The 128,552-nt window shown below is 34.9% G+C and overlaps 2 protein-coding genes across 5 annotated transcripts in view; one reads left to right on the forward strand and one right to left on the reverse strand.

Annotated features, from left to right (window-relative positions):
- The window catches only part of LOC145279526 (putative imidazolonepropionase), an 83,260-nt gene extending 48,472 nt beyond the window's left edge, over nucleotides 1–34,788 (forward strand). For all 3 annotated transcript variants that reach the window (XM_080130900.1, XM_080130815.1, XM_080130738.1), the window contains exons 6-8: nucleotides 14,062–14,280; nucleotides 21,259–21,419; nucleotides 34,640–34,788. In XM_080130900.1, coding sequence (XP_079987026.1) covers nucleotides 14,062–14,280; nucleotides 21,259–21,419; nucleotides 34,640–34,733 — 474 coding nt within the window. In that variant the 3' untranslated portion in view covers nucleotides 34,734–34,788. The remainder of the gene's footprint in view (nucleotides 1–14,061; nucleotides 14,281–21,258; nucleotides 21,420–34,639) is intronic.
- A 19,251-nt stretch (nucleotides 34,789–54,039) lies between these two features.
- Nucleotides 54,040–120,304, reverse strand: LOC145279703 (PRELI domain containing protein 3B-like). 2 transcript variants are annotated; one of them, XM_080131102.1, is made up of 6 exons: nucleotides 120,150–120,304; nucleotides 98,446–98,614; nucleotides 96,838–96,924; nucleotides 80,549–80,619; nucleotides 78,918–79,020; nucleotides 54,040–65,703 (listed from the first exon to the last, which is right to left on the reverse strand). In XM_080131102.1, the coding sequence occupies exons 1-6, from the start codon at nucleotides 120,179–120,181 to the stop codon at nucleotides 65,587–65,589; spliced, it is 579 nt and encodes a 192-aa protein (XP_079987228.1). In that variant the 5' UTR covers nucleotides 120,182–120,304; the 3' UTR covers nucleotides 54,040–65,586. The 2 variants fall into 2 exon arrangements, with proteins under 2 accessions (XP_079987228.1, XP_079987149.1); XM_080131023.1 differs by lacking the exon at nucleotides 120,150–120,304 and adding an exon at nucleotides 117,838–118,043.
- Between the last annotated feature and the right edge of the window lie 8,248 nt (nucleotides 120,305–128,552).

Consider the following 128,552-nt stretch of genomic DNA (forward strand, 5'->3'; position numbering starts at 1 on the left):
GTTAGAAGGCGCGACGAAGCCTTCATTGGTAATGGTAGTAGCAGCAGTGCTGGTTATAATCGTGTGTCAATAGCGATAGTTGTTGTTGTTAGAAGGCGCGCCGAAACCTCCGTTGTAGTAGTAGTAGCATTGTCGCGACAGCCGTAGCGTTGTGGTGATGGCGAGGCTGGTGGTCCTTCTGCTGTCTTTTCCTTGGCTTCGCTAAATATAGCAAGCACGCGGACGTAGTTGTAGACAAACGGTTAGTGATGAAGAAATTGCCTCCATGTCGAGAAAACTGTGTTTCTTTTGGGTTGTTGTTTTCGCTACGGTGTGTAAGGCATCTAAGCGTTTTGCCCGTAATTTTGTGGAGGTAACCATGATCATGTGCCTCGACTTTGGTGCCATGGTAGCGATCGTAGCGTGAATCCCTACGTAGTCAATTTCTCCCCAAAGCGGTCAGGAATCATGAAACTTGAGTGGTGGTCGTCACGGTGACACGTGGCAGACAGTATGACGGCGTCCCCAAGTCAAAACGAGATCTAAATCATAACATCATAACAGACTCGAAATTTGATATACTGGGTACTGAGATTTGGGGAAATCGATGTGATCGGTTTTTGGCCAGAAATTTCGCGATTAAGGGGTCAAAGTTCAACGATTTGACCTTTGAGAAATCTACCAAACTCCTCCGACAATTTTGGGTCTATGCACTTGAAATTTTAGATATAGGTTCCTTGGACATGGATCTAACTTAATTACTTAATTTGAGCCCAAAACAATAAATTTTAAGGGGTCATAATCGGGGTCAAAGTTAAAAAAAATTGACCTCTGTGGTCTCTTCCAAATTACTCAGACAATTTCTGGTCTAAATATTTGAAATTTTACATAAAGGATATTCAGAGATAGGGCAAGCTTTTTTATCAGTTTGGGTCGAAAATGTTTAGTTACCAATATATAAATGTATGTATGTATGTATGTATGTATGTATGTATGTATGTATGTATGTATGTATGTTTGCATGTCTGCCTTAAACTTTCAATAGAGGCGACGGTTTTTACCAAGATCAGTATCGTTTTAAAGTTCGACCTTTCATACGACAGATATCTAAAAATTGGCTAAAAACATTAATATCTTCACCTTCAACTAGGCACTTTTTTACAGGGGGGGGGTCACTTTTTTCGCCGATATTTTTTAAAGTTATCCTCTCCTTTAGATTGTCTAGCCTTAATTTTAAAAAATGTCGCTTCCGGTTTGGTGGTGGTCGTAACAGCATAAACGTTAGGTTTTACCCCGTTCTTTTCCTCCTTTGCGCTACGGGTTCGAGCCTGCCTTCTTACTACCACTTTTTTTTTTTTTTTTTTGCTCAGCATACACATCCAAACACCCGAGCAACGCCGGGCTGAAATGCTAGTATATATATATATATATATATATATATATATATATATATATATATATAAAATATAATTATCCACTGACACGTGTTTCGTCGTCTACGACTCATCAGAGTGGCTGTCAGCCACTTTTAAAAATAATATATATGCCGCTCCCCATTAAGGGGGTACCAGATTGGTCAATGGGAAAATTATTCCCAACAAGCATTTACGTAAAAATGCGCTTTCGTATAAATACTTGAATTCATTCAAGAAAGTATCGCTAAAAAAAACAAATAAAAAACATCTATATATATATATATATATATATATATTGCGAATTAGTCCACCAGGCAAATTATTTTCCTCGTAATATATGATATTCAATAGAGAATTGATTCTATAATAACACACATGCAATCTGTATAAATTAAAATATCATGTTTAAGCGTATTGCACGACCTGGCAACGCTGGGCGTCCAGCTAGTTAAATTAATAAATGGAAAAACTTGCGAAGAACGCTCTATTTCACGATTATTTTCAAAATGGAATGGGAATTTAAATTCCGTTCAGTTTTACGTCCAACTCACCATTCACATTCGACATGTCAACTTTTAACATGGAGAGGTTGGGAGTGTTATTCCGAAAGCCGTTTTTGATATGGGGAGGTTAGTGGTATCTATTCCGACAGCTGTTCTTAATATGGGGAGGTTGGGGGTTGTAGTGGACTGGGGGATATATTATACATCCACCAGTCATACAAAATATGAAAAATGGGAGAAATGGGAAAGGAAAAATGAATTGCTTTGAGGAAGGAACGAACAACGCGTTTACTTGATTTAAACGAACTAGAATTTATTTTGCAAAGAAACAAGTGAAAGAAAAAGGTGCAACACATGTTCATGTCCGCGTTCGTCTCTCGCTGAAAGTATATTGTCATAGAGAGAGAAAGAGAGAAAGTCAATCTAGTTTGGTGTGCGTCTCTCGCTGTTAGCTGGTGAGGAGGAAAGTCTGTTGTAGTATATAGAGAGAGAGAAAATGAGAAAAAGTCAATCCAGGCCATGGAGATAGAAAACGTGTAAAGTGTACATACTGTCCGTTAGCTCGTGCCCCATACATAGTAGCAGGGGACGTGACGTGCACCGGCGCGCGCCTCCCGCAAGGGAGTCGGCTGGTTAGCCGAACCTCTCAGCACGAGAGCTGGTTCGCAAAAGGGGTGGAAACAGCTTGTCTCTTGCTTTTATAATTGTTTCCGATGGTCTTTTGCGCATGTGTGGATTTCCTTTGAAAGGGAAAGTGACGTTATCCTTGTGTGCATACGTGTGCACGTGTGTGAGGAGTACATGTGTGTACGTTAGCGTGTGTGTGTATACACGTGAATATGAGTGTATGTACGTGAACGTGAATATATGTGCGTGTGTGGACGTGCGCGCGTATGTTTGTGTGCACGTATGTATGTAACAAGTAATATAGCTTGAGATGTGAACACGTGTTTTTGTGTGAGACTAGAAAAGGCTCCCACAATACTCTCCTTCCTAGGAAAGAAAAAATATGCAGTGTATATATATATTTTTTTAAGTAATGTTTTCGGCAATTGACTTTACGTCCTGTTTTATTTTTTTATTTTTATTTATTTTTTTTTTTTGCTGTTGGTGTGGTTGTTTAAAAAAGAACGTCAAAAACGGAGTGTGTTCGTAAAAAAAAGTATTTACTTATGCGTGGAAAAAGCATTTACTCTTTTTTTAGGGTGATATTTGTTTGGTTATTTTGTGTGTGTGTGTGTGTGTGTGTGTGTGTGTGTGTGTGTGTGTGTGTGTGTGTGTGTGTGTGTGTGTGTGTGTGCTGACATGTGCAACGAGTTGTTTGGACAGTGAAGTGAATTTTTCGTTTGGAAGAAAAATTTTTGTTTCGTGTTGACGTTGTGTGTCTGTTGACGGTATCTTTGCAAGAGAATCTGCGGTAGAGTGTGTACATTGTCTGTACAGGCGTTTGTTGTGCATTCGTTAGTTTTGAACGAGTTTCCAGTTGCCGGTGTCAACGAAACTTCCAGTTGTGAGTTTATCCTTGGACGTGGTGCATCTCAACTCATTGTTAATTCAGCTTCTTCCTATGTGTTGATAGGGATGTCCTGTAATTTTTTTTTTTTGTTGTTGTTGCGTCTGCTGTGTAGGAGAGAATTGTGTAGGCCTATGTTATTTTGCTCCTCGCGTTTGTTGCAGGGTAATGTCAGGAAGCCATGAAAAGTTTTTGTCGAGCTCAAATTTTTTTTTAAATTCGGTATGAAGTCGACAGCTCCGTGTTTATTTTTCTGCCGAGTCTGACAAGGGGTTTCGTCATTGTAGTTCGTTGAGGTTTTTGTCGGTAGAAGTTCACTTGTTTTTCTTTGTTGAAAACTTCGTTTTTTTTCTTTATCAAATAAAACGCGCGTCTCGCTCAAAATAATTCCTTTAAAAAAAGTAAGGTCCCCATGCGTGTTTGTTTCACGTCAGTCACCAATTTGTAGTGGACTGGGGAATATATTATACATCCACCAGTCATACAAAATATGAAAAATGGGAGAAATGGGAAAGGAAAAATGAATTGCTTTGAGGAAGGAACGAACAACGCGTTTATTTAATTTAAACGAACTAGAATTTATTTTGTGAAGAAACAAATGAGAGAAAAGGGTACAACACGTGTTCATGTCCGCGTTCGTCTCTCGCTGTTTACTGGTGAGAAGGAAAGTCTATTGTCATAGAGAGAGAAAGAGAGAAAGTCAATCCAGTTTGGTGTGCGTCTCTCGCTGTTAGCTGGTGAGGAGGAAAGTCTGTTGTAGTATATATATAGAGAGAGAGAGAATGAGAAAAAGTCAATCCAGGCCATGGAGATAGAAAACGTGTAAAGTGTACATACTGTCTGTTAGCTCGTGCCCCATACATAGTAGCAGGGGACGTGACGTGCACCGGCGCGCGCCTCCCGAAAGGGAGTCGGCTGGTTAGCCGAACCTCTCAGCTCAAGAGCTGGTCCGCAAAAGGTTTGGAAACAGTTTATCTCTTGCTTTTATAATTGTTTCCGATGGTCTTTTGCGCATGTGTGGATTTCCTTTGAAAGGGGAAGTGACGTTATCCTTGTGTGCGTACGTGTACGCGTGTGTGAGTACATGTGTGTACGTTAGCGTGTGTGTGTATACACGTGAATGTGAGTGTATGTACGCAAACGTGAATATATGTGCGTGTGTGGACGTGCGCGCGTATGTTTGTGTGCGCGTATGTATGTAACAAGTAATATAGCTTGAGATGTGAACACGTGTTTTTGTGTGAGACTAGAAAAGGCTCCCACAGGGTGTCTATTCCGATAGCCGTTATTAATATGGAGAGGTTCGAGGTGTTTATTCGTTGTAAGCATATCCGAAACCTATAAAAGTCGATATTTCCAATATGAACAGCGAGTTGGACTTATGTAAAAAAAAAATACCAAAAAAAAATACCAAAAAAAAAATACCAAAAAAAAATACCAAAAAAAAAATACCAAAAAAAAATACCAAAAAAAAATACCAAAAAAAAAAATACCAAATTGACTTTTTTCGTTTAAAAATTAAATTATTTCGTTTTTGTTTATAAAATTTTATAAAAAATTATTAAAAAAAAGACTTTCGTTTTATTTATATATATATACTGACAAAAGTACCCGTAGGCTCCTATAGGGTTTACTATTTTAAAAAACTGATTACATGCAATGATAGAAGATGTATCGAGACACAGGAATGGGTATGTTTGATCTGGCAGAACAGTGGTTCATTAAAATTGTGGGGTCTGCGTTCACGCCTGGTCCATAAAGTATGGAAATAAAAAATTTAAAAATTAAAAAAAACGTTCACAAGTGTTTTTGATATAGATGTACATAAGAATACTTTGATAAGTATGTTTTAACTTAAATAGGGATGGTATAATAAAATTGTGGGGCCTGCGTTCACACCTGGCCTCCATAGAATGGAAATAGGTACAAACTTTAATAAAGACTTTTCATATCTATCTGCGTAAGTATACTTTGATAATTATGTTTCAGTTTGAAGAAATATGGTATAATAAAATTATGGGGTGTTCGTTCGCACCTGACCTCCATAGAATGGAAATATGCCACAAAGTTTAACAAGGTTTTTTAATATAGATCCACAGAATATTGTGATAAGTGTTTCAGTGTGAACAGGTATGGTATAATAAATTATGGGGGTTATCTATTTTATTTTTGTAAAATGTTTTTGACTCCTAATGGGGGAATGAGACGAATGGATTCGACAATCATTTTTATAAACACCGGCTGTGCTAAACAACCAATGAAAACGTTTCAAAATTATTATAAAAATTGTCGAATTTTGAATTCAATCAGTTCGCTGTTAACTACACTATGGACCGCATTTGATTCTTGGCCGCCATCTTGGTTACTGATCTGAACTACGCCGCCATCTTTGTTCAACACAATGTCTCAAAACTTAACAGGTTATGCGTCCAGCCATCGTCTTTTCTTTAACGGATCGGAATCTAAATTCGAATTGTGGCAGGTAAAATTTCTGGAATATCTAAGGATTCGAAAACTACACAAAGTCATATAATCTCCAACAGAGAATCCAAACGACCCCGAATTTCTCGAAAAGAATGCGACTGTTTTTGCAGGACTGATTCAATGTTTAGACGATAGAAGTCTGTCTCTGATTATAAGAGATGCATTGGATGATGGACGAAAAACATTGAACATATTAAGAGGATATTATTTATCAAAAAAGAAACCGAAAATAATATCCCTATATACAGAACTAACGTCTCTGAAACGTAACGAGGATGAAACGATCACCGAGTATGTTATAAGGGCAGAAACAACCGCCAATGCCTTAAAACTCTCAGGTGAAATAATAAACGATAGCTTGTTGATATCAATGACCCTCAAGGGACTTCCAGCCGATTTTAAACCATTTACAACTGTTATAACTCAGAAAGACAAACCCATAAATTTCAGCAAATTTAAAGTGGCATTGCGCAGTTACGAAGAGACTAATCGTATGCTCGGGGACAATAATAACTCCAGCAATATTATGAAGTTCAAAAATGCTTCTCGAAAGCAGACACCACCAAATTACACACCTCACCGCAACGTATTCTCCAAAAAGTAATTTTCCCAAGAAAAAGAATAAAATTATCTGCTATAATTTTGGACGACCCAACCACAAAAGTTTCCAATGTTGATATAAACGCTCTAAAATGGACTCGGTAAAAAACGTTAAGAACTTTGAGGAAGAACATACATTTCTATTCACATGTAACTTTGACAATACCACAAACGGTAAAAATCTCCTTGTAGACTGTGGTGCTACAGCGCACGTTATTACCAAGAAATCTGATTTTATTAATTTTGATTCAAACTTTAATCCTCAAAGTCATTTTGTCGAACTTGCTGACGGTAGTCAAATAAATGAAAGTCTTGAAAAGAGGCGATGCTAAAATATCCCTAAAAAATAATAAAGGCGAAATCTGTAACTGTATTCTAAAAAATGCTCTGTTCATACCTACATTTAAGCAAGACATATTTTCCGTGCAGGCTGCAATTAAACAAGGCGCTAATATAAAGTTTGGCCAAAACAAGTCAAAATTGATATACCCCAATGGAACTGTATTTGACATTAAAGAAAATGGCCGACTATATTATTTAAAAAGTATGGTTCCCTCAAAAACTGCCTGTCACGACTTGGAAACCTGGCATAAGATTCTAGGACACTGCAATACAGCTGATATTAAAAAATTACCAAATGTAGTCGAAGGCATGAAAATAATACCTTCAGACGATCTCCCAAATTGTGATGTGTGTGCACAGGGGAAAATAACAAAAGATATAAGCCGAACGCCAGACAAAAAAGCTATGAAAATTCTCTCAATGGGGTATATCAATTTTGATTTATTTTGGCCAAATTGTATATTGTGACTTAGTAGGTCCGATCAGCCCGATGGGGAGAAATAATTTAAGGTACGTTTTGAACTTTATTGATGATTTTTCCCGTTTAATTATGGTTTATTTTCTAAAAAACAAATCCAACACTATCCTCGCCACTAAGAAATATTTAGCTGATATTGCCCCGTATGGTTCAGTAAAATGTATTTACTCAGACAATGGGACTGAATTTACTAGTAAAGACTTTGAACTTCTATTAATTAACCACCGTATTAAACATGAAAAATCAGCGCCGTATTCCCCATTCCAAAATGGCACTGCTGAAAGGGCATGGCGAACCCTTTTTGAGATGACAAGATGCCTACTTATCGAATCGAAATTAGCGCATAGTTTATGGACATACGCTTTAATGGCAGCAGCATATATCAGAAATAGATCGTTCAATAAGAGGCTAGGAAAAACGCTGTATGAAGCGTTTTGCAGTGTAAAACCTAAAATGAACAGAATGCATCTATTTGGTTCTGATTGTTTTGCATTTATAGAAAACACCAGTAAACTAAATACTAAAAGCGAAAAAGGTACTTTCGTAGGTTATGATAAAAATAGTCCGGTATATTTAATCTACTTCCCAAACCAAAATGCCATAAAAAGGGTTAGATGTGTAAAATTCAATGATACATTAAATTTAAAAAATGGCGATCCAGTGGATGAAAAACGTGAAATATTACCTAGAATCTTAATCGATCACAATGAAAATATTAACCAGACACATCAATACCCAATAAGGGAGCGAAAAAGGCCAGACTTCTTACAAATTACGCCGTGGATTACTGTTATTCGTTGAACAGCGCACCGGAAAGTTATAATGAGGCGATTAATTCAGAAAATCACCAAGAATGGGAACAAGCTATGGTATCCGAATTGAAAGCTTTATCTGAAAATAACACATACGAAATAGTGGCAAAACCAATAGATAAAAATATAATTTCTTCACGCTGGGTTTTTTTCCAAAAAATCACAGCTTCTGGCAGTGAAACTTTTAAAGCAAGATTTGTTGCAAAAGGTTTTTCACAAATTTCTGGAGTGGAATATTTTGCAACATTTTCACCAACGACAAATTTAATGACAATTAGAATTTTATTACAACTTGCCGCTCAATACAATTTAAAAATACATCAAATGGATGTAAAAAATGCTTATTTAAATGCTCCGATTGACTGTGAAATCTACATTTATCCTACAGAGGGATTTAAAATGAAAAATAAAAATTGGGTGTGGAAATTAAATAAATCGTTATCTGGACTAAAACAAAGTGCACCCAATTGGAATTTAACACTCCATAATTATTTAATAGAACAGGAATTCAAACCATGTCCCGTGGATACGTACATGTATACCAAACATGTAGGTAATAAATTGTTGATTTTGGTTTTTTGAGTTGACGATATATTACTCGCCTCAAACTGTGACAACACTTTAAAAGATGTTCAAAATGAATTAAATAAAAAATTTAAAATGGCCGATCTTGGACGACTGTCATGGTTCCTTGGTATAAAATTTACCTGTGAAAATGAAACTATAATTATGAACCAATCATGATACATTCAAAAAATTCTACTCAAGTTCGGAATGCAAGATTGTAAGCCGCGTTCAACTCCCATCGAAATGGAGATAAATAAAAATATAGGGACCGAAACAAAATCCATACATAATCGAATATACAGGGAAATTGTAGGGAGCCTCATCTACTTGATGACTACAACAAGGCCTGACATATGTTACACTGTAACAAAGCTATCTCAAAACTTATCAAAACCGACAATTAAAGACCTTAATCATGCAAAACAAATCCTTCGTTACCTAAAAGGGACCAAGGAGCAATCTTTAATATTTAAAAAGTCTACATATCCTCTAAATTTAGAAGTCTTTTCGGATTCAGATTGAGGTTACTCTGAGGAGAGAAAGAGTATAGCAGGGTATTGTTTTAGACTGTCAAAGACTGGACCTATGATCTCTTGGAAAACTAAAAAGCAACAAATTGTTGCCCTTTCTACTTGTGAAGCAGAATATGTGGCTTTTACTCATTCCGTGCAGGAGGCAATTTTTCTGAACACCCTTCTAAAATCTATTTTAAGACCAGATCTAAGTAAAAAACCTATAGTAATTCATTGTGATAATCAGAGCAGTATCTTAATAGCAAATAATTCTATGATTCATCAAAGGTCGAAGACTATTGATATCAGATATCATTTTATAAGGGATGAAATAAGGAAAAAATCTATTACTCTTACTTATGTGACGTCTAAAAATAATATAGCCGACATTTTCACTAAACCTATAAAAAGAATAAAATTAAGACATTTTATAACCGAACTTTTTGGAATTTAATTATGAATAGATCTCTTTTCAGAAACCCAAAAAGAGAAGCATGAACAGTCAAAATCACACCAAAAAATAAAATTGTAAATTGTCCTGGGCACTATGTTAAACTGCGACCATTTCTACCTTACTAACCAAATCAACAAACTAATACTTAACATAATGTTTCCAGTTTTTGTTTAAAAAAAAAAAAAGAAAAATGTCAATTGTTAAAACCATTTCTTTGTAAATTTCTTATTTGTCAAATAATTCTTTTTTGTATCTGTTTTTTGGCAAACATTTGTAAAAAAAGCAAAAAAACAAAAAGAAAACAATTATTTTATTGGTTTATTTTTCTTTGTTCATTTATTTGTTTATTTTTATTTTTATTTATTTATTTTTTTCTTTCCTTTTCTCAAGTCAAACCAAAATTGAATCCGAAATGATTTTTCCATTATATCAAAAAAAAGGGGGCGTGTAAAATGTTTTTGACTCCTAATGGGGGTAGAGATTTATTTGCTGCCCACCTCAGCAAAATGTGGCACAAGGCCGGAAAGTGGGAAACCAGCAGACTCCCCTAAAGGAGGGCCACTCCTGCAATTGTAAAAATTGCCTGAGTAACCCCGTCGGCATTCCCCGGTAGGGCGCCTCAGGCAGTAAGCAATAAACTTACTCCACCAGAAAGCCCAGTGGCAAGGCCTGGGATGGTGAACCTCCTAGGTATTACCCAGGCGGCGTACCTCAGTCCGACAGGTGCTGAGCAGGTTCCCGGCCCTTCATCTGTTGGGCTGAGTATCAAGTGACGAATCACTTGACAAGTACTTCTACCCTGTCCTCATGCAGCCGAAGCCGCTAGGAGACCTTCCCCATCAGACGAGTGGTGGGGGTATGAGACGAATGGATTCGCCAATCATTTTTATAAATACCGGCTGTGCTAAACAACCAATAAAAACGTTTCAAAATTATTATAAAAATTGTCGAATTTTGAATTCAATCAGTTCGCCGCTAACTGGACATGGACTGCATTTGATTCTTGGCCGCCATCTTGGTTACTGATCTGATCTACGCCGCCATCTTTGTTCAACACAATGTCTCAAAACTTAACAATTTTTACTTTCATCATATTTTCCTTTGGTTTTGATACCCCCAAATTCGAAGCTATCTCTTTACAACCCTTCCTTTTCATAAGCTATCATACTTTAATAAATCAGTCCATTTTCTGTAAGCTGTTTTTGAACCCAGTCAACTACGGGTACTTTTGCTAGTATATATATATATATATATATATATATATATATATATATATATATATCAGTGTGCGTTTAAAATTATTAAACAGAGCTCTCTTGAACATCAGCTTTGTTATATATATATATATATATATATATATATATATATATATATATATATTGCAATTAGGAAGGGAAGACTTTTATGATTCATGATTAAAAGTAAATTTGTATATATAGAAATATATATATCTTCTCTCTAAAAAGGTGGGAATGAAGGGGGAACAGGAGAGGAAAGAAAAAGGAATGGGGAGCCAGCTGACCGGTTTCGACCCTCGCTTCTCAAAGCTGTATCGAGGGAATTTTTAAAATAAAGAATGAAAGCGATTAAAATGGCGTTTTATTCAATTTACGGGGAGAAATAAAAAAATTTTTTTTTTTTTTTTAAAAGTGGGAAAACGATTAAAATAAAACAGCGTTATGGACGAATACCCTAGAGATTAATCACGTTCAAACCCAGGAGGCATTCTCTTTGCTTGCAAAGAGAAGGTTTTCTGAGTCGAACGTGAATGGTCTCCAAGATCTTGAGATGGTATAATGAATGAGCACGACTGGTAAAAGAGTCCGTGCTAAAGTTTGCTGCACAAGACGGGTTTTTAAGTAAATGGTCAGTAATTGAGGACCCGTATGTGTTAGTAATGACATCAGTTGCCCGGTAGATTCCATTCCTAATTTTACTGGGTACATGTTGTTGAATTCTTCCATCTAACGTTAATGTCGTTCGACCCAAGTAGTTGGCACCGCAACCACATTCAAAATTGTAAATAACATTACTTTTAGGGGGGGGGGTAGATCGTCTTTTCGAGAAGATGGAAATAAAATTCTCGTAGAGAAAACAACACGCACATTGGCAGCAAAATAACATCCATGAACTGCTGAACTTATTTGTTTGGCAAATTTCTCACTTACTCTACCTAACCAAGGCAGACGAAGATAAATTGGACATTTGGCTTCTATATTCTCTTTAATTTGAGAGAATTCAGCCAATTTCTTTTGAATAGTTGACCTAATCACATCAAGAGGGTACCCATTTTGGGGTAAAATATCCGTAATTGTTTCCAATTCCTCATCTAATTTTAATTTGAAACAAATCATAAGGGCACGATGTGTTAGGGTCCAAATTAGATTTATCTTACGTTTTTGGGGGCAAAATGAATCCCAACGAGTGTACAAACCTGTAAATGTTGGTTTACGGTAATCTATATACCGTAAACCAACATTTACAGGTTTGTACACTCGTTGGGATTCATTTTGCCCCCAAAAACGTAAGATAAATCTAATTTGGACCCTAACACATCGTGCCCTTATGATTTGTTTCAAATTAAAATGGTATGGTAACTAGATGGCGTTTTTGTTACCAATACATCAAGGAAGGCTATGGTTGAATTGCACTCTCCCTCATTGGTGTACTTTAACGTGGGATGCATTCCATTGAGTAAGGAGAAAAAGGTGTTAGCTTCCGTTTGGTTATTAAATAAACAGAATGTGTCATCAACATATCGGAAGTACACCAATGGCTTTATGGGTCCAGATAGTAAGCGCTCTTCATGGAATCCCACAAAAATATTCGTCATGGTCGGTCCAAGTACTGACCCCATGGAAACACCATCTTTTTGCCGGTACATAATTTTGTTGAAACTAAATTCCGCAGATGTGGTGGCAAGTTTCATAAGTTCAATAAAGATAAGTTCAGGAATAGGAAGCGGTGATATCCGGTAGATTCCATAAGCAGAGCTTCTTTGTTAGAAGTGCACGACTGTGGAGCTCTCTTCCGTTTGCCTGTTTCCCACCTGACTACAACTTGGATGTCTTCAAGTCCAACATAAACAAATCCCTGATGAATCGCCCCCCTTAAGTAATGACACTTTATTAAATCTCCAATACTAATGATTACTACAATACTATCCCATTGATTAGTGTACACTCAATAACTCTTATCCCCGAGTGGCTTCCGGGCCTTGATAAGTGGTGACCTCCATGTAAAAAAAAAAAAGATTTATTTAGATGATCGTTATGATGTTGTCATCACTAATTGTGTAGCATAAAGGAAAGGTTGTAAAAAAGTGCAAGTTGGCTACATGATTTGACTCGGCTTTTGTCTGATAATGAATGTGATGATGATTTTAATTGTCTACTTGTTGTTTCAATCGGTCATCTTGCTTATTGATCTGTAATAAAGCATTAAAGAGACAATGCCACCTTTGTATTGTTTGTATGGAATTTATATTTCTGTATCGCAAAAATAAAACATTATTATATAATAAAAAAGTATTGGAGGTTTGATAAAGTGTCTTACTTAAGGGGGCGGTTCATTAGGAATTTGTTTATGTTGGACTTGAAGACATCCAAGTTGTAGTCAGGTGGGAAACAGGCAAACGGAAGAGAGCTCCACAGTCGTGCACTTCTGACAAAGAAGCTCTGCTTATGGAATCTACGCTTGGATTTAGGCACAGATAAAGAGTGGGGAAAATTAATTACAGTGGTTTCAGCCAGACAGGTGTTTTCGTGAGATTGGAGCTCAGACTAGCACTTGCCATGAAAATAATGATAAAACAAAGACAGGCTCGCAACGTCTCTTCTGTGAGAGAGAGGCTGCAGGGAAGAGAAAAGGGCATCCCCACTTAGCCACGAAGTCTATTTTGTACTCTGTCAAGGCAGGATAGGCTATTTTTAGATCATATACAGTTTTCTTCATTTTTAACATCGTTCAAATCATTCTATGAAAAGATTTTTTTGCTGTTTTTTTTTCTAATTTGGCACTGGCTTACCATTTTTACATAGACTTTTGTTATCTTACGGGGTTTGAAACGATTTTCATTGGTTGGAAAATATTCTGAGTTCACACATTCATATGAAAACGTTTTTGCTTTAGGAAGTGAGGAAGAAAGTGAATCCAAACAAAATGGAGAAAGAAAGAGGGTTAGCAATTAGAGCTATTTGCTTTTTAGCATTCATTGGAATCATGATTCAATTGACATTGATATTATTTTTTTTTTTTTTACATAAGCATCACCACTTATCAAGGCCAAGAGGCCACTCGAGGATAAGGGTTAAAGAGTGTACAGTAGAAATTGGACAATATAATAATCGTTAGTGATGGAAATTTTTTTTTTTTTAACATTTTACTTTCTTTATTCTTTTAGATGGGTGCTGATCTTGGAGCCTTAGCGATGAGTCACTTGGAAGAAATCTCTGAAGCCGGAATGAAAGCAATGGCGCAGAGTGGATCTGTTGGTGTTATTTTGCCGACCACTGCTTATATCTTACGACTGAAGCCACCAAATGTACAGAGAATGATAGAATTAGGAATGGCTGTGGCTTTGGGATCTGACTTCAATCCTAATGCTTACTGTATGTCGATGGTACGGATGTTATATTGAATATATTTTTAACCATTATTAGTCATTCATTTCATATGAATCGGATGATTCTATTGGTTTTATTTTTGTTTATTTTTTAGGTTTTTTTTTTTTTGTTGTTTTTTTTACATAGGAGTCGCCACTTATCAAGACCCGGATTTTATAAAGTTTCTGAGCATCATCTATTGTTTTCAAATCAAACAGATGATTTCTGTTGCCATTCATTTCTCTGATATTTTTCTAGTTAGAATTCTTTCTAGAAAGACATTTTTTTATTTTTTTTAAACAGGCATCACCACATTATAAAGGCCAAGAGGTCACTCAAGGATAAGGGTTTAAGAGTGTACAGTAGAAATTGGAAAATATAGTAATCATTAGTAATGAAAATTCGGCAAATTTGTTAACTCATATGGAACGGCTCATCAAGAACTTATTTACGTTAGACTTGAAGACAACCATATTGTACTCAGCCGGAAAGCAGGAAAACCGAAGACAATTCCACAGGCGTGCAGTTCTAAGAAAGAAGCTTTGTTCATGGAATCTACGTTTTGGAGACTTACTTGCCAACATCCTAAGTGAAAGTGTTTCTATAGAACAAACTGATTTCAAACTTAGCACAGCCAGGATGTCAATACGTGCAATTAATCACTTGACCACCGCCATCATTATTCTAAAAATAAACATTTGACCATTATTATTAACCATTATTATTAACCAGGAATTCATGGAATCATTAATAAATTTCACAATCCTTTCTGCAATCGAACAATATTTAGGGAAAATAAATTTCAGTCTATGCCTGACTTGTCCACCAAGTCTTATGTATGTCAAACGGTCTTTATTTTATCATTGTCCAATGGATCTAATGTGAAAAATTGTCAATAACTTTGACACAATCTTCAGAATTCAGGAATAATCTGAGCATTGTTTTGATAGATATTATCTTTTAAATAACCCCACAGATTAAAGGTCTAGTGAGTATGAAGCCCATTCTGAATCACAATTTTTACTGATGAGATGATCTCCAAAGTATCTCCACTTATTCATTGAAGGACGATAAAACAAAAATGTGTTGAACATGTCAGGCATAAAGTATCAAATATGGTTGATTTTTTTTTTTTTTTGTGCCTTGTCTCAAAAAGGTCAGGTTAGTTTCTAGTGAAAGTGTTTCTAAGGAACGAACTATATTCAAACTTAGCACATCTGGGTTTTCAGCCCGTTTTGGCTATGTAGTTACCATTACTCCATATGTGGTTGAATTGCAGGAATGATGCTGAATTTCATTAACGATTGCATTGATAACCTTTGTTTTTTTGTTTTTTTTTTTGTTAAACGATGTTACCCAGGGTTGAATGAGGATAAACAAGTAATCTTATTATTTCTCTCCATGCCATGCAACACATGTCCTCAACACTCACTGGCCAGGAAAATAGGACAATAAAATTGCAAATGAATAACACGAAACATTAATTTATTATAAATGTTTAAAAATAATTACAAAAATTAAGCATACAAATGACTGTGTTTGTGTCTTTGATCTCTACTATGTATACGGTATTTTAAAATAACATGTTGTATTATTGATTTGAATAACACTTAGCCGTTATAATATGTATATGATATTTCAAAAAAATAACAATAAAATAATGTTATTAATATGTTATGCTAATGTTATTGATTTAAATAACATTGAGCCGTTTTGATGATAATATAGATATTTATTCAATAATGTTATGTTAAACACACTGCTTTACAAAATGCAAAAAAAATCCCTTCCTGTTTTATATATATAGCCGTTATAATATGTATACAATATTTAAAATAACATGTTGTATTATTGATTTGAATAACACTTAGCCATTATAATATGTATACAATATTTAAAATAACATGTTGTATTATTGATTTGCATAACACTTAGCCGTTATAATATGTATACAATATTTAAAATAACATGTTGTATTATTGATTTGAATAACACTTAGCCATTATAATATGTATACAATATTTAAAATAACATGTTGTATTATTGATTTGAATAACACTTAGCCGTTATAATATGTATACAATATTTAAAATAACATGTTGTATTATTGATTTGCATAACACTTAGCCGTTATAATATGTATACAATATTTAAAATAACATGTTGTATTATTGATTTGCATAACACTTAGCCGTTATAATATGTATACAATATTTAAAATAACATGTTGTATTATTGATTTGCATAACACTTACCCGTTATAATATGCATACAATATTTAAAATAACATGTTGTATTATTGATTTGCATAACACTTAGCCGTTATAATATGTATACAATATTTAAAATAACGTTGTATTATTGATTTGCATAACACTTAGCCGTTATAATATGTATACAATATTTAAAATAACATGTTGTATTATTGATTTGAATAACACTTAGCCATTATAATATGTATACAATATTTAAAATAACATGTTGTATTATTGACTTGCATAACACTTAGCCGTTATAATATGTATACAATATTTAAAATAACATGTTGTATTATTGATTTGCATAACACTTACCCGTTATAATATGCATACAATATTTAAAATAACATGTTGTATTATTGATTTGCATAACACTTAGCCGTTATAATATGTATACAATATTTAAAATAACGTTGTATTATTGATTTGCATAACACTTAGCCGTTATAATATGTATACAATATTTAAAATAACATGTTGTATTATTGATTTGAATAACACTTAGCCATTATAATATGTATACAATATTTAAAATAACATGTTGTATTATTGACTTGCATAACACTTAGCCGTTATAATATGTATACAATATTTAAAATAACATGTTGTATTATTGATTTGCATAACACTTACCCGTTATAATATGCATACAATATTTAAAATAACATGTTGTATTATTGATTTGCATAACACTTAGCCGTTATAATATGTATACAATATTTAAAATAACGTTGTATTATTGATTTGCATAACACTTAGCCGTTATAATATGTATACAATATTTAAAATAACATGTTGTATTATTGATTTGAATAACACTTAGCCATTATAATATGTATACAATATTTAAAATAACATGTTGTATTATTGACTTGCATAACACTTAGCCGTTATAATATGTATACAATATTTAAAATAACATGTTGTATTATTGATTTGCATAACACTTAGCCGTTATAATATGTATACAATATTTAAAATAACATGTTGTATTATTGATTTTCATAACACTTAGCCGTTATAATATGCATACAATATTTAAAATAACATGTTGTATTATTGATTTGCATAACACTTAGCCGTTATAATATGTATACAATATTTAAAATAACATGTTGTATTATTGATTTGCATAACACTTAGCCGTTATAATATGTATACAATATTTAAAATAACATGTTGTATTATTGATTTGAATAACACTTAGCCGTTATAATATGTATACAATATTTAAAATAACATGTTGTATTATTGATTTGCATAACACTTAGCCGTTATAATATGTATACAATATTTAAAATAACATGTTGTATTATTGATTTTAATAACACTTAGCCGTTATAATATATATACAATATTTAAAATAACATGTTGTATAATTGATTTGAATAACACTTAGCTGTTATAATATGTATACAATATTTAAAATAACATGTTGTATTATTGATTTGCATAACACTTAGCCGTTATAATATGCATACAATATTTAAAATAACATGTTGTATTATTGATTTGCATAACATTTAGCCGTTATAATATGTATACAATATTTAAAATAACATGTTGTATTATTGATTTGCATAACACTTAGCCGTTATAATATGTATACAATATTTAAAATAACATGTTGTATTATTGATTTGAATAACACTTAGCCGTTATAATATGCATACAATATTTAAAATAACATGTTGTATTATTGATTTGAATAACACTTAGCCGTTATAATATGTATACAATATTTAAAATAACATGTTGTATTATTTATTTGCATAACACTTAGCCGTTATAATATGTATACAATATTTAAAATTACATGTTGTATTATTGATTTGAATAACACTTAGCCGTTATAATATGTATACAATATTTAAAATAACATGTTGTATTATTGATTTTCATAACACTTAGCCGTTATAATATGTATACAATATTTAAAATAACATGTTGTATTATTGATTTGCATAACACTTGGCCGTTATAATATGTATACAATATTTAAAATACCATGTTGTATTATTGATTTGCATAACACTTAGCCGTTATAATATGCATACAATATTTAAAATAACATGTTGTATTATTGATTTGAATAACACTTAGCCGTTATAATATGTATACAATATTTAAAATAACATGTTGTATTATTGATTTGCATAACACTTAGCCGTTATAATATGTATACAATATTTAAAATAACATGTTGTATTATTGATTTGAATAACACTTAGCCGTTATAATATGTATACAATATTTAAAATAACATGTTGTATTATTGATTTGAATAACACTTAGCCGTTATAATATGTATACAATATTTAAAATACCATGTTGTATTATTTATTTGCATAACACTTAGCCGTTATAATATGCATACAATATTTAAAATTACATGTTGTATTATTGATTTGAATAACACTTAGCCGTTATAATATGTATACAATATTTAAAATAACATGTTGTATTATTGATTTGCATAACACTTAGCCGTTATAATATGTATACAATATTTAAAATAACATGTTGTATTATTGATTTGCATAACACTTAGCCGTTATAATATGTATACAATATTTAAAATAACATGTTGTATTATTGATTTGAATAACACTTAGCCGTTATAATATGTATACAATATTTAAAATAACATGTTGTATTATTGATTTGAATAACACTTAGCCGTTATAATATGTATACAATATTTAAAATAACATGTTGTATTATTGATTTGCATAACACTTAGCCGTTATAATATGTATACAATATTTAAAATAACATGTTGTATTATTGATTTGAATAACACTTAGCCGTTATAATATGTATACAATATTTAAAATAACATGTTTTTTTTTTTGTTTTTTTTTATTACATTTTCACCCCAAACAAGGCAAATTGCCACTTTGGTGTAGGGGGCTACTATCAGGGGCAACAACTACTTGGGTACTATGTAGGGATTTTGGCAGCAAGGTGTCGGTTCACGTTACACTTGAACTTCTGCACGTCAGTACTGTTGGGGAAGCAGGGACCTGGAATGGAATTCCAGAGTCTTGCGGTTCTGGGGAAGAAACTATTGGAGTAAAAAGATCTTTTACATCTAGGGATCTCTACAGTGTGGGGGTGGGATCTAGTAGCCTGTCGGGTTTGTCGAGGGTGCTCGCGTCGTGGGGGCACAAGTGTCTGCAGTTCGTCAGAGCATTCACCACTAAAATACTTGTAGAAAAGGCAGAGGGATGCAACATTTCGTCGATAGGAAAGAGGCTGAAGCTTAGATGCCAGTTCAGGGCCTATCAGGTTTGCGACTCTCTTTTGAACCTTGTCAAGGAGCGAGAGACTAGTAGCAGATGCACCAGCCCAGATGTGGCAGCAATACTCCATACATGGGCGAATGGTGGCCTTATAGAGGTACAGGATACTTTCGGGTGTTAGTAGTTTTCTAGCACGGTAGAGAGAGCCTACCTTTCTTGCAGCGGCCCTGGCAATGCCTTCAATGTAATTGTTCCAACTCATGTTTCCTGTGAACGTTAGGCCAAGGAGTTTGAAAGATGGACTCTCAGATAAAGAGTCGTTGGCCATTGCTATTGGTGGTAGAGAGGGTTTCTTGTAATTATTGAATGAAACTAGTTTAGTCTTGGCAGCATTGAATGCGACCAACCACTTTTGTCCCCATTCCACTACAGATTGGAGGTCTTCCTCTAGTGTTTCTGCCATTTCTTTAGAAATGTGTTCATTCGTCTTCCTGTCGTGTCTGCCATAGAGTGTAGTGTCATCAGCATATATACCCATCTCAGAGGCAATGTTGTCGGGGAGGTCATTTATGAATATCAGGAACAATAGAGGTCCAAGGATAGAACCCTGGGGCACTCCCGCATTTATATCATATTGTTTAGATGTGCGACCGTCGAGGACTACCTGGATTTTTCTCTTATCTAAGAAGGATTTAATTATGTTAAGTATTCTACCAGTGATACCGTATGATCTGATTTTACTGAGGAGACCCTCATGCCATACCCTGTCAAAAGCCTTAGATATATCTAGAGCTACCGCTCTGCCTTCCCCCGCTTTGTTGTATTATTGATTTGCATAACACTTAGCCGTTATAATATGTATACAATATTTAAAATAACATGTTGTATTATTGATTTGAATAACATTTAGCCGTTATAATATGTATACAATATTTAAAATAACATGTTGTATTATTGATTTTCATAACACTTAGCCGTTATAATATGTATACAATATTTAAAATAACATGTTGTATTATTGATTTGCATAACACTTAGCCGTTATAATATGTATACAATATTTAAAATAACATGTTGTATTATTGATTTGAATAACACTTAGCCGTTATAATATGCATACAATATTTAAAATAACATGTTGTATTATTGATTTGAATAACACTTAGCCGTTATAATATGTATACAATATTTAAAATAACATGTTGTATTATTGATTTGCATAACACTTAGCCGTTATAATATGTATACAATATTTAAAATAACATGTTGTATTATGGATTTTCATAACACTTAGCCGTTATAATATGTATACAATATTTAAAATAACATGTTGTATTATTGATTTGCATAACACTTAGCCGTTATAATATGTATACAATATTTAAAATAACATGTTGTATTATTGATTTGAATAACAGTCGTAATATAGATGTGATAAATAAAGAAAGAAACTTTAGTATTTATTCATTTTGTTTTCTTTTTATATTTCCAGCCTTTGGTGATGCATCTAGCTTGTGTGAATCTACATATGAGTCTGCCTCAAGCTCTTGTGGCTTCTACTCTTAATGCCGCTAAGGCCCTGGGAAAATCAAACACTCATGGCTCTCTTTCTCCAGGTAAAGTGGCAAACATGGTCTTGATCGAAGCATCAAGGTAAGCGAATTTCAGGTTCTTAAAAAAATTTCAAATTTTTAAACAAAAAAGTTGATTTCAAATTTTTAAAAATCAGCTGATTGCAGATTTTAATAAAATTTACTTCAGATTAAAAAAAATGATTTCAGATTCTAAAAAGAGCAACTCATTTTTAAGTCGTCATTCTAGAATAAAAATTCTAAAGTCTGGCAGTCCATTAGAAGGAGCTATTAGAGTAGAAAGCTTTCCGGCATCTAAGGACCTCAATAGTGAAGAGGTGAGATTTTGCTGCAAGACGGGTTTTGGAATCATCAAAAATAGGGCACAAGTGTTACAAGTTCATCAGAGCATATTTCATTAAAATACTTGGGGATGCAATATTGCAATGATGGGACAGGGATTGGAGCTTGGTTGACAACACAAGACCTATTAGGTTGGAGACTTTTTTTGGGTCTCCCAATTTATCGGAGAGGGACCCATGTTTTCAGTGGCATCCATGCATCTGTCCATCCATCTATCCGTGCGTCCGTTAGTCCGGACGATTGCCAGATAACCGTCCATTACTTTTTTCTGAAATTTTGTCACAAATTGTATTTCATTAAATAGATGTGCACAGTAAAACAATTTTTTTTTGAGAAAATTCCCATTGCATCCCCAGGGGCTAAAAAGCGGTCAAAAAAGGCCCCAAAATGGACAAAAATGACACGTTTTGCCCCAATAACTTTTGATCCATCCAGTAGATTTTTCTGAAACTTGGCTGAAATGTGGAGCCTATTGTTTTTAATATAAATTCAGTATGGGTGACCCTGGCAATATTCTGGTGCACGTCCCCGGGGATTTCAGTGCTAAAAATGCCCCTTTTTGTGGCACTTTTTTCATATTTCTCAACAAAAACTTGATATGCCTGACTATATGGTGGGTTTTCACGGTGTTCAACTCAAATATACATGTGTTAAAGCCTAAAACTGCACCGTTATCTATTTACACTGGGATTCGGCGTCCCCAGGGGCTCAAAAGAGGTTAAAAATACCTCAAAATGGCCAAAAATTGCACTTTTTGCCCCATAGCGTTTGATCCATCCATTAGATTTTCCTGAAACTTGGCCTAAATGTGGAGGCCATTGTTCTTAATATAAATTCAGTATGGGTGACCCTGGCAAAATTCTGGTTTGCATCCCTCTGGGACTTTTAGGGCTAAAAAAACATGCGTTTTTTGGAGCTCTTTTTTCATATTACTCAAAAACTTGATATATATGTCTATATAGTGGTTTTCCATGGTGCTGAATTCAAATATGCATGTCTTAAGGCATGAAACTGCACGGTTTGTCCATTTTCACTGGGATTCAGCATTCCTAGGAGCTCAAAAGGGGTCACAAATGCCTCAAAATTGCAAAAAATGACACCTTTTACTCAATAACTTTTGCTCCATCCATTAGATTGTTCTGAAATTTGGCGAAAATATAAAGGCAACGTTGGCCCTTCACACTTCTCACATTCATCATTTCTTCACTATTTTTTGTGGTGTCATCTCACATGCAGCACCAGAGATGGGGGGGGGGGGGCATGCACACACAGCTTGTTGCATCTTGTCTGAGATTGAAAGACTAGTGATAGACGCATTGCAGATTAGAACCCTATGAATAAAAAGACTCGGATATATTAGCTAATAAATACAGTTTGCATAGTTGGTCACAGATAGATACACAAAAGAAAAAACAATAATGAATCTAACAAGTGAATATTTGACAGACGATGGTAACTATTTCGTTAGGCAAAAAATGTTGCAATAAATTGTAAATGAAGTCAAATAATTTTAAAGACAGGAAAAGATGTTTACAATAAAATAAAGGTAATTCTAAACAAAGGAGTTTGGAATTTAGTAAGCGAAAAGACAAAATATAAATTCGTTTCGCAACTATGGTAGTCGATTAACACACACATCGAACTTCTGAAGCTTGAATTTGTTTCACAACTACGGCAGTTGATTAACACACACGTCGAACTTCTAATCACACTGATGCAGTTGATACACACTGTCCTCGATCTTCTGAACATACTCCTTTTATTGTCCAAGCCTTCATCATCAGCCAATCGGCGGCCAGAAAAACAGTCACGTGAGGCCTGACATCATCGCTCAATAATCTTACAAAAACCACAGCCGCCATTTTTAATTTCTGCCCTCCCTGTGATCCTCCCAGTAGGTAAGACAATACGCGCAGACATGTGGTTGCTTTCTTCCTTCATTCTGTTCGACTTTACACCCCCCCTCGTCTCAAGATCACACATGCGGCATTGCGGCCACGGTCGTTTGTTACGAGCACTCCTACGAAGGGGGATTAGCTAGACTTCTTCGTCTTCATCAGAGCTACTTGGGTCAATGTCCACAGTCCTACTATCCGGCTGTGCTCCATCTTCATCCGAGCTCCCAGAAGGGGTAACAGACCTGTCGCCATTAACGTTGCCAGCAGTCCTTCCGTCAAGCTGGGCTCCATCGTCATTGGGGCTCTCAGAAGTGGCGCTGGAACTATCGCCATCTGTGCTGAGGTTCTCAGCCATGTCATCACGGCAATGGGGCATAGGTCGGATCCACATTTCATCATTGGATGATTCATCACTTTCGCTGTTCGCCATTTGGTTTGTATCAAGGGCGGGCCGGACATCCCTCACATGCCGTGGAGTACCATCAACCAGCACAGCCTGCTCACTAATTATGTCGGTGATCCGTCCTCTTCTGAAACTGATCGTACATCGGTTATTGGGAGGCTTTACCCAGACGGTGTCCCCTAACTTGTACCGTCCTTGCGTCCTCTTCTGATTAGGCAGGCAGGCGTCAATGCCCTTAACACGCACTCGATAGCAATGTATCGCATTAGGAGGTGCACTTTCAGCAGTTGCGTCATCCTTTGGTGTTGTATTGTACCTATATACTGACTCTGCAATCGTACATTGCTTCCTTGCTGCTCTCCTCTTCACACTTCGGTGGCACCGCTCCGCTATACCGTTGCCACTCGATACATACGCACATCTGTGTCTAAGCCGGATCCCCCACTTGTCTACGAAACGCCTGAATTCTCCGCTGCAAAAGGCTGTGTCGTTGTCAGTGAGAATCTCTTCAGGTGGCCCCCGCTTGTAAAATATTGACTCTAATTGACGGATGACACTAGCCGAGTCCTGTTTTGTTAATAGTCGCCAGATCGCAAATCTCGTTGGTCCGCAATCGATCAGTGTGAGGAAGTGCTGACCACCATAATGGGTTATGTCCATGCCTAGTCGGCTCCAATCCTCGTCGACTTCCAGCCGACCTTTCTGCCATTTGGTGGGAGCAGGGTCGATTGACTGGCATATTTGGCATTCCTTGACCAGTGCTCCTACTTTGCTTTTGGACACTGACGGGTTGGTTAAGTGTACGAAATAATATGTCCGTCTCACTCCGGGGTGTCCCCTGTCATGGTGTACCTTCTTGATTTTATCCGTCTCCTCAACAGAGGCAGCACATAAAGACCCTGGTTCGACTTCTTTCTTCATTGCGTCGAACCATCTCTGGGGCACACGGGTAAGTCTATCAGCAAGATTGCAGGTTGAAGTGACAAGCACCGCATTCACCAATAGGTCGTACTCTTCCACCAACTTCCTTATTGTCTCCAACCTTCGTCTGATTAGCATTTCGGTAGCCGCCTTGGTGCGCACTCTTGTTTTGCCTGTTAGTGTGTCAACTATCCAGTGGTATACGCACAGTGAATCCTCCAAGCATTCTGGATCCTTACACATCAGTCCAAGTTCGGCTAGCTTGGCCCTCACACATGATGACGGCACAATGTCTTCATTCACGTATATGTCGTCAAGGTATGCTGATGTCCCCTCTTTTATGGTCTTATCCTGTGAAAATACAGAATTGACAATCGCCTTCATTATTTGGGGCGCAACGTTCAGCCCAAAGCCCAGTCTTGTGAGGCAATACCTCCTACCGGCAAACACTACCGTCTGAAACGGCCACATTGTCTCGCTAACCCGGACCTGCAGATATGCTCTTTTCAGATCCAACAGGGACACATTAGAACCCAGCTGGTGCCACTCTCGTAGTTTGCTAGCGCACACGTCAGCATCAGCTGTGAACGCATCAACATACGAGTCCAGTTCTCGGTAGTCCATTACCAGGCTGACTTTGGCTTTGTTGTACTGAGCAACCGCCATTAATGGGATCAGACCCTTAGGAGGTCCAAGTTTCTTGTAGGGGTAGGGAATCAGCCAGCCATCCTCGATCCATTTGTGAAGTTCTTCTTCGTACGCGGGCCTCATGTGGTCGGGCACATGGTATTCAGTTATTCCATTCTGCAGTTTGGCTGGTTCCCGGTTTTCCGCCCACTTCCATGAGGCAGTCCAATCCCTCTTTTGCTCATCAAATTCGACGCTGAAGTCTGGTTGGTCGATCCTTAGCACAGCACACACTGGAGCTTTCTCCTGAAAATGTACCGCCCCTGTCGCCGTTATATAGACACCACCAAGGGCTCTGATGGCATCATATCCTAGGAGCAGGTCAAAACTCAGGGGTTTTTCAAGCACTACCAGCGCCTCTAGGTTAGCAGAGCTTCCATTTTTCGTCCGAATATTTACATTGCCCACCCCGCAACATGTGCGCGTCTCTCCACTGATGGTAGTCACTCTGACGTTCTTCTTTCTCCAAGTGTGGCAGAGATCTGCACATACGATAGTGCGGGAGCACCCGGAATCGAGGAGTGCTGAGCACAGTGTTTCATTGATATATATCGGGATGACCGGCAGCGTCTCATTTAATTTCTGCGTGGGTAAGAGGTCGACGCTGACACCTTGTCCTCGGTTCCGTTTTCTGGACAGTCTTGAGCTATATGGCCAGTTTCCTTACACCGGTAGCAGCGAACAGCCGTTGGTTGTTGCCGGCAGTTCCTTGCAATGTGGCCCTGTCCATTGCATCTGTAGCATATGATTCCACCACGTGGACTGGGTCCCTGATACGGTTGCTTATTATTCGGTGTGGACTGAGCAGCAGCAATTACTGGTTCTCTCATCTCTGAGTAATTCTTCATTACAGTCCTGGCCCGATCTACTAGGTCATTAAGGGGCAACGAATCTGCACTTGAGCTAGCTCGTAGTAGTTGCTTTGCTCCTGTCGGGAGTCCTGCTAGGAATTTGCATGGTAAGGCCCGCTCAGGCAGTCCACCAAACAACACTGTCAACTTCATCAGCTCTGCCAAGTACACGTCGACCGTTTTGCCTGGACATAAGGTCCTTGCCTCAAGTTGCTCCCAAGCAGTGGTGGGGTCAATCACAAACGCCTTGAACAGTGCTGCCTTGATTTTCTCATAGTCCTGTTTGCCCTCATGGCTGAGCTGTTGATACACCGCAAAGGCGCCACCGGACAAACGCAGAGGAACAACATGTTCAAAGTTTTTTACGCCAGAAAAAAGGCAATGTAATTCCACCTTTTTCACCCAGTCAAGTACTGGGGTTGATCCATCAAACTCTGGTATTAATTTGAGGTCAATTTTTTCCCCCATTTCGCCGAAATAGCTTGAATTCGTTTCGCAACTATGGTAGTCGATTAACACACACGTCGAACTTCTAAAGCTTGAATTCGTTTCACAACTACAGCAGTTATTAACACACACGTCGAACTTCTAATCACACTGATGCAGTTGATACACACTGTCCTCGATCTTCTGAACATACTCCTTTTATTGTCCAAGCATTCGTCATCAGCCAATCGGCGGCCAGAAAAACAGTCACGTGAGGCCTGACATCATCGCTCAATAATCTTACAAAAACCACAGCCGCCATTTTTAATTTCTGCCCTCCCTGTGATCCTCCCAGTAGGTAAGACAATACGCGCAGACACGTGGTTGCTTTCTTCCTTCATTCTGTTCGACTTTACAAAATATTTACATTAACAAAGTTGATCCGTTGTACAGAATTAGTTTAACCATAAACAAAGGTTGTCCATCTTGTCTGTGTGTCACCTAGATAATGGGATAAAAAGTAAATTGTTTTTCTACTTCTTTTCTCTCCCTCTGATCATAAACCATTTGTGACAAACATAAACTAATCGAATGATTGATGGCATTTGTATATAATTTGTATGTCTTATCTGGATTGGGATAAGCCTGTATTACAAGCTTCGTTTTTAGGCAATCACAGGCAGCCTGACATGCATTGTCCCATAGAAAATGAACATGTTTCTTCGTTAAACAAACTAGTGGCTCAGCAATAAAAAAGTTTCTAATAAATCAACGTCATTTCAATGAAAGCTCTTATCTGTCTCACTATGTTTTTTTTTTTAGTTTTTTTTTTTTATTCAATTTTCGCCCCAAACAAGGCACAGTGCCACTTTGAAGCAGGGGGCTACTATCAGGGACTTAATTAGCAGGGTCATTATGAAGGGAGATGAGTAGAAAGATGTCTGTTAACATTACACTTGAACTTCTGCATATCAGTTGGGAAAGCAGAATCCCAGAAGTGAGTTCCAAAGACCCGCAGTTCTGGGAAAGAAACTATTGGAGTAAAAGGCTTTCTTGCACCTAGGGATCTCTATCCTTAAACCTTTATTATTCCTGATATCCATAAACAACCTCTCTGATAAAATTGTGTCCAAGATGGGTCTGTATATACACTTGATGACACAACGTAACATAATATATATACATAGTTATGAGGCGTATATATATATATATATATATATATATATATATATATATATATATATATATATAAGTTTTGTGGTTCAATTTTAAATTCTGAAAAAAGAGCTTTTCCTTTTTGGCTAGGATCTCCTTGCAAGTATTACTTCAAGTAATATCTATCAGGATTTTTCCTCTGAATTCTATCAGTGTCTTATATATATATATATATATATATATATATATATATATATATATATATATATATATATATATATATTTATTCAATTTTCACCCCAAACAAGGCACAGTGCCACTTTGAAGCAGGGGGCTACAATCAGGAACTTAATTATCAGGGTCATTATGAAGGGAGATGAGTAGAAAGATGTTTGTTAACATTACACTTGAACTTCTGCATATCAGTTGGGAAAGCAGAATCCCGGAAGGGAGTTCCAAAGACCCGCAGTTGTGGGAAAGAAACTATTGGAGTAAAAGGCTTTCTTGCACCTAGGGATCTCTACTGTAAAGGGATGAGACTTAGTAGCTTGTCGGGTTTGTCGGGGGTAGTTACCTCGGGGAGGTACAAGTGTTTGCAGTTCGTCAGAGCATTCACCATTAAAGTATTTGTAGAACAGGCAGAGGAATGCAACATCTCGTCGATGGGACAAAGGCTGAAGCCTAGATGACAGTTCAGGACCTATCAGGTTGGCGACTCACTTTTGAACCCTGTCCAGGAGCGAGAGACAAGCAGCAGATGCACCAGCCCAGATGTGACAACAGCACTCCATACATGGGCGAATGGTTGCCTTATAGAGGTATAGGATACAAAATAGGTTGGAGGCAAAATCGATTTTATAGATTTGATTTTGCTCGGATCCAGCTGTATACCTGTCTCACTAACTTTCACACCCAGGTGCTGAATTTCTTTTTTAAAGACTTCACGCTTAATAGCTTTCAACCTGAAATTATGTTTTCACAAGCTACTCAAGATGTTATCTGTGTGCTGTTAAGTGGTCTTCATTGGAGAATATTAATACAGGTAGCGCAAAAAAAAAAAACATACAGCTGGCACATTAAGCACACAGTATAGAAGAGATATAGGAGATTTATTCATATAGATATAAAAATGATTAATGAAAATTTTACACATGAAAAATCACATCTTTTAGACAATTGGCAATTTTCTATCCTTTCAAAGAAATTGTTCATGACTCCCTGAAGAATCTGCAGGTTTTTGGTTTAATTCTTCAATTTGGTTTCTGATGTTCTCTTTCAATTCTTGAATATTTTGAGGCTTGTTCACATACATCTTCTCTTGAGGATATCACCATAAGAAGAAGTCATTAATAGGGCTGTGACAACAGCATATTCTTTTCATTGTTTTGACTCTTGAGTATATATCTGTTAATATCTTATATGTTTTTATATAGACTGATGTGGTTCTCAGTCGATTAAGTGTGTCTAACTGTGTTAGATATATACCCGAGAGCCAAAAGAATGAAAAGAATATTCTGTTGTCACAGACCTAGTCATTAATAACTGATAATGCACATAATTCTTTGTAATTTTATTTAGTGCTCTAAAATACACACAGAATATCCTGCTACTATCTTTCTTTTCTATTAAAAACTCCACTACGGTTTTTGGATCTCTCAATTACCCCAACTCACATTACTTTGTCAACTGCCGAATGTACCATTTTTCTCTGCTTGAACGATGTTTGTTATGGGCATCTTCATATGAGTTCATGCACTCCTGCATCAACATGCATCTCTACCATATCGGTTCTATCCAAGTTTTTACCTTCACTGACGAACAAATCTTAATTTCACCTCAACAGCCTATTGAGTTCTAATTTGAATTCATCAGATACTTTTATCACTTTCAAGGTTTTCAAGATCTTGTTCTTTTTGTTTATCTGGCATGGTCATTTTAGAATTGCTACTAGCCCTACTACATCTAGCCAATTGTTTCTGTTCTACTCTGTCTTATGTTAGTTAACTCGACTATACACTGTCACGTATGCCTCCCTGTTTGGGGATACGAAGGGCACACGCGCGACAAGGGTAAAAAAAAAAGGGGGGGATATAAAAAAACAAAAGGAGGGAGGGATTCTTTTAAAAAGGTTTTCTTTTATAAATTACTTTTTTATACAGACAAGTTTTCTGTGCAGAGGTACGACTCATGTAAGCTCCCATTGTGGTACAGACGTCCTTTTTATATAGAAAGGCTGAAACATGGATTAATTTTTATGAGACAAACAGGATGCAAAATAAAATAGTCGAACACAACGAATGCAAGAAATAACGAAGTCAAGACAATTCAAACAATTTAAAATAAATTTATTAACAGATGGGAAAGAAAAAATTTAAAGAAAAGGGAACATTCAAGAATACAGGGTATGGGATATTTATAACTATTATGTACTGAAAATGAAAGAAAGAATAGCTTGACTGGAAGTTATATGATGAAACAAATCATTGGGTTTCAGTCTGAGAGGGGGTCTTTTATAGAGAGACGAGGATAGGTCAAACATTAACTCACAGTTTGTTTCTTTTTTCATATCTTGTTCACTGAGCATATCTGTTGTTATGCGAATGTTTCTTTGCTGAGGAAGCGTCATCCATTTCGATTTCCAAGATATCTTTTCTGCGGTGTAAATTGGGACATGTCGATAGTTTTTCGCATTAGGGAAACATGTAGCTAAACGTTACATGGGCGAACTTTCTTCCTCCATCTTTCCCACGCATGGGACAATGTCATGCTTGCTGGTCAAGCGGTGAAAAATGAGGCCGAGTTCTGCTAAAAGTGGAGAAGTAGAGGTTTTCGCTCCTTCTGTTTTTTTTTCTGTCTCGCATTTCAATTTAAAAATAGATTTGATGAAATATCTTTTTTTACTTGACTGATGAAATACTTTTTTCAACAGGCTTCCAATAGCTGAATCCTTGGCTAAAATAGATATGATGGCATGACCTTGTTCTTGACCTCGTTCTTTCAGACTGACTTAGTAGCAGGATTAAGAAATTGAATCAGTGTACCTTTGCTCAGTTTAAACAAATATTACTGTTTTTTCTTTCCCATCTGCTATTCACAACTAAGGAAAAAAATATGTAATGTTGGGATAACCATCCATGACAACGCGCATTGAGATTTGCAACAATCCCGTAATAATCTTCCAACAATCTTTTCAATTCTTTCCATGCTAATCATACCATATTGGACGTAAGCTGGTGAACAAGGTGCCGGGAAAACTCGTCTCCGGAAAACTCGTCTCCGGAAAACTCGTCTCGGGAAAACTCGTCCCCTTTCGCTAGGTAGGAAAACTGGTCCCTTATTGAATAAATATCGATTGAAAACACATTTTATGATCGTTCTTGAAGGAGATATTGTTTTTTAAAATAAACTATAGCCCCCCCCATAATATTTTTTTAAAAATATTTTTACTTGTTTAATGTTTTTTTGTATTTTTAATAAAAGCGTTTATTATGTTCATAAACGAGACCGCATATTTTTTTTTATATTAATATAAAAAGAATTTACTTATATACTGTTGTTTATAAAAGGGTAAAATCGATTTTTCTACCTCGCCGACTATGTTGTTTATTTAATTTATTTGGAATCGTTTATTTGGTAAAGAAAAAAAAACAAAAACATGTCGAGTGTTACGGGAGAACGAGAAATAATGCCCGGTATATCACATCTTAGGGGGTCTTGATAATCGCTAAAAAATAGAAAATTAAAGAAATTACTGAGGGAGATTTGGTTTTAAAAAGAAAATAATAAATTTTAATATTTTTTAAAATATAATTTAGAGATAGAGGGGGGGATAAAACCTATATCTCCCTTCGTAAAGCAACCAACAAAAAATGATAAACGATAGCGGAGTTTTCAATAAAATTGATTAATAAATTTGTTTAGTGATTACTTTCTCTCTTAATGATTGATTTTAGAATTTTGAAGTAAAAATTAAAAAAAATTAAAAATAAGTTAACGAGAGATTGTTAGCACATGGCATCTCTCGCGCCAAAAAAATATTTCGCTTTTAATTTATTAGTTAATTTTTGCAAAATTTGACAGGACGACAATAAATGTTGATAATTGATAAAATCATAATTTTAAATAACGCCTGAGTGCATTTGGCATGACAGAAAACAAAAACATAACAACAAAAAAACTATCATAATTAAAAAACAAAACCAAAAGCGTAACGAAGAATCGAATAGCTCCCTGTTTTTTAATTTTTGGGTTTTTTTTTTTTTATTGTTTTTATGACTCCAAAAAACATCGTTAAAATAAGAACAAAAAAAAATTTGTAATTAACTTTGTATGAACATAATAAACGCTTTAAAATAAGTTAAACCACTAAGAACTTAGCCAGTTAGGTAGAAAACGGACACTTAGAAAATCGATTTTATTTAAAAAAAAAAAACAAAAAAACATTAAACAAGTAAAAATATTTTTACAAAAATATTATGGGGGGGGGCTATAGTTTATTTTAAAAAACAATATCTCCTTCAAGAACGATCATAAAATGTGTTTTCAATCGATAGTTATTCAATAAGGGACCAGTTTTCCTACCTAGCGAAAGGGGACGAGTTTTCCCGAGACGAGTTTTCCCGGGACGAGTTTTCCTAAATTCGGTGAACAAAAGTAACCATAAAGAAAGTATATCCACTTTGTCTGTGCGTCACACAGATGATACGTTTGATGGAACTGTTACGGTTATGCTAAACGTCACACATACTCATACATTGGGTGTATTTGCTGATGACTCCATGCTCTATAGCAAACATAAGAGGAAAACGAATGCACACATATTATAGGCAATGGCTGAAACCTTAGAGAATGACCTTCAGTGTGGTGTAGAATGTTAGACACTTTATCAGATCTCCATTACTAACGATTACTACGATATTGTCCCATTGATTACTGTACACGCAATAACCCTTATCCCCGAGTGGCCTTCGGACCTTGATAAGTGGTGACTTTCATGTAAGAAAAAAAAAAGAATGGGGATGTAAATGGATAGTAAGATTTAATGCTGCTAAGACTAAGCTTATTTCCTATAACAATTAAAAGAAACTGTCTCAACCACTGATTTCCATGACTAATAATAGTCTACTCAAGAGCTCTTCATTCAAACTCATTGGCTTAATATTCACAGGCAATATGAATTGGAATAAATACATTGAGGACATTGCCAAGGCTACTGTCAGGAAATTGGGCTTTCTAAAAAATTACTCACACCTTGCAGTATCTTGTATCTTTACAAAGCCACCATTTGCCCATGCATGGAGTATTTTTGCCTCATCTGGGCTGGTATATCTGTTGTATAGCGTATATACTTCCAGCTAACCTGACAAGTAGCAACCCCCCCCCCTTTACTGTTGATGTCCCTAGATACTGGAAAGCCTTCTACTCTAATAGATTTTTCTCTTGGACTGCTAGACTTTGGCATTCCCTCTTTGTTTCCTGCTTTCTTATCTATTTTTTTTTTTTTTTTTTTGTATTTTTATATGACCTGCAGTCTCTCTTTAAATGTATATATAATATACGTTCATATGTGTATTCTTACAAGGGTTGTATCGTCTTTTGTGAGTATATATATATATATATATATATATATATATATATATATATGACACTGATAGAATTCAGATGAAAAATCCTAATAGATAATACTTTCAAGTAGATCCTAGCCAAAAAGGAAAAGCTCTTTTTTCAGAATTTAAAATTGAACCACGAAACTTATATACGCCTCATAACTATGTATATATATATTATGTTACGTTGTGTCATCTAGTGTATATACAGACCCATGTTACGTTGTGTCATCTAGTGTATATACAGACCCATCTTGGACACAATTTTATCAGAGAGGTGAATATCAGGAATAATAAAGGTTTAAGGATCGACCCATGTTTGTTCTCATTCGTTCCTAGGCAATACTGAGTAGCCAAGAAGAAAAGTATTTTTTAGAATAGTGACATTTTCTTTTCAGCATCACCACTACAGCTCGCAATTAAGTTTTGTTTAACAGCAAAAGCAAACTCCTCAGCCTAACATTCACAGGTAACATGAATTGGAATACATTGAGGACATTGCCAAGGCTGCTGCAAAGAAGATGGGCTCTCTCTCTTTATCATGCCAGAAAATTACTCATACCAAAGCGTGTCCTATATCTTTACAAATCCACAATACACCCATGCACAGAGTATTGTAGCCACATCTGGGTTACTCTTACTCTTTGATAAGGCCCAACAAAAGAGTCTCAAATCTAATAGTTATCACACTGTTAGCCAAGTCTCAACCCGTGTCCCATCACTGCAATGTTAAATTTCTGTGCTTGTTTTATAAGTATTTTAATGGAATGAGCTCTGATGAAGTCACCGCACTTGTTCCACCTGTATCCCCTTCATATATACTTCCAGCTAACCTGACAAGTAGCAACCCCCCCCCTTTACTGTTGATGTCCCTAGATACTGGAAAGCCTTCTACTCTAATAGATTTTTCTCTTGGACTGCTAGACTTTGGCATTCCCTCCTTGTTTCCTGCTTTCTTATCTATTTTTTTTTTTTTTTTTTTGTATTTTTAGGTGGGAACATTTAATTTACCAGATGGGTTGCCATAATGACCTGATTCGTTATGTGATTGTTCATGGTGAAGTCGTTTTGGAGAAAGGAGACTGATTTTCTTATCTTGATATTTTATACACAGAAGATAAATAAAATCATAAAACAGAAATAAAAATAAATATTGTTTTACTTATAGTTTATTTTTTACTTATAATTTCAGAACAAAGGGGAGATAACTGGTATCAATGCAAGGAGTGTTGATCACATGATTGGTTCCATGAAATGTGACATGATAGTTTTTTTTTAACATTAGAATCACCACATCAAGGTTCAAGGCTACTCGAGGATAAGGATTAATGAGTGTTCAGTGGTCGTGAGACAACAACATAATGATTGGTAGTGATGAAAATTGGGTAAATTTGATTATTTAAGGGTACAGCTCAACAAGAATTTGTTTACATTGGACTTGAAAACAACCATACTGTAGTCAACTGGAAAACAGTACTGTGGTATAGAGGTCCACAGGTGGGCATTTCTAGGAAAAAAATTTTTTCATGGAATTTGTGTTTAGATTTAGGCACAAATAGAGAGTGGGGGAAATTGTTGACAGTGGTTGTAGCTAGATGAGTGCATGTTGTGAACGTTTTACGGGGTGGGGGCATAAATTGAAGCTCAGTTGAGCACTTATCATGAAAATAACATTAGAGCAAAGAAAATCTTGCAATGTATCTTCTGTGTGAAGGGGGTTGTAAGAAAGAGAACAAGATATCAACTAAAAGTCGGTTTTATATCCTGTCAAGGCAGAATGACGTGCTCTGAGCAGCTCCTCTTCACAAGTGACAATAGTATTTCATCTTAGGACATATTTGGCTCTTGTATAGGTAGAGGATTGCATTGGGAGTGAAATACCCTCTGGAGTGGTAGAACACCCGAAAACGTTCTTGCTCTTCCAATTTTGGAAATTATGCATCATTCACTATATTCTCTGTGTCATCAAATTCGTCTGACACAATTACTTTTTTTAATTACTTTAGTCCTAAGAGAAGGAGGACAGTGGCTGAAGACTTGAATGTTCCAAGTTCGAAACCAGTTCATTCAACAGAAACACTTTCATCAAATCTATATGGAAAAAAGACACAAGACCGATGGAAATGAACAGAAAGGATAGATTTATTATTAATACATGTGCTCTGCAGTAACAAAATCAAAAACAAAGATGGCCACCCGTCCTACGTCAGCAGTGTGTAGTCTCGTAAGTTCTCGTTCAAATCCTGTTGTACACATCTAAAGGGAGGTAAGCATGTCTTGATTTCACCAAAAAACATGTAAAGGTGTAAGGGAGACTAACTAGATTTAACACTACATAACCCGTGTTTAATCTCTGCAGTAAAAAAAAATGCTTCTATGCAATATATAACAAATAAATGATAAAAAGTCTATATTCAATATTTCAAGATGTTGACCATCTTACAATTTATTCCTTTAAGTATGTTGACATGGATAATTCTTAACAGCACCTGTTTCGTAGCGCAAAAGAATTCATTTAATTATATTAATCAATGAATCTATTCTGCCTTTAACTCCTCAGAAGAAATAGCAACTATCAATCAATTAAAAGAAAATAAAATTAATATGGGCATGATTACAAAATCCAAAAATTGGAAGAGAAGTTGTAATACCTTTTTATTTTTTTATTTTATTATGCCATTTTGAATTTTCAAGTGAAGTCACTAAAATTTAAATTGTATTCATTTTTATATACGCTAATCAAAACATAGTTTATTCAATAGTTTATTAATTCATTATTTATTTATTTATTTTTTTTTTTTTTTACACTGTGATCACCAATTATCAAAGCCCGGAAGCCACTCAGGGATAAGGGTTATTGCAAGTATATTACATTAGTGTAGAGATTTGATGAAGTGTTTACTTAAGGGGGCGGTTCATTAGGAATTTGTTAACATTGGACTTGAAGACATCCAAGTTGTAGTCAGGTGGGAAGCAGGCAGAGGGAACACAAGTTCCACAGGCGTGCACTTCTAAGAAAGAAGCTTTGTTCATGAAATCCACGTTTTGATTTAGGCACAGATAAAGAGTGGGGGAAATTTTTCACAGTGGATTCAGCTAGACGGGTGTTTTTCATGAAAGATTGGCAAGAGGGGACCAGAGATTGGAGTTCAGACGAGCACCTGCCATGGAAATAACGATAAAACAAGGATAGGCTCGCAACGTCTCTTCTGTGGGAGAGAGGTTGCAGGGTAGAGAAAAAGGCATCCCCCACTCAGCCACAAAGTCTATTTTGTACTCTGTCAAGGCAGGATAGGCTGTTTTTAGCACGTTTTGATTTAGGCACAGATAAAGAGTGGGGGAAATTTTTCACAGTGGATTCAGCTAGACGGGTGTTTTTCATGAAAGATTGGCAAGAGGGGACCAGAGATTGGAGTTCAGACGAGCACCTGCCATGGAAATAACGATAAAACAAGGATAGGCTCGCAACGTCTCTTCTGTGGGAGAGAGGTTGCAGGGTAGAGAAAAAGGCATCCCCCACTCAGCCACAAAGTCTATTTTGTACTCTGTCAAGGCAGGATAGGCTGTTTTTAGCAGCTCCTGCCCAGATATGGCAACAGTATTCCATCCTTGGACATACTTGACTTTTATATAGATAGAGAATTGCATCAGTAGTGAGATATCTTCTGGAGCAGTAGAAGGATCCCACCATCTTTCCAGCGACCTTGGCAACAGACTTGATGTACGTGTTCCATTTCAGATCAGGAGTAAAGGTCAAACCCAGAAGCTTATCAAAACACGGGGCCTCACCCAGACGAGAATCATCCATACCAATTGATGCCAGATGGGGATCAGAGCGTTGATGATGTAAGGATAGCAGTTTGGTTTTGGATGCATTAAAGGTAACTAGCCACATCTTCCCCCACTGAACCACGCGCTCGAGATCAGAGGAGAGAGAATCAGAGAGAACTTTGTCATTTACAGCCTTTGATGTGTTGCCGTAGATGGTCGTGTCATCAGCATAGCTGTCAACGAATGATTTAAGTATGTGTTTAGGGAGGTCATTGATGTAGATCAGGAAGAGAGTTGGGCCCAGTATTGACCCCCGAGGGACTCCAGTAATAATAATTAGTATGTAAATATTAACTTAGATAATATTAATAATTGTAATATCTATAACATATGTCTATATATTGATTCAATTTTTATACGAACCTAATTACCCGAATTTTGAATTATTGAATTTTGTTTCTGATAGTAACATTGGTTGATAAGACCTAAATTTAATCTACATATGGAATTCGTTTTAATTATTTATATTTATTATTATATTAACTATAATTATTTTATTGTCATTTAATTATTGTTAATTAATCATTTTTAGCATTAATATCGGATTTTCTTTTTTAATATTTTTGTATTGTAATTTGTATATAATACGTTAATGGGTGTACGAGCCCTTTCTAGTCTCGCACAAAAATATGCATTCACATCTGAAGCCATTTTTCTTGTCATATACATACGCGCACACAAACATACTCGCGCATGTACACACACGTAGATATATTCACGTTCACGTACATATACTCACATTCACGTGCATACACACACACACTAATGTACACACATGTACGCACACATATGCACACATGGGCAATGTCACTTCCCTTTGAAGGAAATCCACACGTGCGCAAAAGACCACTGGAAACAACTATAAAAGCAAGAGACCTGAGCTGTTTCTTCCCTTTTTCGACTCAACTCCCAGCTGAGTGGTCGATGGATCATCCGCTCCCTTTTGGGGTGCGCGTGTTCGTGTGCCTCACGTCACCTGCTATTATGTGTGGGGCAAGAGCTAACAGACAGTACGTACACCTTACACACTTTCTATCTCCATGGCCTGGATTGACTTTCTCTCTCTCTCTCTACACCAATAGACTTTCCTTCTCACCAGTTAACAGCGAGAGACGCACACCAAACTAAAAACGTGCTGTACCCTTTTCTTTCGTTTGTTTCTTTATGAAATAAATTCTAGTTCGTTTAATTCAATAAATGCGTTATTTGCTCCTTCCACAAAGCAATTCATTTTTCCTATTTTGTACGACTGGGGGATATGTATAATATATCCACCAATCCACTACATGGGCGATAATCTATTTTAAAATTGAAGTGAATTATTTCCCTTTATACAATCTTCGATTAAACTTTTTTTTTTAATTTTTAAAATTTTTTATTGTATTAATAAATTATATATATATATATATATATATATATATATATATATATATATATATATATATATATATATATATGAGTCACCACTCATCACTTTTTTAATTTAAAATTTTTTTTTATATTAATTATATATATATATATATATATATGAGTCACCACTTATCAAGGCCCGGAGGCCACTTGAGGATAAGGGTTATTGAGTGTACTGTAGACAATGGGATAATATCGTAGTAATCGTTAATAGTTGAAATTTGGTAAATTGGATTACTTAAGGGGACGGTTAATCCAGAATTCGTTTACATTGGACTTGAAGATGATCAAATTGTAGTCAGCTGGAAAGCAGGCAAACGGAAGAAAACAGGCGTGCAGTTCTAAGAAAAAAGCTTTGTTCATGGAATCTACGTTTAGGTAATAAAGAGTGTGGGAAATTATTGCTAGTGGTTTCAGCTAGACAAGTAATTTTCATGAAAGTTTGGCGAGAGGGACCATAGATTGGAGCTCAGATGAGTATTTGCCATGAGAATAACGATAACGCAGAGAAGGCTCACACATCTCTTCTGTGGGAAAGAGGTTGCAGGGAAGAGAAAAGGGCATCCCCCACTAGGCTACAAAGTCTATTTTGAACTCTATCAAGGCAGGATAAAATCTTTCTAGCAGCTCCTGCCCAGATGTGGCAACAGTACTCTATCCTTGGACGTACTTGGCTTTTATATAGGTAGAGAATTGCATCAGCAATGAGATATCTGCTGGAGCAATAAAAGGATCCTACCATTTTTCCAACGACCTTGGCAACAGATTTGATGTATGTGTTCCATTTCAGATCAGGAGTAAAGGTCAAACCCAGAAGCTTGTCAAAACATGACGCTCCCCCCCCCCCAAGACAAGAGCCATTCATTTCAATTGATGCAAGACGGGAACTAGAGCGTTGATGATGTTAAGATAGAAGCTGGTTTTAGATGCATTAAAAGTAACCAGCCACCTCTTTGCTCATTGTACCATGCACTCAAGCTTAGAGGAGAGAGAATCAGAAAGAATTTGGTCATTTACGGCCTTCAATGTGTTGCCATAGATGGTCGTGTCATCAGTATAAATGTCTATGAATGATCTTAGTATGTGATTAGGAGGATCATTAATGTAGATCAGAAAAAGAGTTGGGCCCAGGATGGACCCATGAGGGACGCCAGCATTAATACTGTGAGATTCTGATTTCTGCCCATTAACCACTATTATGAACCTATCAGAGAGAAATGATTCAATAATTGAAAAGACATTGCCAGCTATACCGTAGCTGAAGATCTTGTGAACTACACCTTTATGCTACACCCTATCAAAGGCCTTCGATATGTCAAGCAATTGCCCTAGAAAGCAAGCCTCTGTCGAGATTCGCTAATCCTATGATATAACCGTAAGCATATCAGCTATAGATCTATCAGAACAGAAACCTTATTGCATGTCACTAAGTTAATTTTTGCTGAGGTGGTTGATTACTTCTCTATTTAACAGAGATTCTAGCAATTAACACATGATGCACAGGAGACTTACTGGTCTATACTGAGAGGAAGATGACTGATAACTTGAATTCTTAAATACAAGGCATACTGATGAGGTTTTCCGGGGTGTTGGGAAGCAATTCCCCTTAAGACAACACTTAAACAGCTTTGTAAGTATGGGAGTTAGTTTTGGTCGAAGTTTTTTCAACACTATAATTAGAATGCCATCAGGGCCAGTTGCTTTACTGGGATCAAGGTTTTTGATTAGCTTGGCAACATCACATACAGATATTTGTATGTCATGTCGACGAAAATACCCCCGACAAACTCGACAAGCAGCAGAGTCCCACCCCTGTATAGTTGAGATCCCTAGATGTAAGAAAGCCTTTTACTCTAATAGCTTCTTCCCCAGAACTGTAGGACTTTGGAATTCTCTTCCGGTTTCCTGCTTCCCCAACTGTACTGATATGCAGAAGTTCAAGTGTAATGTGAACAAACATCTTGCTGCTAAACTCCCTACATAGTACACCTGCAACTTAGGTCCCTGATAGTAGCCCCTACATCAAAGTGGCAACATACCTTGTTTGGGGTGAAAATGTAATTAAAAAAAAACAAAAAAAACATAGCGTTTTCTGATACAGGAGGAAATACGAGAGTAGAATTAGCTGCAATTACCTAGATTCCAATAAAGCAACTGGCCCTGATGGCATCCCAATTATAGTGTTAAAAAAGCTTCAACCAGAACTTGCTCCCATACTTACGAAACTATTTAAGCGCTGCCTTAAGGAGAAGTGCTTTCCGACCCCCTGGAAGACCTCATCAGTTTGCCCTGTATTTAAGAATTCAGGTGATAAGTCATCTCCCTCTCAATACAGACCAATAAGTCTTCTCTGTGTTATGAGTAAGTTACTGGAATCAATATTAAATAGAGAAATAGTCAACCACCTCAGCAGAAACAACCTTCTTAGTGACACACAATATGGTTTCCGCTCTGCAAGATCTACCGCAGATGTGCTGACGGTTATATCCCACAGGATTAGTGAATCTCTTGACAAAGGCTTCCTTTCTAGGGCAATTGCTCTTGACATATCAAAGGCCTTTGACAAAGTATGGCATAAGGGTCTACTTCACAAGATTTCCAGCTACGGTATAACTGGAAATGTTTTCTCAATCATTAAATCATTTCTCTCCGATAGGCTCATAAGAGTAGTGGTAGATGGACAAAAATCGGAGGCCTGCAATATAAATGCTGGAGTCCCTCAGGGGTCAATCCTCGGCCCAACTCTCTTCCTGATCTACATCAATGACCTCCCTAAACACATACTTAAATCATTCGTTGACATCTATGCTGATGACACGACCATCTACGGCAACACATCAAAGGCTGTAAATGACGAAGTTCTCTCGGATTCTCTCTTCTCTGATCTCGAGCGCGTGGTTCAGTGGGGGAAGATGTGGCTAGTTACCTTTAATGCATCTAAAACCAAACTCCTATCCTTACATCATCAACGCTCTGATCCCCAGCTGGCATCAATTGTGATGGATGGCTCTCGTCTGGGTGAGGCCCCGTGTTTTGACAAGCTTCTGGGTTTGACCTTTACTCCTGATCTGAAATGGAACACGTACATCAAGTCTGTTGCCAAGGTCGCAGGAAAGATGGTGGGATCCTTCTACCGCTCCAGAAGATATCTCACTACTGATGCAATTCTCTATCTATATAAAAGCCAAGTACGGCCAAGGATGGAATACTGTTGCCATATCTGGGCAGGAGCTGCCAAAAACAGCCTATCATGCCTTGACAGAGTACAAAATAGACTTCGTGGCTTAGTGGGGGATGCCCTTTTCTCTACCCTGCAACCCCTCTCCCACAGAAGAGACGTTGCGAGCCTATCCTTGTTTTATCGTTATTTTCATGGCAGGTGCTCGTCTGAACTCCAATCCCTGGTCCCCCCTCGCCAAACTTTCACGAAAAACACCCGTCTAGCTGAATCCACTGTGAAAAATTTCCCCCACTCTATATCTGTGCCTAAATCAAAACGCGGATTTCATGAGCAAAGCTTCTTTCTTAGAACTGCACGCCTGTGGAACTCTGTTCCGTCTGCCTGCTTCCCTCCGGACTACAACTTGGATGTCTTCAAGTCTAATGTTAACAAATTCCTAATGAACCGCCCCCCTAATTAAACACTTCATAAAATCTCCTCACTAACGTGATGTACTTGCAATAACCCTTATCCCTGAGTGGCTTCCGGGCCTTGATAAGTGGTGATCACTGTGTAAAAAAAAAAAAAAAAAAAGGTCCATTGATGATGGCTGGGATAGAGCACATGCTTCTGTTCAGGACCCTGTTTGCTATTTGCCAAAACTGGCGGGAACCAAGCTGCTGCTCAGCAACTTTGGACTTAACAGACTGAGCATTCTTTATTACTCATTTACAGAGGTTGCTGCAGTCCTGAAAACGGCTTTAGTCTCAGTACATCTATTACATTAGAAGCAACGGAAAAAGCGATATCTGTGCGCAATGCCAGCAGCACATTCTGGAGAGAACCATGGCTGGCTGTTAGGTCTTTGCTGGAATGTTTTGGAAGGTATCAAGCGGTCTATACCTACAATTAACCATTCCGTCAGATCTGATACTATAGAAGACACATTATTTTTAAACATGGAATGCAGAGGTAGATCTGATATAAATGTACAGAAGCTATCCTAGTCAGCCATAAAGTATCGATGGAGAGGTATGTTTAAGGACTTATTACATTTCGTTTTTATCTTAATTGATACAACCAAGTGATAGGAAGATCCAATGGAGACAGAACAGAAGATGAACATAGCTTAGAGCAAGTTGTGAGAAAAAGGTCTAGGAGACTTGCATATTGATCGTCAGTGTCAAGCACACGGGTGAGTTCATGAACAATCTGAGTGACAGAACTTTCCCTCATCATTTGTCTTGTATGAGTGGGTTAACCATTCATCATTGTGAACATTGAAGTCTCCGCAGATGTGAATGTTAGCCGAAGAATAAGCAGACAGGATGCAGTCAATTTTCTAAGATAGTAACTTTGCAGTTGTGGAGGCAATACAGGGCAAATATAAATGCAGTAGTGTAAGCAAGTGCAACCTGGAAGCACATATAAGGTAAATTAGGGTCTTCTCTGGAGATGTCTCTAGCACATGGAAAGCCATCATTAATGTAGACACATATTCCATGCCCATGGCGATCTTGGGAGTCAGATTTGGATGTTAAGTTAGAGTATCCTTTAATTATGAACTCATCTAGAGAAATAGTCGGTCCAATAATTAATTTCTCTTCTAGACTTTTATCTATCCTTTTTGATTCGTTTCATAATTCTTTTTTAAAATTGAGTTATTCCTGAATAAATATTCTTTAAATTTTTTTGGTAGTCAAACTCTGGTAAGTTTTTGGGTGATGTGCTTTGATGTTTGACCAAGATTTTTGGAGATGATTTGATACTCTCTGGATAGTAGTTTCAGCGGAGTGTTTCTATTTTGCTTTCCATCTCCTCTCCTACATAAATAATGTTATATAATGATAAGTAGTTAGATTTTACGTGGAGCGTGCAATAAGTAATGCCCCTGACCCACTTCCAGTTGTCTGATCTAGCTGAAATTTTGCATGTGCAATGATTTATATCTCTACAGGTTATGTGGCAAATTACAGCTCTGAATTAATTGTGGTTTCTGTTTTACAGGTGTTTGAACTGAGTCAGGTGTGAAATGGAGCCTGTTGAATGTCGTATTTGAAAGGACGCACACCACAGAAGACATTTGATAAAATGAAAGAAACTTATGGTGATAATGCCCCATCATATGACCTTGTAAAACGCTGGCATCGTGAATTCAAACATGGCCAGAAGTCTGTGGAAACAGCTCCCAGACCTAGTCACCTCCCTTCTGCCATTGATGAGGCATTTGTCTGTCAAGTTGAGGCTGCCATTTTGGAAGATTGGCGCATTACTATTTGCCAAATAGCTCAAGATGTCAAGATTAGTACAGGATCTGTGGAAACTATCATTCATGACCATTTGCATATGCATAAGGTGTCTGCCAGATGGATTCCCAGGTTGCTCACACCATTCCAGAAGCAAGAACGCGTCAAGTGCTCGAGGATGAATTTGGAGATGTGCCAAGAAGATGAGTCAAAGTTTTTCAAAAGACTGATTACACAGGATGAAACCTGGGTCTATCACTATGATCCAGAGACCAAAGCCCAGTCAATGCAATGGAAGCACTTGGACTCACCACCTCCAAAGAAGGCAAGGGTGCAGCTCTCCGCTGGCAAGGTCATGCTCACAATCTTCTGGGACCAGGACCCAGTAGTGATGACAGATTTCCTGGCAAAGGGTACCACAATTACAGGAGCCTATTATGCTTCACTTTTGAGGAAATTAAGGGAAGCTATCAAAATCAAGAGGCGGGACAAGATCAGCAAAGGTACCCTCCTCCTGCAGGACAACGCTCCAGTCCACAACTTGCATGTTGCCAGATCAGAAGCACGGGCGTGTGGTTAGGAAATCCTTCCCCATCCTCCCTACTCTCCTGATCTTGTGTTATATATTTATTGTTATTATTGTTGTTGTTGTTGTTATTGTTATTGTTTGTTGTTAGGACTTTTTAATAGTGAGAGTCTTAGAGTCTTATTAGAGTGAGTCTTAGAGTCTTAGAGAGAGATGTTGTTGTAAGAGAGATGTTCGTGTTATAACGAGATTCATATATATATAAAATTCATACTTAGAAGTGTAGAAGCTCTTTGAGTGAGGAGATAGTGTTCAGATAGTCTTAGTGTTCATATTGTGTATGTAAGATGTGTATGTAAAGACATTTTAAACCACATGATATACATAAGACATATATAATAATTTTCACTTTACCTTTTGGTAGAATTACAACACAAAGACGACGTTTATAAAAACACATGATGGGTTTATTTCTTCTCCCGACCGGTCGTGGTTTTCTGAGTCAAGAATTCAAGGCTTCACATTCTAAGTTTCAAAAGTGACCGTCTCGCTTCTAGACGTTCGAATCCCAACTGCAGACTATCGTCTGTCGTCCTCAAACTCTCTTCCAGTTTCTCCTTCAGTTTCTCCTTGCTTAATTCTAATGTTTCTAACTATATCGAGAACTTCCCATTTTCCATGACGTCATACACATGTTAAAACATGTGTTTTCTTCCACGTGTTCTGGAAATGCGTGTCCAAAACTTTTTCCTTTGTTTACAAAAGGAATTTTAACCTATATTCCCAGTAACCTATATTTCCAATATGTTAAAAACCTGTTTATTAAATTATCTTGTAGTTGCATTCTTTCAACTGAATTTTCGTAACAGAATTGACAATGCACATTCTTTTCTTAAAACTATTTTATCTCTAAGCTTAACAATGGTTTGTTTTACATTCCATTTGCTAATTCTCTCTCGTAATCTATTTCTAAACCTAAATTACGAGGTTCGAATTTCGTTTATTCTATTTCATTTTCATTTTAGCTAAATCTCTCTATTTTTATACTTACATGAAAAGGGGACAGCCCTTATCATGTAACACTTGCACCCTCTGACTTTCACCTTTTCCCAGCCATGAAGTTATTTTTGAAAGGAAAGCGTTTCCCAGATGATGCAGCCTTGATTTCTGAAGTCACGTTGTGGTTGGAGGACCAACCTGGAGTGTTCTACAAAAACGGTCTCCAGAGCTGCATCAAACGATGGGAGAAATGCATAACTCTGGGTGGTTTCTATGTAGAGAAAGACTAATAACTGTACCAAGTTTCGTTGCTCTACTGCTATGGGAAGTGGGTCAGGGGCATTACTTATTGCACACCCCTTGTACATCTAGAAAACTAAATAGGTTTAAATCTAAAATTATCCGTAAGGATCCGTGGCACAGTGGATAGAGTACTTGGTAAAATTCAGCTATAAAAGTTACTTTTCTGGAGGTTGGAGATTCAATCCTCAGAATATAATTATGAATTACTGAGAATGTCTACTCAGTTTTGGCTGACGGAATGAGAGTATACAACCTTTGTAGATTAAATAAAGGGTTTCGTTCGAAATTCTATACAATTCATAGTTCAATCTTCAGTGTGAATATTAGCGTTGATATTTTTAGCAACGACTCTATTCTTTACATTATGGTAGGAGTAGAAATTGAGATCGTGTTCAGTGAAGTTGGCTTTTGATGTATGGACATTCTGAACTAATCAGTGCAAGTTATCCAATTATCTTGTTCGATTTCCATAATAAATCATCCCGAGGTAGATTCTAATACAATTTCCTCAAATATTCCAGACATTAGCCAATACTGCGGACATTAGTGATCCTATAGCCAGATCTTTTTCCTGTTCATAAAGCACAGTTTCTACAGAGAAAGTGTTCTTCTAGTGAAGCCCTCAAAAGTTAACATACGATCCCATACAGTAGGTGCTTTCATGAAAAGTCTTACATCTAAACTCATAATCCAGATGAAATGGATGGAAGTATTATTGATTTTTTTTTTTTTTTTTCATAAAGCAGAATTCATGAGAAAAGCTGGAGATTTGCTTGTCAGTGGGGTGATTATATCTACCAGGTATTGACTCAATGGGCATTATGCTGAATCTTGAGCACCGACATTGAGCCTTAATGGGATAGCATCTTTGTGATGCTGAGGAAGGATATATAGTTGCAATAGCTGGCTGTAATGCTGGATTAGTTGTCAAGTCATATTAGTTCCTTGTTCTTAATGAGGGCTTGTGATAGCTTCCTGTCATCAGAGTCGGATCATTTTTTAAACTTTAGACTATCCACGAGGTTATATTAGGAATATTCAGTTCTAATTAATACTACAGCATTATATTTGTCTGCTGATAGTATTATATCATCATCAGCAGCAGCATCATTTGGTAGTGATTTGATAGCCAAGGTTTTGGGGACTTTGAATTCTTAAAAGCTTGTCTTACTTTCCATCCTTGAGCCTAGGGCTGGAGCTATCATGTCTAAGTATGGAATCTGCGACTGTGGCAAAGGTTAGAGTTGCTAATACTTTTGTTAACAATGACCCATATGTTCTTTCAGTTTTCCCAGAACCACTGTGGCAATATGATTATGCCATATACAGTAGCATCAACTGGAGTTTATTTGTACCGAATATGATTGGATTTCAGAAAAGATTCTGAATTTTATTAATGACTAGCGCCTGCGCCATGTCGGCACACACAACGCCAAGTCAAACACAACATCAAGTACACTCAACATCGTCTTACCATCAATGTTTATGGGAAATTCCCATATGCACAAAACAAAATCACTGAAAAAAAAAAAAAAAAAACTAAGGGTAAGGATAATGAGTAAACATTGAATAAAATGATGGTTAAAATTATTATGAACTGCCAGGATTCGAACCTGGAATCTTCTAATCCATAGTCAAACGCATTATCCATTGCACCACAAGTCCTTCCGTATGCCGAAAGATGTTACCACAATTATATACAGATAGTGCTAAATTCCGTTGACATGGGCAGGTTACTTTTTTAATAAAAATGAAACGGCCCCAAACCCTTATTTTGGGCTTTTTGTGTGACTTTTGTTCGTTATGAATCATCTATATATCTATAAAAACAGAGATGTGTGTGCCACAGACGATTTCTGATTGGTTAATCCAATAATCACATCTAAAAAACTATGGTTCGTAGGCTCTTAACTTTACCATAAAATATTATGGCTTTATTTATTGTCCATCTTGGAAGGGTTTAATTTTTTTATAAATTGTTATTTACAAATTAAAAAAATACGAAACTTACACAATCTTACAATCCAACCTACGACATCACGGCCGCCATTCTGGTGTAGCCGCAGACACGTACACAACACGAAAACAATGTTTTGAAAATCTAGCAAAAATTAATTTTCCTGAAATTTTTCAATATTTAAAAATAAATTATGCCGGCTGATAAAATTTTTAAACTTTTTTTTAAAGCTAGAAAGATAAAATTTAAAAATATTTATTTTTATGTAAAACGCGCATTCGCTCGTGGTCTTTTCATTTCGGGTTTGTATTACTGTACACATAGATTCGAAAAAGGTGTCAAAAAACAAATATATAACAAATAAATGTTATCAAAGGCAAGATAAGTTACTTTTCCACCAAACTGGATATATTTTTCGTGTTTTTATTCAATGTAACACATTTATTCAGCTCGAAAAACGGGTTTGTATTACTGTACACATAGATTCGAAGAAGTTGATAAGATACGAAACAATACAGCATTAAAACACGCGCACACACGCACACACACTCACGTCCACTACCGTCCTTGGCTACGTCACGTTGTTATGGCAACACGATAAATACACAGTAAATTTGATTTTCTTCATTTCTACGCAAATATTACGCAAATATAAATCATATAGAATATCTGTATGAATATAATTACACGTAATAGTTAAATAAAGATGATCATCGTTAGAACCGAAAAAAAAAACTAATAGGGAATTTGTATAAAGTTGTATTTTCTTTTTAAATAAATAGAAAAAAGGGGTTTGATAAGACTATCCATACTTACACAGTTTAGTGACGACATTAAAAAATGGAAATATTGAAAAAAAATTTTAGGCCAAATTTCGCAATCTAGCCTTTTTTTTTCTCGCCATATTGAGATGCGCAGTGCGCACAACATATCTGCAATTTTTTTACGTTTTTTTTCTTTTTTTTTTTAAATCTGCAATTTTTTTGCGTTTTTTTTTTTTTAAATAAGAATACTATTGAATATGCAAAGAAATTGAAGAATGCAAAGAATTGAAGAATTTTTATACGAGATTATTTTCAAAAGATGCTCAGTTGGACACGCATGGATAACTTCGAAACTTCGTTTATTTACTTCTGTTACAAATTTAAAAAAAAAAAAAAAAAAAAAACACCCCAAAAATGGCATCTGTCTTCGCAAAAAAATTTAAAAATCTCATTCTGGTGGGGAATAAAGGGCTAGATTGGCCTAAAATGGAGGTATTCTGCTATGTACGGCAGTTACCCGCCCTTGGGGAATTCCTGGGCCTGCAATAACATTTCCAAAATGGCCACGTTGACGTTGCCGTGATAAATCATTTTTTTCGATGTAAAAAAAAAAAAAAACTACTTGATCAAATGAAGTGAAATTTTTTTTAGGAGAACTTCAGTTTATAACAGTTACGTACAATAAAAATTTTTTTTCAATATTTCCATTTTTTAATGTTGTCACTAAACTGTATAAGTACCAGACTATCAATACACACAAAAAAATATAGATTTATTTTTGGGTAAAGTTCCCCCGGGTTTTCCTTTCACTTCAGTAAATAATGGTCTTTTGTTATATATATGGCGTACTATTATCCTTATATATATGATGTTTATGTTTATATATATATGTATAAGTGATAGTGTCTGTGTGTGTCTGTGCGTCTGTGTTCATTTCCCTACGCTAAAACTCTGTCAATTTTAAGCCTACAGATTCGAAATTTGATATACAGGGTACTGAGATTTGGGAACATCGATGTTATAGGTTTTCGACAGAAATTTGGCGATTAAGTGGTCAATATTCAACAATTAGACCTTTGAGAACTCTACCAAACTCCTCCTAAAATTTAAGGTCTGAACACGTGATATTTTATATATAGATTCCTTGGACATGGATCTAACTTATTAACTTTACTTGATCCCTAAACAATAAATGTTAATAGGTCATAAAAGGGGTCAAAGTTTTAAAAAATTGACCGTTTTTTTTTCCTCAGCATACACTTCAAAACACCTGGGCAACGCCGGGCACCGATTGCTAGTATATAGATAAGGACAATCTAGGGACTCACACCTTTCAGGGAAAAAAAAGAATTTTTCAATTCAGTGCATCCGTTCAAAAGTTTTATTGGTATATATACAGACACCCCTCGGCTAACATTACCATTTGCGGTGATTTCAATGTCCATAACATGGAATGGCTGACCCACTCAAATAAGAGAGATGATGAGGGGAGGTTTTGTCATGATTTTGCCATTGCCTATGACCTCACTCAGATTGTTCGCGAACCCACCTGTGTGCCTGATACTACCGGTCAGTATGCAAGCCTTCTAGACCTTATTCTCTCCACTTCCCCTATGTTCATGTTCCGTTCTATCTCCTCTGGGATCCTCCGACCACTCCGTTGTATCAGTTAAGATAAAAATGAAATGTAATAAGTCTTCAGACGTACCTCTCCACAGTATTGTATACCAATACTCTATGGCTGACTGGGATAGCTTCCGTACATTCATATCTGATCTACCTCTGCATTCCATGTTTAAAAATGATATGTCTTTTATAGTATCAGACCTGACCGAATGGGTAATTGTAGGCATACCATCGAAAAAATTACAACGAAAACCAACAGCCAGCCATGGTTCTCTCCAGAATATGCTGCTGCCATCACGCACAGAAATCACTTTTTCCATAGCTACCAACGTAATAGATGCACTGAGACTAAAGCTGCTTTCAGGACTGCCAGCAACCACTGTAAAAGAGTAATAAAAAATGCAAGAGAGCTATATGCTCAGTCCATTAAATCCAAAGTAGCTGAGCAGCGGCTTGGTTCCCACCAATTTTGGCAAATAATAAATAGGATCCTGAACAGAAGCGTGCGTTCTATCCCAACCATTATCAATGGACCAGAGGTCATCTCGTCAACATCAGACAAGGCCAAACTACTTTGCCAAGAACTTTCCAGCAAATTCTACCCTATGCGACGAAGGCCATCAACTCCCTGTATATATTTTTTTTTTTTTTTTTTTTTTTTTACACAGTGATCACCACTTATCAAGGCCCGGAAGCCACTCAGGGATAAGGGTTATTGCAAGTACATTGAGTTAGTGAGGAGATTTGCTGAAGTGTTTACTTAAGGGGGCGGTTCATTAGGAATTTGTTAACATTGGACTTGAAGACATCCAAATTGTAGTCCGGAGGGAAGCAGGCAGACGGAACAGAGTTCCACAGGCGTGCAGTTCTAAGAAAGAAGCTTTGTTCATGGAATCCGCGTTTTGATTTAGGCACAGATATAGAGTCGGGGAAATTTTTCACAGTGGATTCAGCCAGACGGGTGTTTCTCGTGAAAGTTTGGCGAGGGGGGACCAGAGATTGGAGTTCAGACGAGCATCTGCCATGGAAATAACGATAAAACAAGGACAGACTCGCAACATCTCTTCTGTGGGAGAGAGGTTGCAGGGTAGAGAAAAGGGCATCCCCCACTAAGCCACGAAGTCTATTTTGTACTCTGTCAAGGCAGGATAGGCTGTTTTTAGCAGCTCCTGCCCAGATATGGCAACAGTTTTCCATCCTTGGACGTACTTGGCTTTTATATAGATAGAGAATTGCATCAGTAGTGAGATATCTTCCACCTATAACACACAACATGCTAGGTAACATACAAATATCTGTGCGTTAGGTCGCCAAGCTAATCAAGAACCAATTATAGTGTTAAAAAAGCTTCAACCAGAACTTGCTCCCATACTTACAAAACTGTTTAAGCATTGCCTTAAGAAGTGCTTTTCAACAACCTAGAAAACCTCATCAGTATGCCCTGTATTTAAGAATTCAGGTGATAAGTCATCTCCCGCTCAGTACAGACCAATAAGTCTCCTGTGTGTCATGAGTAAGTTGTTGGAATCCATATTAAATAGAGAAGTAGTCAACCACCTCAGCAGAAATAACCAGCTTAGTGACACGCAATATGGTTTCTGTTCTGCTGGATCTACAGCAGATGTGCTAATGGTTATAGGATTAGCGAATCGCTCGACAAAGGCTTCCTTTCTAGGGCAATTGCTCTTGACATATCAAAGGCCTTCAATAAGGTATGGCATAAACGCTTACTTCACAAGATTTCCAGCTACGGTATAACTGGAATTGTTTTCTCAATCATTAAATCATTTCTCTCTGATAGGCTCATAAGAATAGTGGTTGATGGGCAGAAATCAGAGACCCGAAGTATTAATGCTGGAGTCCCTCAGGGGTCCATCCTAGGCCCAACTCTCTTCCTGATCTACATCAATGATCTCCCAAAACACATACTTAAATCATTCGTTGACATCTATGCTGATGACACGACCATCAAAGGCCGTAAATGACAGCGTACTCTCTCTCCTCTGATCTTGAGCACGTGGTATAGTGGGGGAAGAGGTGGCTGGTTACCTTTAATGCATCTAAAACCAAGCTTCTATCTTTACATCAGAAATGCTATGACTCCCATCTGGCATCAATTGAAATAGATGGCTCTCATCTAAGGGAAGTCCCATATTTTGATAAGCTTCTGGGTTTGACCTTTACTCCTGATCTGAAATGGAACATGTACATCAAGTCTGTTGCCAAGGACGCTTGGAAAATGGTGGGATCCTTCTACCACTCCAGAAACTATCTCACTAATGATGCAATTCTCTATCTATATAAAAGTAAAGTACGTTCAAGGATGGAGTACTGTTACCATATCTGGGCAGGAGCTGCTAAAAACAGCATATCCTGCTTTGACAGAGTTCAAAATAGACTTCGTGGTTTAGTGGGAGATGCCCTTTTCTCATCTCTGCAACCTCTCTCCCACAGAAGAGACATTGCGAGCCTATCTTTGTTTTATCGTTATTTCCATGGCAAGTGCTTGTCTGAGCTCCAATCTCTGGTCCCTCCTCGCCAATCTTTCACGAAAAACACCTATCTAGCTGAAACCACTGTGAATAATTTTCCCCACTCTTTATCTGTGCCTAAATCAAAATGCAGATTCCATGAATAGAAGTGCACGCATGTGGAACTCTCTACCGCTTTTGTTTTTTTTACAGTGATCACCACTTATCAAGGCCCGGAAGCCACTCAGGGATAAGGGTTATTGCAAGTACATTACGTTAGTGTGGAGATTTGATGAAGTGTTTAATTAAGGGGGCGGTTCATTAGGAATTTGTTAACATTAGACTTGAAGACATCCAAGTTGTAGTCCGGAGGGAAGCAGGCAGACGGAACAGAGTTCCACAGGCGTGCAGTTCTATTTTCTGTTTCCCACCTGACTTCAACTTGGATGTCTTCAAGTTCAACATAAACAAATTCCTGATGAACCGGGCCCCCCTCCCCCAAGTAATGACACTTTATAAAATCTCCAATACTAACGAATAATACAACGCTACCCCATTGATTACTGTAGATACAATAACCCTTATCCCCGAGTGGCTTCTGGGCCTTGATAAGTGGTGACCCTCATGTAAAAAAAAAAAAAAAAAGTATAGATTCCAGGAGTGGCATTAAAAATATTTTTTTTGTTGTCACACTGTAATAAACACACACACGTATGTTTTCATCAGGAAAATACAGACAATATTTCTTTTATGTCGCGTGTTGTCATTTAACCATAGTTTTCTGTTCTTATTAAAGATTGAAATTTTTGCATCCAATTCCAGTGGTTTTGTGCTCTGATAGTTAGGAGTGAAACTATTTTCATTGCTTGAATGCATTGAAATTTGATTATAAAATCATAATCAATCCAAATACAGTTTTTTTGCTTTTTTTAAATAAGCACATTTATGGTCTCTAAACCATTTTTGTTTTCTTTTCTTTAATTAGACATTTACTTATGGACTCTAAACCATTATTTTTTTTCAAATTTGAATGCATTCAAACAGTGAAAATAGTATCACTCGTATAATATATATATATTTGAAAAGAAAAAAAAAAAAATTCAAGAAATCATTTTATTTCTATAATTTATTTGGTTCAACAAACTGAAGTTAGTCTAATCAGCAAGTTCTGGTGTCTAACCACAGCAGGTTTGACTTACTGTCAAGAAAACAAATAAAATAAAAAGATTTTTTTTTTTCTTCTATGTTTTATTTATTTTGGTTTGTTTGTTTTATGGCCTTTTTCAACCCTTTCTCGGTTATTTAACACAGAAACAATATTCATTGCAAACATTTTTTTTTTTTTGCATATCATTAATTGAAGATGTGTTACAGTTTTATACGAAAGAAAGGAAATACCACTTAATGGTATTGGACCACAATCAGACAAAATGGACTTGATGAATTTATTCCATAGACAAATGACGATATTATACCAATTATGCGCCAACGTTTTCATTAATGTTACAGACAAAATATAAAGATATGCACAAAGCATATTATAAGAGATGGTCTTTAGCGAAAATGCTTTTTCAATGTTGTGCAAGCTGCTTTAAATGTTTAAATTCTATTTGAATATGCTCTTCTCAAAAGAGTACTATGGTTTGTTTCTCTATAATAAAACAGATTATATATAAACCGCAATTAAAAGATGGTAAATTATATTTTACACAAATTTAACGACTCAAAATAATCTATTTCTCAACTGCTTGCAAATAGATTTTTCTAGATCTAGATTACACACGTTTGGATTTTTAATTTGTCACCATTATAAATCTGACTTGTACATATCGGAACATTAAATTTGTGATCATTTTGTCTTGAAAACACTTAACACATCCTTTCATCTGGATTTTTAATTCATTTTTTTATCCCCCCCCCCCCGATTTATGAACTTTCTGTACTAACAACTTTTTTTTTTAATTTCTAACTAGTTTGTATATAATGCTTTTTCAATTTATGCCAATACCAGTAAATTTCATAACTTTATAATATTCATTTGCTAATATATTTCCTCTGATGAGAAGGACGCATTTCTTTGAAACTATGGATTAAGGAAATTTTAATATTTCTTATTTGAGTATACTGTCGAACAGTAAATTTATTTAAAATATAATTTAGTCTTTAATTGTGTTCTATAACAAGCTCTATTTCCTAATTTGGGTGTATTGAGCTTTTTTTTATCAGGTTGGGATTACTATGTAAATATTAATATTTATATTCATTTTAAGTTTTCATAAGTTTTTGGTTTGTAAATTTAATGTTTACTTCTGGATTTTACACATATGTGCTAAGCCAAAAGTGGGTTTGTTGACCGAGTTTGAATCTCTCAGTCAGCAGTAATTATCACTTTCTACAGTGATGATTACATAAGCAGGAAATACTAGTGTCTGTAGGTAGAAAAATTAATCTTTATTTAAAAATACTATAGCTTATATATGTATATACCATTAGTTATCATTCCAAAAGCTGAAATCAATTCATATTCCAATTATTTTTATTTATTTTTTTTTAGGCAGATGTCTGAATTTTCATTATATTATGCTTTGCACATGTTTCGTTAAATAGCTATAAAAAAAAAAAAAAAAAAAAAAAAAAAAAAAAAATCACTAAAAACAACTTTTCAAAGAGGAATGGATATTTTTCAAAAACTGGTAGAAAGTTTATTGTATAGAATGAAAAAAAAAAAAAATAAACCACTTTTTCCATGGTCTTGACACCCCAAAATTAACTCCGTTTAAGTTGGACCATGATTGATATTTTGGCCAAGTTTAGTGGCAATGTTGATACTGTACACAAATTTAATCGAAAGCATAACCTCTTTGGTGGAGGTAAATATTTGGTTTTGGGACTGACTTAAGTTTTAAACAAAAATAAATTCAAAACACCTTCTTGCAAATGTTCTAAGTGGCCGTAGTTTGCAATTTACTCATCAAGTCAACCAGTTCTTCCAATGCATGTCTACCACTTACAGCTTTGGTAGAATTTATATAATAAAACAAATGTCCAAAATAAGTTTTCCTCTCCCAGGGGTCGGGCACGGTGTTTCCCAGAAAAAAAATAAATAAATAAATAAAATATAATCTATTATATAAAGAACAGTTGTGTGTGTCTGTATGTCCAGCTAGAAGTATGAAATTACAAAACAAACACCCATAAAGTTGGTATATTCTTGATTGACGTTGCCCTAGATGAATAATATCTTTGAAAACAATTTTTTTTTTTTTAATAAAGTAAAACAAAATCTTTGTGTGTCAAATCGGAACAAGTTTCATCAGGGTGGGATTAAAAAATGTTTTTGAGCCATCTACAATTTATCTATTACATAGAGGATAACTCATATGATTATTATTTTTAATAAATTAAAACAAAAGAGAGGAATGGGCTGGGCAAAGATGAAAAAGTGAAGAGAGAGGTTTATATATAAAGATGCTACACACACTTTTTAAACCCTTATATTTTGTTCTTTATGGCCCAGGTAATTCCGGATAGGCTTGCTAATTAAAAAAAAAATATATATATATATTTCATAACTTTATAATATTCATATATATTATAAATGCAAAATATACAAATTATATTACTTAAAGGAAAATCGATTTTACTAAATAGCTGTACATTAATTACTGTTCATAGCAAGAGAATTGTTCTAAATGTTCTATTTAAGATTGTTATTTAAAGTTGATTTATATTAATATATTTAATTTATTTTGAATTATTATTACCAACATTGTTTTTAGAAACCGGTTAGAGTTATTTCCCCTGTTGTCTTATCTATGACATAAGTCTCAAATGTTGGTTTGTGTGTGTTCATATATCCGCTAAAAACTTTCATCAACCACATCAGACCAGATCGAAACCGGTACCATCTGAAAGAGTCATCCTTCAGCAACATAATACCTAAGAATTAGAAAATAAGATTAATTCTGTGGTGGTTAAATGGACCATTCTTCCAAAGGAGGTCACTTTTGGCTACCATTTTTTCAGGGTCATGACATCATAAGTCATTGTGGTATGATTGGCAAAAGCGTTTGCCACTTACCTTTTTTCTTTCTTTCCCTCTTTTGCATTTAAGGCTTGAGCCTGCCTATGCAGCTATTTTTTTTTTTTTTTTTTGCAGTCGCACAGGTACTCACTGCTATTTTTATTGAAACAAAAGTTTGCTTCGATTCATTTTTGGTGGGGAGCGGGGTCTAAGTTGTCACCTACTTTTTCCGTTCTTTTCTGAAGGAAGTTGCTTGATATTCTTAATATAGCAGCTCTGTCCAAACCAATTTTCATGTCTACCCAGGTAACGCCGGGTATCCATGCTAGTATATATATATATATATATATATATATACACAGAAAGATCCCATTTTCATTTTTTTCTGCTGACAACATAGGTGACAAAGGATAGTCTTATCATAATTTCTTTGTTATTCAATATTGTACACACGTTGCCACAGATTAGCAAAAAAGAGTATTTCCACAGAAAATGATAAGTGAAAATTCCTGTGAGATTTCTATTTGCCAATTCAGAGTCAGAATATCCAAAAGAGAAAATGAAAAAAAGAATTTAATTTTTTTATTGTATTAGTCTGAATAATCCAAACTATTGTGATAGAAAATGTAATAATTGTTTTTAAAAAGGAAGTCCATTCTTTTTAAGAGTTTTTATTTGATCGGAGGAAAATGTCAATAAAAAATAAAACCAATCAAACATGGAATCAGATGAAACATTATCATCAAATTAGCAGAATTATAATTTTACTATTTCATCTCTACATCATCTAGTATAATATTCTAGTTAATATATGTATTTTTTTTTTTTTTAGTATTTACTTCAACAATGTTCAATACACAAGTAGAGCTTAGTATTAGTATAAAATATACCTATGGCAAGTAAGCTAAATAGAAACTTTTATGTCTCATTCTCGTGGGGAAATCCTCAATTGACTTGATGATTTACTCTGGGAGTGAAACTAATGTTTCTGTGCAGCTTACTTGCCATAAGTATAGTCTCATACTACTTTATATATGTTTGCATTCCACAATTGCTACACTTACAAACAAGTAAAGCTGACTGACTGCTTTTATTATGTTTTTGTTTTTGTTTTTTTAAATTTCCATCCGCCATATTTTGGGAGAGGGAACAATCAGAATCATGTATAAAGGTTTTGTATAAAAACAAAAACATTTGTTTATCATAGATTCAAAATAAAAACAAAAAAGTGAGTTCTGCAATTTGCTTTTCTTCCTCTCAAATGTCAATAATTATATTACTGCTTTATGTCATGTATTCGTACTGGAAACAATATATTGTGTACATGTTTCAGTAAGCTTCACTTCAATAAGTTAATCATAGCATAGACTGATAAACTCTTCCTTGGAGTGAAAGAAATGTTTCTCTGTAGCTTACTTGCCATAAGTCTATTTCCACTACTACTAACCTCTACTCATGTATTGAGCACTGTTGAAATTGATACTGAAACATATAGACAATATATTCCTTTTATAATAGAGTAAATATAATAAATTTTAAATATATATTAAAACCTTTTGGGGTTATTTCTCCATATTTACTTCAAGAGAGCTCAGTAATAATAGAATATACAACTTAAGGAGATCTAGAATTGAAACATGATTGCAATTGTGCAGCCATTAAACTGTATAATTATTATTTGATGCTAGCATGGCGCTTAACATTGCTTGGTCATAAAATACGCTTTAATATATTTTAATTTATGCAACTTTCATATTTATTATGATAAATTCAATTCTCTATAGATTATTATATACAGTAATGATTTCAAAAGTAAAAAAAAATAAAATAAAATTTTAAAAAACTATGATTCGGGTGCCATCAGCTAGAATCAAAACCAAAACATTTTGTGTTTCAGCCTTAGTCGCTACTATTCGAGTTATCAGCAGATGGATAAGAAATAGTTAAAAAAAAAAAAGACAAACTTTATTGCGCATACATACAAGAACACTTAAGGCAACTTATGACTGTCAAATTCCAATTTTTCGTAATTTTGAGCCTTTAGCAGCTATTTTTACTGGCTAAAGACTCGTAAAAGAATGATTCCAAAAAAATACAATTACTTGGTCTGCCTTGTGCTGTTTTGCATTTGCTTCTCTGACGCAATGCAGTTTGAAAAAAATGAAGACAGACATATGGACATAGTTTTATAAATTAATTTCATACTTCAGAAAGATCGATGTAAACAGAAATTTCAGTTTAGATAAATTAAGCTTCTTATATAACTCCAGAGACAAAATCTATTATATAATGGAGTTATTTCTGTGTTTGTATATCCAGCTAAAACTTCAAAAATACACAACAATCCTCTACAAAGTTGATTTTTATTTTAATCAGTGTAATTTTGTAAAAATATCTAAAAATTTAGAAAAAAAAAAAAAAGATTCATTCTTCAGGGATTAAATGGCTATTTTCATCATTAAATACTATTAATAATTGAAAACAATTTTTAAGGTTATCATGTGTTAATACAGGTCAGGAAATGAACCAGCATTTTTTTTTTAAATTGGAAGATGCTAACTTAAATTTTATCAATTATTATCTATTTTCATTTCTCTACAAAGAAAGGGTGTTGGAGAAAGTTATATTAATGCTCTGGAAGCATCCTTAATTTTACTTGGCGCTTTCAGTAACACTCTGAAGGTGTCCTAAGATTTTTTTTTCTTTCTTTACTCTTCACATAAAAAATGGAATTTCTATTGAAGAAACTTAACACTTAAACAGTTTCTCTTTAGTTTTAGTATGGCCCCAGAACAATACCGGGTAGCCCTGATAGTATAGAATATAAATTCCAAAGTTTTCAGATGAACATTAAGTTTCGGTTTGCTTAGAATTAATTATATATATATATATCTAAACACGCACAAGATCATTAAAAAAAATTGTTGTATAACAAATTAATTGCATTATCAGGGAGGTGAATAACAAAAACTGATGAACATGTGTGCTAAGTACAAACCTAGTTCATCGCATAGGACCTCTTACACTTACGAAGGGTGACAACCTTCAGGTGGTTCCTTCTGTAAATATCAGATTCTAGAAAGAATCCGAGAAACCAATGCCAATAATAAAATGATCTGGATTCATATAAATTGACTTTATCAGACAGATAATACATTTCCACGTCAATCCATATATGACGTTTCATTCTATCTTCCATCCTGTGATAAGTGCAGCCTATATATATATATATATATATATTATATATATATACCAAGACTTTGATGGCCATAAAAATCAGTAATCATTTCTGGGTAAAAATTTTTTAAATGTGCACCCATTGATTTGCCTCCTCACAACGTCGGTTCTTAATGTGGGGGGGGGGGGGAATACAGCCCTTAAAAAGGAGTACTCTAGATTTGGACAAAAATTAGAATGGCCCTAATCTAAAAAGATTTCTTTCCACTAACCATAGAATAGATGAAGCACAGTATTAGAACAGGTATTACACTTTGCTCCTAGTCAAAAGGTCAAGGACATGTAAATTAAGTTAAAATGTGTATTAATCACAGCAGAAGAGTGGGCTGAAGCCAGCAATTTTTGCAGGCATTGGGGGATGATTAAAAAAAAAAATCCCTTAGTTTATGCAAAACTTTTTAAACGTTAAAAGATTGAAATATTTTTTTTAATTGTGAAGCTATTGACAAACGTTTAGAAGTACCTATGTATTTTTGAAAAGGAATTTATTCAAAATAAATATTTTTTTTACATCTTATTATCAATAAAAACAAAACGTTAGTAAAATTTTTATTATTTATTGTATTAAATCATTTTACTTCTTTTAAAAAAAAATGCAATGACAGTGAACAACCATAAAACAAAGGTATGTGATAGTCTGCACATTTGAAGGAAGTCAGTTTGTGGTTTTACGGCATATCAACCCTTTTTCGTATTATTTAATAATAAATCCAGTAATTTTTAAAAAAGTTTTATGCTTCCAAGTTTTTTTACATCTTAAATATTTATTCATAGTGCTTTTTTTCCCCTCTTTTTTTTTTTTTTGGCTTTTGTGGAGCATGATTGAGTTTTGCAAACAATGTTTGGTGCATTTTAAGTCAAGAAGCCATTATCTTCAGACAGCCTGGTAGCACCGGGAAGGGAATCAGAGCCAGAGCGTCGGGTTTTGTAAAAGAGATTTTTCTTTAGACATTGTCTCCTCATCTCCTGTTTTAGTACAGCATTCACACTGGTCGAGTTTAGCAGATTTTCATTTTAAAGGAAAGTTTCTAGGGAATATAAAATTCATAAGCAATTCTCAATCCCACGTATATTCCTGGTCATTTTGATGAGGTTAGCTTTTGCAGAGACGTATCCCATGGTGATTCTAAATGGTAGCCCATCTGGAATGGACCAGGCTCAACTTTGGTGATCTAATGTAACTTGCTGTGTCAACATAATTATGTCTATCTTTGATTCAAACCAATTGATGATCAAACAAGTTCTAAGTTTCAAAAAAGATCAGTACAAAACTGACCTATGTCATTCCTAGGACAAAGAATGGTTAATTATTACCATCCTCCCACATACAGCACCTGGGGTCCTTGTTAAGAATTCCCCCTATTAAAAAAAAATAAAAATAAAATAAAGGAAAATCTGTATGATGTACATACCTGTGATGAAACAAAAATATCATATTCCAAAATCCAAGTAAATTGATAAAGTAGTTTTATTAGCAAATAAAGAAAATCGTTTTTAAACAATGGGAATTCATAGGCATTACAATAAAAAATCTTTCAATTTTAAATTAAATTATCTCCCTTGTTTCTTGAGATTATTTTCCAGATGGTAATGCAAGACAATCGCTCCTCTCTTACTCATAAAATTTGATTTTCTTAGTTAAAACTAAAATTACTGGATAAATTTGTGATTTTTGGAACATGATATTTTCATTTTGTCACAGATATGTACACCACATACAGGTTTTTCTTGATTTTTTAAAAAATATAGACCAGGCTCAACGTCAGTGATCTCATGTGAATTCCTATATGAATATGATTCAAACCAATCGATGACCAAATCCTAAGTCTAAGAAGATAACAGTATAAAACTAATCTATGTCATTCCCAGGACAAAACAATGGTCAATTTGATATTGGAGTATCATAACAAGAAGTAGCATCCCAAATTAGAAAAGCTTTTCTTACAGACGGAGGAGTGATGGTGCTGACTTCCTAATTTGTGCAATTCTGACTAATCCAATTGTTGAAAGCAACAGAAAAGCGATAAAGTTGATCCAATGATTATTTTAATGATAGCAATGTGGCAGAAAACTTTGCTAGAATTAGAGAATAGATTTAGACCAAAATAGTCGACTATGGAACCAAACCAACAATTTTATGTTGTAGACAAATATTTAAAACCTTCAATGAACAATGCCATTTTGAAAAAAAAAAAAAAAAAAAAAAAAAAAAGAAAAATTAAACCCATTCTTTAATTTTTATTTTTTAAAAATTTTTTACCAAATTATAAAAACTGTTTTAACTCAGCCCCAAAGTCCAGAAGTGGGTGATCATTATTACTTGGTGGACTGGAAGAGGGCGATTATTTTATGTTAAATTTATATGTGAAAGTGATCCTCCACTTTCAAGTCTAAACAGTTTTTTTTATTTTTTTATTTTTAAGTTTTCAGGCTGTTTGCATGTAACACCTAAAAATAAGAGATTTTTTTGGTGAATTAGCAAAGAATGTCAGGTTACAGATATTCTATTGAGTAATTCATTACTCATGAGTTTACATCAACATTTTTATGAATGATGTACCACATTTGTTTTGTAAGAAAAAAAAAATTTTTTTTGACAAAATAACACATACTTTCAGTATAATAGGGTTGGTAAGGGGGTGAAAGGCAAGGAGCCATAATTGATCAAGCAAGATCACATGATAGTTATGGAGAGAGTATTTCTTATATAGTGAATTAAGTTAAGGCAGTCAGTATACAGGTGGCCATGTGGGATGCTTTTTGTTGTGGTCAGCTCAATAAAAAAACAAAGATCTAAGGAACATCTGAGAGTAACCACCTGGCCAGTGAGTTTTTTTTTTCAATTAATGAACTAATATTCTACATCATTTGTTATAGCCACCAATTTATCTCCAAGCAGATTCTAGCTACAAGGTGACCACATGTGGGAGTTCAATTAAAGCCAAATATCAAATGTATAAAGTTATCTTGTTGGATTTTCTATGTTGAAATAGCAATCCATCTGGCTAATTGATATTTGATTCTGACTAGAGATTTCTCCCTTTATTATTTTCACTGAAACACTTTACACTAAAAAAAAGTGTAATTCATTCCAGTTTCTTTCTGAAAATAATTTTGGCAAAGAAGATCAATTAAACAGATGCAATTTTAAATCGTGATCTAAAAGACTCAAAATGTAAGGGAGATAATTCTTAATTTAAATTCCAGAGCCGATCACTCATATTTGAAAATACTTTTATCTACAGATTGATAACATTAGTTAAAAAAGTCAATCTCAAAAAAATTCAGGCAAGCTGATTTAGAATAGTTCTTAGTATAATGAGAAATAATAAATTACAAGAAGACACCTGGATTTTTTTTTTTTTTCAATATGGCTGCTTAACTTTAAAAATATTTTATGATTCAATTTTTTTTTTTTTTTAATCAAGAACTGCGCAAATTTCACATTTAATTTTTTTTTAACGTTCAAATTTTATTTACTTATTAAATATTTTATTAGTTTTATTCTAAAACAAAACCAATTGCCACGGAGATGGTGTATAGCAACTGCTAGAAGTATGATAATGCATAGAGAATACTGAGCATAGAGAATAATGCATAGAGAATACTGAATACTCCTCATTCACCCATCACGTTGTTTTCAAAGCCACTATTATTTTTTTTAGTTTTATTTCTTGGTTATTCAAAGTTTAATTGTACTTTTATCACTCTCCTGTAAACCAAGAAATAATTTCTTGATGTCTCTTCAGATGGATTAAGTATTCAATGAAATTCTGTTAGAATAAAGTCTGAATATTTAGAACATCTTGAAAGGCAAAATACAGTCTTTTTGTAATTTGCAGAAGGCCCTAATAACTTTGTACCTTCCTTCAATTCTCCTGAATAAAAGCCCAGTTTAATAATATTAAATCAACAGTGACAATGATATGCAAACATTCTTTCAGTCTCCTATTCCTTTAACATAATGATAGAGCAATAATCAGATGGTTATGCAACATCAGGTTAGATTAGATTTAGCATATTAGTTTTAATATCCTGTCGAAATGGTTAAATATACCAAAGCTAGGATTAACTCATCGAGTGAATGTGGTATTTTGGTGAAAGTATCCTAACAAGAACTGTAAGAATTGACAAAATCTATGACCAGACGTGATATTTGTTTAAAAATAAAAGCAAATGTTTTTATCTAAATAAAATACCAAAGCTTCATGAGCTCCTGACTGCCAGTCAGCTACATTGGTCAAGTTGAGAGAAGTGATTCTTAGATTTAAAAAAAAAATGCAAAGATCTTAAGTTGAAAGACTTCAGGACAAAATTTTTTATCAATGTAAAAATCAATGTGGTCGAGAACAATCAAATGTTTCAATAGATAGTTCATCAATTTTCAAAGAGAATATTAGTTTTAAATAATATTAGCTATTGTGATCCAATGAGTCTCAGGTATGTCTAATCTAATAGAAAAAATAAAATAACCTGAAAAATTTTAATTCCTATTATTTAGACTCTTCAGACTATGAGCGGAATTTTCACAATGTTTTGGTTGATGTAACCTCCCACCTTCTTCAGGTGTATCTTGACGAACTCAGGAATTCACATGGAATTTTGAACTAAGACTGAAATTTTGTGAAAATGACATCAAAGATGAGAACAGTAGTTCAAAAAATCTCAATAATATGAATAACTAATCTCAATAATTAAACTTTTTAATGATATAGCGGCCATATTGAAAAAGCATTGGTGAAACATGTGCATTTTAACTGCTTTTCCTCAATACATTAAAAACAAATCTGAAAAAAAATTTTAAAAACTCAGCTTGCCTTCATTTACTATCGACTTAACTGCTTATATTACTGTGATTGTATATTCACAACTTTTTAAATGAAGTTTTAATTTTAGATATTTTTGCTTCAAATGCAAATCGTCACAATATCTTTAAATACCATCATAAATGAAAATGTAGTTTTAAATACGAAATGTCAAAAAAAAAAAAAAAAAAAAAAAAAAATTGAAAGACATAATAAAAATATACAAAGATGAATCACAGTTGATGTTAAAAATGTGAAATTTTGATTAAAAAAAGATAGTACTCTACTATTAAAGATGAAATTTAAATATTTAATGTTTTGTTCAAATGAGAGTGGAACAAGAAAAAAAAAAAAAAAAAAAAGACTTTAATTTAGCCCATTCTAAGTCTTGACTCAATTTTCTTTTTCTTTCCTCCCAATAATCTTACATAACGGATTTTCACCGGTTTAGTCCAATTCTACTCTTAGGCTGATTTTCTCATGATCCTGCCTGCGGACATTGGGAGTTTTCCTAAGCAGAATTGGATTTGGTGCTTAGTTATTTAATACTCGAGAAATGTCTTCCTATAACTCACTGATGTCATAAAGATGGATGACTTGGCGGAAGCACAGAATCCATACATTTCTTGGCTTCTTCCGAGAGATCTTTTGCTTCTCCTTTTAATTTTCCAATTACCCATTCCATTGCTTGTCGGCCCTGAATAACAAATGTAAAAAGAATGTAATCAATCATTTATTCAAAAATAAAATATCATAAGTAAAAAATGGGTTCTTGTCCAGAATTCACCAAAAACAAGTTAAGCATGCATGGTCCCTTGTGTTTGTTTGTTTGTTTGTTTGTTTTGTTTTACGGCATATCAACCACTTTGGGGTCATTTAATGCCGAAAGGTTCGTTATGTTGTGTTAAATATTGGTTTGTTCTTCTTAAGGTTTTTTTTTTTTTTTTTTTTTTTTTTTTGGGGGGGGGGGGGGGTCTTTCCTTATATTTTTGAGTATATTTTAGTTTCTTTCAGAAAATTGATAATTTTTTGGGGATCAATCTTGTTTAATATTGTTTTCAGATTTTTTTCTTGGTAATACTTTGTTCGGATTTGTTCAAGGTCAATGCAGTTTGTCAGTATATGGTGTATTGTGTAGGGTTCTTGACACGTTATACAGTTTGGTGTCTCCTCCCCTTTTAGTAGATGTGAGTGGGTGATGTGAGTGTGACCTATTCGCAGTCTGGTCATTACTACCTCTTCCTTTCTTGTTAACTTTTTGGTGTCTCTCGTTCCAATATTTGGTGTTATTTGGAATAGTTTGTTTTTGGTGCATGAGCTCCAGTTTTCTTGCCATTTTCTCTTCAAAAATGTGTTTATTTTAGTCTTTAGGTCTGTATAGGGGATTTTTCCACTTATGTGGTTTTGTTGCAGAGTTTCCTTTGCTGCCTTATCTGCTTGTTCATTCATGTATATGCCGATATGGCTTGGTATCCAGCAAAAGATAATGTTTTTTTTCATGGTTATGGCATCTATTTTGTTTAGCAATTTTGTAATAAGTGGGTTTGTCATTTTTTTTTCTTTTAGAGATATGAGTATTGAAAGTGAGTCAGTAAATATGATATATTTTTGATGGTCATCATTGGTTATTATATTCAGTGCCAAATCTATGGCTGTTGCTTCTGCGCTGAAAATAGAAGATTCGTTTGGGAGCCTTTTCTTTAGTTTTATTTTTTTGTGGATGGCTGCGCATCCTACTTTATCTCCATCTTTTGATCCGTCAGTGTAAATTTGTGTATATTCTTTGTATGTATTCTGGATGATAAGTAGTTCTTCATGGAAGGTTGATGGGTGGGTTTTCGTTTTGGGATATTTATTTAATTTTAATATTATGTGTGGTTGTTTGATCATCCAGGGTGGAGTTTTTGATTTGTTATATTTATGTATTTTTGTAATGTCCATTTGGGCTTCTGTGAGAAGGTTTTTTATCCGGAGGCTGTAGGGCTTGATATCTTCTTTCTTGTTGAAGAGATGTGTGTATTGTGGGTGAAGGGTACATTGATATGCAGGATTTGTTGGACTTGATACCAGCTTTAGGTAATATTGTAGCGCTAACTTCTGTCGTCTTAGAATCAGTGGAGGCTCGTGGGCCTCTATATAGAGGCTTTCTACTGGAGAGGTTCTAAATGCTCCCAAGGCTAATCTTAATCCTTGATGGTGGATTGTATTTAGTTCTTTTATGTAGGACTTCCTTGCTGCTCCATAGATGAAGCATCCATAGTCCATTTTAGATCTGATTAGAGTTTGGTATAATTTTAATAATGTGACTTTGTCTGCACCCCAATCGGTGTGTGCTAGGACTTTGATCAATTGCATTGTCTTTTGGCATTTTGCTTTTAAATATTTTATATGCGGTATAAAGTTCAATTTTTTATCAAATATAATACCTAAATATTTATGTTGGTCGGTAAGTGGGATGTTCTTGTTATCCAGTTTCAGGTTGGGGTCGTGGTGGAATTTTCGTAATTTGCAAAAGTGGATGCATTTAGTTTTTTCCTCTGAGAATGTAAATCCATTTTCTATGGCCCATTTGTTTATTTTATTCAGACAGAGTTGTAGTTTGCGTTCGGCTGTTTGTATATATTTAGATTGGTAGTATATAAGTAGGTCGTCCACGTATAGGGCATTTTCAATTCCTGGGTCTATGTTTTTTATGATATTGTTTATTTTAATGTTGAAGAGGGTGACAGACAGGATACTGCCTTGGGGGACCCCCATTTCTTGATCTTTTTGGACTGAATAAGTGTTGTCCATCCGTACTTGGAAGTTTCTATTTGTTAAGAAATTTCTGATAATTTCTGGCATTCTACCCCTAAGTCCTAGTTCATACAGGTCTTTTTGGATTCCGTATTTCCAAGCGGTGTCATACGCCTTTTGCATGTCAAAAAAAATTGCTATTAGATGTTCTTTTTTTGCAAATGCTTCTCTTATGCGTGTTTCCAGTTTTATTAAGTGATCGGTGGGGCTTCTATTTTTCCTGAAACCCGACTGGCTTTCTGTAATTAGATTTTTGCTTTCCAAGTACCAATTTAATCTTTCGTTAATCATTCTTTCAAAAGTTTTGCACAAACAACTAGTTAGTGCAATGGGTCGGTAGTTTGTTGGGTTTGTATGGTCTTTTTTTGGTTTGGGTATTGGGATTACTGTTGCCTGCTTCCAGTTTTTTGGAATGTTGTTAGTTATCCATATCTCATTGTAAATTTGTAATAAGTAGTCCAGTGATGGTTTTGGTAGTTTTTTGAGGAATTGATAATGGATCTCGTCGGGGCCGACTGCTGTATCGGGAGATTTGTTTATTGCCTCCTCTAGTTCTGCACTGTTGAATAATTGATTGTAGTTTTCTTCATTTTTTGATTTGAAGTTTATTTTTATTTTTTCTTCATTTTTCTTTATAGCTTGGAATTTTTTATTTTGGTTTTTTGATGATGAGTTCATTGAGAATTGTTCTGCTAATTTATTTGCGATATTTTGTTTGTCGGTAATCTTTGTGTTGTCGCATATAAGGTGTTTAATAGGGTTCTTTGTATTTTTTCCTGCTATTTTTCTGACCATCTCCCATACTTTTTTGGGTTTTGTGTTTTGATTAATTTTTGTTACATAATCTTTCCACGAGTTCCGTTTTGATTCTTTGATAGTTTTCCGTGCTTTGGCTTTGCTGTTTTTATAGGTGTCCAAATTTTCTTTCGTTGGACTGTTTTTAAATTTCCTTAGGTTTGCACGTCTGGCTCTTATAGCTTCTTTGCATTCTTTATTGTACCAGGGTTTGTTATATTTTGTAGTAGTGGAACTTTTTGGTATGTTCTCCTCGGCTATTGTGAGTAGGGTGTTGCTGAAATATGTGATGTGTTCTAAGTCAGGATTCGCTTCAGGTATTAATCTGTATTGACATGTATTTTGGAAATTTTCCCAATTTGCCTTTTGTAAATTCCAGCGGGGTGTTTTGTCTTCTGGCTTGGGATTCTCGTTTTCTATTATGATTGGGAAGTGGTCACTTCCGCATGCATCCTTATGTGTTCTCCAGCTATAATCCATGTATATAGTTGGGTCACATAGTGTTATATCGATTGCTGATAGGGTTCCCGTTGGTGGGTGCATATATGTATTCTCTTTGTTGTTGAGTAGGCATAGATCGTTTTGGTTAATTATTTTTTCTATGGTTTGGCCTCTTTTGTTGTTTTTTTTACTGCCCCACCATATATTATGACTATTGAAGTCTCCCAACAGTAGAAAAGGTTTAGGTAGTTGTTTGATTATATTGTTTAATTCAGTTTCGTTTATTGTTTCATTTGGTGGTATATAGAGTGAGCATAGGGTTATTGTTTTGTGTAGTGTTGCAGTTATTGCAACAGCTTGCATATTTGTTTTTAAGTTCACTTTGCTGTGTGGAATGTTTTCGTTTATCAGTATTGATGATCCACCGGTGGCTTTGCATGATAATTTGTTTATGTGGTTGTATATTGAGTAGTGTTTTATGTTAATTTTGTCATTTTCTTTTAAGTGTGTTTCCTGTAGGCAAATTATTGCAGGACATAAGGATTTGATAAGTATTTGCATTTCTTCGATATTAATTTTTAATCCTCTTATGTTCCACTGTAGGATTTTGTTAGTCATGGTTTATATTTTCTTTTGGTTTTGGACTGTTGGTGTTTATGTCTACGTCCATAGTTTCGATGTTAGTTTGGGTGTTTCTTTTGGAAGTGGATGGTCTGTTTCTTGTTTCTGGTGAGAGGCTTTTTTTGGGTTTTGGTCTGGGACTTTTAGATTTACTTTGTCTTGACTGTCTTTTTTGGCTATCAGTTTCAACTAGTTCGAATTTATTTTCATTTTCAATTAATACTAATTCTGTTTTTTGCTTGTCATTTTGTTTTTGGGGGGTAGTTTTTTTGTTGTTCTGTTCTATTTCCATTTTTTCTGTTGTTGTGTGTTTATTTTTAACATCTGTTTTTGTCCTTGTTTGTGACTTGGATCTTTCACGTTTTGATAATTGAGGAGGTTTCATTTCTTTAGGGATTGATTCCTCAATATTGATGGAAGTTTTTCTGATTTCCTTTGTTTCGTTTTCTTTTATACTGGGTTGTTCGTTTCTGACTTTTATTTGGCTGTTGGAGTTTATTTTCAGTTCTGATAAAAAAGATTTTAATTCTTCAAGTATGTTCTTTAGTTCTTTTGCTAGGTTTGCAATTTCTGGAGCAAGGTTTAGTTCATTGTAGTTGTACATTTTGTTTGCTTGTTGGGTTATTGTGGCATATGAGTTTTTGGTGCGATTTGTGACTTCTTTGCGGGCTTCTTGGAAGGTTATATTTTTTTGATATTTGATTGTTATTATTTCCTTCTCTTGATTATATATTTTGCACTGTTTTGAGTGAGAGTGGTGCTCTTCTTGACAGTTTGTGCATTTGGTTTTATTTGGACAGTCTTCTTCATCGTGGTCTGGGTTTTTTTCACTGCAGTTTCCACATGTGAAGAATCTTAGACATTGGTCTTTATTATGTCCAAACTTTTGGCAGTTGTAGCATTGTAAAGGTTTTGGGATGTATTGTTCTATTTTCGTTCTTTCATAACCTATATTGATGGTCTCTGGTATTTGAGGATAATTGAATGTTAATATATAAGTGTTTGTATATATTACCTCTCCTTTTTTTTTAAATGTGATTCTTTTTACATCTGTGACCCCTTGGTTTTTTAGTTCTGTTTTGATTTCTTCTGTTGTGCAGACGGAGATTTCCTGGTTTTTTATGACTCCTTTGGAGTAGTTTAGTGTTTGGTGTGGATAAGCTTTGATGTTTGTTTCATGCAATTTTTGTAGTTGAAGTAGAGTTTTGGCCTGTTTTTTATTTAGTACTTCTACCAATATGGTACCATTCCTTAATTTTTTGACATTTTTAGGTGTTATTTTGCTTGATATTACCTTTTGGATAATGAAGGGTGACATTTTAGTTAACGGTATATTAGACGTTGCTTCTAGCACGATGAATCTTGGAAAGTTTGTATCTTCATTGTCGCTGTCAGAGTCAATTTCTGTGTGTGGTCTCTTGGATTTTTTGGTATTCATAATAATTTTTGAAAAATTCATCAGCCATGCTCCCCACCCTCCTCGGAGCCCCTTATGGGGAAGAACTATGAGGGGGTAAATCCCATTCGCCTCGGTTCTCCAGGGCTACATAGCTGGTATACTCAAACATGGGGAGGTTTCCAAGCATTCACAATATATGGTTATGCCCACCCAAGTATGGGATTTCCCTGTATTTTTATTATTCCTGATGGTTACCTTTTTCCCAGCTTGATTGACCCTTCAGCCATCGCTTATTAATTCAGTTTATTGTTTATGTTGAGTGTTAGTGTGTTTTTGTTTGGATTGTCTGAATTAGTGCTTGTCATGACCAACCGATTGATTGGATCGGGCCTATCCAACCTCCCGTCTAGCCTAGTAAGGGCCAAAGTGGTGTGTTGTAGTATCATGTTATTATTTCCTAGGCATGTTCCACTCAACCACCAGGATCCCGTTCTTAATGCATTACGGGTTGCCACCAACGGTCAACTGGTGGTCCCATTGAAGGATTTTTACCCTCTGCAGGGGGGCAGTTGGTATGTTCTATCGCCCTACCAACTAGGCAAAAAAAAAAAAAAAAAAAAAAAAAAAGGTGAGGAGGTGAAGGAAAAAGAAAACGAGGGAGGGGAGGGGGAGGAGAATGTTGTTTTTGTTTTTGTTTTCGCAGAACATGACTAAGTTTTGCAAAAGGGAATAAAAAAACAAAGACATCTATGTAGGTGCGTTTCATCTCAGGAAGTCAGTAGACAGCCTGATCTGGTAGCACCAGGGTCCCTTGTGAGTGCACAGTGAATGAGGCATAAAAAAAAAAATGACTAAGTTCAGTCCCCCTCCCCATTTAGCCCCAAAAGTCCCCAGGGGACGTCAAATCCTGGTGAAAATGAACAAATGGTGCAGTTTTAGGCTTTAACATATGTAAATTGGAGTTCTGCACCATGCAAAAAAAGAAATGACAAAGTCCATCATGTTAAAAATGTAAGTCAAATTAATTCATACAAATAAACTTAAACAATGAATCGCGCTGCATTGGCAGACAGCAATGCTTTATTGGGCTCATATTATTTAACCCCCTCCCCCCACTTGCCAGGAGGTTAGGCACAATGTCAGGTGTGGTTTTGAGAAGTCTGCATACTAGGATAGTGATACTGACCTATAAAAATTCCTGAGTAGCTCCATCAGCATTCTCCAGTAAGCATACAAGATGATTAGCAATAAACTAACACTTTCTCAGAGAAAAGGTAAAGCCTGAAAGGGTGAACCTCCTATAAATGAACAGAACCACACCTCAAATCAGTCTGATAGCAACAAAGCTGCTGTCAGATTGATTTTTGGTGCATTTTCAATCATTGATGTAAGGGAGATAACTAGACTAAGAGATCTATTATATACTAGCGAGGGGTACCCGGCGTTGCCCGGGTGTTTTTCGGGGTATGTGAAAAAAACCCGAAGCGTTGACGACGCGCAGTTGAAAAATAGTAAAGTGTTTTAAAAAAGACAGGTGCGTGTTTTTGATTGACGGGACGGCGATAGGTATTCAGCAGTTATTTTGTGCGGGACATTTTTTAATAAATGGGTTTGTTTGTTTTTAAAAAGCCGCTCACAAGGAGCGAAATGAAAGCTAGAGTCTGATATGACGAAGTCGACATTGACCAATCTGGCTCTGGGCCTGTGATTAGAGTCGAGGTTCGCTTTTTTTATACCGAAAACCGAATGTAACGCGTGCCGATGCGGGAAATGTGGAATAATTAAGGTTTGAAAGTAAATAAAATTAAATAGAGAGGAGCTCCATGGATAATTCGTAGATATTACGATTTATAGATGATATAAAAAGTTTTAAAAAGTTGTGAAGCGAGCAAGCCTTGAAAGAAGCCTTTCGTGGACATCGAGGAAAAGCGAGCATACATACATTTTCGCTTTTATATTTATAGATTTTCTGAAAAGAAATTAGGACATTGAAACCAATGCAAATTTGAAGAATTGTACTTTTTATTGAGGAAAAAAAAAAAAAGGAAATGCAATAATTACAGAGAAAATGCAATTTAATTTTAAAAAAATATTTAGGTCTTTATCCCCCTTACATCAATGACTTATGCAAAAGCATCTTGATTTCTATCATTATGCCATGATACAATGCTTTCCTAAGATCCTGAGTTTTCTGGTCTCTTAAACATCAAACTCTTTTCATCAAGGTACCCAACAATACATACAAATCAACATGCACATATGAAGTATAAAATAAGGTGCTTGTGCAGTATAATTCCACTTCAAATAAATGCATTTTAGATTTAAAAACAAAAACACTAATATATACTTACATATCATCGAAATTAGTAAAAATTCCAAACATTACGAAAAATGATAAGAGTAGAAAAATAATTACAAATAAAAATAAATTTATCAAATTATACAGTTTTATCATATTTGCTAATGCTGAAGAGTTCTTAAAATCCAGGAGGTAACTGCAATCTATGCTTTTGACAAAATATTAAAATTCAACATTTCCAAATAGAAAATGGCAATTACTATGTATATATATAGTTCTAGCAGATCTCCATTTTTTCATCATTTTTATTAATTTTGACATGACATGAAAGTATGTAAAGGTTTTCACCTAAAATGCATTATGTACAAATCATGCCCTCTACCGATCCAAGTTATGACAACAGGACAGTTGCCAACACCCTCAAAATGCATTGCTGGATTGCCATGAATAACAGGGATGTGTCCAGGGTAATGAAAACAGTTTCTAGCCATAGTTATGGTATTTGGTGTGGTTTCAAGTGAGGACCACATTATGCCACCTCACATCTTTGAAGTCAGCTTTAAAGTCAACACCAAAATGTTTGTTTGTTTGTTTGTTTAACCAGCATATCAATCTTCTTTGGGTCATTTAATGCTGTATACAAGATTTAAATTTTTGATATTTTCAGAATCGATTTTCGCTGGGTATATTCGGCCAATGTTTTGGTGTAGTTTGTCATTTGATGGTTTTTATATTTTATAGTAAAGATTTGCTTGTTTTTAAAAATTTAGAATGGTTTTAGGATTTTCTTTATCAAAGAGTTCTTTTAAACTTGTAGCCTTGTAGTAGTGTTGACGAATTCGTGTGAGATCATGACAGTCAAGTAAAAAGTGTTTCACTGTGTAAGGTTTGTGACATGGTATACATTTGGGGGGTTCTTCACTTTTTAGTAGATGAGAGTGAGTTATGTATGTGTGTCCTATCCGGATACGTGATAAGACTACTTCTTTACGTGATTTTCTGGTATCTAGAGGGTTCTTTTTAAGTATAGGAGTAATTTGGAAGAGTTTGTTGTTTTGGCAATTGTTCCAATTTTGTTGCCATTTCTTTGTGATAAAAATGTTTACTGAATGTTTGTAATCCGTATATTGGACCTTTATGTCGTTTATTTGTAGCTTTAAGAAATTTTTGGCCACCATGTCAGCTTTATCATTTCCACGGAAACCATAGTGACTGGGAATCCAACAAAAGAAGAAAGTTTTGAGTTGCAGGATAGAATGGATCTTTTGTAACAGTTTGATGAGTAGGGGATTGTTTAATTTTTGATTTTTTATTGCTTCTAATACTGATAATGAGTCTACAAATATTATAAATTTTTTTGAGTTTTGGTTGATGATAATATCTAGAGCCAGGTTTATGGCTGTAATTTCTGCACTATAGATAGAAGAATTATTTGGTAACCTTTTCTGCTGAATAGTGTTTTCTGAAATAGCGGCACATCCCACTTTGTTTTGATCTTTGGAACCATCAGTGTAAATGTGTGTCCAATTTGGGTAAGTATCCAGAATGTTGCTTAGTTTTTCTCTATAGTCTGTAGGGTGAGTATTAGATTTAGGATATATTGTCAAGTCTAGTATGACTTTAGGTTGATTTAACAGCCAGGGTGGGAGTTCTGGGAGATTTTCCTCGTGGATGCTGGTTTGATCTATTGAGTTGTCTGTAAGTGGTTTTATTGTTTCTTCCATGTAGAGACCAAAGGTTTTAATTGCGTTTTCTTTTTGTTTGAATAGATGTGTGTGGTTGGGATTGAAAGTGCATTGATAGGCAGAATTTTGGGGGTTTGATTTTAGTTTTAGATAATATTGTAAGCCTAATTTTTCACGTCTCAATTTTAGTGGAGATTCATAGGCTTCAGCATATAAGCTTTCTGTCGGAGAGGTTTTGAATGCGCCCAGGGCAAGTCTTAATCCTGTGTGATGGATAGAATCTAAAGTTTTAAGGTAACTTTTTCTGGTTAAACCATATATGAAACTTCCATAATCTAGTTTGGTTCTTATCAGAGTTTTATATAATTTTAAGAGTGATGAGCAGTCTGATCCCCACTCAGTATTTGCTATAACCCTTAATAGTTGTAGAGTCTTGAAACATTTTTGTTTTAAATATTTTAAGTGAGGGATGAAGCAGAGTTTTTTTATCAAAAATAAGTCCCAAAAATTTATGTTGATCAGCTATTTCAATTTTTGTTCCTTTTAGATTGAGAATAGGGTCATTGTGCATTTTTCTATGATTACAGAAATGGACACATTTAGTTTTAGTTGTTGAAAATTTAAAGCCATTTTCTGTCGTCCATTGTGTTAGTTTGTTTATGCACATTTGTAGTTGGCGTTCTGAAGTATGAATATTTTTGGATCTATGGCAGATTACAAGGTCATCCGCATATAAGGAGCCATTTATCCCATTGTTTAGACAATATACGATATTATTAATTTTTATATTAAACAGCGTAACTGATAGAATGCATCTTTGTGGGACTCCTTCCTGTATTTTTGTGTCTGATAGGGTGGGTCCGATTCTTACTTTAAACCTTCTATCAGATAGAAAATCTTTTATCAATATGGGTAGTCTGTCCTTTAATCCAAGGTTGTAAAGGTCTTTAATTATACCCTGTCGCCATGTTGTATCATATACCTTTTCTAAATCAAAAAAGACAGCTATTGCATGTTCTTTTTTAATGAATGCTTCTTTGATAAAGGTCTCCAATCGGACTATGTCGTCCATTGTTCCTCTTTTGTTTCTAAAACCACTTTGTAGGTTGACAATTGAGTTGTTCGTTTCCAGATACCAATTCAGTCGTTTATTTATCATTCTTCCAAATGTTTTGCAGAGACAACTTGTCAATGCAATTGGTCTGAAATTTTGTGGATCTGAATTGTCTTTCTCTGGTTTAGGGATGGGAATCACGATAGCATGTTTCCAGCTATTGGGTAGTTTTCCCTTGAACCATATTTTGTTGAGTATGTTTAAAAAATGTGTTATAGATTTGGAAGGAAGTTGTTTCAGAAACTCATAATGTATCTCATCTGCCCCAGTAGCTGTATTATGTGCTTCGTTTATGGCTTTTAAGATTTCATTTTTAGTAAAAGGATAGTTGTATTCTTCTTTGTTGTTTGAGTTGAAATTTAATTTATTTATCTTTTTTCCTGTATCTTGTTTTATCTTTTGGAAGGATTGACTGTAATTTTTGCTGGAAGAATTGTTTTGAAAGGTTTCAGCAAGAAGATTCGCAATATTTTTTGTCTCCGTTACTTTGATGTTGTTTTGTAGGAGATGATTTAGAAGGGAGGGTGAGTTTTTACCCGAAATTTTCCTTACCATGTTCCACACTTGTTTGGGGTTTGTATTCGAGTTTATTTTATTTATATAGTCTTTCTTTGATGTTCTTTTTGTTTCTCTAATAACTTTACGAGCCACTGCTCTTTTTTGCTTAAAAAGGTTTAAATTGTACTTTGTTGGTTGGGAGTTGAATTTTCGTAAGGCAGCTTTACGTTGGCAAATTGTTTTTTGGCATTTGTTGTTAAACCAGGGTCTTTGTTGTTTGTTTGTTCTGCTACTTTTAGGTATGCATTCATGTGCAATGGCTAGTAAAGTTTTAGAGAAGTATTCTATGGATTTATTTGGGTTTTCCTCTGAGAGTTTTTGTTGGCATTTTTTTTTTATATTCCTCCCAATTTGCTTTTTTTTATTTTCCATTGGGAGAGATGGGTTTTTGTTTCTTTTAGATTTATTAAAATCACTGGAAAATGGTCGCTACTCCATGAATCTTCTAGAACCTTCCAGTTATAGTCCATGAGGATAGTAGGGTCACACAAAGATAAATCTAATGCTGAGTAGGTGCCTGAAGCGGGATGAAGGTATGTGTTGGATTTATTGTTTAATATACACAAGTCATTGTCATTAATTTTTTTTTCAAGATTCTTCCCTTTCTTATCCGAGTATGCAGATCCCCATATATCGTTGTGACTATTGAAATCACCTAACAGTAAGAAGAGTTTGGGTAACTGATTTATTATTTAGTTCATCTCTGCTTCGTCTATTGGATCTTCGGGTGGGATGTAGATAGTGCAGATATTTATAGTTCTGTGTAGTGTGGCTGCTGCAGCAATGGCTTGAATATTAGTGTTTAGATCTATTTTGCTTTGTGGGATATTATTTCTAATAAGTATAGATACTCCTCCAGAGGCTCTCTGTTGGGTATTGTGGATGTGGTTGTATTGTTTGTAGTTTTTTATATTTATTTTATCTTTAGCTTTTAAAAAGGTTTCTTAGAGACATATGATGGCTGGTTTTTTTATATGTATTTTATCTTCAGCTTTTAAAAAGGTTTCTTGGAGACATATGATGGCTCGTTGATGGTTTGTTATAAGAAGTAATAAGTCATTTATGTTGGGTTTTAGGCCCCTGCAGTTCCATTGGATGATTTTTTGGGTCATGATTAGATTTTATGTATTTGTTTTTGACTTTTGTTAGTCGTTGGTGTCTGATCTTCGATCTTCCGTGTCCATTTCCTCAAATCTGTTTTGGATTGAGTCTCTTTGTCTGGAAGATGAACGTGGTCTGTTTATTTTGGTTTTAGCTTCTTTGTTGGTTGGTGTTTTGTTTTTTTCCTTCATGGGCACTTTTTGGTGTCTTTTTTTTTTTTCGGTTAGAGGGGTTGTTTCTGTGGGTGTTGTAGCACTTTGGGATCTTGTGGGTCTTTTGGGTTGAGTTTTGGGAGTTTTGTTCAGTTTTGTAATCTTTATTTTCATTGTTTATTTGTTTTATAGCCCCCAAAAAGATAAAAACACTAAAATATACGCAAAAAAAATGTATAAAAATACGAAAATGTAATCGCAAAAAAAAAAAAAAAAAAAAAAGTATCTAAGGGATACAAACAGAAGTTTTTCTCAGGATATTGAGCAATTTTTGATGACTGTATACCAGTTTAAGTGAATCTTTTTTAATGCTGCCTCAGTCTAGAAAGATTTCTTTTTATGGTTTATTGCAATGACTTTACAGTAAATGCAAAAAAATTTAAAAAATAAAATGACCACCAGTAGGTGTATGCAAACCTCAAAACTAATGGTTACTAGTGGTTGATGTATGTGCAGTTGTTGAAATCGTTTAGAAATGATTTTATGTAACCTCTGCTTGATATAAAACTATTTCTATATGAAATAATTGACTGAGGATGCCACACACTGATCTATTTCAGACACTCTAACCAAAAGATCTTTTTATAATTTTATCTCTCTAAGTTTAGTATAGTTGTTTTCATTTTATTTCAGGGAGTTCTGGAGCTAACACTTGATTTTTATGAGATACATCCGAGCGTTTGAGATATCACTAGAAGGTGCACAATTCCTTGTTTGTGCTAGTGTCGAGGGGGGGATCTCATTTAGGCTTCAAATATCAAATTATTTTGAATATTTCATCAGGGTTTACTCGAGGATGGTGTCTGATAAGTCAAATTCACCATGAAAAAAAAAAAAAAAAAAAAACATTTGATCATATTAGTTTTATCATATTCAGTAAATGTTCTCACCTTTCCTGCATTCCTTGATATCGTATCTGTTAATATTCCTTCTAAATAACTTGATAAAGGAACTCCTTTCACCTTAACTACAGCCTCTTGCTTTAAAAGTGTACTGTAAAAAGAAAAAAAAAAAAAAAAAAATTTTAATCATGAGTTATGTCCCCTTGTGAAAAAATTTAAATCATGTTAAAAAGAAAAAAATTTATTTGAATCATGTTAAAAAGAAAAAAAGCATTTAATTGCAGCCTTCAATTACTCTTCTTTCCAAAATATCAATTTTTAAGTTTAATTTGAAAATAGCAAATTTAGATAGAACTATATGTTGTTTTCATAATTAGCACTTCTTCCCGAATAAAATTAATATAAAATAGTTTTCCTTTCTTTTTCTCAGCTACCTAAAACTAAAGGAAACTTCCATGAGTAAAGTTTCTTTCCTAGAACTGTCCATCTGTGGAACAATATCACAGAGTTGCTTCACAGCTGACTATAACATGATCATTTTCAAGCTTATCAAGGCCCAAAAGCCACCCGAGGATAAGGATGTATGAGTGGTTGGTGAAACAACACCATAATGATAGTGAAAATTGGGTAGAATTTAATTATTTTAGAGGGCAGTTGAATAAGAACTTGAAAACGACAATGTTATAGTCAGCTAAAAAGCAGGCTGTCTTATAGAGTTCCACAGACGGACAGTTCTAGAGAAGAACTGTTGTTCATGGAATTTGTATTTAGTTTTAGGAACAGACAGAGTAGATAAAATTGTTGATAGTGGTTGTAACTAGACGAATGTTTGTTGTGAATGTTTTGCAGGAGATGGCTATAGACTAAAGCTCAGTCTAGCACAATGAAAACAACAACACTTGAGAATGAGAAGAAATCAGTTCAAATTTAGTGACTGATAAGAGTGGGAGGAGATTGGTGTGTTCGTTTTGCATAGACACCAAAAACTAATAGCTTCAAGTGGAAGGAGTTGAGTGGAAACAAAATATTTGTTAACAAAAGGGATAATAGAATGTAAAATGTTGCCGTTGGCCTCACATTTCTTGAAGGAATAAAACACTAATATTTTTAGTCAATTTGTTATAATTATATTTTTATACTATATTTAAAATGTGTGTGTGTATATAGGAGGTTGCTTACATCTTTGAAAACATTTAAGGTTAATTTGAAAATTTCATAAAAACAAATGTTACATAATTTATTAAATAAAATAATTTTTTTTTAGTGAAAGAAAATCAAAAAGGTTTTCTTGGAAAAAGGTGTCTTACACCGAAAATCTGTGAGAGAGAAAGAAAGAACTAAAATAAAACGTAAATTGATAAAGTTTTACAACAGAAATCAATTTTTAGCGAATTTTATGTTAAGAATGGCATTTAAAAATCTCAAGTAAATCTCACAAGTTTGAATTATTTGAAGTTATCTCTCTTGTTCCTTCAGACTGTTTTCACTCAGTTTTCCCATGAAATTTGATTTTCTTACTTAAAAATGAAACTAATCAATTTACATGATTTTTGATGTACAATATTCTTTATCATGGGTGCGGACATCAGAGACATTTTTCTGGGGATGCATGAAAAATTTTTTTTTTTTCAAAATTGTGTACACTTGATTTAAAATAAATAATTTTTGTTGTTGCTTACCTTGCCTTGTCTGAAGGATGGGGGGAATATGTTAAATTTTCATCAATAGAAACTACGTTGTAAAATGTTAACTGAAAGAAAACAAAAAATCATGATAAATACTTCCAAGCTCAAGAACATGTGAAATAACATAATGATCAAGTTCTCTTGAATATTTAATCAGATACACAACCAAAATATGAACCATTGTTCATTGTGTCAGCATTATCTTTGAAGGAATCTTAGTTTGCATACAAACATATAAACAAATACATAACTTTATATACAGACTAGTCGGGATACCCGCTATTGCAAAATAAAAGATATTGTAATGCTACTTAAAAACAGATAAAAACACGGAAATATAATCACAAAACAAAAAAAAAAAAAGAGTGTACTTGTTGATGACTATATATCAGTTTAAGTGAATTTCTTTAATGCTGCCTCAGTCTAGAAAGATTTCTCTTTATGGTCTATTGCAACAACCGTGTTACTTTGCATTCTGTAAAAATAAAACAAACTGAAAATAATTCAGTTTCAAAAATAACAAAGAAATTGTTTTAACCAAAATAAACGTTTTTATGTTTTAAAAATAATCACTTAGGACTTATTGTGTTATTAAAAGAAAAAAAATTAAGCAGTTACGCTGTAAAAAAAAAAAAAAAGAAAGAAAAAGATTTACATAACCCTGAAAATAAGAAAAATACGCCCCCTCCTATCAGAGTATATGGAGGGGGGGGTAACTATTTAAGTGTAACAATTTCAAAAACAAAAGATACAGTAATCGTACTAAAAAAAATGGATAAAAACACGAAATGTACTTGCCCCCAAAAAGATAAAAACACTAAAATGTACGTAAAAAAATGTATAAAACCACGAAAATGTAATCGCAAAAAAAAAAGTATCTAAGGGATACAAAAAGAAGTTTTTCTCAGGATATTGAGCAATTTTTGATGACTGTATACCAGTTTAAGTGAATCTTTTTTAATGCTGCCTCAGTCTAGAAAGATTTCTTTTTATGGTTTATTGCAATGACCGTGTTACTTTACAGTAGATGCAAAAAAATAAAATGACCATCAGTATTGTATGCAAACCTCAAAGCTAATGGTTACTAGTGGTTGATGTATGTGCAGTTGTTGAAATCGTTTAGAAATGATTTTATGTAACCTCTGCTTGATATAAAACTATTTCTATATGAAATAATTGACTATTTTTTTCCAATTTTTACATAATTTGTCCAAGAGATCGATCTTTCTAACGATGCCAAGTTGGTGTCTGTACGATACTCATGACAAAAGTTTTTAGCAGACGTACACACACACACACACACACACACACACACACACACACACACTAAGACACAGACAACTTTCCTTTATATGATAGACTAGCGAGGGGTACCCGGCATTGCCCGGGTGTTTGAAGGTTTGTGTGGAAACTCCGGGTGGGGTTAAAAAAAAATGTTTTGGTAGATAAGGATCGAACCCGAACCGTTGAGGCAAAGTTGTAAATTAAAGTGTGGAAAAAAAAAAAGTGCGACGTTAACCATTGCCCGACCGCGAGATGCTAACGGAAACACATTTGAATTTATTTAATTACTTGGATTTGACAGGTGCCCGTTTTAAGGAGTTAATGAGGTCAAGTTTGACTACGGGATAGTATCATTTACTGCGGGAATGCTTCCCAAGATGTTATAGGAAAAAGACTAACCCACATGCGGCGAGTGACAAATGTTGAATATTTATCTTCCCGAAATCGAGCAAATTAAATAGACAGGCGAGCTTCGTTGTTAACTGTGAGATATTACGATTTATATGTGATATAAAAAGTTTTAAAAAGTTGTGAACCGACCGACCACTTCTCTGAAAAAAGCCTTTTGTAGACATACAGAAAAAGCGAACACACATACATACATACATACATACATTTTCGCTTTTATATTTATAGACTAGTGGGGGTACCTGGTATTGCCCGGGTGTTTAGAGGTGTGTGTGTGTGTGTGTGTGTGTGTGTGTTCGGGCGGGGGTAAATCAAAACGAAAGAATAAGCAAAGTAATCACCCTGTTTAAATATTATATAAAAAAAAAATGTTAAAACTTAAAAAAAAAAAAAAAAAAAAAAAAAAAACTAACTAACGTAAGGCAAACGAACGATGTTAAAATTTCTTAAAATCGGAAAAACAAAAACATGGGGAAAAAAAATCCCCCAGAAAAACGAACGTTAAAACTTCCTTTAAAAAATCTGAAGAAAAAAAAAAAAAACATGTGAAAAATAGCTTAAATAACCCCCGCTTCAATATTAAACCTTTAAAAATCAGAAAAAAAAAAAAAAAAGACATCTCACCCCCACAATTCAAACTCACAAACTTTAGATAATGACGCCGCGCTCTAATGAACTGAGCTAAGAGGATGTTGACAAAATTAGGTGTTTTTTTTTTAAATTTAAAATAATTCATGTTCCGAAGTCATTTGCGCATGCATAGAGCCATCTTGTCATGAGAGGACGGTTTTTGGCTACCCCATCCTGTACAAAAATAGCTAGTTTAGGGTGAAGGAATTAATGTTTTGGGCCAATTTTTCGATACTTGTCCCAGAGGTTCCAGCTTGAATATGATACCTATCCTGTACAAAAATAGCTAGTTTAGGGTGAAGGAATTAATGTTTTGGGCCAATTTTTCGATACTTGTCCCAGAGGTTCCAGCTTGAATATGATACCTATCTGGCAAAAATCTGTGGCCCATGTCGAAAGTATTGGTAGGAAGGTAATCTTGAAAACAAATATCAAAATATAAAAAAAAATGAACAAAGCAAACAAAAAAAGACAGCGAAAAAGTTTTTTGTAGGTGAGTGTGTTGGGAGGGGGGACCAAATTCTACGGTAAACTTCTATTAAAAAATCAGAAAAACAACAAAAACAAAAAAAAATCAGAAAAACAACAAAAAAAAAAAAAAAAAAAAAAAAAAAAAACAGAAGAAAAAGTAAAATAAAAAAATAAAAAAGTTTTGTTAGGTAGGAGCGAACCCGGAACATTGAAGCAAAAAACTTGATATGCCATGAAAGGAAATTTAACGTTTATAAATGGCAGGTGCGTGACGAATTTAAAATTTTGTACTCAATTTTAACTGTGGGATAGTTCTTTTGGGTTTGTTTTTTACCCAACTTTGTCTGGTTTTGTTTCCAGCTCCCCCTTTATTATATGACAGTTTTCACTGACATCGAGCTGACGTAGTTTCAATGTTAAGCCTGGTGGTACTAGATCATGGCACTGGCATAGGAATGTGAGGTGGTTAGTCATCCTTGCCAGTTTTTGGTAGAGTTTTTTGATTTGTTTCCATTTTTGTATTATTTCTGGTCCGTAATTCTGAATTTTTGAAATGAGGATTGGTTATTCGTATTTTGATTCATAGGACTACTGTTCTCATCTTGAGTGTGATTGTCAATATAACTTCCGACCTCCTCCAGGTGTATCTTGTTGAACTCGGGAATGTATCTGTTTGGACGGAATTTCGAGTGGAACCCTTTATTTACTTCACAGCCATGACTGGATAGAGGTTCTAAGTAATTCACAAATGTAGATTTTGGTCGCCCACACTAAGGATTGAACCTCTAACCACTGCGCCACGGGTCCTTGTGGACAATTCTAGTATGAATTTTAGGAGCCTTAAACCTATTTATTACTTGTATATATTATCTATTGTTTATAATTACTAATTGTCTGTGTTTTGTCTGTATTTTTGAGATGAGGTGTTTTCATTTATTGAGATTCTCGGACAGACTTCCTCATCTTGGTTGTGATAGTACAACGTTTTGGCCGTTTTGCCCCCCGGCCTTCATCAGGTGTTTTGTATCGAACTGGGGAACCGTTTGTTAGAAGTCTCGAACCCAACCTTTATTATTATTACGGAGGTACCGTGTTCGGACTCCAGCTAGGCTCTGGGACATAGTTGCTGATTCTCTGTTTTGAATGTTACTTTTCACTGCCTTTGTTCAGGATTGAACTTAACACTTTTTTTTTTTTTTTTTTTTTACATAGGCATCACCACATTATCAAGGCCAAGAGGCCACTCAAGGATAAGGGTTAAAGAGTGTACAGTAATCATTAGTAATGAAAATTTGGTAAATTTGATAACTTATATGGAACGGCTCATCAAGAACTTATTTACGTTAGACTTGAACACAACCATATTGTAGTCAGCCGGAAAGCAGGAAAACGGAAGACAATTCCACAGGCGTGCAGTTCTAAGAAAGAAGCTTTGTTCATGGAATCTACGTTTAGGTTTAGGCACAGATAAAGAGTGGGGGGAATTATTGATAGTGTTTACAGCTAGACGAGTGTTTCTTGTGAAAGTTTGGCGAGGGGGGACCATAGATTGAAGTTCAGTCAAACACTTTCCATGAAAATAACAATACATCAGAGACAAACTCGCAACATCTCTTCTGTGAGATAGAGGTTGCAAGGAGGAGAAAAGGACATCTCCTACGAGGCTACGAAGTCTATTTTGAACTCTACCAAGGCAGGACAAGTCCTTTCTAGCAGCTCCTTCCCAGATGTGGCAACAGTATTCCATCTTTGAGTAACTGTAAACTTTGATATGTCTAGGACAACTCAGCCATATGTCACTAGGACAATTCTTAGTTGGTTTCTTTAAGTTTTCTCACTTTCCAGTGGGTCTCTCTGTTTATTATTTTTACTTCATCCCATAGGGGGCGATGGTCTCCCCTCTCCATCCATCCATAGTTGGCTATACCCGATTTTTCCGTCTCCCCTTTAGTTATCGCTTTTCGGTGTTCTTCCACCCTTACTTTAAGGGGGCGTCATGTTTCACCCTTGTAAACCTTTCTGCAACTGCATGGGATGGAGTATATATAGTTCTTGGTCATGTTCTCCATGCGGGGCTTCACTCATACCAGGTGTCGTCTGAGTGTTGACTCGCTCTTGAATACCGTCCTGATGTTGTAGGGGGCACATATTCTCTGAATCTTTTCGGAGATGCCTCGTATGTATGGTAGGCAGACGGTTGGTGGTTTTTTGGGTTTCATTCTCCTCTCTTATACTATTAACACGTCTGGTGGATAGTATGCTATCGGTGTAGTTGTTATGACGGAGGGTATTCTTCAACCTGACCATTTCTTGGTGGTATGTAATGGTGTCGCTACTTATTGTCTCTGCTCGATGTTGTAGGCAGCGTGCGATTCCATGTTTGATACTGTATGGGTGATGGGAGTTGAAGTTAAGGTATTGTCCGGTGAAGGTAGGCTTGCGATATACGGATGTATTAAACCCATGCTCTGTATATCAAGGAAGGCCAGTTGGTTATCCTTTTCTTTCTCCATTGTGAACTGTATTGATGGTCTTATTGAGTTCACATGGTCTAGGAGAGCCTGGATGTCTTCCTGGTGGGGCCAGAGTATGAAGGTGTCATCAATGTATCTTATCCACATGGTTGGCTTTAAGGGAGCTGAACCTAAGGCCATGTCTTTGAAGTATTCCATGCATATGTTCGCCATCACTGGTGATAATGGCGAGTCCATAGCTAGCCCCTCCTCTTGTCGATATAGGTCAGTACCCATTCTGAAGTAGGTTGTTTCTATGCAGAATGTCAGCATTTCCATTAAGTTTGGCAATGGTACACATGTGCACTCTTCTATGGAGAGGTCCGCAGCTAGTTTGTCTTGAATTACTGCTAGTGCCTCACAAGTTGGGACTTTAGTGAACAGGCTAACCACATCTAGGCTTACCATTTGATTTGTACTGATGGGTGCTCCCTTGATCAGTTCCGTGAAGTGGGCAGAATTCTTTACATGTGTTGCTGACTTGCCTGTTAATGGGTTTATTATATCCACAAGGTACCTGCTCAGTGGATGGCATGCTGAGCCTCGGCAGCTCACTATGGATCTGAGTGGAATACTGTCTTTGTGTATCTTGGGGAGACCGTACATATGTGGTAGCTTACTGTAATGCTGGACCAGATGTCTATATCTCATCGGAGCGATATGTTCCTTGTTTTTGGTAAGGATTTGTAACAGCTTTCTTTCTGTTTTCAAAGTTGGGTCCTTTTTTATTTTATCGTAGCTATCATCTGCGATTAGGCCTGCCATTTTTTCAGAGTACTCCGACATGTCCATCACCACAGTAGCATTGCCTTTGTTTGCTGGCAGAACTATTATACTGCTGTCATTCTGTAGGATTCTTATAGCCAGCCTATCTTCCCAAGAGATGTTTGATTTAGGAGGCTTGGCTTTCTCGAGTACTTGTCTCACTTTCCATCTTATTTCATCACCTTGGGTTGATGGGATTCTCAAGGCTATATCTTCCATGTGTGTTATGATATCTAGGAATGGAATGCGTTTGGTTGTTGTTGCAAAGTTGAGACCTTTATTTAGTACTGCTTCCTCTGAGTGACTCAGTTGGCGGCTGCTGAGGTTGATGACCGCTTTCACAGGTGAGCGGTGTTTTAATGTTACATTCCTCTGGTCTTTGAGCTTTGTGAGCTTCTTGATTTGGCGTTCTTTGACCTTCTCATATTCTTGTCTGTACGATTTATCCAGATCTGATTGGATTCTCACCCTGTCTTCCTCTTGAGTCACTTTGACAAGGAACGATGTTAAGGTGTCGGAGATTCGTTCCTTAGTTTTTGTTTATTCCAGCGGATGTGTTGGATCCTTTCTCGAACGAGGGCATGCCCTGCCCTTTCCGCGACTCTACGTGCCTTCCTGGAATCCACTGTTGTTTGTAATGTCAACCCTGCTGGTATGAGTTTTAAGTCTCTACATCTGTACAGGAAGGTTAGATGGTTAGCGAGTCTTGCTAGTTTCACATGACGCTTTTCCAGGCGTCGCCATTCAATCCTAATGTCGGGTCCGTACCGATTGGATAAGAATTGTCCTAGCGACATATGGCTGAGTGGTCCTAGACATTGTATCAAAGTTTACAGTTACCCAAACGTGCTGAGTTCAATCCTGAACAAAGGCAGTGAAAAGTAACATTCAAAACAGAGAATCAGCAACTATGTCCCAGAGCATAGCTGGAGTTCGAACACGGTACCTCCGTAATAATAATAAAGGGTTGGGTTCGAGACTCCTAACAAACGGTTCCCCAGTTCGATACAAAACACCTGATGAAGACCGGAGGGCAAAACGGCCAAAATGTTGTGACTATAACAACCAAGATGAGGAAGTCAGTCCGACAATCTCAAACTGGTTCCCATATCGTATTGAATTCTATACTAGGTCTACTTAGCAGTTGCTTATTCCCCAGCATATGTGCTGCTTCTGTCAGTCGTCTTACTATACACCATTCCTCTCTGTCTATTATTTTTACTTCGTCCCATAATGGTAGGTGGTTTCCCATTTTTTTTCCAGATATGATCAGCTATACCTGAATTTTCAGTCTCTCCACGTACTATGGCTTTTCGATGTTCTTCTACCCGTACTTTCAATGGACGACACGTTTCACCTCTGTATAGTTTTCTACATTTACATGGGATTTCATATACACAGTTATTAGTCATGATTTTTTCTGTAGGGGGCTTGACTCTCACAAGCTGTTTCTGGAGAGTTGAATCACTCCTGAATACTGTCCTTGAATATGCATTTGCCAATTACTTAGGACCTCTATCCAGTCATGGCTGATGGAACAAGAACATGCTACCCCCGTGAAGTAAATAAAGGGTTCCACTCGAAATTCCGTCCAAATTCCCAAGATCGACAGAAACATTCCCGAGTTCGACAAGATATACCTGAAGAAGGTCAGAGGTTATATCGACCAAAACGTGAAAATCACATTCAAGATGAGAACAGTAGTCCGATGAATCAAAATAATATGAATAACTAATCCTCATCTCAAAAATTCAGAAACATTAACATAGTAACTACTAATTTAACTGAACATTTGTTAAGTGTCTGACCACTATTATGGCTTTTTGCCTTCATTAAATAAAATTACAAAATACAAAGTACAATTTCCAACTCTGAAATGACTATAATTAAACAACTGGATAAGAAAAACTTACAAACCAATTACAAAGAACCAATTTTAATTTTTTTCCGTGAATAACTATAAGCTAAAGTTCTGCACCTGCTGCTGTTCGAGCTCCTTTTCTATTCTTGTTACTTGCTCCCTCTGCTCTCATAGCTTCCTCCATATTTAAAGTTGAATACTTTGAAATTGTATTTGGAAGAAATACAGTTTTACATTCACTTTGATCTTCTTGACCCTCAACAAAGATTGAAGATAGGTATCCTGCCGATTCTACTTCATTATCAGCAGTAGAAAGTAAATGTAGAACCCAATTCCTTATAGTGCTTTCCATTTCTTTTGAAATGTAAATTTGAATCTTAGATCTAGGGAAGTAGACACACAAGTTTTTATCATTAAGAGAGGATGAAAATTTTGTTTCCATTGATTCATTGAATTGTTCAAAGGATTCCACTAAAGTCAGAAATACTAGAATTAGATTGGACAGCTTTTGAAAGAAATAAACTCAAAGTTAAAATTATAGGTACTATCATTGATATGGTTGAAGTTCAGCGACTTGCTTATTTGGTGATTTCTTCATATGGACTCAGTAACTAGACAATTTTTTGAACAAGTCCTCATTGGTAAGTCGTTAAATTAGGAATCATATCAACAGCATACATTACAAGAGCTTTTCAGTGTTCTAAATTTCTTTTCAGCATATACATTGAATTCCACCATATGGTCACATCTTGAATGAGTTTGTTTTTTCAAATTAAGCTGATCCTGTATTTCAGTTAATTTGCTAATTGCTAATAGAAAGTGATTAAAGTGAGAGACTATATTTTTGCTAAATGTAATGGTTGATTTCACAGCCCGATTTAATATGTATGATAGTGATTCCACACCACATTCCCTTACACCAGCAACCATATTTGCCCCTGAATCTTGCAAGATTAAGAAAACTTCCATGAAGATTTTATACTCACTAAGAACATTGTGCAATTCTTCAGTCATTTACATGTTTGTGTACCAGGGAATGGAACAACTCTAAGCACAGCTCTGTACTGGTCAAATTCATTTGAAAGCCAATGACTTGTCAAACTCAGAAAGGGAGCATTATCTGTTGAAGCTGTCCAAATGTCTGTAGTTCATGAAATGCTCCTAATTTCAACAAGTGACAACTGAATTTTTGTTTTACATTTGTAAATATATTGAAAATTATTTTGCAGGGAAGTACTTTTGATGGAATGCTGTAATTTGAACAAAATTTTGCAATAGGGTATTAAATCTAATTACAGATGTTACAGAATAGCAGAAGGGTTCCTATCTCTGGGAATTTGGCATCAAAGTGATCAGATGCACATTTTGAGCCTCCTACTCCTCGATAGAGGTTTTGAAAGGGAAATATGCAGTTCATCTTGCATTTACTTGCTATAAATTGCGGTAAGAAGTAAATCAAAATCTCAAATCTATTAATGGAATTATTTGTGATTTTCAGTTGCTTCTAATTTTTTCCAGTCACAAGTAACTGCCACATTACCAACTACTTCAGAGGGCCAGCAGTTCACAATAGGGATGTGGAACATCCCACACTTTGCTACAGTGGTTAGGGGTTCAATTCTCTGATTATGTACAGCATAAACAAATTCAATGTAAGTGACATCATATAATAAATTTCACCTGTTTAAATGTATGTATGTTTGTATATCTGCCTAAAACTTTCAACAGAGTCAACGGATTTTCACGAGATCAATTTTCAATTTTTGAAGTTCGACCCTTGGGACGACATATCGAAAAATTGGCTAAAAACATTTCTTCACCCTGAACTGGGCACTTTTCTACAAGGAGGGGGGGGGTCGCTTTTTTGCTGATATTTTCGAAAGTCATCCCCTTTTTTTCGTTTGACTAGCCTTAATTTAAACCTCCGCCACTTCCGGTTTGGCGATGGACACAAGAGCAAAGATATCACTTTTTTTTCACGTTCTATTCCTCCTTCGAGGTACGGGTTCGAGCCTGCCTGCCTACTACCACTTTTTTTTTTGCTCTAAACACCTGGGCAACACCGTGCACTCTGGCTAGTCATATCATAAAGGTTAGATAAATTAACAAGAAACCTACAGTTCTTTATGTAAGTTAGCTTGGAGCAAAGTGCAGTATCTGTTCTGATGGTGCACTTCAGTTTTTCTATACTCAGTCAGTGAAGAAATCCTTCTGTGTGTCTTTTTCTGAAGAGCTGGATTTTTCCCCACATTAAAACATTAAAAACCAACCTTATGTCTAACTCTGTCCACGTGGAGAGAACAAAGAACAATCTACTTCCATAGACAGAATAAAAAGAATTCCATTCGAAATACTTAGTGTGACAGGTTTTGTTTTCATACAAATGAATTGGTGTCATTTTTATTTGTCCATCACACGTTTCACTAAGCAGGAATATTTCAACAACAATGACGCTTCAATTAAATTTTTTTTTTTGGTATTTATTCATTCCAAAAAAGGCACATTGCAATTGAAATGTAAGAGGCTACTGAGATTTAGGGGCCATATTTATAGGGGTATCCTAAGTAGGAAGTTGTGCAGCAAGTTGTTTATTCACATTACATTTAACTTTCTGCATGTTGGTACAGTCAAGGAAACAGAGCAGGGAGAAAATTGCAAAAGTAAGGACGGTCTGAAGAAACAAGCTATGAGTAGGTTTTCTGACACCTACAGACCTTAGCAGTGAAGGGATTGTATTTTGTTACTAGGTTGTAAGATGATTAGGGCAATTTTCAGTTTTATTTACCCTGGTATCTAAGCTCTGAGAGTGGAGGGGGGCTCTATCTGCAGAAATGGGCCCAATCTTTGTTAGTCATCTGCTTCCGTGCCATCACTCAGAAAATTTTGCTTCACTTCCGTCTCTTTTGTAGTACGTAGCAATACACATGAAAAAATTGAAATAGCTTGAAATATTTCAATATTGGTATGCATAGAAAGAGCTTGATGAGCTAAGAAAGAATCTTTTTAAATTTTTAAAATCTGATTAAAATTAAGGAAGTTATGGCTATTTTTATGCCTCCCACGTTTGGATATTTTTCCCTCTTTAAGACCATATGCGTTTCGTCACATTTTTTACACTACTTTTTCAGTAAAAATGTCATATCTTTGTTAAAACACAAGACTAAGAAATGAAATTTACCATATAAGTGTATTTTTGTACAAGGAATCAGAATATGCAACTGAAAATCTCCCAAAGTTTATGGTTTCCAAATAATCTGCAGTAAATGTGAATAAATATGCAGCAATTCCTTAAAAATGCCATGTATCCATAAACAAAAGAAGTTGGAGAACTCAAAGTTGAATTGTAATGTGCTTTATGTAGAAAAAAACTTAAATCTAAACATAAGACCATTTAAAAATGAATATATTGAAATATTTCTTTGGTATTATTGTAGATTAACACCTGTTTAACCCCACTCAACTCCTTCTGACCACCCCTCCAAAATGTGATTCTACCTTTTTAGGAAATTATGTATAAAATGTCATGAAAAACTTTAATGAAAGATAAATTATTTTAGAATTGAATGTAAAATAATTTCCTATTACAGGTCATTCTAGCATTTTAGGGCAGTTAACTGTTTTTTTTTTCTATGGGAAAATATGCATGTTTTTTTTTTTTAAGATGATTATGTGTAGTTTTAAGAGGGTTTCTATGCAATGAGAATATGGGGAGGGTTGCCATTCGGACTTTGAATTAATTGTAGGGCTAAGGAAAATTATGTGTGAACATACTGAAAACTTGACAGAGACAAAGCTAACAAAAACAATATTAGAGGGGGGAGCGGTTAGTTTCACAAAAATTTAATGTAAAATAATTCATCATTTCCTGGCCATTCTAGCATTTTAGGACAGTTAACCAATTTATTTTTATGTGTATTTTTCTTTAAGGAAGGATCTATTTTTTGTTTGTTTGTTTTAGATGCTTGTATGTGGCTTACAGAGGTATTTTGTTGGGGGGGGGCTTGCCACTCGAACTTAGTGTTATTGTTAGGGTTAAAGAGTGTTTTAGGAGGAGACTTGCCACACATAATTTGTATTAGAGGTGAAGTTAAGAGAGCTTTTTTTCAAAGAGAGCGTTCAAAAATTTGTTGATTTCTATTTTCGAGGTTGAAGGTGTTAATTCCATAGGCCGTTTATACTACGCTGGAGCACGTTGTAAAAATATCTTTCGCTTAATAAGTAGAAAAAAAAAAATAACGAAATAAAAAGCTTCCTAATTGTAGTTTGATGTGTTTTCTAACTGCTTTTAAAATTTCAAGAATATTGATATAAATTTTGAGGGTTTGTATTACTATACACATAGATTCAAAAAAGTTGTCAAAAAAACAAATATAACAAATAAATGTTATCAAAAGCAAGTTACTTTTCTACCTAACTGGATAATTTTTTAGTGTTTTTATTTAATGTAACATGTTTATTCAGCTTGAAAACAGTGTTTACCGATGTTTTGGAAAATTTAAAATGGCGCCCGGCCGCCCGACTCTCTTGAAACGGTAAGTTTGGGGAAAAGAGTTAAAAATAAAAAAGTAGACAAAATACTGCTAGAAACTCGCTCAATATATGTTACCGTGACGTAGGCTGACATATATTCGGTGAGTTTTTAACAGTATTTTGTATAGTTTTTTTTATTTTTAACTCCTTTTCTCAAACTTACCGTGTCAAAGAGAGTCGGGCCGGGCGCCATTTGAATTTTCCAATACATCGGTAAACACTGTATGTTTTTCGAGCTGAATAAACATGTTACATTGAATAAAAACACAAAAAATATATCCAGTTTGGTAGAAAAGTAACTTATCTTGCCTTTGATAACATTTATTTGTTATATATTTGTTTTTTGACAACTTTTTCGAATCTATGTATAAACGAGATTTTGATACTTATTTTGATTTTGAAAAAAAACATTTGTGGCTGTTCGCAGTAAAACATTGTTTTAATTCGCTGTTCAAAACTAATTTAAAGAATAAAAGTGCATGCAAGTTATATATCTACAAAAGTTTATTTTGTTTTTTTAACCATGTTTTTAAATTTGACGAGAAATGTGAGAAATTGCAACAGATTCATAATGCCGAATTGGTTGGGATTGTTGTGATTATACATTCTGAAAACCGAATAGTTCTAAACTAATGTTATTCTGATAACAAAATAGCTCTAATTAAAACATATAAGAACATTTATATTCATATTTTCATGTTTTTCTTAATTCGTTCTTGAATAAAAATTAAAGAACGCGTGTTGTTTACACTGTGCTATAGCTGATTCTACAGGCTGGAGCTGCTGCTGCTGCTGCTTCTAGTAACACTAACTTCACTTGACCAAATTCGAGAAATAGAAACAATTTTTTTTTCGGGTAGGTCCTTTTAAATTATCAATTACCGCGGTCCTACTCAACATAAAATAATACTTTTAATTGATAAAGATAGTAAAAAGATTGATTTACTTACTACTGGGTGTCCGAAGAATTTTTTTTTCAAAATGTTCAATACTCGTCATATTAAAGTCTTATTTTTAACACGACAAAAAAAGAAATGGTCAAAAATATTTCGGACACTTGACATTATTAAAATTAACACCTCTTCTAATTAGTTCCCAAATTTCATGACGAAATTCTTCATACAATCACGGTACGGACCTTTAGAAAACAGGGGGGGGGTCATTACAAAACCTTACCGAAAACGCCATTTTATGATGTTCACATTTTTATCACTTTATTTGCTTAAAACTCTTAAAATATATAATGTACATTCATATTCATTAATTCATTTGAAAGTATATTCATTTCCGAATAAAACAGTAGTAATTTGAAGACTTGAAGTGCTTTGGTTTAAAAAATATGGCTATTTTAGTAGAACTACCTTGAAATCTGTGATTATCCAAAGCGTTTTTTCGTCCGTGTGTATTACTATAGTAAGTTATAATTTGAAAAATTGTTAAGATTATCATAATCCGGATGAGGAGATTAACCAAAATGCAACTATTATATAATTAATGATAATCCTGCATTTCAAAGATTTAACAAAAATAATTGAATTGTTTACTGAAACATGGGGACTGCCATGTACCAGCTATAACAGATGAAATTTAAAAGCAGGCAATTTTTTTTTTTTTTTTTGCCTTTTCACCCCAAACAAGCTCAGTACCACTTTGATGTAGGGGACTGCTATCTAGGCCATAATTGCAGGGATACTATGTAGGGAGTTGAGCAGCAATATATCTGTTTACATTACACTTGAACTTCTGCAAGTCAGTACAGTCGGGGAAGCAGGAATCTGGGAGGGAATTCCAAAATCTAGTAGTTCTGAGGGAAGGTTTTCTGGCATCTGGAGATCTCTACTGTGTAGGGGTGGAATTTTGCTGCTTGTCAGGTGGTATTTACAAGGGCTAGTAGTTCGTCAGGCAATTAAATGCTTTTACTATTTATGCAGGACAAATAGCTCCTGCTGATTCTCTGTGTAATATTTAGACATGTCAATCAAGCAACCTGAGATTCTTATGTCAAAAACAAGAATTTAGATTGGTATGTTGTTTTATACAGACTAAGGTTCTTTTCTTTAATAATTACAAGAAACCTTCTTAACCACTGATAGCCATAGATAGTGATACACTACCTGAAAGCTCTTTGTTCAAAATCCTTGGCTTAAGATTCACAGGACACATGTGCTGGAATAAGTACATTGAGGGCATTGCCAAGGCTGCTGCAAAGAAGGTGGGTTCTTTCTACTATGCTAGAAAATTACTCACACCTGAGAGTATCCTGTGCCTCTACAAGGCCACCATTTGCTCATACATGGAGTATTATTGCCACATTTGGGCTGGTGCATCTACCACTAGTCTCTCACTCCTAGACAGGGTTAAAAAAAGAGTTGTCAACCTAATAGGTCTGACACTATCGACCTGATTCCAAACTCTGTCCCATCGCCGAAATGTTGCATCCAAGTATATTTTAATGAAAAGTGTTCTGATGACAAACTTCAAGCACTTGCACCTCTCAGACGTAAAAGCCTTCAAATAACCTAAGCAGCAAAATCCCACCCTTAGACTGTAGAGATCCCTAGATACCACAAAGCCTTATACTCAAATAACGTATTCTCTTCAACTTCTAGACTTTAAATTCCCTTCCAGGTCCCTGCTTCGCTGACATACAGAAGTTCATGTGTAATATGAACAGACATTTCATTGTTCAAATCTCTACACAATCAATTTGGTTCCAAATAATTAGACAAGCGTATGCTGTATTTTCGTGGACATTGGCAATATTATATACCGGATGTGCTTCAACAAGTCATATCTTTTTTATTTGTGGGTCAATTTTTAAAAGAATTACATTGATGGAAAGAGAATAGAGTAAGCATTCCAATGATTTAACCGTAATTTAGCCCACTTTTTCTAAAGAAAAATGTCAATAGAAAAAAAGCCTAAATTTTGGCACTTAAAATTCTCATAACTTTTAAACTACTGATGGTATTTGCATAATTCAAACGGTTTCAAGCATCTTTTACATAGCTCTTTTCATGCAAGTTGATAAAATAACAATTATCTAAAAAAGAAAAAATCAACTTGTAATGCTAAAATAATAGCCACTTATGTCAAAGTGTGCCTTGTTTGGGAAGGGGGAGGGTAGTAACATTTTTGTTCCATCCCAGGTACATCATACAGATTTTTAAAAAAATAGAGAAATTTTTTTCCCCTATTATTTTTTTTAATCTATATGATGTACCTGGGATGGAACAAAAATGTCATACTCCAAAAAATCACCTAAATTGATTAAGTAGTTTTATTTTTAACTCTGAAAAACAAATGTTATGAGTAAGTGAGGAGGGACTGTCACGTCTCCATCTTAAAGAAACAAAGGGAAATAATTGAGCAATTAAAACTTGCAAGATCAGCCTTGTAGTCTTTACAATTTCACATTAATCACTTTAAATTGTTTAAAAATGATTTTCTTTATAAAAATCAAACTACTTGATCGAAATATGTAACTTTTCAAATATAATCTTTCCAGGTACATACAAAGTTTTTTGTGTATTTGTCTTAATATAAGTGAAATTTTAGACAAGCACCAAACATCATTACAGAGAATAAAATATATATCTCTCACGCGCGCCCTATGTTACACAATAACAGGTTTAAAAATGTAATAAACATTCTGTTGTGTCCAGCTAAATAGATGGAGATCTTCAATGTTATGAGGAATGAGGACGTATATGAGAGTAAGAGGGAGGTTAAGTGTACAGATGTATGGGTGGTTGGATAATAAGCAAGGTTTACGTATGTATAACAAATGAAATAGGGATAAAAAAAAAAAATGAGCTTACATTTCGTGTCTGCAGAGTCATTCTTTTAGAATGAGGATCAACCTCTGACACCTCACTAGCAAAGCATGTTCGGTCCATTCCCACTATCTAGAAAAAGAAAAATGAAAAATTAAATTTAAAAAAAAAAAAAAAAAAGAAAAGAAAATTACTAAAGTAATACTTACACTTTCTGGCTTTCAACAATATTTGGTAGGTATGTTTTTTTTTTTTTTTGTTTTTTTAAACATTCGGAGTCATCAAGGCCCAAAGGACACTCGAGGATAAATGTTAATGACTGTAGAAATATATTACTTAGGTGTGGGGGGATCAACAAGAACTTGTTTATATTGGACTTGAAGACAATCATATTGTAGTTAGCTGGAAAGCAGGCCGGTGGAACAGAGTTTCACAGCAGGCAGTTCTAGAAAAAAAGCTTTGTTCATGGAATTTGTGTTTAGATTTAAGCACAGATAGAGAGTGGGGGAAACTTGATAGCCGCTGTAGCTAGACAAGTGTTTTTTTTGTGAAAGTTTGGCATAGATTGAAGCTCAGACGAGCACTTGCCATGAAAATAATGATAATAATGGTGTGTGTTTGGAAGGGAGGGCTTTTACTAATTGTAATATTCCCTAGACACAGTTGTTGATTTAGAGTTTCAAAAAATAGGCTGCATATATAACACCGTACCTGAGAATTCTTCCTTTAAACTCCTCAGCTTAACATTCACGTGCAACATGAACTGGAACAAATACATTGAGGTCATTGCGAAGGCTACTACAAGGAAGGTGGGTTCCCTCTATCATGCTAGAATATTGCAACTGAGAGTATCCTGTACCTTTACAAAGCCACCATTCATCCATGCATGGAGTATTGTTGCCACATCTGGACTGGTGTATCTACCACCAGTCTCTCCCTCTTGAATAGGATTCAAAAAAAGAGTCTCCAATCTAGTAGGTCCTGCTTTGTCAACTAACCTCCAACCTTTGTCTCATTGCTGCAATGATGCATCCCTGTGCCTGTTTTACAAATATTTTAATGGAATATGCTCTAATGAACTCGTTGCACTTGTGCCCTCTAGATATATGTACCCTTGACAAACCCACTAAGCAACAAAATCATACCTCTTCACTGCCGAGGTCCGTAAATGCAAGAAAGCTTTCTACTCTAATAATTTCTTGCCTCGAACGGCTAGACTTCGGAATTCTTATTCCAGCTATCTGCTTCCCTGACTGCAAAAGTTTAAATATGACATAAACCAATATCTTGTTAATCTTTCCTATGCCCAAATGGTATTTTGCCTTGTTTGGGGTGAACGCGAGTTAAAAAAAAACAAAACAAAAACAAAACCCTGCATTGATAAAATAAAAAAAAGGGAAAAGAACAAAACTGAATGAAAGACAAAGAATTAATAAATAGTAAAAAAAAAAAGTAAAAGAAAAAATATGTGAATAAAAAACAATATCTTCAAAAAGTGAAATTATTTGAAAGCAAATAAACTTAAAACTGATGAAATTCATGTGATTATTTACTGGATAAATCTTACTGTAAACATTGGAGATTGTGACTTGAAAAATATTGGGCGTTTTCATTTTCAAAATAAATGATATCCAACAAACAAGATAAACTTACCCTGGTCACCCACGGTTGTAAACCCCACGAGGTACTCAGTAATCTGTGTGTTCTTAAAACTCCATTTTGGTCTACAAAGCGGTCGACAACGTCAACGCCTACGACGCTTTGGTTGATAGGGTTGGGGTACTTTTGCCACGCTGCATTCACTACGGTTTCCCAAGGATGTCTGCAAAAACAAAGTAAAAAATATTTTTAAATAATAAAACACATAATAATCAGATGAAATATACAAGGTTTACTTTTTTAAAATTGTCAAAAATAAAAATGTTTTGCATTCTTAAATAGTGCATTTGTTGCAGTTAATCAAGGAGAGAAGGAAGCGAACCTTTGGCAGCCTCGTAACTCTCACTTCCCTTATTTTGTCCTTTAGTCCTCACATTCCATGAGCAATGTTTCTGACAAAGAGGGAAGAATTGCTGTTTTCTGGGTCAGAATCTATCTAATACTTATTGTTGGATAGTTTTTAACCTTAATGTTTTTTAGTTTCTTACATCTAGTGGCTTCATATTTTGTCTGAAGCAATTTCTATAAAAAACAAAACATTTATAAATTCACTACTTCTAAAACAAAAAAAGTTGAAACATCAGCGTGAGCTATGCCTACAAACAAACAGCTGCTGAGACTATCTCTTTTTTAAGATAGTATTTTTTTGATTTTCACAAGCAACCTTTGAATAAGATTTCCAACAATTTTTTTATCTCACTGAATAGACACAAAACCATAAAGACATTCATATTATTTGGCTGTTTTGTTTTATGGCATATCAACTTTTTTTTGAGTCATCTAATTGGTACTCTTGCATAATTTGACCTGGATTCTTGGGAATTCCCATCAAGTATGGATTGGACGAGACCGGCAATCATCGGTTTCAGCTGAGCGTTGTAACAGATACAGACTAATTAAAAAAAAAAAAAAAAAAAAAAAAAAAAAAAATGGGGAAAAAAATTACAAATGCAAATAATCAAAAATAACAAAAACTTACCTTTAAAGGACTGAAAATATTTTTATTTATTTTATTCATTTATTTTTTTTTTTTTTTGCAAAATATTTATCAACAAAATGTTTTTCCTTTTTTCTTCAAGAAAAGATGAAAGTTTTACTTTTTTTTAACCGTATATTGTTAGGTGTAAGTATAAGTTTGTTTTCTTTTTAAAGACTTTTGGGGCAGGTCGGAAAAAAAAAAACAGACTATGTTCGAGTCAATTGTTTGAAGAGACAGGGGGAGGGGGGGGCACAGAAATATTTTACATATATTTTTTTTTAAGAAAATAGGTAAAAATGTTTACGAGAAGCATAAATTGTTAGAGGAAAGTACAGGAAAACTTTTTTTTTTTTTTTTCAAGAAAACTTAATATTTTTATTTATTTTTTTTTTTCGTCTGTTCAGTGCTAGCGAAAGAACTTTCTCAAAATGGGGATATTTCCTTAGGAATCTTACTTCAGTTGACTGTTGAACGGCCATTGACGGAAAATAAGAGGGAGGAGATGTAGAAGAAATGATTTTTACTATTGTTGGAATCACCAATTTGGATCGCGCAAAAAACAATCCTGTGTGCAAGGATATCCATTGTCTGCACTGTCCATTTGTGCATCTCCAGGAGAAACCATCCTTAACACAATCTTTTTGTAAGCAAGCATTTGTGTTTACAATTGTTGCACCTCATTTTTTTGGACAGCAGTTTCTTCAGACAATATGAGATTGTCTGCATCGGTGTTTTCATTTCTTTTTCTAACATGCATAGATTTATTTTCATGCCTGCCATTTTCTGTTTGGCAAGTTTGAAAATAGTTGTCTGCTTCCATTTCAATAGCGCTTTTTTATTGGCTAATCAAATGCTCAGTCAATGATTTACAAAAAATAAACAATCAGAGCCCCCCCCCTTACTATCACTGAAAAAATACTAAAAACATTACATAAGAAAATAAAATAAAAAATTGATTTAACGTTTCAACATTTTAACAACGCTCAGCTGAAACCGATGATTGCTGGTCTCGCCCGATCCATGCTTGACGGGAATTCCTGAGAATCCGGGTCAAATTATGCAAGAGTACCATCTAATTAAAATTTGGTCATTTTGATAAAATTTTTATTCTTTAAATTCTTTAGATCTTCAGATATTTGATTCATAAATTGTGTTTGGTTGTTTTGTAGAAGAAAATCGTTGTTTTGACTTTGCAGAATATGATTGAATTTGCAAAGGGAAAGGAAAAAAAGTATTTTAGGTCAGGAAGCTGATATCTTCAGTAAACCCTGTTTCTTGGAGACAGGAATTTACTATTGTTTCATTAATACTTGGCTGGACTCGCAACTGTTGTATGGCATCTTGGAAATATGATCAAGCATCAACTGAAGAAGAGGAGGCGATTCTGAGCTTTCCAGCATCCAATAATGACCAGTCTTAGAACCTGAAAGCAAGCAGCAACAATCAAACTGCCCCTTTCAGGTCAATTTTTCTTAAATACAAAAATGCAAATTTTTTTCTTACAAACTACTGTAATTAACCTTCAGTCTTTTCTTAAACTCCTTCCTGTTACCCGTGATTACCTTTGGATCGATCCCTTCTTTCCTCCACCTGACTTACCTGAGGCATCTTTCTATACCTTTGCTGCCTACCCACATTTCGATTGTACTTTATCGCTACAATAAAAGAAAAAAAAGAAAAAGAAAAAAAAGAAAAAAAGAAAAAACACCTTTTATTTCTTATACCATTCGCTTGCATTTGCCATTCATGCATTGTATTTTTATCAGCGTTTCTTAATTGCATCGGCTTCTGCCACATATTGAAGCTTTCAGCTTTTGATTTTGGTTGTTGATTGGTTGGTTTTGTTTAATGGCATATCAACCATTTTTGTTTTTTGACCTTACAGAACATGATTGAGTTTTGCAAAGTAAAAGGAAAAAAACAATGATTGGTGCATTTTTGGTCAGGAAGCCAGTATCTTCAGACTGGCCTGATGGTAGCACCAGATGCTCCAACAGATTTTACCAGTTTTCTTTTTTGTTTTTTTTTACATGGGGGTCACCACTTATCAAGGCCCGAAGGCCACTCAGGGAAAAGGGTTATTGCATGTACAGTAATCAATGAGATAGTATTGTAGTAATCATTAGTATTGGGGGTTTTGATAGAGCGTCTTACTTAAGGGGGCGGTTTGTCAGGAGTTTGTTTATGTTGGATTTGAAGACGTCCAAGTTGTAGTCAGGTGGGAAACAGGCAAGCGGCAGAGAGTTCCACCGTGTGCAGTTCTAAGAAAGAAGCTTTGCTCATGGAATCTACATTTGGATTTAGGCACAAATAAAGAGTGGGAAAAATTATTGACAGTAGTTTCAGCCAGACGGGTGTTCCTCATGAAAGATTGGCGAGGGGGAACGAGGGATTGGAGCTCAGACGAGCACTTGCCATGGAAATAACGATAAAAACAAAGACAGGCTTGCAACGTCTCTTCTGTGGGAGAGAAGTTGCAGGGAAGAGAAAAGGCATCCCCTACTAAACCACGAAGTCTATTTTGTACTCTGTCAAGGCAGGATATGCTGTTTTTAGCAGCTCCTGCCCAGATGTGGCAGCAGTACTCCATCCTTGGACGTACTTGGCTTTTATACAGATAGAGAATTGCATCAGTAGTGAGATATCTTCTGGAGCAGTAGAAGGATCCCACCATTTTCCCAGCGTCCCTGGCAGCAGATTTGATGTACGTGTTCCATTTCAGATCAGGAATAAGGGTCAAACCCAGAAGCTTGTCAAAACATGGAGCCTCCCCAAGACGAGCGCCATCCATTTCAATTGATGCCAGATGGGGATCAGAGCGTTGATGATGTAAAGATAGAAGCTTGGTTTTAGATGCATTAAAAGTACCCGGCCACTTCTTCCCCATTGTACCACGTGCTCAAGATCAGAGGAGAGAGAATTAGAGAGAACTTTGTTTTTTTTTTTTTTTTTTTTTTTTTTTTTTTCTTCCTTTGAAGATTGTAATGCTGGGTATGGGGCAGCCAAACCAGCTGCCAACATTGCCCCGCTTTTTTATTGAAACCAACCGAGAGATCTTTTTAGTATCCTCGCTGTTCCCTTAAGTGCAATTGTCTGAATCTCTTTTGCACTTGGTTCACCAGGAATATTAGTTAGGTAGGACTTCAGGTTCTTCTTCATAAGTCCTGTGGCACCTATGATAACTGGTATGATCGATATCCCCTTTAGGTTCGAGTTTCTTTTCATATCATACATGAGACCTTGGTATTTGGTCTGTTTCTCTCTTTCAGCTCTGTTAAGACCGCCATCATTAGGAACACTCACTTCAATCGAGGTTGCAACTCTCTCTGACTTATTCCATATAACTACCCCCGCTAATCTATAATATAAATCTCACCTGTCTGTTTAAAATGTATGTATGTTTGCATATCTGCCTAAAACTTTTGACATAGGCAACAGATTTTTATGAGATCAGTATCATTTTGAAGCGCGACCCTTCGAATGACAAATATCGAAAAATTGGCCAAAACATTAATTCCTTCATCCTCAACTGGACACTTTTCTACAGGATGGGGGGGGGGGGTCGCGATATTTTCAAAATCCCCTCTTTTCGATTGTCTAGCCTTAATTTAAGCCTACATCACTTCCGGTTTGGCGATGGCCGCAACAGCGAACATGTCACGCTTTTTTTTTTCATGTGCTTTTCCTTCTTCGCAGTACGGGTCAGAGCCAATTGCCTACTACCACTTTTTTTTTTGCTCAACACATACCTCCGAACACCCGGGTAACGCTGGGCACCCAGGTTAGTAATAACTAAGGGGGAAGTCCACATTCCCCAGGTCCCTTAAATGGTGCCCAAGACGCAGAATCAAGCTTTTCTTGAGATACTTTCATTCACATTCTATCTAACAAGATTATGCCTGCCACATGTGAAGATGTCAATTTTTTTCTAAAGAAATCAATATTCCACAAATGTATACATACATTCAAAATCTTCAGGTGACGTGGTAATAACATTTATTTTATTTCTTTACTGGATTCTTGTGAAAGAAGAATAAATCAGTTAAATCTGAACAGAAAAAGTAAAACGAAAGTTAAAGAGAAAAGAGAACAAGAAAAAAAAATATAGAAAAAGAAAAAAGAGAAAATGCTTAAAAATAGAAAGACAAAAAAACAAGTAAAAAAATTAAAATAAAAAATAAGATAAAATAAAAAAATTTGTTTAATATTTGAAAGGAGATAAATAGAATTTTCTAACTTGATTAATAAAGTACTTTTTCAATTTGTTTAATCAATCTTTAGTAAAATATCTTTTGTTGAAAGCAAAATCAATAGTTGCTTAAAATAACTGTTTGCTTTTCTTTTTTTAATGTTTCCTATTTCTTTAAAGCTGCCATTTTTTGTTGTTGTTGCAAAGACAAGGCACAATTTTCAAGGTCATTGCCATTTTCTTTTGAGAAAGCAGCAAACAAAAAATATTTTATTTTTAACAAGTTACAAAAACAGAAAAATATAAAAATGGAGAAATGTCAAAAGCTAATCACATAATCAATACTAGCTCATTTAATCATTGATCTCCAATAGTTACATCATTTATCCTTGGATCTGTTATAGCGAATTTGTGTTGTAGGCAAACATTTATAGTTTTATTCATCCATAGATTTACAAAAATAATTAAAGTATTAGATACTTGGTAACCTGATTTGAGAGTTAACAATAGTTATTTAGTATTTATTATTAATTTAGTTATTTAGTATTTATTATTAATTTAGTTATTTAGTATTTATTATTAATTTAGTTATTTAGTATTTATTATTAATTTAGTTATTTAGTATTTATTATTAATTTAGTTATTTAGTATTTATTATTAATTTAGTTTAGCATTTATTATTAATTTAGTTATTTAGTATTTATTATTAATTTAGTTATTTAGTATTTATTATTAATTTAGTTATTTAGTATTTATTATTAATTTAGTTATTTAGCATTTATTATTAATTTAGTTATTTAGCATTTATTATTAATTTAGTTATTTAGTATTTATTATTAATTTAGTTATTTAGTATTTATTATTAATTTAGTTATTTAGCATTTATTATTAATTTAGTTATTTAGTATTTATTATTAATTTAGTTATTTAGTATTTATTATTAATTTAGTTATTTAGTATTTATTATTAATTTAGTTATTTAGTATTTATTATTAATTTAGTTATTTAGCATTTATTATTAATTTAGTTATTTAGTATTTATTATTAATTTAGTTATTTAGCATTTATTATTAATTTAGTTATTTAGCATTTATTATTAATTTAGTTATTTAGCATTTATTATTAATTTAGTTATTTAGCATTTATTATTAATTTAGTTATTTAGCATTTATTATTAATTTAGTTATTTAGCATTTATTATTAATTTAGTTATTTAGTATTTATTATTAATTTAGTTATTTAGTATTTATTATTAATTTAGTTATTTAGTATTTATTATTAATTTAGTTATTTAGTATTTATTATTAATAGAAATTTGGTATCTTTCTGTTTGAAACTGAGACTATACAATTACTTCTTTTAATAATGGAGATTTATCGAGAGAGAGAGAAAGAGACATCTATTATTATATAAAAGTCATTTTGTGTGTGTGTGTGTGTGTGTGTGTGTGTGTGTGAGAGAGAGAGAGTTCCTCATAGGTTCTAAAACGGCTGAGCTTATCTTTTGCAAATTTTACACAAAGGTAATTTATATTTCTGGCAGTGTTCTTAGATAGGTTTTGTATAAAAATTCATTCGATGTGTATTGAAAATCGGAAAAAAAAAAACAATCTTAAAAATAGACTTTCTTCTTTTATAGATAAAAAATTTTTTACAGGGGATAATTTTGCATTACACCGGTGTAATCTTTACCGGTGTAACATAAAATATTCCCCTGTAAAAATTTTTCTTTTTATCTATAAAACAAGAAAAACTATTTTTAAGATCGTCAAGCCCAAATATCAGCTGATGTGATATTGTAAACACAGACAAATTTGATGAACAGCATCATTATCATTATTTTTTTTAATTAGTCCACCGGGCAAATTATTCCTCGTAATATAATATTCAATTGATTGATTCTATTATAATGCATACGACATCTACATAAATTAAAATATCATGTTTAAGCCTATTGTATGAATCTGTTTCTAACACGTCCTTAATAGGGGTTGCTTTCTTAGTCTCACAGTGTCAATATCTGCAACAGAGAGATGAAACTTTCATGGATGCATAAATTCAGTCATCATAACAATGCAATTTGCAATCCCATTGATCTATTAAATTTTAAAACAGATGCTAAGCATAAAGGGTCATAATGTGGACTATAATTAATTTAGTTTTATACAAATTAGGTTAAAAGGTAAAAACCCTATGTGAAAATTTAGATAAATCCAATTTTGTGAAATTATGTAGAATATATCAATATCAGGGGTGAAGTTTTTTTAGGTGGGAGAGATAAAATGGGCTAATCTCGCATCAGATTTGCATTGAATTTGATCCATACTCAAACAAGATTCTTTGAATTTGAATGTATTTTAGAGACCTCAAATTTGAGACGTTTTCATAAATCAAAGACATGTAATAGATTTTGATCAAACTTGGGATAAGGATTCTAGATACAAGGTTTAATAGCATTATATGTTGATTTTGTAAGGGAACGTAAAAGTGGTACAAACTATTCTATTAGGGGAGAATTTATTTTGCCTGTTCTGAGACGGTTATTCTTCTAAAAACTGAAAACATTTGTTTTAGCGCAGACAGACAGTATTTGTAACAAAATAATCAATATAAATAATATCGATCATATATACAAACAAAAAATCTAATCAATTGAATTTTATCTTTGTGTAAATATAAACAGCTTTGTTGTGTTTACATTGGTAACAACCTATTTAATCGATTGCCAAAAGGAATTCAGTTTAAGTTAGACAAAAGGCTGATCAAACCCAAAATGGTTTTGATTTTTATCGAAAAGGAAATCTTTTAAGAGATTAGATAAAATGCTTACGTAAGACATAAATACTCGTGTTAAGCTATCAAGTACATGGTATTCCCTTGGTATAGAATTAAACTTTTGTTTAAACAAGGACCTCACAAAACACTGCTAATCGGTTATTCAGTCACTAAACAAAAAATGGGGGGGGGGCGAGATAGAAACTAGGCTAGAACAAAAACTAAGAGAAAAAACAGAATGAGACAAATTAAAACAAAACCATAATAATAATAAAAACTAAAGGTTATTTATCTCCCTTCCATGACAGGATGATGTGACACAAGGGTCTGGAAAGTTGGATTTGAAGAGCCAGCACTATAGAGGAATAGCACGTTGGCTTACAAAAAATGCCTGGCCAACCTGTTTGCATTTCCTAGTAAAGGCGCCTCAGGGGATTAGCAAAAAAAAAAAAAAAAAAAAAAAAAAGGGCATACAAAAATGAAGGGAAAAAAGAGAAATAGGTTAGAACAAAAACTAGGACGAAGTCCAAAAACACGGACAGAAAAAGTAGGTCAAAATAAAAAAAAAAGACTAAAATCAAAAACAGAAAAAACAAAAATCAAAAAACGGTCAAAACACACACACACACACACACACACACACACACAAAAGGATAATAGAAAAACTGAACAGAACAAAACTCAGAATTTTAAAAAAGAAACCAGACAGAAAACTAAAAAAATCAACAGAAAGTAAGAAACAAGAATACAGGACACAAAAAAATTTCTCCAAAATACTGACGCTCATCAATAGGATCCCAAACATTGCGATTATAATCATAATTCACACTCCCACCACTCAATTTACATTCTCTGATAGAATTCCACCATTAATATACCTTATTGTTGCATAAACTGTCATCCATTAAATTTCCTAATGCAATCACATATACAAGTCATTTTTATCTTAATCAATCTAAGTGGGCGATACATTCTCCTCACTGCATATTAATAATTACAGCTCCAATAAATGCAAACCTATATTATTCGTGACCCTCATAACTTCCCTGATGCATGGTCGCATTTAATGTTGCCAAGACAAAGCTTCTTTCCTTTAAGAAATCTTTCCAACAACTGGTAGGCACACTTCCAGAAGGCATACAGTCCAGCATTTATTAACAGTCTGACATTCCCAGGCAACATAAGGTGGAATAAGAACATAAAAGATGCTGCCAAGTTTGCCGCAAAGAAGGTAGGCTCCTATCAGGCTAGAAAACTTCTCACAGCTGTCAATATCTGTATTAAGCAACCATTCACCCATGCATGGAATATTGTTAGCACATTTGAGATAGTAAACCAACCACTAAAGTCTCCTTGCTGAAAAATATGCACAATTCAAATTATTGATCTTCATCTCTAGTAAACTAACATTCACCTATGCAAGATTTGGTAAGAGACACACTATTGTGGGTGTCAATTTCTAAAAGCCACCCAACATATGCCACGTTTCAGCTAGTGCACCAAACATTAGCCTCTCCTTCCTGGAAAGGATATAATAAAGAATTTCTTACCTAATAGGTCCTACATTAGTAGCCAAGCTCCAACTGCATCCCCCATGTTGGTTTTACAAATACTTGCACAGAATATGCTCCAACGAAATTATCCTCTGCCCAACGTAATATATTTTTGTAACCCACGTAACTAGCAGAAAAATCACACACCCTTCTGAGTAAAGATTCACAAATGTCAGATTTTCTAATAGCTTTTTTCCTCAGACTGCTCACCTTCGGAATTCCCTCCAGGTTCCTCGTTTTTTCTACCATAATAACATGCAAAAATTTCAATGTAATGTGAACAAACATCTTGCAGCCCAATTTCTCACTCAGGTTTCCCCCTCCTCCTTATAAACTTAATCCCTATTATAGTAAATGTTTATGTTTCAATTGCAAGGTGCTTGGTTTGGGATGAACAAAAATAATAACTAGTGGTGGGACGATTAATCGGAATCGTTAATCGTAAGAATCGTGTATTTTGGGAGGTATCGGAATCGGAATCGCATCGTTAAAAAATACCTTAATTTTCCGATTCCTTCATTACGATTCTTTTAGTCTGATGTTGAAAAAAAGAAAAAAATTTCCTGATATTTCTAACCGCAAGAGAGAAATGTAGCATGTTATAAAAAGAAACCAAAGAAATTCATTATTAATAGGGCAATGCTTAGTGCCCCTCCCTTACAAGGTTCATTCATTCAGATCTATTGTAATCAAAACTACAAAAGAGTTAACTTGAAAAGAAGTATGCAGGGCTCTACATTGCGAGTAAAAATAAAAAAACGCTTATCTTTTTGGCGATTGTTTTTTTTTTACTGACAAATCTTCTAATACTGAATGAAAATGCTTTTTCAACTTATATTTTCTTAAAATAAAACGAGCAAAGTCAAATTATTTAAACAGTAAACGGTTTAATAGAACAATGTACTTTTTTTTCTTTTTTTAAAAGAAGGCTTTTGAAAGAAATATCTGTAAAATGAAATTGATCACGTATTATTTCGCAAAGTTTTTGATGTTTCCAAAAAATCGACCCCATACCTATCTCTTCCAAACCTAAAGTTATTAAATAACCCCTTCGTTAATTCAAGGGTAATTAATTCAATTCAATCAAGTTTTTTTTAATTTCATTGAAATAAAATCCATTTTTTAAATTTTTTTCTCCAGAAAGATAAAACCCTGAATTTGATTATATTAAAAGCAGAATAATATAATCTTTTTTCTAGAATTTTAAATTGAAAATTAAAAGTGTTTTGCGCAGTTTTTTGCCGAACGAAAAAGAAATTAATATATATATTTTTAAAAGGTTTTGTAATCAATTAATTTTTATGTCTAAATAATATTTACGATTAATTAAATAATTTCATTTTAAAAAGTATTTATGAATAGAATTTTACTTAAGACTTATAGTTTAGCAATATTGAACCGCATCAACCATGTGTGAATTGAACACAGTCAACCAAAAAAAAAAATTCAAAAGAAAATGCATATTTGCATTTCATTATGTAAACTTTTATACATTGGTTTCAAAAATTAAATTCTATAAGTTTTTTTTGTTAACTACCGGTTGGTACAATTTACCGCCCCATTCCTTTATATTTTTTTTCTTTTTGTCTTTTTTAGCGGATTTTTTTTTTTTTTTTTTACACAGTGATCACCACTTATCAAGGCCCGGAAGCCACTCAGGGATAAGGGTTATTGCAAGTACATTACGTTAGTGTGGAGATTTGATGAAGTGTTTAATTAGGGGGGCGGTTCATTAGGAATTTGTAAACATTGAACTTGAAGACATCCAAGTTGTAGTCCGGAGGGAAGCAGGCAGACGGAACAGAGTTCCACAGGTGTGCAGTTCTAAGAAAGAAGCTTTGTTCATGGAATCCGCGTTTTGATTTAGGCACAGATATAGAGTGGGGGAAATTTTTCACAGTGGATTCAGCTAGACAGGTGTTTTTCGTGAAAGATTGGCGAGAGGGACCAGGGATTGGAGTTCAGACGAGCACCTGCCATGAAAATAATGATCAAACAAGGATAGGTTCGCAACGTCTCTTCTGTGGGAGAGAGGTTGCAGGGTAGAGAAAAGAGCATCCCCCACTAAACCACGAAGCCTATTTTGTACTCTGTCAAGGCATGATAGGCTGTTTTTGGCAGCTCCTGCCCAGATATGGCAACAGTATCCAATCCTTGGACATACTTGGCTTTTATATAGATAGAGAATTGCATCAGTAGTGAGATATCTTCTGGAGCGGTAGAAGGATCCCACCATCTTTCCAGCGACCTTGGCAACAGACTTGATGTACGTGTTCCGTTTCAGATCAGGAGTAAAGGTCAAACCCAGAAGCTTGTCAAAACACGGGGCCTCACCCAGACGAGAGCCATCCATCACAATTGATGCCAGATGGGGATCAGAGCGTTGATGATGTAAGGATAGGAGTTTGGTTTTGGATGCATTAAAGGTAACCAGCCACATCTTCCCCCACTGAACCACGCGCTCGAGATCAGAGGAGAGAGAATCAGAGAGAACTTTGTCATTTACAGCCTTTGATGTGTTGCCGTAGATGGTCGTGTCATCAGCATAGATGTCAACGAATGATTTAAGTATGTGTTTAGGGAGGTCATTGATGTAGATTAGGAAGAGAGTTGGGCCTAGGATTGACCCCTGAGGGACTCCAGCATTTATATTGCAGGCCTCTGATTTTTGTCCATCTACCACTACTCTTATGAGCCTTCGGAGAGAAACGATTTAATGATAGAGAACACATTTCCAGTTATACCGTAGCTGGAAATCTTGTGAAGTAGACCCTTATGCCATACCTTGTCGAAGGCCTTTGATATGTCAAGAGCAATTGCCCTAGAAAGGAAGCCTTTGTCAAGAGATTCACTAATCCTGTGGGATATAACCGTTAGCACATCTGCGGTAGATCTTGCAGAGCGGAAACCATATTGTGTGTCACTAAGAAGGTTATTCCTGCTGAGGTGGTTGACTATTTCTCTATTTAATATGGATTCCAACAACTTACTCATAACACACAGGAGACTTACTTGTCTGTACTGAGAGGGAGATGACTTATCACCTGAATTCTTAAACACAGGGCAAACTGATGAGGTTTTCCAGGGGGTCGGAAAGCACTTCTCCTTAAGGCAACGCTTAAATAGTTTCGTAAGTATGGGAGCAAGTTCTGGTTGAAGCTTTTTTAACACTATAATTGGGATGCCATCAGGGCCAGTTGCCTTACTAGAATCTAGGTTCTTGATTAGCTTGACGACCTCATGCACGGATATTTGTATGTTACCTAGCTTGTTCTGTGTTGTAGGAGGAAATATGGGGAGTTGATGGCCTTCGTCGCATAGGGTAGAATTAGCTGCAAAGTTCTTTGCAAATAGTTTGGCCCTGTCTGACGCTGACTAGATGACCTCTGGTCCATTGATAATGGTTGGGATAGAACGCACAACGCCAAAGTCCCAAAAAAGTCTTCCATGGAAACTTTTTGAAGTTGATGAAGATGATGAGTTGAAAGCCATTTGCAAAGTCTGTCAAATTAAAATATCGCGAGGAATAAAACCATCTAACATGACCACAACCAACATGTTAAAACATTTAACTATGATGCATCCAAATAAATTGGAGGAGCAAAATAAAAAAGAAAAGGAACAAAAAATTACCAACTAGTCACTCAGAGCAGTTTTATTAGTGAGGGTCGAAATCGCAGTGTCTTTTTTTTTTTTTTTTTTGTCTACGTCACCATCTAGGTGTCACCAATTTTTTTAACCCTCCTTAACTTCAAAGAGTAAATACAATATATACAACTAAAAAAATAATTTTTAAAAATGCTGATTCTATTCATGAAAAATTCTTTTAACTAGAAATTAAAACTTATGTAAAAATAGCTGACTGACAGCAACAGGAGCACTGGTTAACTACTGAACCACGTGGAAAGGTGTGGGGGGGAGGAAAAAAAGGAAATTAAATGATGATAATAAATTATGATAACCGTCTTTGAAAGGCACTAAACTCCTAAAATTTACTTCTTTAAAATTTTAGGCGGCACTCCCCGGCGATTTTAAAGCACTCTCTCTCTCTCAAAAAAAAAAAAAAAAAAAAAAAAAAATTTTTAAGTTTGGGAAAGATATATTTATTATAACCGAATTCTTGTATGAAGACTGGATCTACTTTATTGGACGTTAATTTGTAAGATAAGTAATTTTTCAATGTTTAATATGTTTTTAAAGTTTCAATTATCAATTAATTTTTTTTAATTGCGTTTATTTTTCAATTTATTTTTAAAAAAAACAGGGTTTTAAATGTATTTTTCAAGGTAACAAGCTTCGAAAGAAGTCTAATAAAAAAAATCACTTAATTTTTAATTTCGACAACCCTGAGAATTTAATTATTAAAAAAATATTGAAATGTGACATTTTTTTATTTAACATTTCTATTAGTTCAATTAATTTTCTTTCAATAATTCATTTCACTCAACAAACTTCACCATTTTTTTTATCGTTTTCTGTAATTTTGGTAATTATGTTTGCTCAATTTTATCTAGTATTTCATTTGTTTTTTATAGTGGTATCATTTTTATGTGTTCCTTTGATATACCCTATTTCAAAATTAGTTTGGGTAAACTTATTCTTCACGTTAGAAACGTGTAAAAGCAATGAAAAAGTAAGAAAAAATAATAGTTGTTAACTACTCCTTGTGAATTATGGAGGTCTGAAGAACTGCCGTCACAAATACAACTATCAATAGCCAAACAAAAAATCGTTTTTGAAATTCCTTTAATTGTAACTTTTCGCTATACCTACCTTTTTGGTATAAAACACAAAAACTTTCGATTAATGGTATTTCTCATATATGGTCGTTAACTTTGGAAAGGTTATTTTGTATCTACGGCGCCATGTCACATGGTATATTGTTTTTTGTTTTTTTTCATTACGCACGTTAATTTATAAATTATTAAATTAAATATTTATCTTTTTAATATTTAATTAGTATATATTTTCTTTCTCTTCCGCTATATTTTTTTTATTTAATTCATTAAATCTGTTAATTATGAGGACCAAAATAATGAATCGTGTGTATTTATTCTCTAATTTTCTTGTTTTTGTTCTGTTATATAAATTCTATTTTATTTGTTTTTTCTCTGAAGGATAAATTCTATTTTCTTTGAGTTTTTTTTTTCTGTATTCCAATTAAGTAAAATAAATTTTCTCTAAAATAAATTTTGCTAAGTTTTCTGTTTAGTTTATTATATAATAATTTTATTTAAACCAAAACACGACGGTGTACTGGTGTAGACATAAAATATCTCTTCCAAAGTTAGGGAACATATTTGGGAACTACCGACCATAAGTATAACACTACCTGGTATATTTCAAAACAATAATTCCCTAGGAATCGGAATCGTACTTGGTATCGGAATCGTTAATCAATATTTTCCTGGAATCGGAATCGTATAAAAATTAGGAATCGTCCCAACACTAATAATAACGATATTTCTCTATAACAGGTCTGGAAGTGGCTAGATGCATGCAATTTGAAACGACAAATATTACTAGGAATATGTTGAGAAATTCTCACTTCTAATTACGGAGTAGTGCACCTTACAGTTTACTTTATACTGGTAATGAAATTATAAAGAACTAATTATTTACAAAAATGGGAATCTATCCTTGCGATAAAAGGGAAAAAGCAGTCCTTGATTTAATTATGAATTAGCAATACACATGAAAAAATTGAAATGGGTTAAAATATTTCAATCTATATATATATAAAAATGTAAGTGTTGGTTCGTTCGGAATTAATTGTCTAAAAAACCACTGGACGGATGGCTTCCACGTTTTGGTATAATATGTTTACTATATCCATGTGTGTTTTTATATATTTCTTTTTAATTATAACATTATACTTAATTTTTCTATGATAAATAGGTGGATTTCTTTGTACCGAGAGGCCATTTTTTTATTAAGGGACAATTATTTATTACCACTTCCTGTCATGTGACCAGTGTTACAATTTAGCGGTTTTCCTGTTATATGTGGAGATTTTGTTTATAATCTAGCGGGAAATTCTAGAAAATCTGGAGGTATTTGGCACCCACACACCCGCATTAGATTATTAAAAAATAAAGAAAAGTGTTTGAAAATACTTTAAAACATAAAATAAACTCATTCATGTAAGTAAAAAAAAGTAGCATTTATTGCCTTTGGTAACAATTATTTATTGATTATTTGTTTTGTTTTTCACCTTTTTTTCGACTAACCATTCTTAAATCTCACTATAACATCACATCCGCCCCCCCCCCCGCTCGCGCCCCCAATGTACAAAGTAAAATCTTCAGAAAATGTTAAATGGTGTTCTAATTGGTAAATGTCGGTGCGTTACTTTACGAAAAATTTGAAAATTCGATGTTCCAGGTAAAAAAAAAACAAAAAAAAAAACAGATAAATTACCCCCCCCCCTCCCTACTCCAACTTGGTGTGCTTTCCTTTTCTTATTTTATTTCTTTTTCAGCTAATTTTAAATTTTCCACCCAAAAAGCGCTATAATGTATTTCTGAAAATTAGAAAATTCTATGTCCTGGGAAAAAAAATCCCCTCTCCCCAACGTAGTTTGCTTGGTGAAGCCGTCGTTTATGCTACAGCGTGCATGCGCGTAGCATAAACGGAAGCTGCAAAATGGTGGAAAGAAGTTTGTGGGTTCAGGGGTAAATACCATGCAAACGGTAAATTTGCCCCAAGTTTGACTATCAGATTCGTTGTCAGCGACCTCAATTACCTATAAAAAACAAAGAATGGTCGGTGTTCTGTAGTAGCGTATCTGGATATTTACCTTTTTTTTTCTTGCTTAAAAAAAATAGCATTAATACAGTAAGTTAGGTAAACTGACTTTTTCGTTTAAAAATGGAATTATTTCCCTTTCGTTATTAACTTTTTTTTTTTTTAATTTTTTTTTTTAATAAATATTTTGTGTTGAATGTTACTGGTTTGCTTATATTCGTTTTGGGGGGGGCACAATTAAAAAATTAAGAAAGATTAAAACGAAGCGAAATTTAAGTTTCCGTTCCATTTTTACAACAACCGTAAAACAGTGCATACTCAGCAAGTTTTATCGTAATTTATAAGCATATTGAAACACTAAAATCAACATTTTATTTTTTTGCATAATTAATAATGGAAGTATTTTTCTGTTTATTTTCTTAACATCTGTTAAAAAAAAATAATTTGTACATTCTCTTGAAAAAAAGAATCAAACTTTTCTCTACTTTCACATGTGTTCCATTTTAACAAACTGAGCCACAGCAACGCGTGGCCGGGTACAGCTAGTACTGGTATATATAGAAAGAGCTTGATAAACTAAGAAAGAATCTTTTTTAATTTTTTAAATCCGATTAAAATTAAGTAAGTTATGGCTATTTTTATGCTCTGCATGTTTGGATATTTTTCTCTCTTTAAGACCATATGTGTTTTGTCACATTTTTTACACTACTTTTTCAGTAAAAATGTCATATCTTTGTTAAAACACAACATTTAGCAATCAAATTTACCATATAAGTGTATTTTTGTGCAAGAATCAGAATACGCTACTGAAAACCTCCATAAATTAATGGTTCCTAAATAAATGCAGTAAATGCACATAAATATGGTGTAATTCCTTAAAAATACCATGAGTCCATTAACAGAAAAGTTAGAAAACTTGTAATGCATTTTATATACAAAAAAATGAAATCAAAATCTAGGACTGTTTAAAAATGAATATATTGCAATATTTCTTTACATTAAATTACTTCTCCCTCCAACATCTGACCACCTCTCCAAAATATGTGATTCTCCCTTTGTAGATAATTATGTGTGAACACCTTGAAAAACTTTAATGAAAGATAAACAAAGTTATTTTAGAATTTAATATAAATGATTCCCCATTTTGAGCCATTTCAGCGTTTTAGGGCAGTTAATCCATTTTTTCTATGGGAGATAAATCCTGGGCATTTTTTTGTTTTTTCTAAAAGGCGATTCTGTCTGATTTTAAGAGGGTCTTTGTGCAATCATAAAAGGGTGAGAAGGTTGCCACTGACTTCTTATTTCAAATGTCCGCTAAAGATTCCTCCACGATGTGACAAGTCACTTTACTACGTGAACGCATCATGTAAAAAAAGCATTAACGAAAGCGGTGAAATGGCGCAAAATAGTCTCAGGGACCAGGTGCTAATACCATGCAAACGGTAAATTTGCAATGGGTTTAAATACTAGATTCGTTTTCAGTGGCCTCGATAACCCCTAAAACCACGAACTAGAATGTTTGGCGTTGTGTTGCAGTTAAAATGGTAAAATTTTACATTAAGGCCCATCTCACGTTCGTATATAACAAAATATTTCTTGTAGATTACGGTGTGCTAAAAACGAATCTGCAAACCGTGTCAGTCGCAAGAAAAAAAAAAAAAAAAAAAATAGTTTTCATGATATGAAGAAATTACTTTTTCGAAAAGTGGGCGATCACTTTTTCATGTAAATTTAAATTAAAATGAACACCCACTATCTGGCCACCTGAGAGAGGGGGCATTTTTTAAGGGGTTTTGGCTAAAAGGCTTTTCGATTTCTTTTTCTGTTTTCATCTTTAAATAAAGACACGAGGAAATTAAAAAATTAAGAAAAATCGGTAGTATTTTACTTTATGGCTCGTCTCACATTCGTATATAAAAAATTATGGTAACCGTTTCCGTCACAAATTTACCGTTTGTATGGTATTAACCTCTTAACTCTCGGACTATTTTCCATTTCAAAGCCTAGCCTTCGTTTACGCTACGCGTGAGCATAAATGAAGGGTGTTAAATTTGCATTCGCGTACCAAACTGCCTTGTCACAGTGTAGTATTTGGCAAAAAATTAAAATTAGACGAAAAACAAGTAGTTTTCCGGGTTTGTATTACTGAACACAGATTCGAAAAAGTTGTCAAAAAACAAATATATAACAAATAAATGTTATCAAAGGCAAGATAAGTTACTTTTCTACCAAACGATATGTTTTCAGTGTTTTTATTTAATATAACATGTTTATTCAGCTCAAAAAACATACTGTGTTTACCGATGTTGTAAAATTCAAAATGGCGCCCGACTCTCTTAAACACGGTAAGTTTGAGAGAAGGTGCTATAAATATAAAACTAGACAAAATACTGTTAGAAACTCGCTCAATATATATTACCGTGACATAGATTGACATATATTCGGTGTTTTTTTAATAGTATTTTGTCTAATTTATTATTTATAACACCTTTTCCCGAACTTACCGTGTTAAAGAAAGAGTCGGGCGCCATTTTGAATTTTCCAATACATCGGTAAATACTGCATGTTTTTTGAGCTGAATAAACATGTTACACTGAATAAAAACACGAAAACTATATCCAGTTTGGTAAAAAAGTAACTTATCTTGCTTTAGATAACATTTATTTGTTATATATTTGTTTTTTGACAACTTTTTCGAATCTGTGTTTACAGTAATACAAACCCAAAATATTTTGTTAACATGAGACGGGCCTTAAAGTAAAATACCGTTAAAATAAACATTTACCAAAAAAAAAAAAAAAAATTATCGCCATGGTCTAAAACAGTACGTCCGCCATTAAAGTGGCAAAAAGGAGATAATTATATCTCTTGTATTCACAATTTTCAAGGTGTTCACATCTAAGGAAAATGCAACTTCTTCCAATTTTCTGTAGAAATTAATTTTAACTATCAATAATTTTCTACTAGATGAATTTGTCATTTTGGGATATATTACTATTTCCGACATAACAATTAAGTACTGCTGTTTTTGCTTAAAAACAATATCGATCTGTCGACTATCTTAACAAGCACCAAGAAAAGTACGGATATATTAAATGCAACTTCGTCTAAAAACTTATCTTATTTGAAAGCAAGAAATTATACCTGTTTATAAAATTTCGGCGTATGGTGAAGGGTTGAAAAAAACATTTTTTATGGTAGTTATCGCGTTTTGCATTCAAACTTTTCATTGATTTACTACCTAGCTATATCCACGCATTGAGAACTGTTGAAGTCTGAAAATTTACATATAATATATATCTCGTTATCCTGAAGGCTTGGTAATATTTATCCTTCTCTTCCCATGGAGACTACAATGTCAGTTTAACTTCGGGGAATGCACTGCATTCCGAATGCAGTCCCATCCCACAAGAACACTATGGATGTTTGCAGAATTTCCAGTGATCGGATCTATTGGCATTTTCCGGTAGGAGTGCCTCAGTCAAAAGGCTTATAAGCCAATCTTCCTCTTGAAAGAGAAAGCCCGAGAAAATGGTTGCTTTCAGACTGAAAACATACTACACTGATTGATATAAACGTGTGGAATGCGGCGGACCCTATGTCCAAAAGGCCGCGAGCACGGAGCCAGTACCGGAAATGAAATGCGTTGTTAATCTGTCAGGAGAAAGCGTTTTCATTTGTTTTTAATTGCAATATTTGAAGATGTTTACTATCACACCCGTCATAATTTACCCCATTAAAAACTGCAATTTTTTTTTTTTTTTTTCTCATTCAATTTATTTTTTGTTGTTGTTGCTTTAAATATAAATGTAGGCATTTTTTTTTAAATTCGCTTCTTTTTTTTGGGGGGGGGGGGGAGGGTCTCTTAATTTTGAAATTAGCGATCACTTAAAAAAATCGACCATTAGAAAAAGTGGCTTTCAAAACCGTAAATTGCTTTCGCCATTTCCAAGATCGACTCGGGATTCTCTGTCAATTACTAAAATTATTCCAACTATCTTGCGAGCTTTTATATCCACAACGTTTCGTTTCGGCCAATAAAATCTTCGACCTTTTCAGATACATCTTTTTGAGCTTGCAAATCGAGTTTGGGAATGGCGCCCGACTCTCTCTTAAACACGGTAAGTTCTGGAAAAGGTGTTATAAATAATAAACTAGACAAAATACTGTTAGAAATTCGCTCAATATATATTACCGTGACGTAGGTTGACATATTCGGTATTTTTTTAATAGTATTTTGTCTAAGTTATTATTTATAACACCTTTTCTCGAACTTACCATATTTAAGAGAGAGTCGGATGCCATTTTGAATTGTCCAATACATCGGTAAATACTGCATGTTTTTCGAGCTGAATAAATATGTTACATTGAATAAAAACACAAAAAATATATCCAGTTTGGTAGAAAAGTAACTTATCTTGCCTTTGATAACATTTATTTGTTATATATTTGTTTTCTGACAACTTTTTCGAATCTATGTGTAGTAATACAAACCCCGAGTTTGTTTTAATCCGCAAAGTCGGTAACAGTGTCAGAAAAAAAAAAAAAAAAAAAAAAAAAAAATCACTTTTTTTTTTTGCATAGAATAATAAAAATGTTTCATTGTTTTGAATTTGTATCATATTATAAAATTATACTTTATAAAATATTTGATCTTTTACATTTTTTTTTTTAGAAAAATAAAATTGTTTTATTTGTCAGTATTTGACTTTTTTTTAACTTTCTTAGCTTGTACTTTTACTTAATTTAATAAATAAAAGATACCGTAAAAAAGTTAAACCTGAATTTAACTTGAAACCCCTATTTAAAAAAAATTAGCACGGTTCGTATCTTACATATGTACCTGGAATTCTCTTGGGAAATCTAAGTTCAAGTAAAAAGTTCCCAAATCTAAAAAGAGTAACTTGAAGGCAAAAGGTAAACTCGGCCGAAATGCAGTGAATATAACAATCAGAATGAAAATAATCTGTCCGATTAATCCAATTGATTAATTCTCATCTAATAATTTCAGAAACATCGAATTTTTTTTTTTTTTTACATAATAAAGGTTAAATTTTTCGAAGGTAAAAGACTCCCTAGAGGACGATCATTTGAAAAAAAAGGAAATAAAAAAGCAGAAACTACTAGTGATAATTAAAACAAAATCAATTAAAATACATACAACAGCCGAAGAAAATAACAGTTAAAAATGCTATGTATGATTTGTTAAAAAATTAATTATTCTATTCAATCGACCGTGATTCATTCCAACATGCTTTAAGTACGTACGACCTTTCCGTGCACAGAAATAACCATTTTCCAATTCACGTGTAGAAAAATGCCGAAGAAGGGAAGGGGAGAAGAGAATTCTTGTAAACGAATTTATTCTAATATTTCAACGACACTAGTTTTTTTTATCAGAGTTTTTAGTTTCTTTAAAGCATAAGGAAACGATAAAAAAAAAAAAAGTGCCTTACTGAAAAATGTACTCCGATGTCCATATCTTCATGTTTTTATGCGGAGGAAGAAAGATATCGGGAGGAAACGTCCTACAGCGAAGATGCAACCTGAACGAGTGACGTCACGGCGTAAAGAGAATCGACTGACGTCACGCCTTGCGTTAGGGCCACGTGACCAACCGGTGTCATTGAAGCACGTTACTTAATGTAAATATTATTTTTATTTTATTTATTTATTTTTGCATTATTCGTCTCGTTCCATATCGAAACCGTGCATGTTTCTTTATTATTATTATTATTGTTGTTGTTTTTTATTACTGTGGATTAATTTACAGAGATTTTTTTACAGCAGTAAAAGCATCTCCTTTAGGAGATTTGGGAGGTTATCTCCAGATGCCTCTGTCGGCAAATGCTGACATGTCCGATCCAGGTTATTTCTCTTGAGAGAGAGGGTGTGTGTGTGTGTGTGTGTGTGTGTGTGTGTGTGTGTGTTTTGGAAATGGCATTTTCCGAAGTGTTGAGAGGGCTGGGGAAGTCCACATTCACCCCTGTCTTATGTGTGAAGTTATTTTCCGGTCAACTACCGGTCAGAGTGTACTAAGGGGTCTCCTCAATCTAAATGAGTGATTGTTGCGGAGCCGATCGTCCGGAGACCCAACAACTTGAAGATAGACACGGGCAAAAAAGAACGGTGAACAAGGCAAAGGAAGAACGACCGACAAGGGATGCTTGTTTAAAGGACAAAAATCGTCCTTTTATTTGTTAAGGAAGAAAAATAAAATAAAAAAATTTATAATTGCAAAGTAGATGTTGTTCTGGACAGTTGGACGTCGGTGTGCTTGTAGCGAGCTGCTACTACTACGAGACTAGACTGTATTCTCACCTTAGTTCTCTCTTTCTCCCTACTCTTTTCTCTTTTCCTTCCTTTCTTCTTATACGTCATCAGAGGTTCCAGCCAATGAAAAGCGAGAACGGTTTACGTGGGACATTCGAATGAAGGAAACGTCCTTACTTCCACGGTGACTAGAGACAGAACACACGCCTCACTCCTCAGCTCCCGTTAGGTAGCCAAGAGGAGCATTGAACATTAATACAGACTTTACAAGATGCACTGTCTTTCTTTGTAACCCGAGTTTCGGGAAAACACACATATATATTGGATATATAAAACCTCATGAATTCATAACAAAGTCGCGTTACACGTCCTCATTTTTATAAGAAGACAATGTCTTCTTTTACCAGTATTTCTTTCTATTTCAGCGCTCCAGTTCTCCCTGTTATTGGAGGCGCCCCGAAGTGGGAGCCTACCGAAATGGTGACCTCTAATTAGTACCCATGTTAATGTATGGTAATAATACCATATGCTCGAAACTGCTGGACGTTGGTATGCCTGGTGTCTTTAAGAACGAGAGCTGAAAAGATTGGATGTTGATGTACTCTGGTGAACGTCAGGAAACGGGGTTGCAGCAAACTGGAGCAGGAAATGCAGGAAAAAGACTGCTGGCAGGATGTGCAGGAAAAAGACTGCTGGCAGGCGTCGCAGGCTGCAGGCAGGATGTGCAGGAAAAAGGTGCTGGTAGGCGTCACAGGCTGGAGGCAGGAAGTTTTTTTTTTTTTTTTTTTTACACAGTGATCACCAGTTATCAAGGCCCGGAAGCCACTTAGGGATAAGGGTTATTGCAAGTACATTACATTAGTGTGGAGATTTGATGAAGTGTTTACTTAAGGGGGTGGTTCATTAGGAATTTGTTAATGTTGGACTTGAAGACATCCAAGTTGTAGCCCGGAGGGAAGCAGGCAGACGGAACAGAGTTCCACAGGCATGCAGTTCTAAGAAAGAAGCTTTGTTCATGGAATCCGCGTTTTGATTTAGGCACAGATATAGAGTGGGGGAAATTTTTCACAGTGGATTCAGCTAGACGGGTGTTTTTCGTGAAAGATTGGCGAGGGGGGACCAGAGATTGGAGTTCAGACGAGCACCTGCCATGGAAATAACAATAAAACAAGGATAGGCTCGCAACGTCTCTTCTGTGGGAGAGAGGTTGCAGGGTAGAGAAAAGGGCATCCCCCACTAAGCTACGAAGTCTATTTTGTACTCTGTCAAGGCAGGATAGGCTGTTTTTAGCAGCTCCTGCCCAGATATGGCAACAGTATTCCATCCTTGGACGTACTTGGCTTTTATATAGATAGAGAATTACATCAGTAGTGAGATATCTTCTGGAGCGGTAGAAGAATCCCACCATCTTTCCAGCGACCTTGGCAACAGACTTGATGTACGTGTTCCATTTCAGATCAGGAGTAAAGGTCAAACCCAGAAGCTTGTCAACAACTTGGGGCCTCACCCAGACGAGAGCCATCCATCACAGTTGATGCCAGATGGAGATCAGAGCGTTGATGATGTAAGGATAGGAGTTTGGTTTTGGATGCATTAAAGGTAACCAGCCACGTCTTCCCCCACTGAACCACGCGCTTGAGATCAGAGGAGAGAGAATCAGAGAGAAATTTGTCATTTACAGCCTTTGATGTGCTGCCGTAGATGGTCATGTCATCAGCATAGATGTCAACGAATGATTTAAGTATGTGTTTAGGGAGGTCATTGATGTAGATCAGGAAGAGAGTTGGGCCTAGGATTGACCCCTGAGGGACTCCAGCATTCATATTGCAGGCCTCTGATTTTTGTCCATCTACCACTACTCTTATGAGCCTATCAGAGAGAAATGATTTAATGATTGAGAAAACATTTCCAGTTAAACCATAGCTGGAAATCTTGTGAAGTTGACCCTTATGCCATACCTTGTCGAAGGCCTTTGATATGTCAAGAGCAATTGCCCTAGAAAGGAAGCCTTTGTCAAGAGATTCACTAATGCTGTGGGATATAACCATCAGCACATCTGCGGTAGATCTTGCAGGGCGGAAACCATATTGTGTGTCACTAAGAAGGTTATTCCTGCTGAGGTGGTTGACTATTTCTCTATTTAATATGGATTCCAGGAACTTACTCATAACACACAGGAGACTTATTGGTCTGTACTGAGAGGGAGATGACTTATCACCTGAATTCTTAAATACAGGGCAAACTGATGAGGTCTTCCAGGGAGTCGGAAAGCACTTCTCCTTAAGGCAGCGCTTAAACAGTTTCGTAAGTATGGGAGCAAGTTCTGGTTGAAGCTTTTTTAACACTATAATTGGGATGCCATCAGGATCAGTTGCTTCACTGGAATCTAGGTTCTTGATTAGCTTGGCGACCTCATGCACAGATATTTGTATGTTACCTAGCTTGTTCTGTGTTATAGGAGGAAATATGGGGAGTTGATGGCCTTCGTCGCATAGGGTAGAATTAGCTGCAAAGTTCTTTGCAAATAGTTTGGCCTTGTCTGACGCTGACGAGATGACCTCTGGTCCATTGATAATGGTTGGGATAGAACGCACACTTCTGTTCAGCATCCTATTTGTTATTTGCCAAAACTGGTGGGAACCAAGCCGCTGATCAGCTACCTTGGATTTAACAGACTGAGCATATAGCTCTCTTGCATTTTTTATTACTCTTTTACAGTGGTTGCTGGCAGTCCGGAAAGCAGCTTTAGTCTCAGTGCATCTATTACGTTGCTAGCTATGGAAAAAGTGATTTCTGTGCGCGATAGCAGCAGCACATTCTGGGGAGAACCATGGCTGGCTGTTAGGTTTTTGTTGGAATTTTTTAGATGGTATGAATTGGTCTATGCCTACAATTAACCATTCGGTAAGATCTGATACTATAGAGGACACTTCCTTATTAAACATGGAGTGCAGAGGTAAATCAGATATGAATGTACGGAAGCTATCCCAGTCAGCCATAGAATATCGGTATACAGTACGGTGGAGGGGTACGTCTGGGTGCTTCTTACATTTCGTTTTTATCTTAACTGATATGACGGAGTGGTCGGAGGATCCTAGAGGAGAATGAGCGGAACGTGAACATAGCTCAGGGGAAATTTTCGACTCAAACTGATGAAAAAGCTTGCCCTATCTCTGAATACCCTTTATGTAAAATTTCAAATGTCTAGACCAGAAATTGTCTGAGTAGAGACTGAAGCGGTCTAATTTTTTTTTAATTTGACCCCTATTATGACCCCTTAACATTTATTGTTTTGGGCTCTAATCAAGTTATTAAGTTAGATCCATGTCCAAGGAACCTATATCTAAAATTTCAAGTGTTTAGACACAAAATTGACGGAGTAGTTTGGTAGAGTTCTCAAAGGTCAAATCGTTGAACTTTGACCTCTTAACATCCATATTTCTGGCCGAAAACCGAACCTCAGTACCTGTATATCAAATTTCGAGTCTGTAGACTTAAAATTGGCAGAGTTATTACGTAAGAAAGCAAACAGAATCCTGAACAGAAGCGTGTGCTCCATCCCAACTATTATCAATGGACCTGAGGTAATCTCGTCAGCATCAGACAAAGCCAAACTCTTTGTCAAGAACTTCGCAGCTAATTCTACCCTTTGCGATCAAGGCTGCCAACCCCCAATATTTCCTCCTGTATCAGAAAACATGCTATGTGATATACGTATATCTGTACGTGATGTTGCCAAGCTAATCAAAAACCTTGATTCCAGTAAAGCAACTGGCCCTGACGGTATTCCAATTATTGTACTCAAAAAACTTCAACCTGAACTAGCGCCCATACTTACAAAACTGTTTAAACGTTGTCTTAAGGAGAATAGTTTCCCATCTCCCTGGAAAATTTCATCAGTATGCCCTGTATTTAAGAATTCAGGTGATCGCTCATCCCCCTCTCAGTACAGGCCAATAAGTCTCCTGTGCGTCATGAGTAAGTTGCTGGAATCTGTATTAAATACAGAAGTAATCAACCATCTCAACAAAAATAACCTTCTTAGTGACACTCAATATGGTTTCCGTTCTGCTAGATCTACAGCAGATGTGCTTACAGTTATATCTCATAGGATTAGCAAATCTCTCGATGGAGGCAACCTTTCTAGGGCAATTGCTCTTGACATATCTAAGGCCTTTGATAGGGTATGGCATAAAGGTTTATTTCATAAGATCTCTAGCTATGGTATTGCTGGAAATGTCTTCTCAATTATTAAATCATTTCTTTCTGATAGGTTCATAAGAGTAGTAGTTGAGGGGCAAAAATTAGAAGCTCACAGTATTAATGCTGGTGTCCCTCAGGGGTCCATCCTGGGCCCAACTCTTTTCCTGATCTACATTAATGATCTTCCAAATCACATCCTTACATCATTTGTAGACATCTATGCTGACGACACTACCATTTATGGTAGCACATCTAAGACAGTAAACGACCAAGTTCTCTCCAATTCTCTCTCCTCTGATCTTGAGCACGTAGTACAATGGGGTAAAGAATGGCTGGTTACTTTTAATGCATCTAAAACCAAGCTTCTCTCTTTACATCATCAACATTCTGATCCACATCTGACATCAATTGAAATGAATGGCTCTCGTCTTCAGGAGGCCTCAAGTTTTGACAAACTTCTTGGCTTGACCATTACTCCTGATCTTAAATGGAACACGTACATCAAATCTGTTGCCAAGGCCGCTGGAAAAATGGTGGGATCTTTCTATCGATCCAGTAGATATCTCACTGCTGATGCTATTCTCTATCTATATAAGAGCCAGGTACGTCCAAGGATGGAATACTGTTGCCACATCTGGGCAGGAGCTGCTAGAAAGGACTTGGCCTGCCTTGATAGAGTTCAAAATAGACTTCGTAGCCTCGTAGGAGATGTCCTTTTCTCTTCCTTACAACCTTTATCTCACAGAAGAGATGTTGCGAGTTTGTCTCTGATGTATCGTTATTTTCATGGAAAGTGTTCGAATGAGCTCCAATCTATGGTCCCCCCTCACCAAACTTTCACAAGAAACACTCGTCTAGCTGTAAACACTATCAAAAATTCCCCCCACTCTTTATCTGTGCCTAAACCTAAACGTAGATTCCATGAACAAGGTTTTTTTCTTAGAACTGCACGCCTGTGGAATTGTCTTCCGTTTTCCTGCTTTCCGGCTGACTACAATATGGTTGTCTTCAAGTCTAACGTAAAGTTCTTGATGAGTCGTTCCATATAAGTTATCAACTTTACCAAATTTACATTACTAATGATTACTATAATGTCCAATTTCTACTGTACACTCTTTAACCCTTATCCTTGAGTGGCCTCTTGGCCTTGATAATGTGGTGATGCCTATGAAAAAAAAAAAAAAAAGCAAATGTACACACACACACACACACACACACACACGTTCACTTTTATAGATATACTAGCATTTCAGCCCGATATTGCCCGGGTGTTTGGATGTGTATGTTGAGCAAAAAACAAAAAAAGTGGTAGTAAGAAGGCAGGCTCAAACCCGTACCGTGAAGGAGGAAAAGAACGGGGAAAAAAAACTGATGTCTTTGCGATTACGACTGCCGCCAAACCTGAAGTGACTCATGTTTAAATTAAGGCTAGACAATCGAAAGGAGAGGATATCTTTAAAAAATATCGACAAAAAAAGCGCCCACCCCCTTGTAGAAAAGTGCTTAGTTGAAGGTGAAGATATTTGTGTTTTTAGCCAATTTTTCGATATTTGTCGTATGAAAGGTCGAACTTCCAAACGATTCTGATCTTGGTAAAATCCGTCGCCTTTGTTGAAAGTTTTAGGCACACATGAAAACATACATGCCTGCCCTATCTCTGAATACTCTTTATGTAAAATTTCAAATGTTTAGACCAGAAAATGTCTGAGTAATTTCGTAGAGACCGCAGAGGTCAATTATTTTAAAACTTTGACCCCTATTATGACCCCTTAAAATTTATTGTTTTGGGCTCCAAGTTATTAAGTTAGATTCATGTCCAAGGAACCTATATCTAAAATTTCAAGTGTTTAGACACAAAATTGACGGAGTAGTTTGGTAGAGTTCTCAAAAGTCAAATCGTTGAACTTTGACCCCTTAACAGCCAAATTTCTGGCCGAAAACCGCTCACAAAGATTTTCCAAAATCTCAGTACCCTTTATATCAAATTTCGAGTCTGTAGACTGAAAATTGACAGAGTTATTATGTAGGGAAATGTACACACATACACACACAGACACACAGACACTTCCACTTTTTTATAGATATATAGATAGATATAGATATAGATTACATGTGTGCACACACACACACATTCTTATGCTCATCATAGAAAAGTATGATTGTAAACTAAACACGTGAATGTTTTTCCATTGTTCATAATAAATGTTCTGTTTTGTATATATATATATATATATATATATATAATTTGGTCCTTTTTTGTCTTATTTTAATGTCAGAGTCGAGGACACGCATATTTATCCTCTACAAGATTGGTGTCTCTAGGTGTAAAGATCAACAAGAATTGATGAGCTCCGATTTTCGGCTCTGACCGTTGACTAAAAACATCGGAATGAGATTTTCACATAATAATTAAACATTCCTCCATGTTGACTCATAACTTTAAAAGTAAAAAAAAGAATCAACATTTTGTTGTAATTTCTCTGTGATGGTGAGAGAAACCGCACAGCCAAACTCTATGTGTTCTAGTTACGTGCCACAGTTTTAAACCACTGCTGGCCATTTCTCCTTCACCACGTGCACACAGGAGACCATAAATAAATACAAAATAATAATATCCAATAATAATAATAATAATAATAATAATAAAAAAATTTAATATATTTTTTTCTCCAAAACATAAAAACAGAATACCCTCGCTCTACATTGATTGGATTTTGTCATTTTTTCTGCATCAACATGGCTAAGAAGCAGTCTGTTTCCAACACTGTAGAGAGCCTCATTTCTTTTTTCGATACAAAAAAAGCCACATATTTGTTTGTTTTTTTCAGACAGACTATTTTTGCAAATCAAAAAATCACTTCTTCAATCTGGAAGTAGTCCTATATTGATGAAGTTCTGCTTACAGAAGTAGCTGAAGAAGTCAAAGACATTTTCAAAGCATGCCCAAGCAAAGACCCATACAAGATGTTGAAAGAAGTTATTCTCGAACGGACAAGCACATCAGAGATTGCACAGTTGAAGCAACTTTTCAACAACCTAAAGCTTGATGATCGAAAGCCTTCCCAGCTTTTGAGGCAAAAATTTTGCTTGGCAGTCATAACATGGGTGACAAGATCTTTCAGCAACTGTGGTTAGGCAAATTGCTATAACAATTGTCTCACATGTAACGTAATTTTGGGGTTGTTACCAAAATCCGTTTTCCATAGCAATAAATTGAAAGGGGGAAAAAAGGAAAAAGAAACATATAAAGAAAATTTGTTGGAAATGGGAAACTAATAGAAATGAGCAAAAGAAATACAGAACCTAAATGTGTTTAAAATGATCCAAATTTATTTAAAAGTTATAAATTGCCTTTATTTCCCAAAGCTAGGGTTTTAAAAAAA

Source organism: Euprymna scolopes, chromosome 1 (genome assembly GCF_053919585.1).
Source record: "Euprymna scolopes isolate OS-2025 chromosome 1, ASM5391958v1, whole genome shotgun sequence".
In the NCBI taxonomy this organism is placed as follows: domain Eukaryota; kingdom Metazoa; phylum Mollusca; class Cephalopoda; order Sepiida; family Sepiolidae; genus Euprymna; species Euprymna scolopes.

What these genes read in the sequence shown, in the direction of transcription:
- LOC145279703 (XM_080131023.1), bottom strand. Translation starts at nt 117,923, where the DNA reads ATGAAAAGTTTGAATGCAAAACGCGATAACTACCATAAAAAATGTTTT. An exon ending in CGCCGAAATTTTATAAACAG is followed by an intron (nt 98,615 to 117,837) that starts GTATAATTTCTT and finishes TTGTTTTTGCAG; the next exon opens with ACATCCTTGGGAAACCGTAG. An exon ending in TATCAAGGAATGCAGGAAAG is followed by an intron (nt 65,704 to 78,917) that starts GTGAGAACATTT and finishes TTTGTTATTCAG; the next exon opens with GGCCGACAAGCAATGGAATG.